This window comes from Oncorhynchus kisutch, linkage group LG5 (assembly GCF_002021735.2).
Source record: "Oncorhynchus kisutch isolate 150728-3 linkage group LG5, Okis_V2, whole genome shotgun sequence".
NCBI lineage: Eukaryota > Metazoa > Chordata > Actinopteri > Salmoniformes > Salmonidae > Oncorhynchus > Oncorhynchus kisutch.
This window is the reverse complement of record NC_034178.2, coordinates 54,271,608-54,393,503: the sequence shown is the minus strand read 5'-3', so window position 1 is coordinate 54,393,503 and position 121,896 is coordinate 54,271,608. Positions and strand designations below refer to the sequence as shown.

Below are 121,896 nucleotides of genomic sequence, written 5' to 3'. Positions count from 1 at the left end.
TTGTTAGCGACTTTGCCAATCTCAATGACCCCAACAGCTCGGTCCCAGTGGAAAAGTACTCCCAGGAAATTATTCTGTGTTGTTTTCCTCTGTAGCAGCTCTTACCACAATAACAAGCTCATACAACAGGCCTGACTGGCTGACTGGCTATCCGTTTATTTGTGCTATACTTTTTTCAGCCTCCTCCATCCCCCTATTCTCAAGGCAATGCATGAAGATTATGATGAAAGTTGTGAAGGGTAGTTACTAAGAATGAATTGTTTGACTAGTTTGTTGTGATTGTTGGTCTAGGCTACTCATGACATCTCTGCTTTGTTCTGGGTATGCAGCAGCTTAGGAGCATGCTGTCTGAGGGGAATACTGATCAGTCTGCCGTTACAGCACAGACCCAGACCACTGCGAGGATGGGGGAGGAGACAATGGTAATGGAGGGGTAAGTACGTTATTATGTTTGTTCTGCATATTTCACTCTACAGTATCCAAATGGTTTAGTATTGTCAGGTAATTGTGCTATATAGCCATACATTTTAACCTGAAATTGAGAAAAATTTCCACTGTTGGTAATCCTACATGGGCAAATTAATGAAGCTTACTACTGGTGCCAAGTAAGGATCAGCTGAGTAGTTTTAGGCTGTTACACACTGGGTGAACAATGGATGCAAAATTAGAACTTCCTCAGACACTTGTGAGAATACCACGGGACAAAGGTATCTCTGTGCGCAACCTGAAGATACAGCATTATCTATGCCCAACTCCTTGCAGATGACGGAACGCCTATTGGCACCAAATCACTTTAAAGAGGTGGGGTGTTGTGGTTCACTAGGTTCAGAAAGTACAGAGTGAGTGATTAGGTTCAGAACGTACAGAGTGAGTGATAGGCTATTTAATTGGAAATTAAGCAATGAGAACATTTATCAAAATTGGTGCTTGTCTTTATGATTTTTAACAAACACCTAAATAAACAAGGTTTCGGTATAATTTTATTAACCCAAAGACTGCTGTGTGCTGGTGACCATGACTAGAAATTTCCCAAAGGATCACAGTCATAACCTGCCTGCCCAGGACATCAGTCTGGTGAAGGGCCAAAAGAAGAGCCAGTTGCTGCTAGACCGTGGCCAGTGGGCCAACAAGCTAGAGTTCCTCTTGGCCGTGGCAGGCACCTTGGTGGGGCTGGGGAACTTGTGGAGGTTCCCATATCTGTGTTACAAAAATGGAGGAGGTAAGGGACGCTACCACACGCTCGAGACAACTGCACACTTTGTCTGAACACTACTACTGCATTTACACTAGGGTCATGGACTAAGTGAACTTGATTGCCATGTCAACACCATGGGAAAGAATAACCTTGCTATTCTTATTATTTATGTTTATCTGGATTAATATTGGACTTGATATTGTTGTAAGGTACTGTACTGTCTTTCCCCACAGGTTTCATTATGATCGTAGTGGGTGTAGTTGGTGACACTTTACATTAAGGTACCTTTTAAGGGAGTTATAACTGTTTATAAACTACATATTAATTAACTAATGATTAAATGTCTTGCAAACCCTTTAACCCTATAGAAGCCCTGTCTAAGCCAGGGGACGGAGGTTCTAATCTAACATATGTAATTGTTTTAAGATGGTCATACTAAAGATCATTTAGCTATTTGATTTGGAATTTTAAGACCCCTTAAAGTATAAAAAATATGTACAAAAATTTGTGGAGGAAACATTGAATTTGCCATTACTGGTATTAGCCAATAGAAACACATTGAATAACGGATTCACTACATGAAACAACAGATAGCCCCCCCAAAAATCTAAAGGAAGTTTGTTCTGAAGTGTCTGTCTTATATCTGAGAGATATAAGAAAGACCAGGAAACTATTAGAATTGTTTTTTACATGTATTTATCTCCTTATTTTAGGCACTAAACTACAATATCTCCATATATAATTCCATACATTTTTAAAACTGGTACCAGGGACCTTCAGAGAAATCTTGTGGCTTGTGGGCGTCCTAGAGCAAAATGGAGAAAACCATCAAGTTCGTGAGAGTCTCATCTTTAAATGTTTTTGTGAAAATACCAATTTTCGGGGACGTCTCATGGTCTGACAAACACTGCTCCAGTTCTGCCACTTTTTCACTGGAAGGATGATATTTGCGGATGTGATGGATTGAGACGCAGCCCATGCAAAAAAAAAACATATCTCTAGCTTGAACAGACGGATTTTGATAGGGATTTTTGTATTATGTTCATTCGATTTCCATGGGGGCGAGGAAATTGTAGGTTAAGGATTAAGGGTACCTTGTGTTACCTGAGCTTGTAAAATTTGTATAGCTTGTGAAATTGAAGCAACATTTGATCTCCTCTGGTATGGCTTGATAGGAAATGTTTGATACCGATACCTACATTGAATGCATTAAATAGGTGTGGGGTGTGAACAGTAAAAGGGGAAACAAGTATTAAGATCACTTTATTGCACACAAGGTCTTTACTAGCTTCTGCTTTTAACCCAATTGTGTGGGGTGCATAGCTCAAGGGCACAACGGCAGACAATGGCATGAAGGAATTGATACCAGCAACCCTCTGGTTGCCAGCTCACTTCCCACCAGATTATTCCCGTCGGACCCAGCATATGAGGATATATCAGTGGGTAGGTAGAGACTTCAGCTTTCTCCTCATATGTAGACAAAAAATGCAGGTATGGCACATTGCACAAGCCCTGCATGTTTAAAATATCCTATTGGATATCAGAGCGGCGGTAACTCACCAGAACTACCAGCATTACGACCAGGAATATGACTTTCTCAAAGCGGATCCTTTGTTCATATCACCCAGGGCAATTGAACTGATTCCAGAGGCCGACCCAAAACAACGACGGTAATTGGAGTGGTATTCTAGTCCGATTTAGGAGGCGCACACACCACCCACCGCTCCCGAGTATATTACTTGCTAATGTTCATAAATAACATGTTCATGGATAATAAAATTGACGAGCTCAGGTCAAGGGTTGCTTTCCAGAGAGACATCAGGGATTGTAACATACTGTACTCTGTTTCACGGAAACATGGCTCTCTCGGGATATACTGTCTGAATCGGTCTAGCCATCTGGATTCTCAGTTCATCGCGCCGACAGGAATAAATATCTCTCCGGGAAGAAGAAGGGCAGGGGTGTTTCGTGATTAACGACTCATTGTGTAATTGTGATAACATACAGGAACTCAAGTCCTTTTGTTCACCTAGAATATCTCACAATCAAATGCCGACCGTATTATCTCCCAAGATAATTTTCTTCGCTCAAATCTCTTTTCGGGACACCCCCCCCCCATCCACCTTCATCTGAATCCCACAGTTCTTACCTTTTTAACTGTAGTAAACATGTGTTTGTAGGACTTATAGTTGGAGACCGAAATGTACTTAATGAGGGTAGTATTCAATATTATGTGTCATTTAACAAATGCCACCAGAGGGGGTCAGAGTTTATTAAAGCAAATTTCCTGCAATTGTTCACATTTTGCATTGTATTATGTGTGTTCATGTGATATTTGAGTGACTCAAACATGACAAGAAAATCAATGGGCTACAAAACCTAGCTAAAAGACCTTAGCTGACATGGGCTAGTTAATCTAGATTTCTAAAAAGTTATAAATAGGAAAACTGATGATGCACTACTCAATTTTGAAATTGCGCCTTGTGCATTCTACTATTACATCTTTCAGGAGTAAGTTGAAAAAAAAAACTTGCGCCCTTTAGGCCCCACAGTTTGGGAACTGCTGGTCTAGACCATGTGATTAACATTTTATGAGGTTGGCATGAAGGGCATCCTCCACTCGTCATGTGGATCAAGTTAGGCATAACAACACTTTGTAACCTTCCTCATAGGTGCATTCCTGATTCCCTATGTTCTGTTCCTGCTCTCCTGTGGGATCCCCATGTTCCTCCTGGAGACGGCCATGGGACAGTACACCTCGCAGGGCTGCATCACCTGCTGGAGACACTTCTGCCCTCTCTTTGAAGGTTACTACTGCAAGAATAGAATTTCATATAGAATCCCTGTGTGTGTGTGTGTGTGTGTGTGTGTGTGTGTGTGTGTGTGTGTGTGTGTGTGTGTGTGTGTGTGTGTGTGTGTGTGTGTGTGTGTGTGTGTGTGTGTGTGTGTGTGTGTGTGTGTGTGTGTGTGTGTGTGTGTGTGTGAGAGAGAGAGAGAAATAATGGTAGGATATTTATAGCTGCAAGAACATTTCATTATAGGGACCCTCATAGTACAGTATGTACTGTGCTGTGCTGATGGATTTTGTTTTGTAAATAGCAGGTGACGCCAAGGGGAAATATTCCACACAATACAGTGGGGGGGAAAAGTATTTAGTCAGCCACCAATTGTGCAAGTTCTCCCACTTAAAAAGATGAGAGAGGCCTGTAATTTTCATTATAGGTACACTTCAACTATGACAGACAAAATGAGAAAAAAAATCCAGAAAATCACATTGTAGGATTTTTTATTTATTTATTTGCAAATTATGGTGGAAAATAAGTATTCAGTTTCAGTATATTTGTCAATACTATTCTCAGAAGCTACCCGGAACATATCCCAGTCCAAAACCATCTTGAAGCGTGGATTCCGGTTGGTCAGACCAGCGTTGAATAGTCCTTAGCACATGTACTTCCTGTTTGAGTTTCTGCCTATAGCAAAGGTGGAGCAAAATGGAGTCGGGTCAGATTTGCCGAATGGAGGGCGGGAGAGGGCCTTGTATGCATCCCGGAAGTTGGTGTAACAGTGGTCTAGTGATTTAGCAGTGAAAGTACTACAGTCAATATGTTGATTGAATTTAGGCAGCCTTTTCCTCAACTTTGCTTTGTTAAAATCCCCAGCTACAATAATTGCAACTTGAGGATATATTGTTTCCAGTTTGCATAAAGTCCAGTGAAGTTCCTTGAGGGCCGTCGTGGTATCGTGGTATCGGCTTGAGGGGGGATATACACGGCCGTAACAACATTCCCTCAAAGCCAACCTCATCAGGGTGGAAAACACAAAACCTGCAAACAGGAAACTGTGTACATTTACATTTATATTTAAGTGCACTTAGATTTACATTCGTTTTGTTTATCCCCAGGGATTGGTTATGCCACCCAGGTGGTCATTGCGTATGCTGCAGTGTCATACATCATCATCCAGGCCTGGGCCTTCTTCTACTTGTTCTCCTCCTTCAGTGCCGAGGTGCCATGGGCCAGCTGCAGAAACCCATGGAATACAGGTAATAACAGTAACATGGGTAATAACAGTCAATAACACAGGTAATAACAGCTACATGGGTAATAACAGTCAATAACACAGGTAATAACAGTTTGTAACATGGGCAATAGCAGTTACAATTATATGCATATTGACATATACAATAGGTCAATTACACCGCCATCGATAAAAGACAGTACTGTCTTCATCGACCTTGCCAAGGCTTTCGACTCTGTCAATCACCATATTCTTATCGGCAGACTCAGTAGCCTCGGTTTTTCGGATGACTGCCTTGCCTGGTTCACCAATTACTTTGCAGACAGAGTTCAGTGTGTCAAATCGGAGGGCATGCTGTCCGGTCCTCTGGCAGTCTCTATGGGGGTGCCACAGGGTTCAATTCTCGGGCCGACTCTTTTCTCTGTATATATCAATGATGTTGCTCTTGCTGCGGGCGATTCCCTGATCCACCTCTACGCAGACGACACCATTCTATATACTTCCGGCCCGTCCTTGGACACTGTGCTATCTAACCTCCAAACGAGCTTCAATGCTATACAACACTCCTTCCGTTGCCTCCAACTGCTCTTAAACGCTAGTAAAACCAAATGCATGCTTTTCAACCGTTCGCTGCCTGCACCCGCACGCCTGACCAGCATCACCACCCTGGATGGTTCCGACCTTGAATATGTGGACATCTATAAGTACCTAGGTGTCTGGCTAGACTGTAAACTCTCCTTCCAGACTCATATCAAACATCTCCAATCGAAAATCAAATCAAGAGTCGGCTTTCTATTCCGCAACAAAGCCTCCTTCACTCACGCCGCCAAACTTACCCTAGTAAAACTGACTATCCTACCGATCCTCGACTTTGGCGATGTCATCTACAAAATTGCTTCCAACACTCTACTCAGCAAACTGGATGCAGTTTATCACAGTGCCATCCGTTTTGTCACTAAAGCACCTTATACCACCCACCACTGCGACTTGTATGCTCTCGTCGGCTGGCCCTCGCTACATATTCGTCGCCAGACCCACTGGCTCCAGGTCATCTACAAGTCCATGCTAGGTAAAGCTCTGCCTTATCTCAGTTCACTGGTCACGATGGCAACACCCATCCGTAGCACGCGCTCCAGCAGGTGTATCTCACTGATCATCCCTAAAGCCAACACCTCATTTGGCCGCCTTTCGTTCCAGTACTCTGCTGCCTGTGACTGGAACGAATTGCAAAAATCGCTGAATTTGGAGACTTTTATCTCCCTCACCAACTTCAAACATCTGCTATCTGAGCAGCTAACCGATCGCTGCAGCTGTACATAGTCTATTGGTAAATAGCTCACCCATTTTCACCTACCTCATCCCCATACTGTTTTTATTTATTTACTTTTCTGCTCTTTTGCACACCAATATCTCTACCTGTACATGTCCATCTGATCATTTATCACTCCAGTGTTAATCTGCAAAATTTTAATTATTCGCCTACCTCCTCATGCCTTTTGCACACAATGTATATAGACTCCCCTTTTTTTTCTACTGTGTTATTGACTTGTTAATTGTTTACTCCATGTGTAACTCTGTGTTGTCTGTTCACACTGCTATGCTTTATCTTGGCCAGGTCGCAGTTGCAAATGAGAACTTGTTCTCAACTAGCCTACCTGGTTAAATAAAGGTGAAATAAAATTAAAATAAAAAAACACAAGCAATGACAGGTAATAACAGGTGATAACACAAGTAATAACATGTTAATGTTTTTATTTTACCTTTATTTAACCAGGTAGGCCAGTTGAGAACAAGTTCTCATTTACAATTGCGACCTGGCCAAGATAAAGCAAAGCAGTTTGACAGATACAACGACACAGAGTTACACATGGAGTAAAACAAACATACAGTCAATAATACAGTATAAACAAGTCTATATACAATGTGAGCAAATTAGGTGAGAAGGGAGGTAAAGGCAAAAAAGGCCATGGTGGCAAAGTAAATACAATATAGCAAGTAAAACACTGGAATAGTAGTTTTGCAATGGAAGAATGTGCAAAGTAGAAATAAAAATAATGGGGTGCAAAGGAGCAAAATAAATACATTAATTAAATACAGTTGGGAAAGAGGTAGTTGTTTGGGCTAAATTATAGGTGGGCTATGTACAGGTGCAGTAATCTGTGAGCTGCTCTGACAGTTGGTGCTTAAAGCTAGTGAGGGAGATAAGTGTTTCCAGTTTCAGAGATTTTTGTAGTTCGTTCCAGTCATTGGCAGCAGAGAACTGGAAGGAGAGGCGGCCAAAGAAAGAATTGGTTTTGGGGGTGACTAGAGAGATATACCTGCTGGAGCGTGTGCTACAGGTGGGAGATGCTATGGTGACCAGCGAGCTGAGATAAGGGGAGACTTTACCTAGCAGGGTCTTGTAGATGACATGGAGCCAGTGGGTTTGGCGACGAGTATGAAGCGAGGGCCAGCCAACGAGAGCGTACAGGTCGCAATGGTGGGTAGTATATATGGGATTTGGTGACAAAACGGATTGCACTGTGATAGACTGCATCCAATTTGTTGAGTAGGGTATTCGAGGCTATTTTGTAAATGACATCGCCAAAGTCGAGGATTGGTAGGATGGTCAGTTTTACAAGGGTATGTTTGGCAGCATGAGTGAAGGATGCTTTGTTGCGAAATAGGAAGCCAATTCTAGATTTAACTTTCAATTGGAGATGTTTGATATGGGTCTGGAAGGAGAGTTTACAGTCTAACCAGACACCTAAGTATTTGTAGTTGTCCACGTATTCTAAGTCAGAGCTGTCCAGAGTAGTGATGTTGGACAGGCGGGTAGGTGCAGGTAGCGATCGGTTGAAGAGCATGCATTTAGTTTTACTTGTATTTAAGAGCAATTGGAGGCCACGGAAGGAGAGTTGTATGGCATTGAAGCTTGCCTGGAGGGTTGTTAACACAGTGTCCAAAGAAGGGCCGGAAGTATACAGAATGGTGTCGTCTGCGTAGAGGTGGATCAGAGACTCACCAGCAGCAAGAGCGACCTCATTGATGTATACAGAGAAGAGAGTCGGTCCAAGAATTGAACCCTGTGGCACCCCCATAGAGACTGCCAGAGGTCCGGACAGCAGACCCTCCGATTTGACACACTGAACTCTATCAGAGAAGTAGTTGGTGAACCAGGCGAGGCAATCATTTGAGAAACCAAGGCTGTCGAGTCTGCCGATGAGGATGTGGTGATTGACAGAGTCGAAAGCCTTGGCCAGATCAATGAATACGGCTGCACAGTAATGTTTCTTATCGATGGCGGTTAAGATATCGTTTAGGACCTTGAGCGTGGCTGAGGTGCACCCATGACCAGCTCTGAAACCAGATTGCATAGCAGAGAAGGTATGGTGAGATTCGAAATGGTCGGTAATCTGTTTATTGACTTGGCTTTCGAATACCTTAGAAAGGCATGGTAGGATAGATATAGGTCTGTAGCAGTTTGGGTCAAGAGTGTCCACCCCTTTGAAGAGGGGGATGACCGCAGCTGCTTTCCAATCTTTGGGAATCTCAGACGACACAAAAGAGAGGTTGAACAGGCTAGTATAGGGGTGGCAACAATTTCGGCAGGTAATTTTAGAAAGAAAGGGTCCAGATTGTCTAGCCCGGCTGATTTGTAGGGGTCCAGATTTTGCAGCTCTTTCAGAACATCAGCTGAATGGATTTGGGAGAAGGAGAAATGGGGAAGGCTTGGGCGAGTTGCTGTTGGGGGTGCAGTGCTGTTGACCGGGGTAGGAGTAGCCAGGTGGAAAGCATGGCCAGCTGTAGAAAAATGCTTATTGAAATTCTCAATTATGGTGGATTTATCAGTGGTGACAGTGTTTCCTATCTTCAGTGCAGTGGGCAGCTGGGAGGAGGTGTTCTTATTCTCCATGGACTTTACAGTGTCCCAGAACTTTTTTGAGTTAGTGTTGCAGGAAGCAAATTTCTGCTTGAAAAAGCTAGCCTTGGCTTTTCTAACTGCCTGTGTATAATGGTTTCTAGCTTCCCTGAACAGCTGCATATCACGGGGGCTGTTCGATGCTAATGCAGAACGCCATAGGATGTTTTTGTGTTGGTTAAGGGCAGTCAGGTCTGGGGAGAACCAGGGGCTATATCTGTTCCTGGTTCTACATTTCTTGAATGGGGCATGTTTATTTAAGATGGTTAGGAAGGCATTTAAAAAAAATATCCAGGCATCCTCTACTGACGGGATGAGATCAATATCCTTCCAGGATACCCCGGCCAGGTCGATTAGAAAGGCCTGCTCGCTGAAGTGTTTCAGGGAGCGTTTTACAGTGATGAGTGGAGGTCGTTTGACCGCTGACCCATTACGGATGCAGGCAATGAGGCAGTGATCGCTGAGATCTTGGTTGAAGACAGCAGAGGTGTATTTAGAGGGGAAGTTGGTTAGGATGATATCTATGAGGGTGCCCGTGTTTAAGGCTTTGGGGAGGTACCTGGTATGTTCATTGATAATTTGTGTGAGATTGAGGGCATCAAGTTTAGATTGTAGGATGGCTGGGGTGTTAAGCATGTTCCAGTTTAGGTCGCCTAGCAGCACGAGCTCTGAAGATAGATGGGGGGCAATCAGTTCACATATGGTGTCCAGAGCACAGCTGGGGGCAGAGGGTGGTCTATAGCAGGCGGCAACGGTGAGAGACTTGTTTTTAGAGAGGTGGATTTTTAAAAGTAGAAGTTCAAATTGTTTGGGTACAGACCTGGATAGTAGGACAGAACTCTGCAGGCTATCTTTGCAGTAGATTGCAACACCTTTGGCAGTTCTATCTTGTCTGAAAATGTTGTAGAATTTTTGGTGGTCTTCCTAAGCCAGGATTCAGACACAGCTAGAACATCCGGGTTGGCAGAGTGTGCTAAAGCAGTGAATAGAACAAACTTAGGGAGGAGGCTTCTAATGCTAACATGCATGAAACCAAGGCTATTACGGTTACAGAAGTCGTCAAAAGAGAGCGCCTGGGGAATAGGAGTGGAGCTAGGCACGCAGGGCCTGGATTCACCTCTACATCGCCAGAGGAACATAGGAGGAGTAGAATAAGGGTGCGGCTAAAAGCAATAAGAATTGGTCGTCTAGAACGTCTGGAACAGAGAGTAAAAGGAGGTTTCTGGGGGCGATAAAATAGCATCAAGGTATAATGTACAGACAAAGGTATGGTAGGATGTGAATACAGTGGAGGTAAACCTAGGTATTGAGTGATGAAGAGAGAGATATTGTCTCTAGAAACATCATTGAAATCAGGAGATGTCATTGCATGTGTGGGTGGTGGAACTAATAGGTTGGATAAGGTATAGTGAGCAGGACTAGAGGCTCTACAGTGAAATAAGCCAATAAACACTAACCAGAACAGCAATGGACAAGACATATTGACATTAAGGAGAGGCATGCTTAGTCGAGTGATCAAAAGGGTCCAGTGAGTGGAGAGGTTGGTTGGGGGTCACAGCGATTTAGACAGCTAGCCAGGCCATCGGTAGCAAGCTAGCATAGGATGGAGGTCTGTTGTTAGCCACCTCTTGCGTTCCGTCAGTAGATTAGTGGGGTTCCGTGTGGTAGAGAGGATTAATCCAAATCACACAACAACAACAAAAATAAAAACAATAGATATAGTTATAGAGGCCCAAGAAGAAAACATAATAATAATAAAAATAAATAAATGTATTAATAGTTAATAACATTAATGTTAATGTTCGTCTGCTGCTTGTTCGGCGTGGTTTGTTTTTGGGACCACCGGCTGATGGATGTCTGGCTGCCAACATTTTTGTACGATTCTATATGAGGAATCGGTTTGCACTCATTTTGCAAATTACATCCGGCACTCTGTTCAGAGGTGCTAAGTACTATCGGTTGGCAAAAGCTATTGGTGTGTCTGAGCCTTAAAAAGTGGCAACATGTTTATATACTTAAAAGTGCCAACTCCAAATTGGTAATGATTGCGAAGAGACTGTCTGTCAAGCAGTAAAACATTTTTATTTTATTAACCTTTTCACACCTTTATAGTCAAATGTGATGTATGCTTTTCATGTTTTAAGTTATTTTTGATCAATAACAATCACAAAAACTTGTCATAAACCTTTGTCTGTTATTCATTCAAAGTTTTGTGTTTCTCTGATACTGTGAGGCTGAGAAATTGGCGATTCAGTTAATCTGACATACTGGTGTGAACTAAGATGGCCGCTGATATGGCTGCCGTTGCCATATTCAACTTTTGACTCTTGACTTTGAATGCTATGGGTTATCAACTCAACTTGGTGGGGAGACATATTCTGGAGGGTAAATCATTTGGTATTTATATTTTTGAGCAGAGGTGGCCACAGGTCCCAGAAGTGGGGGCAAAGTTTTTATTCCCCTTGGGCCCAGAGTTTTTCCTTGATGGTAAACAGGTAAAACTTCAGAATCTAGTTGTAGCAGGGATTGACTTTAAAACCTCTTAAATGTAACTACATGTAATCTAATCCCCGAAAGTAATTATTTATCATGGGGACCATAAACAAGTAATTCTGCACACTACAAGAAAGGTTCAAATCTCACCTTTCTGGTAAAAATAGTTATACATTGATGAGGTGTAGTCACTTTTGAGGAACAGTAGAAATATGATATTAATATGAAAATATGACATATTTTCTATGACTTTTTCCTATTCAACAAAACTATGAATAAGGCTTGAAATGACAATTATGCTTTCTAAATATAGTATACAGAAATTATAAAACCATTAACTAAGATTTCACCTTTTTTATGTCATGACATTCCCTCTTGGGTGAGTGACACTTATAACTGTAAAATGCATAGTTGTATGTTTAGTGTTAAAGAAAATGTGCATATTTTCTAAAGGTCTCGCTTGATCAAAACATCTGCCCCCACCACTGTGAATTTCAGACAGCCCTAGCTTGGCTTCCTGAACTCGTTGGGAACTCGCCTTTCATCTCATATTAATCTTGTCCATCTATGACAAGCAAGAAGTGTTTTTTGTTTAAAACCTATGAATTATTTTAGATTAATGGCTATAAATCGATCTCTGAATATGCTATAGGGATTAAACCACTCTCTCCTACTGCGCTACGATGTAAGAATTGCAGGCGTGTATTTCGTCAGTGGCTGGTTGGTAACCTTTTATTTGATTTTTATTTATTAAGATCCAATAGCGACAACTAATCTTACTTTAGGGTTAATAACATATGTAATAGCAGTTAAGAACACAGATAATAACAGTTAATAAGGCTAGCAGATACCCATAGACTTCCAGTCATTGTGCTAATGCTAGTTAGCATTGGCTCGCGAAACTAACTCTAACTTACTTCATACTGGATGCAGAGACTTGATATACTCTGGGGAAGTATTGCCTCATTGCCAAAATCCTGAAGTTTCCCTTTAATAGACAAGTACAGCACAAGGATAGAACTACATACATTTAAAATAAGAATACACACTTTCCTAAATGTATGTTTAGCATTCCATACATCATGTTCTCATTATAACAGCAATGCTGCAGCCATTCATTTTCTTATGTATTGCTATCCTTCGTTCTACAATTATAATTGCTTTGTCTAAGCATGTCCTGATATCCTAATCTCACAGCATCCTTGAATCCTGATATCCTAATCTCACAGCACTTGTTGTACTGTAAACACCAGAGAGAATCTCACATCGGTATCCTTAGTTCTTCTGTTTTACGTCAATACTATGCATAATCATGTGATTCATAGATGCTACTGAATGCAAGTACACCACACACAAAAACCAAAATGGAAATGCAATAATCATGTCATGTGGATTTTCAACAAAGTCATTAACTCCTGCTCCATTCCCCTGGCGTGTACAGAGCCACATGTCATATCGTATGGAGTAACACCAAAGTTTCACCCCTGCTATGTTCACCTGACGTGAATGCAGCAACCTTGAATTATAGGGAGGTGCACTTAAGTTTCACACCTGCTATGTTCCCCTGACGTGAACGCAGCAACCTTGAATCGTGTAGAGTTGCACCGTAATCAGATAAATTCCCTTGATGTGAATAAAGCTACCTTGTTTTGCTAAATTCCCCTGATGTGAATAAAGCTACCTTGTTTTGCTAAATTTCCCTGTTGTGATTATAGCTACCTTGTTTAACAATATTCCCCTGATGTGAATAAAGCTACTGTACCTTATTTCGCTAAATTCCTCTACCTTGTCAATATGAAGAATACACTTTTAAATGATAAATACTCATTGACTCTTGAAGAATATAACTTATATATCCATCATGAGATTATCATTTTCTTTCTAATAGAACCCCAAATATAAGCTTGTTTTACTCCTTGTAAACAACACTGTATAGACTTAAACTGTCATTTTGATCACATGGATGGTCAGCCCTTTTTTTTTGCTTTTTGTTTTTAGTTTAGTTAAACTGTAACACTCCATGAGAACCAAAAATATAAGCTTATTTTACTCCAATGTTTGTAAACATTGTAAATGTAAACAAATACTGTATAGCCTCATAACATGGTTAAAACAGTATAAACCCAGGGTCGTTACACTACTCCCTCCTTTCAAAGAGCGCGTCCTCGCGCAATACTGTAAATTAAAGATACACATTTTTGATAAGAGTATTATTAAAATTATAAATCATTTTAATAATACTCTTATCAAAAATGTGTATCTTTAATTTACAGTATTGTAATGAAACAGCAGGGAGCGGGTCTCGAACCCTCGACCTTCGAGCCCGAGGTCCGGCGTGCTATCGACTGTGCCGCAAAAGCATGCTTCCCTAGCAAAGGGGCGACCAACTCCATAGTAATGCAGATGATTTTGGAATGAGATGTTTGACGAGTAGGTGTCCACATGCTTTTGGTCATGTAGTGTATTTCATAACAGTTAATAAAGGGAAAGGGGGATATCTAGTCAGTTGTGCAACTGAAATGTGTCTTCCGCAACTGAAATGTGTCTTCTGCATTTAACTCAACCCCTCTGAATCAGAGAGCCATACCATAAAGGTAAAATATAAAGGCCTACAGGAAAGGGGAGAAATCTACACCGAGTGTACAAAACATTAGGAATACCATCCTAATATTGCGTTGGGGCATGGTGTCGTAAGCATTCCACAGTGATGCTGGCCCATGGATGGATGTCATTTTGGTGGTAGACCATTCTTGATATACACAGGGAACTGTTGAGCATGAAAAACCCAGCAATGTTGCAGTTCTTGACACACTCAAACTGTTGCACCTGAAAACTACTACCATACCCCGGTCAAAGGCTAATACATTTTTTGTCTTGCCCATTCACCTTCTGAATGGCACACACACACAATCCATGTCTCAATTGTCTCAAGGCTTAAAAATCCATCTTTAACCTGTCTCCTTTTCTTCATCTACAATGATTAAAGTGGGTTTAACCAGTGGCATCAATAAGGGATCATAGCTTTCACCTGGATTCACCTGGTCAGTCTGTGACAAGGAAATCCTGGATAGGTGAGGCCTTTGAAGGTATGCATCCAGTACGTAGGTAGCTCCTTACTAACATTTCACATAATGTGGGGTCACTATGGATGATGTCCCAATTACTTTTGATGATTTGTCTAATTTGGACTGCTTCCATACTGTACCGTGTAACAAAATAGGGCTTTTGAGCCTGTTCTCGTTTACGTTTGTGACAAAGCAGCTAATTTCTATCAAGTGACAGGGCTATGTTATGAGCTTGTGTAAGCACCTGAGGCTGGTACCCTCTCTGCTGAAAGCATTGCTGCATGTCACATACTGTACGCGTCTAATTGTCCAAATGGAATGTTGTTGAAAAGCCACAGGGGGTGGAAACTGTCTTCATGCAGTATGGTGTTCCGATCCATGCTGTAGATATAAGTGTGTAAGTTGCTTTGGTCGTCCTTTGCGATTTTTCAGTCAAGAAAGTTGATCTTGGTTTGATCACACTCCAAGCTCAGCTTCAGGTTTTCATTGGTTCAGTTATTTTATGCATGGAAATCCAACAGTTTCTGTTCAGAGTCAGAGAAGACAGAATCACTACATCAATGTACCGGCCCCACCAGACAATCTTGTATTGAAAGGTATTGGTGGCAAAGTATATAAACCAGTCCTCCCATAGTCCTAAAAACAAGTTAGCGTTATTTGGTGCGAAGCAAGCTCTCAAAGCTATCCCCTTATCCTGTCTTTACAGTTGGTCCTGGAACAGGAAGACATTGTTATTTAGGGTCCACAGTGAGTTGCACAATAAAGTCACTAGGGGGCATCAGGTCACCAGGTCTTGACTCATTATAAAGCCTAAATGCCTTCATCATGGACTATGTTGCTGCATAAAGACTGTCCTGGATGTAGGAAGGTAATCCTGCAACAAAGGATTTTTGTGGGGGTTCAAGTTGTGCTGGCGTTTCTTCTGTTCATTAAATGTTCTACCTCATAAGACACCTTTTAGTGAAGGTGTTCAATGTAGTTTGTATTAATGGGTAGAAAGGTGGACTAGGTCAGAAGGAATAGTTTATGTGTGCCACACTAGTAGAGGAACAGGTCTTTTTTTGGTCATTTAGCAGACAATCCTTTCCAGAGCGATTTGCAGTAGTGAGTTCCTATTTTTTCATACTGGTTCCCCGTAGGAATCGAACCCACAACGTTGCGTTCAAGCACCACGCTCTACCAACTGAGCCACACAGGATCTATAGGCCTTCACATTGAAGGGGTTTTGCTGGTACCAGACCTTCAAATGTAAACTCCAGTAAAACATAAAAATAGCCACATTGGTATTCAACTCAACCTGAATTAGTCGGGGTGAATGACAGCCTCTTTATTCATTGACAACTACTTCATACTGGATCCATACCCTCAAAAGCCTCACCTATCCAGGACTCAATGAAGACATTGACAGATTTCTCCCCTTTCCTGTCGGCCCTTTCCTACACACTTAGGTCCTCACTCAAGTGTTCAGACCCCTTGACTTTTCCCACATTTTGTTACGTTACAGCCTTATTCTAAAATGGTTGAAATAGTTTTTTCAATCTACACACAATACCCTATAATGACAAAGCAAAAACAGGTTTTTATACCGTGTCAGTGGCACTGTATTGTCCTCAAAGCGAGCAAAGAAGTTGTTTAGTCTGTCTTGGAGCAAGACATCCTGGTCCGCGACGGGGCTGGTTTTCTTTTTGTAATCCGTGATTTACTGTAGACCTGCCATATACCTCTTGTATCTGAGCCGTTGAATTGCCACTCTACTTTGTCTCTATACTGAAGCTTAGCTTGTTTGATTGCCTTGTGCAGGGAATAGCTACACTGTTTGTATTCGGTTATGTTTCCGGTCACCTTGCTCTGGTTAAAAGCAGTGGTTCGCGCTTTCAGTTTCGTGCGAATGCTGCCATCAATCCACGGTTTCTGGTTTGGGAATGTTTTAATAGTTGCTGTGGGTACATGATCGAAGCAATCTTGAAGCGTGGAATCAGATTGGTAGGACCAGCGTTGAACAGACCTGAGCACTGGTGCTTCCTGTTTTAGTCTCTGTCTATAGGCTGGGAGCAACAAAATGGAGTCGTGGTCAGCTTTTCCAAAAGGAGGGTGGGGGAGGGCCTTATATGCATCATGGAAGTTAGAGTAACAATGATCCAGGGTTTTACCAGCCCTGGGAGCACAATCGATATGCTGATAGAATGTAGGGAGTCTTGTTTTCAGATTAGCCTTGTTAAAATCCTCAACTACAATGAATGCAGCCTCAGGATATGTGGTTTCCAGTTTACATAGAGTCAAATAAAGTTTGTTCAGGGCCATCTGTGTCTGCTTGGGGGGGAATATATGTGGCTGTGATTATAATCAAAGAGAATTCTCTTGGTAGATAATGCGGTCGACATTTGATTGTGATTAATTCTAAGTCAGGTGAACAGAAGGACTTGAGTTCCTGTATGTTGTTATGATCACACCACGTCTCATTAATCATAAGGCATACCCCCCCGCCCCTCTTCTTACCAGAAAGATGCTTGTTTCTGTCGATGCGATGCGTGAAGAAACCAGCTGGCTGTACCGACTCCGATAGCGTGTCTCGAGTGAGCCATGTTTACGTGAAGCAAAGAATGTTACAGTCTCTTATGTCTCTCTGGAAGAGTATGCTTGCTTGGATTTCATCAACCTTGTTGTCAAGAGAGTGGACATTGGCAGGTAGTATGCTCGGGAGTGGTGCGCGATGTGCCCGTCTCCGGAGCCTGACCAGAACACCGCTTCGTCTGCCCCTTTTACGGCGATGTTTTTTTGGTTCGCCGGCTGGGATCCGATCCATTGTCCTGGGTGGTGGGCAAAACAGAGGATCTGCTTCGGGAAAGTCATATTCCTGGTCGTAATGATGGTGAGTTGACGTTACTCTTATATCCAGTAGTTCCTCCCGAGTGTATGTAATAAAACCTAAGATTACCTGGGGTACCAATTTAGCAGCGATTACACCTTTGGCAGCGATTACAGCTTTGAGTCTTCTTTGGTAAGACGGTACAAGCTTGGCACACCTGTATTTGGAGAGTTTCTCTCATTCATCTCTGCAGAACCTCTGAAGCGCTGTCAGGTTGGATGGGGACTGTCGCTGCACAACTATTTTCAGGTCTCTCCAGAGATGTTCAATCGGGTTCAAGTCCGGGCTCTGGCTGGGCCACTCAAGGACATTCAGAGATTGGTCCCGAAGCATTGGTCCCGAAGCATTGTCTTGGCTGTGTGCTTTGGGTCATTGTCCTGTTGGAAGATGAACATTTACCCCAGTCTGAGGTCCTGAGCGCTCTGGAGCAGGTTTTCAAGGATCTTTCTGTACTTTGCTCCGTTTATCTTTCCCTCGATCCTGACTAGTCTCCCAGTCCCTGCCGCTGAAAAACATCCCCACACTATGATGCTGCCACCACCATGCATCACCATAGGGATGGTGCCAGGTTTCCTCCAGACCTGACACTTGGCATTCAAATCAAATCAAATGTATTTATTAAGCCCTTCTTACATCAGCTGATATCTCAAAGTGCTGTACAGAAACCCAGCCTAAAACCCCAAACAGTAAGCAATGCAGATGTAGAAGCACGGTGGCTAGGGAAAACTCCTTAGACATGTCAGAACCTAGGAAGAAACCTAGAGAGGAACCAGGCTATGAGGGGTGGCCAGTCCTCTTCTGACTGTGCCGGGTTGAGATTATAACAGAACATGGCCAAGATGTTCAAATGTTCCTAGATGACCAGCAGGGTCAAATAATATTAATCACAGCGGTTGTCGAGGGTGCAACAGGTCAGCACCTCAGGAGTAAATGTCAGTTGGCTTTTCATAGCCGATCATTCAGAGTATCTCTACCGCTCCTGCTGTCTCTAGAGAGTTGAATACAGCAGGTCTGGGACAGGTAGCACGTCCGGTGAACAGGTCAGCACGTCCGGTGAACAGGCCATAGCCGCAGGCAGAACAGTTGAACCTGGAGCAGCAGCACGGCTAGGTGGATTCGGGACAGCAAGGAGTCATCAGGCCAGGTAGTCCTGAGGCATGGTCCTAGGGCTCAGGTCTTCCGAGAGAGAAAGAAAGAAAGAAAGAGAAAGAAAGAGAGAGAGAGAGTTAGAGAGAGCATACTTAAATGCACACAGGACACCGGATAAGACAGGTGAAATACTCCAGATATAACAGACTGACCCTAGCCCCCAACAAATAAACTACTGCAGCACAAATACTGGAGGATAAGACAGGAGGGGTCGAGAGACACTGTGGCCCCATCCGACGATACCCCAGGACAGGGCCAAACAGGTAGGATATAACCCCACCCACTTTGCCAAAGCACAGCCCCCACACCACTAGAGGGATATCTTCAACCACCAACTTACCATCCTGAGACAAGGCCGAGTATAGCCCACAAAGATCTTCGCCACGGCACAACCCAAAGGGGGGGGTGCCAACCCAGACAGGAAGATCACGTCAGTGACTCAACCCACTCAAGTGACGCACCCCTCCTAGGGATGGCATGGAACAGCACCAGTAAGCTAGTGACTCAGCCCCTGTAATAGGGTTAGAGGCAGAGAATCCCAGTGGAGAGTGAGGCCAAAGAGTTCAATATTGGTTTCATCAGACCAGAGAATCTTGTTTCTCATGGTCTGAGAGTCCTTTAGGTGCCCTTTGGCAAGCTCCAAGCGGGCTGTTCTTTTGTCTTTTACTGAGGAGTGTTTTCCGCCTGGCCACTCTACCATAAAGGCCTGATTGGTGGAGTGTTGTAGAAATGTTTGTCCTTCTGGAAGGTTCTCCCATCTCCAGAGTGGAACTCTGAAGCTCTGTCAGAGTGACCATCGGGTTCTTGGTAACCTCCCTGACCAAGGCCCTTCTCCCCCGATTGCTCAGTTTGGCCGGATGACCATCTCTAGGAAGAGTCCTGGTGTTTCCAAACTTCTTCCATTTATGAATGATGGAGGCCACCGTGTTCTTGGGGACAGACATTTTTTGGTACCCTTCCCCAGATCTGTGCCTCGACACAATCCTGTCTCGGAGCTCTACGGATAATTCCTTTGACCTCATGGCTCTGCCGTGCAGTGTGAACTGTGGGACCTTATATAGATAGGTGTGTGCCTTTACAAATCATGTTCAATCAATTGAATTCAACACAGGTGATCAATGGAAACAGGACGGACCTGAGCTCAATTTCGAGTCTCATAGCAAAGGGTCTGAATACTTATGTAAATAAGGTATTTCTGTTTTATATTTTTAACACATTTGCAAAAATGTCTAAAAAACCTGCATTCGCTATGTCATTATGGCGTATTGTATGTAGATCAATGAGGGGCAAAAAATATATTTTATATTTAATACATTTTAGAATAAGACTGTAACGTCACAAAATTTTGGAAAAGGGGTCTGAATACTTCCCGAATGCACTGTATATAGTCTATTCTGACTTGTGCCAGTTGTTCTTTCGCACTTCTATAAATTTCACTGTCAGATTGTTTGGTAATTTTCCATTTGAAGGCCGTCTTGTTGTATCTTTCAGTAGATAGCTGCCAAGCTTAAAAGTCAAACTGCCAAGCCTGTAGACCTATCTACTTGTACTGTGATTATACTGATTTGGGTAGAGTGCACTAGAGATGTGGTTGTTGCACTAGGAAAATATATTCTTTACAGTCCTTTTTCAGTTGTTAATAAAATGTACTCAACAATTATGTGGTTACAATACATTGCATTACTTACATCCAAATATAGTACATAAATAGCAACTATCTGTCACATCTGCTCCTGCAACGCCCTCTACTGCTCATTCTGTGTCTCCTTGACCTGCCGCCACTCCCCCAGTACCACCCCCCCCCCCTCTCTCTCTGTGTGTGTGTGTGTGTGTGTGTGATTGTGTGGACGGAGACAGGCGTGCTGGAGTTAGAGCAGATCCCCACCAGCTGCAACCTGTTCCATAATCAAGACCTCTACAAAACTGAGCCCTACCACTTCCACGCTGCCAGATCGTAATCTCTGTCAGTCTGGAGGGCTCTGTAACCCCCTTCATCGTGTGGACTGACCATAAATACCTGTCCTACATACAGACCGCCAAACATCTGAACTCCCGGCAAGCCAGGTGGGCCTTGTTCTTCGGTAGATTCAATTTCACGCTCACTTATTTACCCTGTACGAAGAATACCAAGCCTGATGTCCTCTCTTGCCATTTCACCACCGACAACATGGGTAGTGAGCCAGAAGCAATTGTGCCATCCACCTGCATTGTTGCCACCGTCACCTGGAGATCGAGTCCCATATCCGCCAGGCTCAGCAGAACCAGCCTGACCCGGGTAACGGTCCTAGTAATGCTCTGTTTGTTCCAGATTGTGTTTGCTCTGATGTTCTTCAGTGGGGCCATTCTACCCACCTCACCTGTCACCCTGGTATGAACCGGAGCCTCGTGTTCCTGCGTCAGCACTTTTGATGGCCCACCATGGAGGGAGATGTCCGGGGAGTTTGTCTCAGCCTGTTTGGTTTGTGCCCGAAACAAAATCTCCACTAAACCCACTTCCGGTCTGCTCCACCCTCTGGACTTCGTCACTGGCCTTCCCCCATCGAACGGTAACTCCGTCATCCTCACCATTATTGACAGGTTTTCCAAAATGGCTCACTTCATTCCCCTCTCCAAGCTCCCGTCCTCCAGGGAGATTGCGGACCTGTTAGTACCCTGTGTGTTTTGTCTGCATGGCATCCCCACTGACATTGTTTCCGACAGAGGACCCCAGTTTACTTCCCAGCTATGCAGATTCTTCTGTTCAGCTCTTGGTATCAATGTCAGTCTTTCTTCTGGATATCACCCCCAGACCAATGGCCAGACCGAACGGGCCAATCAAGAGATGGAGAATGCCCTACACTGCGTAACTTCTGCTAACCCTTCCCCCTGGAGCGCTCAGCTACCCTGGGTTGAATATGCTCACAACACCCTCACCAACGCCTCATCAGGTATGTCACCCTTCGTGTGTGCTCTGGGTTACCAACTCCCCTTGTTCCCCGCCCAAGAGGTTGAGGTTGCGGTTCCCTCTGTCCAGGACCATCTGCGCCATTGTCACCCAACCTGGAGGAAGGTTTTGGCTGCCCTTCTTCGTGGTCCGACAGGACCCAGTCCCAAGCCAACCTTCGCAGGGCCTTAGCTCCAGTCTACATCCCCGGGTCAAAAGGTATGGCTCTCATCAAAGAACCTGCCATTGAAGGTTGCATTGAAGAAACTTTCCCCCCGATTCATTGATCCCTTTGAAATTGACTGTGTCATTAACCCCTTTGCTGTGTGCCTGAAACTCCCAGCCTCTCTCAGGATCCATCCTACCTTCCATGTATCCCTGATTAAACCTGTCTGCCCAGTCTTAGAGGGGCTGGTACTGTCACATCTGCTCCTGCAATGCCCTCTACCACTCATCCTGTGTCTCCTTGACCTGCCGCCACCAGTACTCTCTCCCTCTCTCTGTGTGTGTGATTGTGTGGGCGGAGACAGGTGTGCTGGAGTCAGAGCAGATCCCCACTAGCTGCAACCTGTTCCATAATCAAGACCTCTACAAAAACTCAGCCCTGCCACTTCCATGCTGCCAAATCCTAATCCTCTGCTCAGTCGGTCTACATTTCTAGCTGTTTGTTACTATTCAGATCCTGTTGTGCCTGTTCCTCTCCGCTATAGTTCTGCCCGCTCTGACTCTGGTCCCTGTCGCCAGTCCCACGTCTAATCTGTCCTGGATTCCCCACTCTACTACTCCCTTTGATTCCCCTCCGGACCTGCTTACCCTGTCTCAACCCCTCTCGCTCCTGCCTCCGCACCTGGTTTCCAGAAACCCGCCTGAGCTTCCCCTGACCTGCACTCCATCTCCCCCTGTCAATAAATACCTTGGTTACTTCATCCCAGTCTCCTCGTCTGAGTCTTGGATTTCCCTCTTCCACTCCACGTAACACTATCTAGTTCCAGTACAGACCAAGTGGTGCTTGTTTTGATTGTATTAGGTTAGTGTCATTATTAGCTTGTTTTACCACTTCACTTGTAAGTATCAGATACAAAAGGCTGGGGGAGGAAGTTTGTAGTTTATGATGTTACCCTGATCCACTAGATCGCATTACAGGACGTGTGTGATAATATAGACTACCACTGTAATCTTAAATGTTTCCCCAAGTTCTCAAAGGGCGCAATATGTTCTGATCTATTTTTAAGCCAAGTTTGAGCTCCCACTGAGCTGCTCATGCTGTCTCTGCATTAGACATTGTTTTGCCTCAATATCTAAACTTAGGTTTTCATTTCCAGCCTATATTATGTTTTGTATGCCTGGGTTAAAACAATGGGGTGTCTATTGACAAAACAAAATTATAATCTCCAGCCTTTGCAAGAACAATAAACATTCTGTATACACATATTACTTGAACTATTAAACTCGTCTTATTTTTAATGAAAAGTATTTCTCCCATAGAATCTTGTGTAGAATTTGACAAGAGGAATCTGTCAGCTAACTGGACAGTCCCTGTGAATGCAACTTCACCTGCGACAGAGTTCTGGGAGTAAGTGTCATGTACAGTACTTATTGTAATATTCTAAGTGATTCTATTTCTACACTACTCTCTCCACATGGATTCTTATAGCTACTGTACACTCTACTGTGATTCTTATAATAATCAAGTGTAGTCATGTGCCAACTTTTTCTCATGATCAAGTAATTCACAAGTTATGTGTTTTCCATTTAACCATGTAATCTTTAATTAAATATCTCAACAAAGGTCTGTGTATACACGATAGATTTATATGGTTACTATTTCTCTCTTGTTGCCAACTATCATGTCAACACACATCCTTCTAAACGAATTAAACCTAAAAGCACAAAAGTCTCATAGCAGTTTAAAATACTGTTTTGTATTTGTTCAAAATAATACTTTATCAGGGCAAATCAATAGGACTCAATCCTTACAGCTGTATTGACTTTGGGAGTTTCTGCAGCTGCTGATTGAAGATGAGTCTTGAAAAGTACAGAAGTTATCATACAGTTAGTGTCTGGCAGAACATTTTTAGGAATTGCACAACTGCAGTTTCTTCATTATTCTGTCTTTTCAATATGATATCTAAAACATCTCAAGATGTCTGTCTGTAAAATAGTGTTAAGGGAAGGCAGTGTGTCCAACCCAACCCTGTTTGTGACGTCTGTTCTCAGGGATTATTGTTTGGTTCAGACCACTTTGGAGAGATAGTTAGCTCCATATCCAAATGATTTAATTAATCCTTAGAACACTTTATTAATCCATAACAAGACAGAAATTGGTCTAGGCCGGGGCTATACCAACACAATTACAACCATTTGAAGGGAGCAAAATATACATTAGTCATGGTTACATTTTTGATACGTAGTATTTTTATTAAGTGTATGTGAACCCAGTGAGATTAAGAATCACATGTGTCTGTGCTGTTTCCAGGCGCAGGGTGTTGAGCATATCAACAGGGATAGAACAGATTGGTAGACTGCGGTGGGAGCTGGCTCTGTGTCTGCTGCTGGCCTGGATACTCTGCTACTTCTGTGTCTGGAAAGGAGTGAAGTCTACTGGGAAGGTACAGTAGGCCAACAGTGCCTTGCAAAAGTATTATTCCCCCTTGAGGTTTTTCCTATTGTGTTGCATTACAACCTGTAATTTAAATAGCTTTTTATTTGGATTTCATGTAATGGACATACACAAAATAGTCCAAATTGGTGAAGTGAAATAAAAAAAATGACTTGTTTAAAAAAATTCAAAAGATTTTAAAACGGAAAAGTGGGGCGTGCATATGTATTCACCCCCTTTGCTATGAAGCCCCTAAATAAGATCTTGTGCAACCTATTACCTTCTCATAATTAAATAAAGTCCACCTGTATACAATCAAAGTGTACCTGTGGATGTATTTCAAGGCCTACCTTCAAACTCAGTGCCTCTTTGCTTGACATCATGGGGAAATCAAAAGAAATCAGCCAAGACTTCAGAGAACAATTGTAGACCTCCACAAGTCTGGTTCATCCTTGGGAGCAATTTCCAAATGCCTGATGGTACCTTGTGCATCTGTACAAACAATAGTACGCAAGTATAAACACCATGGGACCACGCAGCCATTATACCGCTCAGGAAGGAGACGCGTTCTGTCTCCTAGAGATGAACGTACTTTGGTGCGAAAAGTGCAAATCAATCCCAGAACAACAGCAAAGAACCTTGTGAAGATGCTGGAGGAAACAGGTACAAAAGTATCTATATCCACAGTAAAACAAGTCTTATATCGACATAATCTGAAAAGCCACTCAGTAATTAAGAAGCCACTGCTCCAAAACCGCCATAAAAAAGCCAGACTATGGTTTGCAACTGCACATGGGGACAAAGATTGTGCTTTTTGGAGAAATGGTCTGATGAAACAAAATATAACTGTTTGGCCATAATGACCATCGTTATGTTGGGAGGAGAAAGGGGGAGGCTTGCAAGCTGAAGAACACCATCCCAACCGTGAAGCACGGGGGTGGCAGCATCATGTTGTGGGGTGCTTTGCTGCAGGAGGGACTGGTGCACTTCACAAAATAGATGACATCATGAGGTAGGAAAATTATGTGGATATATTGAAGCAACATCTCAAGACATTAGTCAGGAAGTTAAAGCTTGGTCGCAAATGGGTCTTCCAAATGGACAATGACCCCAAGCATACTTCCAAAGTTGTGGCAAAATGACTTAAGGACAACAAAGTCAAGGTATTGGAGTGGCCATCACAAAGCACTGACCTCAATACCATGGAGAATGTGTGGGCAGAACTGAAAAAGCATGTGTGAGCAAGGAGGCCTACAAACCTGACTCAGTTACACCAGCTATTGTAGGAAGCTTGTGGAAGGCTACCCACTGGGAATGTGATGAAATCAATCAAAGCTGAAATAAATCATTCTCTCTACTATTATTCTGACATTTCACATTCTTAAAATAAATTGGAGATCCTAACTGAGATCCTAAGACAATACATTTTTACTCTGATTAAATGTCAGGAATTGTGAAACTGAGTTTAAATGTATTTGGCTAAGGTGTATGTAAACTTCCGACTTCAACTGTAAGTAATTCAGAAGTCCAAAAATGGATGAAACAGCTGCAGATTGCCCCTTTAAGTTTAAGTAAGAGTGGTTTTAAATTATTCAACCTACTTACCTGGAGTTGTGCAAACGCTTTCTTAAGCTACCCCTATACCTGCAAACCTTCCAGCGCTGTTGCATTCTGACATGAATTTTTGCTTTATGTGCCAATTCACCAGGGACATTGATATATTTTCCCAAGGGAACCATATGTTGTTGTTTTTACAAAGTGTTCCAACTAGAAATGTGTCACATTTAGAATAATTTATTGCTTATACACTGAGTGTACAAAACATTACGGACATCTTCCTAATATAAAGTTGCACCCCCTTTTGCACTAGGAACAGCCTCAATTCGTCAGGCATGGACTCTACAAGGTGTCTAAAGCGTTTCACAGGGATGCTGGCCCATGACTTCAATGCTTCCCACAGTTGTGTCAAGTTGGCTGGGTGTCCTTTGGGTGGTGGACCATTCTTGATACACACGGAAAACTGTTGAGCATGAAAAACCCTGCAGCGTTGCAGTTCTTGACACACTCAAACCGGTGTACCTGGCACCTACTACTATACCCCGTTCGATGGCACTTTTTGGTTGCTAATTCACCCTATGAATGGCACACATACACAAACCATGTCTCAAGGCTTAAAAATACGTATTTAACCTGTCTCCTGCCCTTCATCTACACTGACTGAAGTGGATTTAACAAGTGACATCAATAATGGATCATAAATTTCACCTGGATTCACCTGGTCAGTCTATGTCATGGAAAGAGCAGGTGTTGCTAAAGTTTTGTACACTCAGTGTAATATTCTCACTATTGCACTTCTTTAGTTTTATTAACATACATTTAGCTCTTTCCGAGGCTGACGTTAAGCCCCTTGTTATATATGCACACTGTTATTTTCCCTTGATACAAACATCTTCTGAAAGGACTAAAATGTCTGTCATGGTGAATATGTTTGGTTATTTATTGTCAGGTAATATCTCTCCTCTTGATAGGTGGTGTATTTCACAGCTACCTTTCCCTATCTGATGTTGATCGTTCTATTGGCTCGGGGACTCACGTTACCTGGAGCTATTGATGGGATCAAGTTCTACCTCTACCCGGACCCTGCAAGACTGGTCGACCCACAGGTAAATAATTAGCTGTCATGCCCCTTAACATGTGTGCCAAATATCATAATTCCGTAACAAATAGGTGATTACAATGTGGTTGTTGTAGCACCACAGGTATGTTTGGAGAGCAGCAGGTAAAACAGTAGATCAAGAAAATCATTGAAGATAAGGAAATACAATGCATTGTCTGTGTTTTTATTACTCAATGTTTTTCAGCTCATGTTCTACCTTTAAAAAGGCTTCAAAGTGATGTATACTGTATGTGTGCCATTGCAGGTATGGATGGATGCTGGAGCACAGGTGCTTTTCTCCTTTGGTATCTGTCAAGGGAGTCTGACTGCACTGGGCAGCTACAATCATTATAACAATGATTGCTATAAGTAAATACTTATATTTTCTTCCCTGCCAGCTGGCTGTCTATTGTATTATCATTTTTATTTAACCTTTTTTTGTGTCCTTTGCGAGGTTAACTAGCCTAGGATGTAGTGGATCTGGAAATGTCCAACTATTGTTTTTGAGCCCCACTCTGACAGTTTGAATTATGTCTGCCATTATCAAATTATTTTACACTTTTGGGTATTGGATATATACAGTATATTCTATATTATAATTTGGATCACTTCAGGAACTGTAGTGCTGTAGCTGGCATTGGTTTTCAAGTGTCTCACAGTCTCTATAGGCCATGCCGTCCTTGGCCTGAGAGTCTGGGAGCCACACACTGTTAGCATTTATTCTGACTGACCCCTTAAAGGGCCTTTTCATACATCAGAGTGTCCATGGCTCAGGCTCAGGGGGGGTCTGGCTCATCACAGGAAGTTCTTTATCCTGGTTCACAAACAAGTGAGACAGAGAGGCGACTTAAAAGCCTTCTCCTCTTTATTGTCAATTGTCTGAAGGTTTAGCTTATCTCAAATGTAGTTATTTGAATTCTTGTACAGAGTAAATTTACTCAGACCTTAGGCACAATCCATGAGATTTGACCTGAGCTGATCTTACCTTACCTTTTCTTACCTTTTACCTCATTTATAGGGACACGTTTGTGCTGTGTTTGGTGAATGGAGGATCAAGCTTCGTTGCTGGGTTTGCTATCTTCTCTGTGTTGGGCTTCATGTCATATGAACAGGGGCTGCCCATATCTGAAGTTGCAGCATCAGGTAAGAGTACTACTAACTTCCTTGCCTGGTGCCAGATCACATTGTGCTGTCTTGCCAATTCCTCGTGACAATGACCATAGGAGTTGACAAGACAACACAAACAGATCCGGGGCCACCACTAACTTCCATAGTTTACCACTAACGTCTATACTTAACAATACTTCCAGAGTTGATGGTTATTTATTTTGTATGAGAATGAGAAAGTGCAAGTATCCACATTGCTACAGGTCCTGGCCTGGCTTTCATAGCCTATCCTCGTGCCGTGGCCATGATGCCTTTACCTCAGTTGTGGTCCATATGTTTCTTCGTCATGGTCATCTTGCTGGGTGCTGACACACAGGTGAGACAACAAAGGTTCAACCACATCGAAGTTAGATTAATCATTCTTGAAATATTATCCATATGAGGCTACATTAGTAGGATCATTTTTTATTATTTTGTGTCTGATTTCATTATTTATTACAGATGGGAAATCATTTTTATTGTTATGATTTTTTTAGTCAAGTGACGGAGCTTAATGTAGTTCATGCAACTTTGAGAGTAGGAGTAGAGAATGACTTGGCCCCTCTCTGCTCCTGGTCACAGTTTGTCAGTCTGGAGTGCCTGATGACCTCTGTGACAGACATGTTCCCCACCGTGTTTCGAAGGGGGTACCGTCGAGAGCTGCTGCTGCTTTGTCTCTGCTCTGTCTGCTTCTTCCTGGGACTCCTTCTGGTCACAGAGGTGAGTGTCTCACTACACAAGTCTTCATTCTTTTCTCCCTTCATTCTGGCTGTGTTTTTCTAGTCTATAGTTGTCAAGCACTGGAACAAAGTTATGTCCTGAACTTGCCAATGTCTCAACACTGTCTTAGTATACCAGTCTAGTGAGACCGCTGATAGGGCCCCCCCACCCCTTTACCAGAAGTTGAAACGTGTTAAGCTGCTTTCCTGGGGGCATATGAATATTTTATTCTCACACTCTGTGAGAAAGGCTAACATCTAAAGTCCTCATGGTACTATACATACTATTGGTTACTATTTTCTAGAGAATCACATACCCTATATCATGTACCTTTGATTAACATTTTGTGATCAGATGACACCAGTGTATTGTCTGATTACACGATTAGTCATAGTTTCACACTGTACGATCATGTCTGTTCTCTGTTGCAGGGAGGCTTATATTTTCTACAACTTTTTGACCATTACGTGTGCAGTGGCAACAATCTCCTTCTGCTCTCCGTCTGCCAGTCAATAGCAATCGGTTGGATTTATGGTAAGTCCTCAAGATTCTCTGGTGATAACAATGAAATAATGTGTCTCTTCAGGAGTTAGTTATTCACCCTAAGCGTCCATTCAGTTCCTGTTTTGGGTTATGATTTATCCTTAGAGAGGAATTAATTTATGTTGAAATATTTTGACTTTCTAAGACGGGTTTGAATTATTTTGGATTAAGAATGTTGTGGATACGTCTATCTAAACGTGTGCCTCCAAGTTCCCTCATTTTTGCATTTGCATTTTTTGTCACATGTAGACAGACCAGAACGTTGAACATCTAGGAACGTTGCTCAAATGTCATGCAATATTATTTTGTCCCATGATAGCACTTGCGTAAGTGCAGTCTACATTGTCTTTGAATAATACTGTATACCACTTTGAAATCTTCAAATGCCAAATGATCTTACATTTTGCTCAGTTGATATACTATTCTTTCTAAATAATCACTCAGTAAGTGGCCTAAGTACTTTTAAAGCAAGAGGCACAGAAGCCAAAACATATATTCAATAAAGTTGATTCTTAAATCTCTTATAAGGACTTCTAAAGTGCAGTTCCTCTGATGTTCTTTGTGGGTTTTCAGTGTTTTAAAGTCCCAGGTGCTTAATTCAGACTTTTGTGAAATAATTGTACACTTGTTTTGCAAGCCTATTCAATAACACTGTTCAAACAATGACTGGATATACAGTAGGTCTTCTATATGACCTCTTGATTTCACCCTCTTAGTCCTTAGTCAGTCAAATTCTAGACATTGCCTCTGCTTAGGTTTAATCTTTATGTGCTCTTTGACTAGACACCTTTGTTCCATCCATCACGTTTGTCAGCTGTGTATAATACTTCCTTAGACTTTCCCCATTGAGGATATAAGCTTGATGGCATCCCACTCTCTTGAAAAAGGATGTCTGCTGTCACAGCTACTTAGGCTTTGATTGCAAAACAGAAAAGCCTTAACCATTGACAGACTAAATAAGCGCAAACGCACAAGAAAACCTTTAGATCCACATGGGTTTAACATAAGGTTTCATTAGGGTCCATTTCACTCATGTGCAGAGTGATGATGTTCAATCATGTAATCTTGAACGCTTTTATAAGATACTACTTTTAAGATAAACATAACAATGCAAGTCATGGCATGCTATTGCAAATTGTGTCCGTTTGACTAACTTTGAACGTGTTATTGCTTTATGGAAATAAACTGTCATTGGTTGTGAAACATGGATAGCCCCTCTCCCTTGGGCTATGGGAGTGTGGGTCATGAAATAATCTTGTTCATTGTTTTAGTATACTCAATCCAAGTTTATCTTTCAGAGAGGTAATGGTGTTATTTAAATAACATTTATTTACTAACATTGTCCTGAAACTGACTCCAGACATTCATCTTTCACTCAATTTGAAATATTGAAGGCAGTCTGCTGGCATGGGAAGTATTGTGTTTCAGTGTGTTCACAGCCAGACCGTGTATGTCTCTGGGGGTAATTTACAAAGATGGCAGGCAACTGTGCTGTCAGAAAAAGAAACCACCCCCAGTGTGCACCTAATATAATACAATTAATATGAATATCAAGTGAAGCAACATGTTATGAGACTTTGTTCACATGGATAGCTGGTAAATGAGATAACTGTAGTAAAGATTCAAACATTGTTAGGAATGTTCTAACCAAATGACATGGTATGCTGACGCTACAAAGTGTTTCTGTAGGAATGAGGTGCGTGTTAGGGTAAATACTGTAGATCCGAGAAGTATTCTAATGAGAGGGACGGAGACAGGAACACCTGAGGATGAGTTTCCTGACCTCTTACTGGAAAACGTATAGGAATACTATGGACTGAAAGGTGACATCTTGGCCGTATGTATGTATCAAGTGTCTCAGCTTATGAGTGCTGCACTAGGATCAGGTCCCCCCTGTTCATGTAATCATATTAATTTTGATCTAAAAGGCTAAACGGATGCTAAATCAGCACTCCTAGTCTGAGAATCTTAATACATATGGCCCCCGGCCTTTCCTGACACACCCGATGCAGCAGGTAGGAACGTATCCAGAAATGATGTCAAAAGTCATGTCAGATCTGCTGCAATCCTGTCAAACGGTGTTATAACACCTTGGGTGCTGACTAGATTTTTTTTTTTTTACCTTTGATTCATGATGGGAATATAATTGAAATGAAACTTCATTATGGAGAAGTCAACTATTAGTTTGACTGAACATTATATATCTACCCGATATGTCCTTACCTACAGTTGAAGTCGGAAGTTTACATACACCTTAGCCAAATACATTTAAACTCCGTTTTTTTTTAATTCCCTGTTTTAGGTCAGTTAATATCACCACTTTGTTTTAAGAATGTGAAATGTCGGAGTAATAGTAGAAAGAATGATTTATTTCAGCTTTTATTTCTTTCATCACATTCCCAGTGGGTCAGAAGTTTACATAAACTCAATTAGTATTTGGTAGCATTGCCTTTAAATTGTTTAACTTGGGTCAAACATTTCAGGTAGCCTTCCACAAGCTTCCCACAATAAGCTGGGTGAATTTTGGCCAGAGTTGGTGGAACTGAGTCAGGTTTGTAGGCCTCCTTGCTCACACATGCTTTTTCAGTTCTGCTCACACATTTTCTATAGGATTGAGGTCAGGGCTTTGTGATGGCCACTCCAATGCTTTGACTTTGTTGTCCTTAAGCCATTTTGCTACAACTTTGGAAGTATGCTTGGGGTCATTGTCTATTTGGAAGACCCCATTTGCGACCAAGCTTTAACTTGACCTGACTGATGTTTTGAGATGTTGCTTCAATATATCCACATTTCCTATCTCATGAGGCCAGCTATTTTGTGAAGTGCACCAGTCCCTCCTGCAGCAAAACACCCTCACAACATGATGCTGCCACCCCCGTGCTTCACGGTTAGGATGGTGTTCTTCAGCTTACAAGCATCCCCCTTTTTCCTCCAAACAATTTTTATTTTGTTTCATCAGACCAGAGGACATTTCTCCAGAAAGTACATTTTTTTGTCCCCATGTGCAGTTGCAAACCGAAGTCTGGCTTTTTTATGGTGGTTTTGGAGCAGTGGCTTCTTCCTTGCTGAGCGGCCTTTCAGGTTATGTTGATATAGGACTCGTTTTACTGTGGATATTTATACTTTTGTACCTGTTTCCTCCAGCATCTTCACAAGGTCCTTTGCTGTTGTTCTGGGATTGATTCGCACTTTTTGCACCAAAGTACGTTCATCTCTAGGAGAGAGAACGCGTCTCCTTCCCGAGCAGTATGACGGCTGCAGTGTCCCATGGTGTTTATACTTGCGTACTATTGTTTGTACAGATGAACCTGGTACCTTCAGGCGTTTGCAAATTGCTCTCAAGGATAAACCAGACTTGTGGAGGTCTACCATTTTCTTTCTGAGGTCTTGGCTGATTTATTTTGATTTTCCAATGATGTCAAGCAAAGAGGCACTGAGTTTGAAGGTAGGCCTTGAAATACATCCACAGGTACACCTCCAATTGACCCAAATGATGTCAATTAGCCTATCAGAACCATCTAAAGCCATGACATAATTTTCTGGAATTTTCCAAGCTGTTTAAAGGCACAGTCAACTTAGTGTATGTAAACTTCTGACCCACTGGAATTGTGATACAGTGAATAACAAGTGAAATAATCTGTCTGTAAACAATTGTTGGAAAATTTACTTGTGTCATGCACAAAGTAGATGTCCTAATCGACTTGCCAAAACTATAGTTTGATAACAATACATTTGTGGAGTTTTAATGACTATAACCTAAGTGTATGTAAACTTCCGACTTCAACAATATCATCCTAGCTGAACACTTGGTTGGTCATAAAATACTTGTGTTTCAGGTTAAACCTTTAAAAGCTTCACTCTGAGCAAATTCAGAGCAAGAATTTAACAATTCAGACTGACACTCACTGAAAATCATATGAATGAATTTCCTGAATTTGTTGAAGTGTAAACGAAGTCGACCCAAACTCTGTGTTATACTTTTTATTTACAGGAGTGGATCGTCTCTATGACAACATAGAAGATATGATTGGGTATCGTCCCTGGCCAGTGATTAAGTACTGTTGGCTTTACGTCACCCCTACAGTCTGTTTGGTGAGTGGTTGGCTCACTGTTTTGTCAAAAATCCTTCTTCAAGGAATATATACATTAAAAGAATTAACTGTAATATTATGGTTTTAATATGAAGGATATTATCTAATGCAACATGCCTAAAGAACAATACAAATCCTTAACAATTCATGATAGAATGACATGCCTATGCTATTATTTGTTTCTCTTCAGGGTACATTCATCTTTTCCTTGGTACAATATAAGCCCCTAAAGTTCAACAAAACCTATTTGTACCCTGACTGGGCATATGCATTGGGGTGGTTCCTGGGGCTCGCCTGTGTGGCTCTGGTGCCTCTGTGGATGATCTGGAAGGTCTATCGGTCCAAATTGACAGTCTGGCAGGTAAGACTACTGTCAATGGTGGTAGTTGATACAATGGTTAGATACAATATTCATGAGAATACAAAAGTGCCCACGGCATACATTGCTTGGTAAAATATTTACAAAGATTACAACCTAATAACGTCGAACCATAGAAATAGGGATTTATACTTCAGTAATGACTTTGGGCTTACCAAAAACGTACATTTAGCAAAAACACAGAAATGTAATTTCGATTGTTTGGATTTATTACTCTTCTTTGATCAGAACTGTGAAATGCATGTTATTGGATTTTTGTTTTTATCGACGACCTGCTTTCACAGAGCCTAAAACAGCTATGTCGCCCAGAAACCAACAAGGCCCTCAACCAGAAGCAGCAAACTCCTGAACAGTGCCCTCTGAACCCAGATTCCATTCTTAATCTTGAGTACAAGGGAAGTGGTGTAGTTGAGCTAGAGATGCACACATGACATCTTGCTAATTTGAAAACATGATACATAGTACTTTTGATATGATATTTTCAGTGCCCAATTAAACAGTCCATACATAAGTATTGTATATTTGAGGAATATATGCAAATAAAAAATTGTAATCATTTTGTATTTTTTTTTCTCCAGATCTCAGATATTGTATTGAGGTGATTTATTTCTTACCTCAGCTATTCTACCTATACTGTATATAGGACCCACCTTAGTGGTGTATGGTAGCCATATTTTTGGGATAGGACTTTTATAAATGTTATTTGCACTGTGAGTTTTCAAATACTTTTCTTTTCAAATACCTTTAAGATGTGAGTTGACTACTATGTAGATGGTGACGATATAATAATGGGGTATGTTTTAAAGGTTATTTTAAATTGTTTTAAATGTGTATACAGCAAGCATTGATTAGCAACTTAGAAAGTTAAGCAGGAATGAAGATAGCAGGATTTGAGCAACCAAGCTGAAATTGATGAGAGAAAATGGATAAGCAGCAGGAATTGAGAATCCAAGGTAGTAAGTAGACTGTTTCTGGGCATCTGAAGGAAACATTGGCAGTATTCTCCTCAGATGTGTCAAGTCAGTATTTAACAGAACAGTCCTTCTGGAGGTAATTTTGCAGGAATTCACCAAAGGCATAAAAGCAGCATATCATCCCTCAAAGACAAGGTCTTATGGAACTCTATGTATGGAAATCCACATCTTATGGAACTCCAGAAGCAAATTAAGTGAAGTTCAATTCCCTGCAGGACACAAATAAATTATCCAACCATTAGCACCTTGGATTTGACAGATAAAGATAATTGATAATTGTCCGAATAACACCCCAATTATTTAGTTAGTATATTAAATGACAGACATGATATGATGTGGAAAGGTGCGAAATTATGTAGTTAAACTGTCAATTACAATTATCGTGAAACTGATCTGATTAAGGTATTTTGTAATACTCTTTTGTAACTCTTTTATGATACATTACAAAATTATTTTATGAAACGGTTTTATAACACTAGCCTTCGAATCAGTTATTTCCATTCTAAATATTGTTGATGATATCATCATTGACAATCGGCCTTTACACTTTTTACAATTGTATAGTGCAGTAATAACAGCTATCTCCATTATTTATGGCTGCACTCATCCTGACAGTATGTCACAACTTACATGTTCACACATGAGTCCATATCAGACGATATTCTGGGTACATGCAAATTTGAGCCATTCTGGATGAACAAATGTTAGGCAATCACACCAGAGGCATAACAATAGTTGTGTCTATGAATGCAATATCCTGAGATTTTCCAATATAATACAAAAGAAAACACATATGTTTTTCCCCTCAGGTTGCCATACTGATCATTTTTCACATCTGTTAAAGTTTCAAGTTTTAATGTCACATGCACAAGAACAGTGAAATGCCTTTCTTCAAACTCAAAATCCAACAATGCAATAACCAAAAACAATGTAATACTAAAAGAAAACAAAATTTAAAAAACCACAAGAAATGTGAATAACACAATAAGTAAGTAAGCATATATACAGGGTCAGTGCCAATACCATATTTGCAAAGTGCACGGATACTGGAGTGATGGAGGTAGATATGTATAGGGGTAAGGTGACTAGGCATCAGGATATAAGATAAACAGAGTAGCATCAGCTTGTATGTGAGTGGGTGTGCGTGTGTGTAGAGTCGGTATAAATGTATGTGCATATTATGTGTTTGTGAGCAGATGATGGAGTGTGTGTGTGTGTGTAGGGCCCTGTGAGTGTGCATACAGTACAAACATCTAAAGGTAAATAAGGATGCAAGGTTAACTCAGATAGTCCATGGAGCTATTTTGTTAGCTATTTGTCTGTCTTATTGCTTGGCTGTTCAATAGCCAGTTGGTGCCAGACTTGATGCACCAGTACCGCTTGCCGTGCGGAAGCAGAGAAAATAGCCTATGGCTTGGGTGGTTGGAGTCTTCAATGATTGTCTGGGCCTTCCGGATATAGATGTCCTGGATGGCAGGGAGCTCGGCCCCATTGATATACTGGGCTGTCCGCACCACCCTCTGTAGCGCCATGTGATCGAAGTCTGCGCTATTTCCATACCAGGCAGTGATGCAGCCAGTCAAAATGCTCTCAATGGTACAGCTGTGGAACCTTTTGAGGATTTGAGGGCCAATACCAAACTTTTTCAACCTCCAGAGGGGGAAGAGGCGCTGTCGCACCTTCTTTGCGATTGTCTGCGTGTTTGGACCATTTTAAGTCTTTAGTGATTTGGACATCGAGGAAGTGTTATTCATTGTTTCAGGCAGCCGCTGTAGTCCACAAGGTCATGTGTGTTCACACCTCTTACAGTACAGGACCTTAATACCATGTCATTCACAAGCACAGACATTGATTTGAAGCAAGGATTTATACATGACTGTAATCCAGCCAATTATTAAGTGAAAAACAACTAACTATGTTCATGCCATCCAGCCAATGTACTACCACTGCTCTTAAAACACACCTTTTTAGGTTTGCTTTTCCTTAGGGTGCTTTTTAGTTGTTCAGTTTTTATTGTTATTCTTTAGTTTTTTATCCTCTCATGTTTGTTGTGTAGTAAATATTTCAGTTTTTATTTAAATTGTTTAACATTTTTTTCCCTATGAATCACATTGTGTTGCATTCCATGTTTGAAATGTGCTGTAAAGCTTGATTTGATTTGATTATACAATACAACCATGTCCCCCCAAGCGTTAGGAAGCAGGGACTTAGCAACACAGTTGCTTCCATCACTTTAGTCTGGCAGGCTTCAAGTACCCTGTGGGTCCAGTAAACATCTAAGAATTTCCAAGAACCATCATAAGAAGACATTAATGGAATGAGAGACATATGACACTGTGGGAAAATAGTCTTTATGTATTTTTTTCTGTCTAAGTTTCATAATGCCGTCTCATCTTGCTGTCGCCAGGATTTAATACCCAGATTGCATCCCAAATGGCACCTATTCACTATATTGTGCACTACTTTTGACCAGAGCCATCTGTGCCCTGCTCAAAAATAGTGCACTAAATAGGAAATAGAGTGCTGTTAAGGACGTAACCCCAGTTACTTTGATGCAACATAAGCCGCTGGCTGCACAGTAGGGGTCCACGGTCCAACCAGTCATCTTGTGACACAACCCTAAAAATGACGTGGCCAAAATGATTTGTGTTACTTAATTTCTAATGCTATATGGGTCACTTTTGACAACTACATATGTTTTTTTGTATTATTTTATTTTCAATCAAATGTACATTTGAAATTGATGCCAAATTGAAATGTATCAGATGATCAATTATGGTCTAGTTTTTACTTTATAAAACTTCTTTGTCAGGTTTGTGTGTGAGTATATATATATATATATGTGTGTGTGTGTGTGTGTGTGTGTGTGTGTGTGTGTGTGTGTGTGTGTGTGTGTGTGTGTGTGTGTGTGTGTGTGTGTGTGTGTGTGTGTTCAACATGTCATATAGTATGAAAATGCATAGCATAGCCCACCTTCCTCAAGTGTAAAGACTCAATCATTCTGTAAATTGAAATTCAAGGTGGAGGAAAACATGTTTACTTCATCCAGGCTTTACATGCTGTACATACAGTGCCTTGCGAAAGTATTCGGCCCCCTTGAACTTTGCGACCTTTTGCCACATTTCAGGCTTCAAACATAAAGATATAAAACTGTATTTTTTGTGAAGAATCAACAACAAGTGGGACACAATCATGAAGTGGAACGACATTTATTGGATATTTCAAACTTTTTTAACAAATCAAAAACTGAAAATCAGCCCCCTTAAGTTAATACTTTGTAGCGCCACCTTTTGCGATTACAGCTGTAAGTCGCTTGGGGTATGTCTCTATCAGTTTTGCACATCGAGAGACTGACATTTTTTCCCATTCCTCCTTGCAAAACAGCTCGAGCTCAGTGAGGTTGGATGGAGAGCATTTGTGAACAGCAGTTTTCAGTTCTTTCCACAGATTCTCGATTGGATTCAGGTCTGGACTTTGACTTGGCCATTCTAACACCTGGATATGTTTATTTTTGAACCATTCCATTGTAGATTTTGCTTTATGTTTTGGATCATTGTCTTATTGGAAGACAAATCTCCGTCCCAGTCTCAGGTCTTTTGCAGACTCCATCAGGTTTTCTTCCAGAATGGTCCTGTATTTGGCTCCATCCATCTTCCCATCAATTTTAACCATCTTCCCTGTCCCTGCTGAAGCAAAGCAGGCCCAAACCATGATGCTGCCACCACCATGTTTGACAGTGGGGATGGTGTGTTCAGGGTGATGAGCTGTGTTGCTTTTATGCCAAACATAACGTTTTGCATTGTTGCCAAAAAGTTCAATTTTGGTTTCATCTGACCAGAGCACCTTCTTCCACATGTTTGGTGTGTCTCCCAGGTGGCTTGTGGCAAACTTTAAACAACACTTTTTATGGATATCTTTAAGAAATGGCTTTCTTCTTGCCACTCTTCCATAAAGGCCAGATTTGTGCAATATATGACTGATTGTTGTCCTATGGACAGAGTCTCCCACCTCAGCTGTAGATCTCTGCAGTTCATCCAGAGTGATCATGGGCCTCTTGGCTGCATCTCTGATCAGTCTTCTCCTTGTATGAGCTGAAAGTTTAGAGGGACGGCCAGGTCTTGGTAGATTTGCAGTGGTCTGATACTCCTTCCATTTCAATATTATCGCTTGCACAGTGCTCCTTGGGATGTTTAAAGCTTGGGAAATATTTTTGTATCCAAATCCGGCTTTAAACTTCTTCACAACAGTATCTCGGACCTGCCTGGTGTGTTCCTTGTTCTTCATGATGCTCTCTGCGCTTTTTACGGACCTCTGAGACTATCACAGTGCAGGTGCATTTATACGGAGACTTGATTACACACAGGTGGATTGTATTTATCATCATTAGTCATTTAGGTCAACATTGGATCATTCAGAGATCCTCACTGAACTTCTGGAGAGAGTTTGCTGCACTGAAAGTAAAGGGGCTGAATAATTTTGCACGCCCAATTTTTCAGTTTTTGATTTGTTAAAAAAGTTTGAAATATCCAATAAATGTCGTTCCACTTCATGATTGTGTCCCACTTGTTGTTGATTCTTCACAAAAAAATACAGTTTTATATCTTTATGTTTGAAGCCTGAAATGTGGCAAAAGGTCGCAAAGTTCAAGGGGGCCGAATACTTTCGCAAGGCACTGTACATGCCAGTATTTCAACACATGGATGCAATTACTACTACCATTCATTGACTCCATCCACCAACCAACACTTGCCCATTGCAGTGCCCTTGATTTACCTCAACACTTCAAGGTTTCGTAATAATAAACATACAGCACTTAATTTATGAAATCGGTTTCTCTTTATTTGGATACTCCCCTATAGATGGTCTACATATTCTTAAGCTATCAACAAACTATTAACTGCAACTTTTTTGATACAACAACTAGCTGGGTTACAGTTTGTGTTAGAGCAGTGCTTCTCAATTATTTTCTGTTACGCCCCCCCTAGGAAGAAGTAAACATTTCGCGCCACCCCAACTCTCCACCGCGACTGTAAATAGTATAATTTGTCTATAAAATTGTTATAAGTACACCTCTGCATAACATTCAAATCAAATCAAATCCATTTTCATTTGTCACATACACATGGTTAGCAGATGTTAGTGCGAGTGTAGCGAAATGCTTGTGCTTCTAGTTCCGACAATGCAGTAATAACCAACAAGTAATCTAGCTAACAATTCCAAAACTACTACCTTATAGACACAAGTGTAAGGGGATAAAGAATATGTACATAAAGATATATGAATGAGTGATGGTACAGAGCGGCATAGGCAAGATACAGTAGATGGTATTGAGTGCAGTATATACATATGAGATGAGTATGTAAACAAAGTGGCATAGTTAAAGTGGCTAGTGATACATGTATTACATAAAGATGCAGTAGATGATATAGAGTACAGTATATACATATACATATACATATCCTTATTAACATTAAAGAAAAAGAAAAAAGAAAGAAATATAGATCAACTTACAACAAAGAATAACTTTATTGACATTGTTTTTTAGTCTGTAACAGAAAAGACTTAAAGTGTACCAATTTGCATCAAAATTTTACCATTTGATACTGAAAAATAAAATATAATCAATAAAAAATTATAAATTCAAATTGATCAGCAACATTAACTCAGGAGCACAATATATGAAACACTTTGACCTATAAAACAAAAATGAATAAAACAATTTATGCTGATTTTTTAAAATCAAAATGAGGAAGTCAGGATTAATGGCTACAATGAGCACGTTTTGCAGAGCACATCTTTTCAAAGCGGGGTTTGAAGCATGATACTGCAACTCTCAGCTCCTGCTCAATGTTTAGCTGGGACCTGTACTTGGTCTTCAGTGCAGCAACAGCAGAGAAGCCAGTCTCACAAAGACAAGATGTTGCAAAAGGAAGAAGAATGCCCATGGCCCTCTGCCCTAAGAGTGGATACTGCCTCTCTACACTCAGCCAGAATTCACTCAGTGTCTGTGATGTGAACCTCAGTCTCAATGTGGAGTCAGAGGTCATATCAATGAACTGGTCCTCCTCTGCAGAGCTGAAACCAGTTGGAGCTGGTGCATTGAAAGGATCTCTCACCCAGTCATATTGGAAACTGTTTTCAGGGAAGTACTTTTTAAAGAATCCTATCAGTGATGAAATATGCTCCTTAATATATGGAATCACTGAGGTGGCATCATAGTCAGTAGTGTCAACAAATTCATGCAGGTTCTCGAATGAATCAGTATTTCCTTCATCAAGTCGCCTGCCCCACATTGCAAGCGTTCAAGTGAAAGAGCTGATCTTGTCTGTGACCTGAGGGAGGTGTTTATCTTTCCCTTGAAGCTGTAGATTTAGTTCATTTAGCTTTCCAAATATGTCACTCAGGTAGGCCAGTTTTGCCAGGAAGTTCTCATCACTCAATTTTTCTGCGAGGTCATACTTGTGCTCCTGCTCCGAAAACATTCTTATCTGTTCTCTGAGCTCAAAAACTCGGGACAAGACTTTTAGCATAAGGTTTTCAGAACTGGGCTGTGATCATTATTGTACCTTGTTTTGAGGAGATGACCTGAAAAAAACATACTTATGGATTCACCTGCTGCTCATGATCATGTCATCTCCCATCTTTTCATTCAGATTTCATGTATCATTATCATAATATTCATCATAAGCATTATCACCACCATTATCATAATCATCATCAAAATGACGCTTACTCAACAACTGAATAATTCAACAAATTCTAAACTTTCCGTAGTCTAGCCTGTCAAGTTCCTTTTGCCACAGTTGACCTGTTTGAAAGAACTCATGTACACTAAATTGAAAAGGAGGACAAGTACTTTTATTGACTCGGTGCTCATTCACTCTCTTCAGGCTCATTAGTTACTAATGGGGCCCTAGTTGAAGGCTCCCTTGTGCCGAGGTTAAAGGTGCAGCTAGGACTTATTGCTCCGAGGGTGAAGGTCTGTGATCTTGACCCTTCAGCACATCAGTAATACTCTAAACACCCAAAGAACATGAGACAAACACGACACATGAGACAGACAGCACACGAAACAGGCACAGCACATGAGACACACAAGAAAGAACCTGGTTCAACCAGACTTGTGTTCAAATACATGTGTACTTGAGTATCTAGTATTTAAAATATTTGAGCATTTTCAAATACACAGCCCAAAACAACTACTTTTATTGAGTATTTATATGGTTATTTGTAAAAAATAAAATTAAAATAAAATAAATAAATAAAAGAATAGTCTGCCAAATTGTATTTGACAGTATACTATTTTCTACCCATCTCAACCCATCTGTCACATTCTGACCTTAGTTCCTTTGTTATGTCTTTGTTTTAAGTTGGTAAGGGTGTGAGTTGGGGTGGGTAGTCTATGTTCTTTTTTCTATGTGTTTTTGGTCCAGTATGGTTCTCAATCAGAGGCAGGTGTCGTTCGTTGTCTCTGATTGAGAATCATACTTAGGTAGCCTTTTCCCACCTGTGTTTTGTGGGTGATTATTTTCTGTTTAGTGTGTTTTACACCTGATGGAGCTGTTTTAGTTTTTTTCACGTTGTTATTTTGTATTTCAGTGTTCAGTAAATAAACATCATGAACACATACTCATACTCCTCGTCAGAGGAGGATGAATGCAGTTACAGAATCACCCACCAACCAAGGACCAAGCAGCGTGGTATCGGGCAGCAGCGATCTCTGGACTCATGGACATGGGAGGAGATTTTGGACGGAAAAGGACCCTGGGCACAGGCTGGGGAATATCGCCGCCCCAAGGAAGAACTGGAGGCAGCGAGAGCTGAGTGGCGGCGATATGAGGAGGTAGCACGGCAGCGCGACAGGCACGAGAGGCAGCTCCAAAATGTTTTTGGGAGGAGGCACACGGGGAGTGTGGCAGAGTCAGGTTGGAGACCTGAGCCCACTCCTCGTGCTTACCGGAAGAAGCACAGTACTGGTCAGGCACCGTGTTATGCGGTCAAGCGCACGGTATCGCCAGTACGCGCTCATAGCCCGGTGGGCTATAGGCCAGCCCCCCGCAAGTGCCAAGCGAGAGTGGGCATCCAGCCAGGGCGTGTTGTGCCAGCCCAGCGTGTTCGATCTCCAGTACGCCGTTTCGGCCCAGGGTATCCTGCGCCGGCTCTGCGTGCTGTGTCTCCGAGGAGCTGGGAAGGTGCAGTGCGTCCTATGCCTGCGCTCCGCCCGTGCCGGGTGAATGTGGGTATTGAGCCTAAGGGAGAGGTGCGAGTGGTATGCACCAGATCTCCAGTGCTCACCCACAGCCCGGTCCATCCGGTGCCTCCTCCAAGCACCAGGCCTCCTGTAGGTCTCCCCAGCTTGGTGGGTCCTGTGGCAGCCCCACGCACCAGGCTGTCTCTCCGTCTCCTCCCTCCAGGTCCGCCCGTCTGTCCTGAGCTGCCAGAGCCGCCCGTCTGTCCTGAGCTGCCAGAGCCGCCCGTCTGTCCTGAGCTGCCAGAGCCGCCCGTCTGTCCTGAGCTGCCAGAGCCGCCTGTCTGTCCTGAGCTGCCAGAGCTGCCCGTCAGTGAGGAGCTGCCAGAGCCGCCCGTCAGTCAAGAGCTGCCAAAGCCGCCCGTCAGTTAGGAGCTGCCGGAGCCGCCCGTCAGTCAGGAGCTGCCGGAGTCTCCCGCCGGGCCGGTGCTGCCAGAATTTCCCACCCATTTGGGACCCGCGGCAAGGGTCCCCAGTCTGAGGTCGGCGGAGAGGGTTGCCGCTCCAAAGGCTCCACTTAAGTGGGCCGAGACTATGGTGGACTGGGGTCCACGTCCTGCGTCAGAGCCGCCACCGTGGACAGACGCCCACCCAGACCCTCCCCTATAGTTTCAGGTTTAGCGGCCGGAGTCCGCACCTTTGGGGTGGGGGGTGGGGGGGGGGGGGGGTACTGTCACGTTCTGACCTTAGTTCCTTTGTTATGTCTTTGTTTTAGGTTGGTCAGGGCGTGAGTTGGGGTGGGTAGTCTATGTTCTTTTTTCTATCTGTTTGGCCTAGTATGGTTCTCAATCAGAGGCAGTTGTCGTTCGTTGTCTCTGATTGAGAATCATACTTAGGTAGCCTTTTCCCACCTGTGTTTTGTGGGTGATTATTTTCTGTTTAGTGTGTTTTGCACCTGATGGAGCTGTTTTCGTTTTTTTCACGTTGATATTTTGTATTTCAGTGTTCAGTAAATAAACATCATGAACACATACCACGCTGCGCATTGGTCCGATCTCTCATACTCCTCGTCACAGGAGGACGAATGCCGTTACACCATCGTTCCAATGTTTTTTTCATCTACATACTGTGAAAGAGTATCAATGTATTTCTGAGAACACTGTACTCTATGTAATACAAGGAATCCAAAGGCTCCTGGTTAAGGCTCCTTTAAGCCTGGTGCCCTAACCCCTGTCTGTCTTCTCTGTCTGCACCTTAGGTGGTCTCAATATCCAGCCTGCTACTCACAGAGCTGAGGTCAGCTGCAGTTTCACAGCCCACCCCTACATATATAAATACCAATGGTATTTCAGGCTGGCCTCCCCATGGTGCTGGTATCTGGAACCTCAAGATGTAGGCCCTTGATGAACTCAAACCCCAGAAGGCATTGGCATGATAATGGACTTGAGGCCCAACCAAGGTCAGGACTTCAGGAATGATGTGTTTTCAGTTTTTAGTTCCATGTTTTCCCATCACTAGGACTGACATTCAGAAGTGGACTTAGCTCTATGTTTCGCTAGTTTCTAATGCAATGGGCCCCTGCTCCCCAGGGGACCCCCACTGACTGATTCTGAACGCAAATGTGATGATTAAACAGCTCTATAGGGCATACACATTGCACAATTGCCTGAAATGAAATACATATGGGGGGGGGGGGGGGTCCCTTTTGAAGATAGAGGAACCTTATACAAAGATCTAATTATGTCTGTATGTGCATAAATATAGAACACATAGTCTTTGTGATGTCTACACGGTACTTTGTGATGTCTGTAGAGCACAGGACTTTGTACAGTAGTAGGATAAGCCCAATGCCTTGTTATTATAGTCTGGTTGTCCAAGGCTAAGATATAAGCACCCTCTTCTGAATGTATACCAGACCAGAATCTGTTAAAATGATTCCTTCTATACAGAGTGATCAAAGTCACTAACTGTAATACAAAATATCAGTGTTATCTGTAATTCCTTTAATGTCACAGAGTTGTAAACCGTATAAATTAGGAAATTAACCTGTTTCAACAAGAATTGAAAGTCAGTTATCCTATATTGGAATTGTACAATGTGTTATTCTGTGTAGCTCTGCTGAAACGTCAGTCTCTCCCAACCCAGCTGAGAGGATCACAGTCCTGCTGGCATTCTTTTGGACACTAAAAGTGCAGCTCTCATTCAAATATCTGGATCCCGTGCAAGCAAATGAATGACTTGTCAGCCCTCATGTTTTTGCGTCCCCCTTCAGGCAGAAGCAGCTGGAATCTTGACAGTGCTGTTATCCATAAAAGCTCCAGCAGCAGCAGACAATTGCACCAACCACTGACCTCCAGGCAGGAACTCAACAGACTCGACCAGCAGTACTCGCCTTCGGACCATCTCTCTCTCTCACTCACTGCAGGATGGCAGGTCCTCTCTTGGCAGGCAGGCATGAGACTCTCCCCGGGCCGATGCAGGTTGCCCAACAGAGGGTCAATGAACGAGGCCAGTGGGAGAACAAATTTGAGTTTATTCTAACTGTGGCTGGCGCAATTGTTGGACTTGGAAATATATGGAGATTTCCCTATCTTTGTTACAAGAACGGTGGGGGTGAGTCAACAAAGTCCTATTTTTGTCTTTTGGTTAAATACAGAGAGCTCCAAAAGTATTGGGACAATGGTTTGTTTCTGCACTCCAGCATTTTGGATTTGAAATGATACAATGACAATGAGGTTAAAGTGCAAACTGTCAGCTTTAATTTGAGAGTATTTTCATTCATATTGGGTAAAACATTTAGAAATTATAGCACTTTTTGTTCATAGTCCCACCATTTTACGGGACCAAAAGTTACTTATATGTGTATTAAAGTAGTCAAACGTTTAGTTTTTGGTCCCATATTCCTAGCACGCAATGATTACGTCAAGCGTGTGACTCTACAAACATGTTGGATGCATTTGCTGTTTGTTTTGGCTTTGTTTCAGATTATTTTGTGCCCAATAGAAATTCATGGTAAATAATATATTTGTATAATTTTGGAGTCCTTTTTATTGTAAATAAGAATAGAACATGTTTCTAAACACTTCTATATTAATGTGGATACTACCATGATTACGGATAATACTGAATGGATCGTGAATAATGATTAATGAGAAAGTTACAGGCGCACAAATATCATGCCCCCTCTCCCCCCCCCAAAAGTGCTAACCTCCCTTATTATTGTAATGGTGAGAGGTTAGCATGACTTGTGTATGATATTTGTGCATATGTAACTTTCTCACTCATAATTATTCATGATTAATTCAGGATCATCCGTAATCATGGTAGCATCCATATTAATGTCGAGGTGTTTAGTGTTTAGGGGGGTAGGTTTCTTTTAAAAATTCTTTAGAACTTCCAAAATGTTCTTTAGAACTTCCAAAATACGTCTCATAGTTATGGGTCAGTAATAAAAATAATAAGTAATCATTTGAAATATGTGCAGTCTGTGAGATATGTGGCTGTTGATCCGATGTCTCATAACAGCTATTCTTACATTGAGCCAGTTGGCTAGCTCGAGAGTTGGTTCTGGCTCGCGAGAATACTGTTATTAAGGTCACCAGCTCCGTCTTAATTTTTTATTCCCATGACTAAGCAACGGTTTAAAAAAAAAATCCTGCAAAATTTCTTGATGTTTTGTACCTAAACACCATTCAGTGTCACATCAGAGAACATGAAATTAACCCAAAACATTTTTGATCTTATTCAATATTGTTCACTTATTTACATCTTGCATGTATTTGGTGTATATTAGCACAGTTTACAATATACACTGAGTGTACAAAACAGGAACACCTGCTCTTTGCATGACAGACTGACAAGGTGAATCCAGCTGAAAGCTATGATTCCATCAATCAGTGTAGATGAGGGAGAGGAGAGAGGTTAATTAAATAAGGATTTTAAGCTTTGAGACAATTGAGAAATGGATTGTGTATGTATGCCATTCAGAGGGTGAATGAGCAAGACAAACGATTTAAGTGCCTTTGAACAGGGTATGGTAGTAGGTGGCAGGCACACCGGGTTGAGTGTGTCAGGAACTGCAAAGATGCTGTTTTTTTTAACGTTCAACAGTTTCCCGTGTGTATCAAGAATGGTCCACCACCCAAAGGACATCCAGCCAACTTGACACAACTGTGGGAATCATTGGAGTCAACATGGGCCAGCATCTCTGTGGAACTCTTTCGACACATTGTGTTGTCGATACCCCGACGAATTGATGCTGTTTTGAGGGCAAAAGGGGGGTGCAACTCAATATTAGGAAGGTGTTCCTATTGTTTTGTATACTCAGTGTATACTACATGCTTAACTTGTATGTGATTCTACAATAGATACTAGAAAATATAATGTTGTATAACACACTTTCCACTCCTAATAACATTACATTGAAGTTTCCAAATGTGTTCCCTTTTAATAAAAAGTTTGGTTGTGAGAGCATATGATGAAATTATCCTATTATTTTATCCAAGTCTCTCTGTCTTGTTTACAAATGCATGGTTGATTTGCTGCCTGGTCAGTTCAGGCAAAAAGAGAAAAGAGAAGGATCGGTTTGTTGTTTAGCATAAAGCTTCTTTAAATGACACAAAGAAACAAAGCTGCATCCAAATACTGTAGTTGAACCCCCTGAAAACTCATACCGTCTGACCCCATGGTCATTGTGCTGGCTTCTCATTCCCATTCCTTTGAGATAAGTAAGTATACATTAATTCACCTTGCATGGTAACAATTTAAAGAGTATTTTTTTGTTGGGGGGGGGGGGGTTCCACACTGCACTTTCAGGGGTGTGTTTGGTTTGCACAGTAGTGTGACCCGATCAGTAGTGATGGAGGTTGAAAAGTCATCTGTCGCAGGCAACAGGAATTTGATTTCTAAAACTGGGTATATTGTGAGGGTATGATCCATGAGACAAATTTAAATTTAAAGTGGCATGAAAATAAATTGGTTTGTTCAGATGTATAATGATGAAAGATACAAAGACTTATGCATACTGTCAGTGTCAACTTAATCTCAGCACCCAGAACCAAAACAGCTGTCACAAGATATTGTCAACTGAAGGTTAAAGTTTGAACATAGATTAACATCAAGCAGTCCTAATATGTGACTCCTTCCTGTACTGTAGGTGCGTTCTTCATCCCGTACATCCTGTACCTGGTGACCTGTGGCATCCCTCTGTTCATCCTGGAGACGGCTCTGGGACAGTACACCAGCCAGGGGGGCATCACCTGCTGGAGGAAAATCTGCCCGCTGTTTGAGGGTGAATATTGCTGTACAGTTCTGTGCACTTAAAAGTTATGTTTTCAAATGCCTTTGCTGCAGCTCGAGTAGGCTACATTGTTTTCATTGTGACAAATTCTCTCGTAGGATGAGCCTGAGCCTTTATGTGCTTTTCGCATTTCATAATGTAGATGTCTTGCATGGTCTTGCTACAGCACAGTAAAGTTGAAAGATTATGGTACATCATTATGTAAAGTATAAACCATAATGAAGTAAACAGAATAAACCACTTTGCAATGAATAGTAGAGTGAGACTTAGAGTAGAATGAGTAGGTGTGGTTCCTTATTCGTGCTGAGACACGAAACAAATAGTTGCTTTGTGATCTTCATTCATTAAGATTTTTGTGCAGTTACATAGGGCCCCCATTTATTACCGTTCAAAAGTTTTAGAACACCTACTCATTCAAGGGTTTTTATTTATTTTGACTATTTTCTACATTGTAGAATAATAGTGATGACATCAAAACTGTGAAATAACACATATGGAATCATGAAGTAACCAAAAAAGTGTTAAACAAATTAAAATATATTATAAATGTGAGATTCCTCAAATAGCCACCCATTGCCTTGATGACAGCTTTTCACACTCTTGGCATTCTCTCAACCAGCTTCACCTGGAATGCTTTTCCAACAATCTTGAAGGAGTTACCACATAGGCTGAGCACTTGTCGACTGCTTTTCCTTCACTCTGCAGTCCGACTCATCCCAAACCATCTCAATTTGGTTGAGGTAGGGGGATTGTGGTGGCCAGGTGATCTGATGCAGCACTCCATCACTCGCCTTCTTGGTAAAATAGCCCTTACACAGCCTGGAGGTGTGTTGGGTCATTGTCCTGTTGAAAAAAAAAAGATAGTCCCACTGAGCCCAAACCAGATGGGATAGGGTATCGCTGCAGAATACTGTGGTAGCCACGCTGGTTAAGTGTGCCTTGAATTCTAAATAAATCACAGACAGTGTCACCAGCAAAGCACCCCCACACCACAACACCTCTTCCTCCATGCTTTACAGAGGGAAATACACATGCAGAGATCATCCGTTCACGCACACCGCGTCTCACAAGGACATAGCGGTTGGAACCAAAAATCTCCAATTTGGACTCCAGATGAAAGGACACATTTCCACCAGTCTAATATTCATCAAATCAAATCAAATCAAATCAAATGTATTTATATAGCCCTTCGTACATCAGCTGATATCTCAAAGTGCTGTACAGAAACCCAGCCTAAAACCCCAAACAGCAAGCAATGCAGGTGTAGAAGCACGGTGGCTAGGAAAAACTCCCTAGAAAGGCCAATACCTAGGAAGAAACCTAGAGAGGAACCAGGCTATGTGGGGTGGCCAGTCCTCTTCTGGCTGTGCCGGGTGGAGATTATAACAGAACATGGCCAAGATGTTCAAATGTTCATAAATGACCAGCATGGTCGAATAATAATAAGGCAGAACAGTTGAAACTGGAGCAGCAGCACAGTCAGGTGGAAGTTGAAACTGGAGCAGCAGCATGGCCAGGTGGACTGGGGACAGCAAGGAGTCATCATGTCAGGTAGTCCTGGGGCATGGTCCTAGGGCTCAGGTCAGTTGAAACTGGAACAGCAGCATGGCCAGGTGGACTGGGGACAGCAAGGAGTCATCATGTCAGGTAGTCCTGGGGCATGGTCCTAGGGCTCAGGTCCTCCGAGAGAGAGAAAGAAAGAGAGAAGGAGAGAATTAGAGAACGCACACTTAGATTCACACAGGACACCGAATAGGACAGGAGAAGTACTCCAGATATAACAAACTGACCCCAGCCCCCCGACACATAAACTATTGCAGCATAAATACTGGAGGCTGAGACAGGAGGGGTCATTCATTGCTTGTGTTTCATGGCCCAAGCAAGTCTCTTCTTATTATTGGTGCCCTTCCGTTTCTTTGCAGAAATTTGACCATGAAGGCCTGATTCACACAGTCTCCTCTGAACAGTTGATGTTGAGATGTGTCTGTTACTTGAGCTCTGTGAAGCATTTATTTGGGCTGCAATTTCTGAGGCTGGTAACTCTAATGAACTTATCCTCTGCAGCAGAGATACCTCTGGGTCTTCCATTCCTGTGGCGGTCCTGAGAGCCAGTTTCATCATAGCGCTTGATGGTTTTTGCGACTGTACTTGAAGAAACGTTCAAAAGTTCTTGAAATTCTCTGTATTGACTGACCTTCATGTCTTAAAGTAAAAGTAATGTTGGACTGTTGTTTCTCTTTGGTTATAATCCATAATATGGACTTGGTCTTTTACCAAATAGGGTTATCTTCTGTATACCACCCCTATCTTGTCACAACACAACCGATTGGCTCAAACGCATTAAGAAGGAAAGAAATTCAACAAATGAACTTTTAAGAAGGCACACCTGTTAATTGAAATGCATTCCAGGTGACTACCTCAGGAAGCTGGTTGAAAGAATGCCAAGAGTGTATGAAGCTGGCTATTTGAAGAATCTCAAATATAAAATATATTTTGATTTGTTTAACACTTTTTTGGTTACTACATGATTTCATTTGTGCTATTTCATAGTTTTGTTGTCTTCACTATTATTAGACAATGTAGAAAATAGTAAAAATAAAGAAAAACCCTTAAATGAGTATGTGTTCTAAAACCTTTGACCGGTAGTGTATATCCAACTAATATTACAACAGCGTCCCTTTCTGAAGACCGTGTCTGAATTAAATGTTCACTTTTTTAAATTAATAATAATATATGCCATTTAGCTGATCCTTTTAGCTAAAGTGTCTAACTGCACAGAGATAGCATACATCTTAGCAGCAGGAAATTAACCTTTCGTGACCCTGGTGTTGCTACTAGAGCCATGCTTTTACCAACTGAGTCTGAGTCCCACATTAATTGATGTCATGATCACACAGCTGAAGCAAGCACACACACACACACAAATAAAAAATGTGTTCAAAAATGCAAATCAATCAGACAGTCTTCGGAAGGGCTACTTGAAACATAAATTGATTTGGATCTTAGACATACAGTATTTTCAGAATGAATGTGGCCCTGTGGGAACCTTAATCTGACTAAATCTATCATGGAAGCCCAAAGGCCGGCAGATGGCGATATTGAGTCGTGTCATTTTACCGTCCAAATACATTGTATGCAGCCAGCAATAGTTTTGTATCCCTCATTGACCAGTTTATGCCTAAACATTCTCCATTCAGGCTGCATAGGCTGCATTTTCCTCCTTAAATATATTTAATTGTGAGAAAATGAGAGAAAACAAACTGGGAAAATATGCTTACTTTCATTATGAAAAAACATTTTCCATCACCAGTGACTAAATGCTAATTCAAGATGTTGTGTATTGCGTTCAGCCAATCAGGTTGCATCAGTCCGTTCTCTCACCCCTAACCTAACACAGCGCTGTATTAAATCAAATAAAATGTTATTGGTCACATACACATATTTAGTAGATGTTATTGCGGGTGTAGTGAAATGATTGTGTTCCTAGCTCCAACAGTGCAGTAATATCTAATAATTCACAATAATACATACAAATCTAAAGTTAAAGAATGTTAAGCAATATATAAATATTAGGACGAGCAATGTCGGAGTGGCATTGACTAAAATACAGTAGAATAGAATACAGTATATACATATGAAATGAGTAAAGCAGTATGTAAACACTATTAAAGTGACTAATGTTCCATTATTAAAGTGACCAGTGATTTCATGTCTATGTATATAGGGCAGCAGCCTCTAAGGTGTAGGGTTGAGTAACCGGGTGGTAGCCGGCTAGTGATGGCTATTTAACAGTCTGATGCCCTTGAGATAGAAGCTGTTTTTCAGTCTCTCGGTCCCAGTTTTTTTGCACCTGTACTGGCCTCGCCTTCTGGATAGTAGCAGGGTGAACAGGCAGTGGCTCGGGTGGTTGATGTCCTTGATGATCTTTTTGGCCTTCTTGTGACATTGGGTGCTGTATGTCTCCGGGAGGGCAGGCATTGGGCAGACTGCACCACCCTCTGGAGAGCCCTGTGGTTGTGGCTGGGCTGATGAGACAGTGGATTGCGCAGTCAGATGAAACAGAGTAAATAGGCATATTGACATCATAGATGTAGCCAGTGGTATCTTGTGGAATAGACACAGGCTGGAATGCGATTTTAACAAATCAGCATTCAGGATTAGACCCACCGTTGAATAATTAAATGATAATGTCCGAGACGCCGGTGTTTGGAGGATATATTGGCACTGGTGTTGTTGGCAGACCGTGCCAATATATTCTCCAAACACTGGCTTCAAGTGCATTATCACTTTTATACAAAGGGTTACCAACATATTCAAATAATGATTTACATATTTTCATTAGAAACATAATTTTGTTCGTTCTGTCGATTCGGTTGCTAGAGACGCAACCCAGTTCAGTCTTTTTGTTCTGTATCTATAGACATGGCCCAGTTGTTTGTTCTAAATGTTCTATTGCCATACTGCCTGGCAACGTATTTAGGGCAAATTTTATCCTTGCCACCCCCTCTGAAACTAACTTCAGCTCTTTGTTGAGTGTTGCAGTCATTTCAGTCGCTGTAGTAGCTGACGTGTATAGTGTTGAGTCATCCGCATACATAGACACTCTGGCTTTACTCAATGTCAGTGGCAAGTAGTTAGTAAAAATTTAGAAAAAAAGCAAGGGGCCTATACAGCTACCCTGGGGAATTCCTGATTCTAACTGGATTACATTTGAGAGGCTTCCATTCCGGCCGGAATGCGGTTTCAGGATTAGACCCACCCGTTGTATAATGCCAGATAATTGGACAGTTGGAAAAGTTATCGGACACCTTGCAATCATGATGCAATAAGTGCCTATACATGCAGATGGTACTTGCTTACAAAGTTGCAGAAAGCTAAACCAACAACCACACAAACTGAAATTGGATACATCGTAAACGCAGGTCCAATGAGGAAAAAACTTGGCTGGCATTGTTTTTGCAGAGACATTTTTTTATGGAGCATCTCAGATCCCATCTGATGTCCCAACACGGTGAGTGATGAACATGCAATTCTCTGGTCCCCACTGCAGACATGATGCAAGTGGCGCTATGCTGTTAAATACTCCACGTTTCTAGTTTGACCAGCTGTTTTCAGCAATTGATATTTGAATTCACTTGTCATATTGGCAGGTTTGCTAGCAACAAAAACTATTTTTTGATATGCAATGCCATTTCGTCGTAATGTACAGTGTCGAGTGTCCTGATGAGGACGCAAACTTTTCTAGCAATGCCAGGCAAACCCGGCAATTACCACTTCATTCTGTATTCTGGCTGCTCGTTGGCTAGTTAGCAGCAAGCAAGGGATAAGAACATTGCTATCGTGCATGGCTAGTATGGATCATAAAGAACGAATGACTGGGTCGAGTCTCTAGCAACCAAAAGATGAGAAACTATGAATTTGCTTATATAAATCAATATCAACAGGGAAAAAAATGTATTTCTACAGGTAAATGTGTGATTTCATATTGTTTTATTCCACAATTGTGGTATAATCTTTACATAACGTAAAAATGAATTACAGATTTATTGAGTAGTCACGCAATTTGACATCTAACTAAGATGTTTGGTGCAGTATACTGTATCTCAAGTGAAAAAAATGCATAATTTTTTTGTTTCTCGCTAAACGACAACAAACAATTCATTGAATAATCCCTTCTGTTGACCAATCACCGCATCAGTGCCACAAGTTTTGGGGAGCTAGATCGTAAAAAATCGCCTTTTGGTCTTAATTTAAGGTGAGGCATAAGGTTAGCAGTGTGGTTAAGGTTAGGTTTAAAATAACATTTTAAGAAGATACATTTTAGAAACGGGTCGTGGTTTAGACTTCGTCTGTGGTAACCGGTGACGACGCTTTGGCTTGCCTCGAGAGAAAAAATGTGTGCACGAACTGACGAAAATGTCCTGGCTGAAGGCCGCGTTCAAGTGCAAGTCGGAACTAGGAAACTCGGAAATATCCGACCTGCTAACTGATTGATCGCGACACGAGTATAACTATAACCTGTTAGGATGTACGAAATAATGTTACGGAAATCGAAGCCTATGCCGCCTGATGTTTTAGGTGCTAAGGAGGATATGAACGTTTTGCCGGCTGCACACAATGCATTTGGACATTAAGGTGACAAGACTCAATTATGTGCCGCACAGGCCTTTGGGTTGCTGTCATTGGGAATCTACTGCAGTGAAGGTCATTTGAAAAAACGTGTTCGTTTTTTATGAGCATGTTGCTATGTTTTGCTTGTCTTCATCAGGAATGGGCTATGCCGCCCAGGTGATCACTATATATGGATGTATGACCTACATAGTGATTCTGGTGTGGGCTTTCCTCTACCTGTTCTCATCCTTCACTGCTGACCTGCCATGGGCTAACTGCAACAATGCTTGGAACACAGGTATTTACAATATTGTTGAGTTGACTGAAATTTGGTGCAGAGGAGGACTGCTTTGTGCATATGTTTCAACTGAAACAGACCCCAGCTGGCTGAGGGGTCCCCACTGACTGATTTTTAACACAACTTTATATGGCCTATATCTATTTAATAATTTATTGAAATTAAAAACACAAATGTAACAGGTCCCAAAATGGCCAAATCCCCTGACTTGGTGGCAGTTTTATCAAATGGTGTATTCGAGGCTGCTGGGTTGCGATAATCTTTATAGGAGCAACTACCTCTGAAGCCTAGTTATTTTCTCTTTTTTTATTGAACCCTTATTTAACTAGGCAAGTCAGTTAAGAACAAATTCGTATTTACAATGACGGCCAATGAACTGCCTTGTTCAGGGGCAGAAAGACAGATTTTTACCTTGTCAGCTCAGGGATTCGATCTAGCAACTGGCCCAACCACTAGGCTACCTGCCGCCACAGTAATGAAGCACAGAGTGCTGCTAACAAGTAACATCCATCACTGAAATTCAATGACTCTTATCAACAACAAAAAATTCTAACCGCTTGCAGCCATGGTAGTTCAGTGAGGGGAGATCATGAGCAATCAGTGTGTTCACGTGAACATCTTCTGACAGTTTGCACAAATACTGAAGACAGTGAGAATAATGGGGGAGAAGAGCTGTCTGGTATCTTCTACCCCCCCCCCCCCCCCCCCCTCTCTCTAACACAAACACACACCCACACACCTCTTTTACGCTGCTGCTACTCTCTGTTTATCTTATATGCATAGTCACTTTAACTATACATTCATGTATATACTACCTCAATTGGCCTGACCAACCAGTGCTCCCGCACATTGGCTAACTGGGCTATCTGCATTGTGTCCCACCACCCGCCAACCCCTCTTTTTACGCTTCTGCTACTCTCTGTTCATCATATATGCATAGTCACTTTAACGATAGCTACATGTACATACTACCTCAATAAGCCTGACTAAAAGGTGTCTGTATATAGCATTGCTACTCTTTTTTCAAATGTATTTTTACTGTTGTTTTATTTCTTTACTTACCTACACACACACTTATTTTTCTTTCTTTTTTTCGCACCATTGGTTAGAGCCTGTAAGTAAGCATTTCACTGTAAGGTCTACACCTGTTGTATTCAGGGCGCATGACAAATAAACTTTTATTTGATTTGAAAGGGTTTACCTTGTCATCAGACCTCTTTAAAACATTTTGTCAGATTGAAAGAAATAGTGTTTAACATGTTAAGGGTTCATATTTATTTTGAGTCATTTACATTAAGAGGATCTGTCTATTAGGTTGCATATGCATTTGAAGCTGTCAACTTTATAACCTGTTTCAACTAGACTTGAATGTATTTCAGATTTTTGTGTGACATTTGGCACCAGGAATGCCAGCACTAATTGGACTGTTCCACTCCTGAATGTGTCATCTTCCGTTGTGGAGTTTTGGCAGTAAGTCTATTTATAAATGCTGTGTTTTTAACCCCACTGCATCGTTCGTGATTAGATTCTTGACTCCTCAATTTATAAATTAATCAGATACTATTGTCTTATTTCTTAAAAGGAACTATTGGAATTATGAAATTATTCTTATAAGCATACAATAGACTACAATACATTTATATACAATATATTTTATTTTGGTGATCAAATGTATTGCTGTGTCAACTATTTCTCCTTACAGCCGGCGAGTGCTGAGAATGTCAGATGGAATTGAGTCATTGGGAGGCATTAGATGGGAGCTGGCTCTGTGTCTTCTGCTGTCCTGGGCCATCTGCTACTTCTGTATCTGGAAAGGAGTTAGGTCTACAGGGAAGGTGATTTTGATTTCATATATTAGTCAAGACAGTAGTTTCATAATTATGCATCATCCCAATCTCAATCAATCTTGAATTCAGAGGTAACAAAACAAACATAAAATAAACAGAGGGACAGCTATTTGATGTAGCTTTAAAGTTACTTGGTGCAATTATGGGCCCATAGTTGGTATGGTGATGCCAGGAATGCTTGGCTATGTTGTGTTTTCTGTGTTCTACTAATCCTGTACTACTAATTCATAGGCAGCCTACTTCACGGCCACCTTCCCCTATGTAATGCTAGCGGTGCTATTTGTCCGAGGAGTGACCCTTCCAGGAGCTAAAGATGGCATATTCTACTACTTGTATCCCAATGTTACACGCCTAGCTGATCCACAGGTATTATCTGTAGTATGGGCAATTTTCACAGACACAGATAAAGACTAGTCCTGGACGACAACAAAAAAAAACACTTCAAATTGAGTATTTCCATTGAACATCCTTAGTCCAGGAGTATGCTTCATTGGTGTCCAGGAAACCGGCCCTCTAAATCCTTGTTTAGTCTCGCTTCTTACTGATATACATTTCCCTTGTGCTACTTAAACATGTTCAGTTTATGACTTTAGTTTCCCTCTTCTTTGTCTGTTTGCTCGTTAATAAGGTTTGGATGGATGCAGGAACCCAGATATTCTATTCTTACGCCATATGCCTGGGCTACCTGACCTCTCTTGGAAGCTACAACAAATACAACAACAACTGCTACAAGTGAGGCTTCAACTAATGTGTGGGTTTGATAAAAAATGGGAGGTAATAATTTGGCACATTGAAGATCTCACATAGTTTGCTTATTTAGCAGTACCAGGAGGATCTATGGTCACAAGATCTCTTCAGTCAGTCAGTCTGGTGACAGGAAAAAGCACATCTGGTTAGGTGAGGTGCAGGCTGGAGAAGTAGAATGCATGGAAAAGAAAAACCACATACTCTCATGGCTCTGACGCATTCCTTTTTATCACTTAACGTTTCAACAGCAGGCTGCCTTCAGGGTTTCATCTGGCAAACACTGCAGGTCAAGATCTCTTCAGAGCATATAATAACACTTTGCTTATTCACCTACGCCAGGAGGATTCATGACACATTACCTCAATCGTCCTGAACATTAATAACATGTATTTACATCTTATTAGACCCTTGCCAACAGTGGATGTGAAAGAGGAAGGTGTCTTTATACGTTAAACTTGTTTTGTACCTTGCAGAGATTCCTTCTACCTGTGCTTGTTGAACAGTGGGACCAGCTTTGTGTCTGGTTTCGCCATTTTCTCCATACTGGGTTATATGGCTGGAGAACAGGGTGTGGACATCTCTGTGGTTGCTGAGTCAGGTGAGTCTTTAAAGGACATCAATCTACAATGGTATGACTCCCTATTATCCTACTGATCACCCCAAGTACTGTCTGACAACATAATTGCTCAGCATTGTGGATGGCTGAGAGAGCGGGATGCGAAGATAGAAAAATTATGTTCAAGACAAACAGTATCTGATTTTCTATCCTGTCCTCCGCCTGCACTTTAATCATCAGAGAGAGCTGGCCCATCTGCTTTAGTTAGTGAGATCTGTGCCTACTTCACCTTTCTTCTGAACTTCATTTTGTCTGCATCTATACCTTGTCTGGTAGAAGCACTGTCTCAGCTCATGAAATCTACTTTTTTGACATGCATAACTAAATGTCTCGTTAAATTAATTCAATCAGATTGCATTTGGGTACATACAGTGCCTTGCGAAAGTATTCGGCCCCCTTGAACTTTGCGACCTTTTGCCACATTTCAGGCTTCAAACATAAAGATATTAAAACTGTATTTTTTTGTGAAGAATCAACAACAAGTGGGACACAATCATGAAGTGGAACGACATTTATTGGATATTTCAAACTTTTTTAACAAATCAAAAACTGAAAAATTGGGCGTGCCAAATTATTCAGCCCCCTTAAGTTAATACTTTGTAGCGCCACCTTTTGCTGCGATTACATCTGTAAGTCGCTTGGGGTCTATCAGTTTTGAACATTGAGAGACTGAAATTTTTTCCCATTCCTCCTTGCAAAACAGCTCGAGCTCAGTGAGGTTGGATGGAGAGCATTTGTGAACAGCAGTTTTCAGTTCTTTCCACAGATTCTCGATTGGATTCAGGTCTGGACTTTGACCTGGCCATTCTAACACCTGGATATGTTTATTTTTGAACCATTCCATTGTAGATTTTGCTTTATGTTTTGGATCATTGTCTTGTTGGAAGACAAATCTCCGTCCCAGTCTCAGGTCTTTTGCAGACTCCATCAGGTTTTCTTCCAGAATGGTCCTGTATTTGGCTCCATCCATCTTCCCATCAATTTTAACCAACTTCCCTGTCCCTGCTGAAGAAAAGCAGGCCCAAACCATGATGCTGCCACCACCATGTTTGACAGTGGGGATGGTGTGTTCAGGGTGAGGGGCTGTGTTGCTTTTACGCCAAACATAACGTTTTGCATTGTTGCCAAAAAGTTCAATTTTGGTTTCATCTGACCAGAGCACCTTCTTCCACATGTTTGGTGTGTCTCCCAGGTGGCTTGTGGCAAACTTTAAACGACACTTTTTATGGATATCTTTAAGAAATGGCTTTCTTCTTGCCACTCTTCCATAAAGGCCAGATTTGTGCAATATACGACTGATTGTTGTCCTATGGACAGAGTCTCCCACCTCAGCTGTAGATCTCTGCAGTTCATCCAGAGTCATCATGGGCCTCTTGGCTGCATCTCTGATCAGTCTTCTCCTTGTATGAGCTGAAAGTTTAGAGGGACGGCCAGGTCTTGGTAGATTTGCAGTGGTCTGATACTCCTTCCATTTCAATATTATTGCTTGCACAGTGCTCCTTGGGATGTTTAAAGCTTGGGAAATCTTTTTGTATCCAAATCCGGCTTTAAACTTCTTCACAACAGTATCTCGGACCTGCCTGGTGTGTTCCTTGTTCTTCATGATGCTCTCTGCGCTTTTAACGGACCTCTGAGACTATCACAGTGCAGGTGCATTTATACGGAGACTTGATTACACACAGGTGGATTGTATTTATCATCATTAGTCATTTAGGTCAACATTGGATCATTCAGAGATCCTCACTGAACTTTTGGAGAGAGTTTGCTGCACTGAAAGTAAAGGGGCTGAATAATTTTGCATGCCCAATTTTTCAGTTTTTGATTTGTTAAAAAAGTTTGAAATATCCAATAAATGTCGTTCCACTTCATGATTGTGTCCCACTTGTTGTTGATTCTTCACAAAAAAATACAGTTTTATATCTTTATGTTTGAAGCCTGAAATGTGGCAAAAGGTCGCAAAGTTCAAGGGGGCCGAAAACTTTCGCAAGGCACTGTATATTCTGTAATATTTTCATTGTTGTGCTGCTGAAGGTCCTGGCCTGGTCTTCATAGTGTACCCTCAGGCAGTGTCCCTGCTCCCCTGCCCTCAGTTCTGGGCTGTCTGCTTCTTCACCATGATCATCCTGTTGGGAGTAGATAGCCAGGTTAGAGCTCAACACACCTGGGTGTCCTGTCCCTGTTGTGTCCTTCCCTTTACCTTTCCCTCCTATGTACCTTGCCTTCTCTCTCATTTTCCCCAGTTTGTCGCCCTTGAGAGCCTTATGACCTCCGTAACGGACTTCTATCCCAACCTCATCAGAAAGGGCTACCGGAGGGAGCTTCTGCTGCTGCTCATCTGCTGCTGCTGCTACCTGGTCGGTCTCATCATGATCACAGAGGTGAGAGGTTGCTGTATGACCACAGGTAGAGGTGGTTTTCTAAAACTGAAAACTTAATATCAGGAACATGAATTGTGAAGTGTTATATTGAGGTAAGTGAAATAACTTCAAAAGAATGGAAATAAAAGGTTGGATCTAAGCAGCACTTTTTCAAAACTAAATCATAAAATATACTGAACAAAAATATAAATGCAACATGCAACAATTTAAAAGATTTTACTAAGTTAGTTCATAGAAGAAAATCGGTCAATTTAAATGAATTCATGAGGCCCTTATCTATGGATTTCACATGACTGGGCAGGGGTGCAGCCATGGGTGGGCCTGGGTATAAGTATTCAGACCCTTTGCTATGAGACTCAAAATTGAGCTCAGGTGCATCCCGTACCTTCTCCGCCATGGTTTCAGAGCTGGTCATGGGTGCACCTCAGCCACTCTCAAGGTTCTAAACGATATCTTAACCGCCATTGATAAGAAACAATACTGTGCAGCCGTATTCATTGACCTGGCCAAGGCTTTCGACTCTGTCAATCACCACATCCTTATCGGCAGACTCAACAGTCTTGGTTTCTCAAATGATTGCCTCGCCTGGTTCACCAACTACTTCTTCGACAGAGTTCAGTGTGTCAAATCGGAGGGCCTGTTGTCAGGGCCTCTGGAAGTCTCTATGGGGGTGCCACAGGGTTCAATTCTTGGGCCGACTTTCTTCTCTGTATATATCAATGATGTCGCTCTTGCTGCTGGTGAGTCTCTGATCCACCTCTATGCAGACGACACCATTCTGTATACTTCTGGCCCTGCTTTGGGACACTGTGTTAACAACCCTCCAGATGAGCTTCAATGCCATACAACACTCCTTCCGTGGCCTCCAACTGCTCTTAAATACAAGTAAAAGTAAATGCATGCTCTTCAACCGATCGCTGCCTGCAGCTGCCAGCCCATCCGACTAGCATCACTACTCTGGACAGTTCTGACTTAAAATATGTGGACAACTACAAATACCTAGGTGTCTGGTTAGACTGTAAACTCTCCTTCCAAACTCACATAAAACATTTCCAATCCAAAGTTAGATCTAGAATTGGCGTTCTATTTCGCAACAAAGCATCCTTCACTCATGCTGCCAAACATACCCTTGTAAAACTGACCATCTTACCGATCCTCGACTTTGGCGACGTCATTTACAAAATAGCCTCCAACACCCTACTCAACAAATTGGATGCAGTCTATCACAGTGCCATCTGTTTTGTCACCAAAGCCCCATATACTACCCACCACTGCAACCTGTATGCTCTCGTTGGCTGGCCCTCGCTTCATACTCGTCGCCAAACCCACTGGCTCCAGGTCATCTACAAGACCCTGCTAGGTAAAGTCCCCCCTTATCTCAGCTCGCTGGTCACCATAGCAGCAGCCACCTGTAGCACGCGTTCCAGCAGGTATATCTCACTTGTCACCCCCAAAGCCAATTCCTCTTTTGGCCGCCTCTCCTTCCAGTTCTCTGACTGGAACGAACTACAAAAATCTCTGAAACTGGAAGCAGCTCACAGATCACTGCACCTGTACATAGCCCATCTATAAATAGCCCAAACAACTACTGCTTCCCCTACTGTATTTATTTATTTAGCTCCTTTGCACCCCAGTATTTCTACTTTGCACGCTCATTTACTGTCAAATCTACCATTCCAGTGTTTTACTTGCTATATTGTATTTACTTCCCCACTATGGCCTATTTATTGCCTTTACACCCCTTATCTCACCTCATTTGCTCACATTGTATATATACTTATTTTTCTACTGTATTATTGACTGTATGTTTGTTTTACTCCATTTTTAACTCTGTGTAGTTATGTGTCCAACTGCTTAGCTTTTTCTTGGCCTGGTTGCAGTTGTAAATGAGAACTTGTTCTAAACTAGCCTACCTGGGTAAATAAAGGTGTAATAAAAAATGTAATTTAAAAAAATCCTGTTTTCATTGATCATACTTGAGATGTTTCTACAACTTGATTGGAGGCCAACTGTGGTAAATTCAATTGATTGGACATGATTTGGAAAGGCGCACACCTGTCTATATAAGGTCCCACAGCTGACAGTGCATGTCAGAGCAAAAACCATGCCATGAGCTCGAAGGAATTGTCTGTACTCCGAGAAAGGATTGTGATGAGGCACAAATATGGGGAAGGGTACCAAAAAATGTCTGTAGCATTGAAGGTCCCCAAGAACACCATGGCCTCCATCATTCTTAAATGGAAGAAGTTTGGAACCACCAAGACTCTTCCTAAAGTTGGCCGCCTGGGCAAACTGAGCAATCGGGGGAGAAGGGCCTTGGTCAGGGAGGTGACCAAGAACCCGATGGTCACTCTGACAGAGCTCCAGAGTTCCTCCTGTATAGATGAGGAAACCTTCCAGAAGGACAACCATCTCTGCAGCACTCCACCAATCAGGCCTTTATGGTAGAGCCACTCCTCAGTAAAAGGCACATGGCAGCCTGCTTGGAGTTTGCCAAAAAGCACATAAAGACTCTCAGACCATGAGAAACAAGATTCTTTGGTCTGATGAAACCAAGATTGAACTCTTTTGCCTGAATTCCAAGCGTGGAGGAAACCTGATAGCATCCCTACGCGAAGCATGGTGGTGGCACTGTCAACATGATGTTTTTCAGCGGCAGGGACTGGGAGACTAGTCCAGAGATATCCTTGATCATAACCTACTCCAGAGTGCTCAGGATCTCAGACTGGGGCGAGGGTTCACCTTTCAACAGGACAACGACCCTAAGTACACTGCCAAGACCACACAGGAGTGGCTTTGGGACAAGCCTCTGAATGTCCTTAAGTGGTCCAGCCAGTGCCCGTATTTGAACCTGATTGAACATCTCTGGAGAGACCTGAAAATAGCTGTAATGCCAAGCTTATGGCGTCATACCGAGAAGTCTCAAGGCTTTAATCACTGCCAAAGGTGCTTCAACAAAGTACTGAGTAACATTTTTTAAATCAATTTTTAGAATAAAGCTGTAACGTAACAAAATGTGGAAAAAGTCAAGGGGTCTGTATACTGTAGTTAGTGTAAACTAGTGTAGTTTACTCAGCTACTTTGATCCAAGGCATTTATGGTTGGTTATTACAATAACTAAATTTGTAAACATTGATTTGACTTTATATTAAAGTTTTATTTTCTCACAGGGTGGCCTCTACATCATCCAGCTGTTTGATCATTATGTGTGCAGTGGTGCCACTCTGCTGCTCCTCTCCATATGCCAGTCACTCAGTATTGGATGGATATATGGTAAGAATAGACATTACACTATGTAATCATGGGCAAACATACACTACTGTTCAAAAGTTTGGCGTCACTTAAAGATGTCCTTGTTTTCCATGAAAACATACATGAAATGAGTTGCAAAATTAATAGGAAATATAGTGAAGGTGTTGACAAGGTTATAAATAATGATTTTTAATTGAAATAATAATTGTGTCCTTCAAGCTTTGCTTTCATCAAATAATCCTCAATTTGCAGCAATTATAGCCTTGCAGATCTTTGGCATTCTAGTTGTCAATTTGTTGAGGTAATCTGAAGAGATTACCACCTCCCACAAGTTGGATTGGCTTGATGGGCACTTTTTACGTACCATATGGTCAAGCTGCTCCCACAACAGCTCAATAGGTGACTATGCTGGCCACTCCATTATAGAAAGAATACCAGCTGACTGCTTCTTCCCTAAATAGTTTGTGCATAGTTTGGAGCTGTGCTTTGGGTCATTATTCTGTTGTAAGAGGAAATTGGCCCCAAATTAAGCGCCGTCCACAGGTTATAGCATGGCGTTGCAAAATGGAGTGATAGCATTCCTTTTTCAAGATCCCTTTTACTCTGTACAAATCTCCCACTTTACCACCACCACCAAAGCACCCCCAGACCATCACATTGTCTCCACCATGCTTGACAGATGGCGTCAAGCACTCCTCTAGCATCTTTTAATTTTTTCTGTGTCTCATGAATAATCTTCTTTGTGATCCGAACACCTCAAACTTTGATTTCTCTGTCCATAACACTTTTTCCAATCTTCCTCTGTCCAGTGTTTGTGTTTTTTCCCCCATCTTTTATTTTTATTGGCCAGTCTGAGATATGGCTTTTTCTTTGCAACTCTGCCTAGAAGGCCAGCATCGCGGAGTCACCTCTTCACTGTTGACATTGTGACTGATGTTTTGAGGACTTGTGAGGTGTCTGCTTCTCAAACTAGACACTCTAATGTACTTGTCCTCTTGCTCCGTTTTGCACGGGGGCCTCCCACTCCTCTTTCTATTCTGGTTAGAGACAGTTTGCGCTGTTCTGTGAAGGGAGTAGGACACAGCGTTTAGGAGATCTTCAGTTTCTTGGCAATTTCTAGCATGGAATAGCCTTCATTTCTCAGAGCAAGATAAGACTGATGAGTTTCAGAAGAAAGTTATTTGTTTCTGGCAATTTTGAGCCTGTAATTGAACCCACAAATTCTGATGCTCCAGATACTCAACTAGTCTAAAGAAGGCCAGTTTTATTGCTTCTTTAACCATAACAACAGTTTTCAACTGTGCTAACATAATTGCCAAAGGGCTTTCTAATGATCTATTAGGCTTTTAAAATGATAAACTTGGATTAGCTAACACAACGTGCCATTGGAACACAGGAGTGATGGTTGCTGATAATGGGCCTCTGTACGCATATGTAGATATTCCATAACAAATCTGCCGTTTCCAGCTACAATAGTCATTTACAACATTAATGTCTACACTGTATTTCTGATCAATTTGACGTTATTGTAATGGACAAAATGTGATACAAAGTAATTGAAAATTCTTAAAGGGACTGTTCATGAGTATTTTGTCACATAATTGTCTCTGTCCAAGGTGCTGAACGCTTCTGTGACAACATTGAGGATATGATTGGCTACAGGCCCTCCTCCCTGCTGAAGTACTGTTGGCTCTACATTACTCCAACTATTGGCACCGTGAGTTTAAGACCAGTGCATTTTTATCATTCTTTCACAACAGTTATGCTTACAATATTTTGTACTGTCCATTTAAATACAGTGTCAAGAAATAATGAAACAACATTGCTGTAAAAAAAATAAATCTCTTCAAGGTAACCTTTGTATTCTCGCTGCTGAAGTACAGCCCTCTGAAGTTCAACAACACCTATGTGTACCCGTGGTGGGCCTATGGGCTAGGCTGGATCCTGGCTATGTCCTCCCTCTCTCTCATCCCCATCACCATGGTCTACAAACTGTACCAGGCCAAAGGGACTTTCTGGCAGGTCAGTGGCATTATATGATGGAACGTTTTCCTTGGACATTTAAAAGTATGAATGGTTGCATCAAGTAAGTTAGATTGAGGTACAAACAAAAGTTTTTAAATTAAAAAGGCTAAATAAAATAAAATTAATCTGGTCAGAAATGCTGGGACCTTTCATTTGGGCCTTTTTACTCTAGCATACAGTTTCTGAGCTATTCTGAGATTTTGAAGAATACCTTTGCAACAAATTGATTATACTTACATTGAGACCTCTTTGCTTCCCCAGCGCCTCCAGACAGTCTGTCGGCCAGCAGATGACCTTCCTATGATGAAGAAGGAGATGGCAGGTCTCTATGCTCTGGACCGTGTAACTGAAGATGAGAAGACCTACAACAATAATCTATAGACTGACTGTTCTGCTATTACTTTTCGGGCCGGTTTCCCAGACCGAGATTAAGCCTAGTCCTGGACCAAGTATTATTTACCATGCTTTTCAGTCCAGGTGTAGGCTTAATCTGTGTCTGGGAAACCATCCCTTTATATTCTATTATACTCTATTTTTGTAACTTTTTTAGTAAGGATTTTGGTTTTTGTGGGTTTAATACAGTTGAAACTGGTCAGAGTTGTGCTTGAGGTATTGGTATTGTGTTTGGATTGCAGTATAGTTCATATTTTTGTATTTTGTATTAACTGAACATTTGTAGCATAATGTGTCAAATCATAGCAAAATATTTTTCTTATATGATTCAAATAATTAGTTGTAGACCATTCATAAATAAGATATACCTAGAACACCTAAACATTTTTGACCAGTTTCCCAGACTAAGCCTCGTCCTATGCTAAAAAGCACTTTCAATGGCAAATCTTCATTGAGCATGCTTTTTAGTCCAAGTCTAGGCTTAATCTGTATGTATACACTCTGTATACAATAGGTAATCAATCCAAGACATTGACGTTTACCTTTTTATTTTACTGGGGAAATGAACATTACACCCTGTACTTTACTGACTTTATTGTCCCCATGGGGAAATTTTGTTGCAGTGTCATGTACACGTTTAATGAACTCTTTGTAATTAACTATTCTTATTTGAAGAACCAAAATGACCAGCCTCACGATCGAATTATTAACAATAGTGTAATAAACCCCTGTGCACAAGGTCACGAAAAGATAATGCATTGCAGTCTACTGGTAAACTCCAAAGCCATTCTGATGTATTTATGGCCGTGTCTAGACTTGACACTTCATGCAGCTACATACACCTACATTTTAGTTGTCTACCGTGTCCACTGCGTGTCCAGATTCCCTTTTCCCACGCTATATTTAAATGCCAGTATGCATTCTACAAATGGTAGAATAGGCTAAATATGTCAAGAACAACCACTGATGGCAGTAGCTAACTACTGTAGCTAACTAGCCAGCTAACCTCTGTAGCTAGCAAGCAACGCTAAAGGGATTGAAAACAGGTTAGCATAACACTAGCCTATCAAAAAAAAAGTTTTTCTAAATATTAGCTAGCTGGCTAGCATTTATGAGTCCAGCAAACACGTTCCTCATTCTAGGAGCTTATTTCCTCCAACGTTATAATGGAAAGTTGCCTCTTTCCCAAAACGCAAGTTTTATGGAGACTTGTGGGAGGAGTGCTGATGACGTTGCCCACTGTATGTGCTTTCGGTAGCCTTATTGCGTCTAGACTGAGGAGAAATCCGCAGACAATGCATCCCTGACCACCTAAAGTGGTCAGACACATCTGAACACAATCAGACCATAAAGCGACTTTTGTGCGTCTAAACCCATCTTTTCAATGCTATCTTCGTATTCTGATAGAAGTCAAGTGTAGACACAACCTATCTTGGTAAACTGTTGGTCTTGCGATAAAATACTCTGCTGTGGAAGATTTGTATGTATTTTTTAGAAAGTCAACAAGTACACCTTGGACATTGTGTATATACAGTGCACAAAACATTAGGAACACCTTCCTAATATTGAGTTGCACCCCTTTTACCCTATGAACAGGTGCAAGCTTTTGGGGCGTGGACTTTACAAGGCGTTGAAAGCATTCTGGCCCATGTTGACTACAATGCTTCCTACAGTTGTTAAGTTGGCTGGATGTCCTTTGTATGGTTGACCATTCTTGATACACAAGGAAAACTGCTGAGTGTGAAAAACCCAGCAGCGTTGCAGTTCTTGACACACTCAAACCGGTGTGCCTGGCACCTACTACCATACCCGCAAATATATGTGAACTTTCCTCCACATCTAAATGTGATGAGTTTGCAGCATATTTCAGAGAGAAAACATTAGGCTGGGTATCAGTCAAGCAAGACCCGATGAGAAGTGTATGTGCCCAGGCCTACCACGCAAAGACACTACGCATGTATTTTCTCTGGTTGACACTGACATGCTCAAGAAAGTGATATCACAATTTAAGCCTTCTACCTGCCTTCTCAATCCTATCCCCACCAACAGTTTTTAATTGCATATCTGAAGAAGTGCAAGCTATTGTTAATCAAGTGATTAACATGTTCACAGGCACTTTCCCTAATGCACTAAAAACTGTTATGGTGAAACCCCTTCTGAAGGAAAGTAATCTAGAATCTTCAGCGCTTAACAATTTTCAGCCAATCTCCAATCTAAAATTCAGGAGAAATGGGTTTTCAAACAGCTAAATTATTTTTTTTAAGAGCCAAATGTATTTTTGAAAAACTCCAATCTGGTTTTCATGCCCACCACAGCACAGAGACCGCCTTAGTTAAAGTGGTAAATGAGCTTAGAGCCAACACGGATGCCAAACAGCTCACTGTCCTTGTACTCTTGGATTTAAGGGCTGCATTCGACACTGTTGTCCACCCTGAAGTCCTGGACAGACAGGCGAGGTGGGTTGGCCTCTCCAGTCCATTTCTAAATTGGTTTAGGACCTATTTAACCTGAGTTTTTTTGTCACCCTTGGTGAACATAACTCAGAGCAAATACATATTACATGTGGCATTCCACAATCTTCGATTTTCGGTCTGGTACTGTTCAGTTGATATATGTTACCCCTTTCCAGCGGTATCAGAAAGCACAGCATTGATTCGCATTACTACACAGACGATACACAACTTTATATTCCTGTGTCACCGGAGGATTTTAGCTCCACGGATAAATTATTAGACTGTATTAGTGATTTAAATACTTGGATGGCTCACAACTTCCTCCAGCTAAATCAATACAAGACCAAGGTACATATTGTTGGAGCCAAAGCACAGAGAGAATCTGACCTCGCATTTGAATTCACGGGCAATAAAGACAAAACACCAGGTGAAAAACGAAGGTGTCGTTTTAGATTCTGAACTCAATTTCCAGTCATTAGAAATGTGACAATCACTTTTTACCACCTGAGGAACATTGCCACAGTGTGGCTTTTTCTATTTCAGGCTGATACAGAGAGACTCATCCATGCTTTTATTACAAGCAGGCTTGAATACTGTAATGCTCTCCTGTCTGGTCTACCCAAGAAACCATTGGTCAACTGTGGAACATACAGAATGCTGCAGCACGGGTACTGACCAAGACTGGATGGAGAGCATACAGTCTGCCAGAGAACCTGAGGGGCACCAAAACTGTGGACATATTTAAAAGAGATCTTTAAACACACCATTTTAGCTTTGCTTTTCCTTAGGGTGCTTTTTAGTCATTCAGTTTTTATTTTTCTTATTTTTTTTAATCCTCATGTTTGTGTACTAAATATTGAAGTTTTTATTTTCATAGTTTGAATTTTTTTCCTGTGAAGCACTTTGCGTTCCATGTCTGAAATGTGCTGTATAAATAGCTTGATTTGATACTTCGTATTTCGTTCAATTCACCATCTGAATGGCACATCTACAATCCATGTCTCAATTGTCTCAAGGCATAAAAATCCTTCTTTAAACTGTCTCTTCCCCTTCATCTACACAGGTGACATCACTGGCCTGGATTCACCTGGTCAGTCTGTCATGGAAAGAGCAGGTGTTCCTAATGTTTTGTACACACAGTGTATGTCATATCTACTATCAATGTGGAAATGTACTATTTTAACTAATACTGTTTTTTATGATTTGCATGAACCTTTATGTAATAAAACACTTTAAAACAAAATACTGTTCATCGTTACTCCTTACTGGTGGTATGTAGGCCTATGTATTATATAGCCTACAATATGTGACACAGACCAAGGTTGGGGTCAATTCAAATTGAAGACTCTCAATTCATGATGTGATTTGAATTGAAAATACAAAAATGGAAAAACGTTTGACATAAATAGCTTCTTCTTTTAAGCTTTTTAATTTCTGTTTGCTTCCTGAATTTCGGGCTCCCGAGTGGCACAGCGGTCTAAGGCACTGCATTTCAGTGCTAGAGGCATCACTACAGACCCTGGTTTGATTCCTGGCTGTATCACAACCGTCCGTGATTTTCAAAACAGTATTGTCAGGGAAAACCGTGAGGGGCCACAAATATGGAAGGATATGACGGTTATTTGACTGAGACATGGATTTGTGTATAATGTTGAATCTGTGTAGTACAGCCCCATGAAAATGTTAAGTGATGTTTTTTTGTGAAAGCTTTTCAGTTATGTTTCATTTCCTGGCCTGATTAAGTCATGTAAAATCGACTGAAGGCTGTAAAAAATAACTTCCAACTTCTTCTTTCTACTCTGTCCTAAAGCCTGTCAACACTTAATTCAGTTATTTAAATATTAGCTTGCTCACGGAGAAACTCTTCTTCAGATTCATCATGATTACTTACAATGTTACAGATATGGCAGTGGTCTTGTCTTGGATATTACTTTCTTATTGTAACTGATTCAAATTTGCTTACAAATTGGATGCAAAAAAAAATGATAGTTGAAAATAATGTGTTTGACCAAGTTGTGAAAATGCAGCCTGCTCTCCTAGACTAAGCGTAACACAGTAAACGTAAATACTGGACACTCAAATTAGTATGATATATTACATTTGGTATGGTTACGTAAGACAGAAGGTTACATAAGGCAAAAACACGAACGTCTAGCAATCCAAAGGTTGCATGTTCCAATCTCATCACGGACAATTTAAGCATTTTAGCTAATTAACAACTTGCAACTACTTACTACTTTCTAGCTACGTTGCAACTACTTGGCTTGTTGGCTGACCCTTCCCTTAACCCTAACCTTAACCCTGTAACCTAACTCTAACCTTAACCCTAACCTTAACTCCTAGCCTAGCTAACGTTAGCCACCTAGCCACAAAGTCAAAATTGGCTATAGTCATAGTACCTAGCGGTCAAGCATGGAAATGGTTCCAATCATTATTACACCATTAATTTTTCACATAGTGGATTTTACAAACACTTCAAATATAGGCTGTGTTTCGTGTAGGGTTACCCTGGTGTGACATTTTGATAACTGTCTAAATCTCTTCCAGACAATGTGACTTTAATCAATATATTCGCCAGTATTTATCCCCCCAAATGAAATGCTAATTAGCTGCTAATGTGGCTATCATACGGAACTACAAATGCCTGTCTCAAGCTTCACGTCACTCATCAGGGCCATGGTGATTTGGATGAGACTGCCGAATCAAGGCAAAGTTAAGAATCTCTGGATTAGCCATCAAATGTTAGCTACAGTACATTTAGTAATGAATAAATTGGCTGAATTTGTTTAAATTTAAAATTCTGTAGACTGTCTTGGGAAAGTTTAAAATGTATACAATACCTGTTATTTAGCTAGTAACATTAGCCTGGCTACAGGGCTAAATTAGCAGTCTATTTGTCTATCCATTTAAATGCATGAGGAGTTCATAAAACCGAGTTAAGCTTTCTTTGGCTTTTATAAACCAACAGTCTAGCCTGCTAGTTAACTAGCTAGTTAACTTAGACGGTGAAGCTAGGTGTTCTTGACTTCCTGACGGGCCACTTCCAGGGGGTGGGGGTAGGCAACAACACATCCGCAACGCTGACCCTCAACACATGGGCCCCTCAGGGGTTCGTGCTTAGTCCCCTCCTGTACTCCATGTTCACCCACAACTGTGTGGCTACCCACGACTCCAACACCATCATTAAGTTAGCGACGATGGTAGGCCGATCACTGACAACGATGAGACAGCCTACAGGTAGGAGGTCAGAGACCTGGCAGTGTAGTGCCAGGACAACAGCCTCTACCTCAACGTCAGCAAGACAAAGGAGCTGATCGTGGACTATTGAAAACGGAGGGCTAAGCACGTCCCCATCCACATCGACAGGGTTGTTGTGGAACAGGTCAAGCGTTTCAAGTTCCTCTGTGTCCAAATCACTAAGGAATTATCATGGTCCACACACATCAGCAGTCGCGAAGAGTGCAAGACAACCAACGCCTCTTCCACTTCAGGATGCTGAAAAGATTTGGCATGAGCCCTCAGATCCTCAAAAAGTTATACAGTTGTACCATTGAGAGCATCTTGACTGGCTGCATCACTGCGTGGTATGGCAACTGTTTGGCATCCGACCACAAGGCTCTACAGAGGGTACTGCGTATGACCCAGTACATCACTGGGGCTGAGCACCCTGCCATCCAGGACCTCTATACCAGGCAGTGTCAGATACACCAGCCACGCAAGTCATAGACTGTTCTCTCAGCTACCACATGGCAAGCGGTACTGATGCACCAAGTCTGGAACCAACAGGACCCTGAACAGCTAAATAGTTCATTAAATAGTTAACCAATAGCTACTCCTTTACTTTTTTTCACATTTTGTTACGTTACAGCCTTATTCTAAAATGGATTAAATTGTTTTTTTTCATCATCAATCTACACACCATACCCAATAATAACAAAGCAAAAGCACAGTTTGCAAATGTGTAAATATTAAATAATATTAAGTATTCAGACCTTTACTCAGTACTTTGTTGAAGCACCTTTGGCAACAATTACAGCCTCAAGTCTTCTTGGGTATGACGCTACAAGCTTGGTACACCTGTAATTGGGGAGTTTCTCCCATTCTTCTCTGCAGATCCTCTTAAGCTGTCAGTTTGGATGGGGAGTGTCGCTGCACAGCTATTTTCAGGTCTCTCCAGAGATGTTCGATTAGGTTCAAATACAGGCTCTGGCTGGGCCACTTAATGACAGTCAGAGACTTGTCCTGAAGCCACTCCTGCTTTGTCTTGGCTGTATACTTAGGGCCGTTGTCTTGTTGAACCTTTGCCTCAGTCTGAGGTCCTGAGCGCTCTGGGCAGGTTTTAACCAAGGATCTCTCTGTGCTATGCTCCTTTCATCTGTCTCTCAACCCTGAGTAGTCTAACAGTCCCTGCCGCTGAAAAACATCCCCACAGCATGATGCTGCCACCACCATGCTTCACCATAGGGATGGTGCCAGGTTTCCTCCAGAAGTGACACTTGGCATTCAGGCCAAAGAGTTCAATCTTGGTTTCATCAGACCAGAGAATCTTGTTTGAGAGTCTTTAGGTGCCTTTTGGAAAGCTCCAAGCGGGCTGTCATGTGCCTTTTACTGATTGATGGAGTGCTGCAGAGAAGGTTGACCTTCTGGAAGGTTCTCCCATCTCCACAGATGGTGATTATTGGGTTCTTGGTCACCTCCCTGAACAAGGCCCTTCTCCCCCGATTGCTCAGTTTGGCCGGACGGCCAGTTCTAGGAATAGTCTTGGTGGTTCCAAACTTCTTCCATTGAAGAATGATGGAGGCCACTATGTTCTTTGGGACTTTTTTTTTGGACACACCTACTAATTCCAGGGTTTTTCTTTATTTGTACTATTTTCTACATTGTTGAATAATATTGAAGACATTAAAACTATGAACTAACACATGGAATCCTGTAGTAACCAAAACAGTGTTATACAAATCCAAATATATTTTATATTTGAGATTCTTCAAAGTAGCCACCCTTTGCCTTGATGACAGCTTTGCAAACTGTGTGTAGATTGATGATAATAAAACATGTTTTCTATCAATTTTATAATAAGGCTGTAACGTAACAAAATGTGGGAAAAGTCAAGGAGTCTGAATACTTTCCCATTGCACTGTATCTACTTCAACGTTCTTGAGTCAGTGTGCTTACTTTACTGAAGGATGACATTGATCTGTTTGTTGTTACCCTCTGGATAGCAGATAATTTGTGTTCCAACTTGGCAAGGTTATGAAACCTTATTTAGTCCTACTTGCTAAGGTGGGTTTTAAATGAATTGGTATCCACACATTTGTTTTTGAGGTAGAATAACTGTCATGTTATTGACGCCAAATTGAAAACCTTATTTGCACTTGCTCTATTCCAGAACCAATGGGTGTGCCTGGGTTATCACCTCTCATCTAGGTAAGCTGTTTCAACCTGGAACACTATTCTTCTGCTTTGGTCTGTTTGTGTGTGAAGGGTTTTGTCCCAGCCCAGCTCTAACACCTGACTTAAATAATCAACATAACAAATCACAGCGATAGCCTATGATTTGTAATCAGGTATAAGCAATCCTGCCATTCAGATCTGGAGAAGTCCACCTTTTTAAGTCATTATTCTGTACTATGGGTACAATTGGAGGGGGATTCATTTCGATGGTATTGATATATAACGCATGCTCCACTCAAGTTAAAGTTGAAATTGTTGACTGATTCAAAGGCGATGTATGCTAAGAGGGGAACAGCTGCGGACCAGAAGACTACAGCCAAGACTACAGCCAAGTCCACACCTACCCTGTCTGTCGGGTGAGTAGTATTGGTTTGTACTGTATGTGCCTTTAGGTTCATCTCCATGTGTAGGCTATAACTGTACCTGTGTGGTACAGTCTTCTATATGTGTAGTAGCTTGTTGTCTCGTATTGCATAATAAAAACTAGAGACACAAAGATGGGCGACCTTTGTTTTCAACATAATCTACTCACATTTGCATACTCAGTTTTGTTGTTTCTTACTGGGATTATTCCACTTGCGTACTAGCGCTGGACAGACAGCAGTATCGTGCAAACAACTCTGTCAGAGCACGTGGACAGCTAAACAAGCCAACCGACACTTCCCCTGGCTAGCTGGGTTCATGACCTCAGAGCATGAGTATAAAATGTTAATATCTTTGGCTGTGAGTGATTTTAAGAAATCTTCATCGGAGACTAATTTGAATAAAATGTCTTATTAGGAATTTTCAAATAACATCATTGGGAATTGTCTTTCTCGGCTGTGATTCAGTTAAAACGCAGTAACTAAGCAATACTGTAGGTGCAGGCAAAAGCGTGCTTCCAGACCGAAAGTTGAGGCTGGTGGGAGGAGCTATAGGAGGATGCATTCCATTTATTCCATTCCAGCCATTACAATGAGCCCATCCTCCTATAGGTTCTCCCACCAGCCTCTTCTGGTGTCAACTTTGAATTCAACCTAAGCCACAGATGGTTAATTTCCTCCATTTTGTACTTGACCTTTATAGAGGCAGACCAGAAGACAGTCAAGAAGCACTTTGAAAGCAAAATCTTGCACTATGGTCATATTCATAGAGTATGCATTGTAGGTAAAGTCACCAAATTGAAAACATTGTCATTGTAAGCAGTGCTGGTTGATGTACAGGCCTAAGTGACCACACACACACAAATGGACCTACAGTTGGGGTAAGATTATTATTATTTTTAATGTAACCTTTATTTAACTAGGCAAGTCAGAACAAATTGGCTGTGCTGCTCATGTATTGAATCTGCTCCTCAAGGAGAGCCAAGGAAATGGTTAGGTATGTGAAGGGTCATCAAGTTATAGCTGCAATCTACCTCACCAAGCAAAGTGAGAAGAATAAGAGCACCACCTTGAAGCTGCCCAGCAACACCCGTTGGGGTGGTGTTGTCATCATGTTTGACAGTCTCCTGGAGGGGAAGGAGTCTCTCCAAGAAAGGGCCATATCACAGTCTGCCGATATGGACAGCCCTATCAAGAGGATCCTCCTGGATTATCTCTCTCTCTCTCTCTCTCTCTATATATATATATATATATATATATTTTTTTTTTCTTTACTTTTATTTAACTAGGCAAGTCAGTTAAGAACAAATTCTTATTTACAATGATGGGGCAGAAAGACAGATTTTTACCTTGTCAGCTCTGGGATTCAATCTTGCAACCGTTCGGAAGTTCACTTCCAAGCAAGGGCTTTAGAATGGAGATGCAATATGGCAGTCGTGCCGACATATCTCATCAGCCACCTGGTTGAAGGGACTTTGTGGATCTGAGGCTCTTTCCTCGGTTGCCTCCATCATCCTCCAAATCCCACCAACATCAGCCGCCTCAGAGCGCAACTGGTCCTTGTTTGGGAACATACACATACACCAAAGCATGCAACAGGTTGACCATTACAAGGGTTGAGAAATTGGTGGACACCTGGGCAAATTTGAGGCTTTTTTAGCCTGACAACGAGCCATCCTCAACAAGGTTGGAAAGTGACAGTGAAGTTGAGGCCTCAGAGTCTGATGTTCAAGAGGCGGACATTGAGGAGGTCCAGGGAGAAGACATGGAAGCCTGAGAGGAAGACAACCAAAGCTTTAGTTTCCAGACTATCATTTTACAGATATGTTGAAAAAGCTTTTGGGAGATGCGATGGATCATTGGGGATCATTCAATATTCCTTGTCTTTTGTTGTTCTGTGAAATCATCCCATATGAAGAGTCAACTCATTTAAAGTTCGATTCGTTACTAAATTGTTATTTTTTTCTATTTGAAAGATTTAATAATTTGCAATTATGTCTACTTATGATAAGGTAATACCCCCATATTGTAGGGGATTTCTACACTGGCACTTTTAGAGGCTTAATCTGTGTCCAGGAAACCATCCCTTAATGAAAAAAACATAAGCAATTCAACAAATATCTTAGTTTACAGCCAACCAGCTTGCCAGCTCCTTGCCTGCCAAAACTGAAGAGGTGACTCTGTAAACATGCCCCATTTTACCTCTTGAACGTATTTCTGCAGCTCACATAGAACACTTAACGCCCTGCCAGGTTGACCCTCTGGCTGGACAGTGACCTCGGACACAATTTTCTATGCGAGGAAGCTATATTTCTGAAGCACTATGTTTGAGATGCTTGCTGGATTCATTGTGCTAGTATCTTCCTGGGGTCCTGCTGCTGCAAGACTGTACTCTCTAATTTGTTGAAGTACAAAAGACTCTTCAAAAGATGCTTCCCTCATCAGTGGCTCCATCTCTGTTGAGCGAAGTGCCTTCTGGCAAGTTGCTGGAGGGATTGGATCAATGTTGGCTTCCAGAGAATTCAGTATGCATGCAAAGCACTCATGCAGTGACTTGTGTAGGACCTGTGCCAACTATTTGGCAACAGTAATTGACTGCAAGTATGCCTAAAGGTTGAGAAAGCACGGCACCATATCAGACAGCGACTGGCTATCAGTTTAAAGTAGGTCGGTGTGGATCGCAAATGGCTCCTGTGACTTCACAAGCTGCTCTAGCTTGGCCCTGTCACGCTTGGTGATTGCCCTTGGAATGCTTCCCTGATGCATTTACCCATTAGAAACACCGGCATCAACTGGCAGCATTTACCCACTCAGAAGCTTGAAAACCCCAATAGAAAAAAAAAGCTTGAAACCATTAGAAGTTAAAAATAAAAAATAAGAAATAGTATGATTGTTTTTATTTTATTTTAGTTCGTTTTGCAGTAAAATAATAGTTTCAGTACAGTTTTAGTTTTTCAAATGTTTTCAATTTTTATTTCAGTTGACTAAATAGTTTTTCTAATTGAAGTCTTTATTTTAGTTTCAGTTTACTATAATAACCTTGACACACACACACACACACACACACACACACCATGGAAAATTAAATGTGTAATCCTATTTGATCCGACCCCTTTGAGAAAAATGTTAAGATGGTCATATCTTAATTCTTTCCATCCTGACTATGACGTAAGATACATGCCTTTTAATCTTCTCTCACGTCTTCTCTAACATAATAGAGGTTAGTTTAGTCAAATAAATCAGTGCTGTGACTGTTGGGGAGTAGACATTATTTACCTTACCTGAAATATTTTCCCTGAGGGGCAAGATGGTATGGCACAGAAGAGAAGAGATATCTTCCACTGTTCTGTTCTAGCCACAACATGCAAAGACAAACACTCTCACACACATTCCTCGCTTCTCCAGACCTTCGCCTCAATCCCAGTCTGTTTGTACCATCATGCCAGCTCCTTGTCACTCAGTGACAAGGAGCTGGCATGATGGCACAAACAGACTGGGACTGAGGCGAAGGTCTGGAGAAGCGAGGAATGTGTGTTTTGAAGTGTCTGACCTATATCTAGGAGATGTAAGGAAATAGCTCAGGAAATGTTTGTTTATTTGGACACATATAACCCCTTATTTTTGTTGGCACAAAAGTACCTCCCTACTTCCATTCATTTGTATGGGTTACCTTCAGATGAGTCCCAGAGAACACCATTGTCTTCGTGAGAGTCGTGAAATTAGTTTATAGGCCAAATCGTTCGGACGCTACAGACGTTTTCATGAGAAGACCGGTTTTCAGGATGTCTCATGGTCTGAAAAACCGCTGTAGCTCGGCCACCTTCCGCCGCAGATGCGGAAGGCCGACATAGGCGGAGGCGGTGGATGGAGACGCAGCCCATCTCTAGTTTAACCTGATGGATTTTTTTATTATGTTCCTTAGATTGACCCACAAGTTCATCAATAGACTTAAGGATTAAAACCTCACCACTATTCCACTACTTTGGCCCTATCTGACCATACTCCAGGCCAGCAGCCTTTGAGGATGGGACACTATCTTTCAAAACATCTTATAACTATTCTGCAGTAAAATCTCGCACACCCAAGTACTTCTCTGCAGCTGCCACCACAAAATCTATTCTCTTTGATTTACTGTACGTTCCATTCCTGCGTTACAATTGACAACCATGGTCATGAACTCCAAAAAAAACAACCTTACCAAAGGATGTCTTAGGATCCCTCACCCTGGGCCCATCTTCCTCTACTGCTCTCTTCACTGCCTCAGCATACGACACCTTCTGCACTATTCTGATCCTGGCAACCTCAACCTGCCTCTCACCGAACACCTCTGATCTCCAGCACCATGCGTTTACAGTTTACAGACACACACACAACTTATCCCACCGATACAACATATTCCTTTGTCTCATGTCAAAACTCAGTAGTACAGACAGAGTCGTCTCTGTTTCACCACACTCTCCAACGGGTCTGCGTCGTTCCAAACGGCAGGCGTCACAGACACCTGGAATCTTCAACTTCAGTTGATCCTCAACACTTAACGCCACTCCAGTTATCACTCCTTTCAAAAGGTGCCCAGCTCCAGAGAAGAAAGCAAGTCATAGTTCTTGCCCCCAGTCGTGAGATGTGGCAGAATCACATAAAACCTACACAATTGCACTTCAAACCTCTTCTCTACCCAACCTGACACCATATATGGATCAGCCAAAAGGAAAGGATCCATTCTCTCCAAAAACGCCACTCCAACTGGGCCAAAATCCTCTTCATCACCATCGGGACGAGGCTCAAACTCGGCAGTCTTCACCGCACCTGCCACTGCAGTTAATTCATCCTCACTGTCACCACGTTCAGTTATCTTCTGTAGTTCTTCCACAAATTCTGTGTAATCCACCATTCCATATTCACTCAAAACATGTTCCACTTTTCTCCTTTTTTTCCTGTCCCTCATCTTCTCCTTCATCAGATCTTCCAGAAGGCTTGTGCATTCCCCCATTCCATATTTACTTGTTCCACTTATCTCTTTTCTTTCCATCTTACCCCCACCTCATGGCCACACTGGCAGCCATCTTTCGGGTCGCCTTTTAAAAGTGTGTTGTATTATGGGTATAAAAGTTGTCGACTTGCATGCCATTTACAACAACCATGTGATGAAGGTCATGAACTTTCGACCTCAGTCGACTGTAAATTTCTGCAGTTGCTCCTTACCAACTGCAACTTGAAGTCAGATCCAAAGCATTGTGCAAGAGAACCTTCTTTCGTTTTTTGGGAAGCAAATGTTTTATTTATTTTTGTACCATTATTTATCTAGGCAAAAGGCACTAAATGGTTGATGTCGCTACCTATCACTGGTTATTATTGATGCATGTTTACTGTATTGGGTGGTTGACTATTTAGAGCAGAGGAGTCAAACTCATTCCACAGAGGGTGGAATGACTGCAGGTTTTTCCTTTCAATTAAGACCTAGACAATCAGGTGAGGGGAGTTCCTTACTAATTAGTGACCTTAATTCATCAAGGGTAGAGTGAAAACCCGCAGATACTCGGCCCTCTGTGGAATGAGTTTGACACGTGATTTAGAGCTTAATGCATTTTTATCCTTAAATCCTTACAATGTAATTACATATGTGATCCAGATTTCTAACATAAATAAATGAAATATCCTATGTGCAATAATATAGCTAATGTATTTATCTAGATCAGGTGTAGGCAACCCTGGTCCCGGAGTACCGCAGGTATTTCATGTTTTTTATTTAACTGGCCTGGAAGACCAGGTGTGTTGAATTTAGGCGATCACTGAACTGATCAATTAGCTCAGTTGGTCAGGTGTGGTGCCGAGGTGAAACAAAATCCTGCGGTACCTGAGGCACTCCTAGAACAGGGTTGCCTACCGCTGATCTAGATGTTATATGTAATGTTATGTCCCATATAGCCTACAATTTGTCTTGTCTGTAATATTATCACCAAACAAATTCAAATTTGTTGATTGTCTTAAGTGTGAATACAATTTAATACATATTGTAGGGGATTTCTACACTGGCACTTTTAGAGGCTTAATCTGTGTCCAGGAAACCATCCCTTAATGAACAAGTACCCACAACACCAGTCGGGGGGTCAATACCAAGTGCATTTGACTGCTTGGCATACTGTTTACCCAGTAACTTATGTGAACTGATGTACATGTATAGTCCAATCCTTTTCTGTACAGTGAGTGTTTTGTCCTTCTTGTGATCGAATCAAATTCTGTTATTTACATGCTTACTGACAAATGTAACAAAGTTTCAAGAATTACACTGCAGGCTGTAGTAATGTGGAGTGATGCGGACATGCAATCAATTACTATACAGTAAGAATATTTGTGGACTCCATTTAATCACATTTGTTACAAATCCATGTTGCAATCACAAATAATAATGAGGGCATGAATTAATGGCAAACAGGCATAGGCCATATGCTGCAAAAACACCTATATGTTCTCATTCTAGGAGCCTACACACTCACTACCTGGTTATATTTTGTCAAAACCATCAAAAAATACAAAACAAGCCTGTGACTGTTGGAGAGAGTTTGGCCTGGAATCTAATTTCCTTATCAGTATATTAATTCCTTGGATCATGTTGATCATGTTCAGCTTTGTGTAGAAGTGGAATTTTGATATCATCCACTTCATCTGCAATAACCAAGGCGAATGCCATGTCTGCCATTGTTGCATATCCTAGAAACAACAGAAGTCGTCTGACTTGCTGTTGGTGCATATGTACCTCCCGACTTCGGTCTACAATCAGCTACTTTCGAATTACCACTCAAACGCACCCATTAGATGAATATGAAATGATAATGGGAGCGTTCGAGAGGATCACTTTTGTAAAGTCGGATACCATCGTCGGTCACCACCTTGCGAAATGTGTTGGATTCTGGGTATAAATATCGTCCGACACGCACCTACATCTTGACTGCATGAACTTTACAACAACCATGTGGTCAAAGGTCATGACCTTCGCCTGCATTTTGAGAGGCACCATTTGTCAACCAATCATTTGTGTTTTTGTTTGACACGGAAATGGGACCAAAGACATGACTGAAACAGGAAGCAACTTTGCCGTGATTCAGATGTATACAGTGGATATGCACAAATTAATGTGATATTTGAGGCTCGCTCTCCCCAATTGATAGTACAATGTATAAACATACAGTATATTTACAGTTTGTGAGTGTTTGATATGTGGGTTGGAGACATGTTTATTTCAATCTTAAAAATAAAATGGTTTTGGCCTCCCGAGTAGCGCAGTGCCACTAGAGATCCTGGTTCGAGTTCAGACTGACGGGAGACCCATGGGGTTGTGCACAACTGGCCCAGCGTCGTCCGGGTTATGGGAGGGTTTTGCCAGCAGGGATGTTCTTGTCCCATCGAGCTCTACGACTCCTGTGGCGGGCCAGGCTGACAAGGTCGCCAGGTGTACAGTGTTTCCTCCGAAACATTGGTGTGGCTGGCTTCCGGGTTAAACGGGCATTGTGTCAAGAAGCAATGTGGCTTGCCTGGGTTGTGTTTTCGGAGGACACACGGCTCTCAACCTTCGCCTCTCCCGAGTCCGTTCTGGAGTTGCAGTGACGAGACAAGACTAACTACCAATTGGATACCACAACATTGGGGAGAAGGGGTAAAAGTAAACACAAAAAAAGGTTTATAAACAATGGCAACTCTGTTATGTTGCACTGAGCCTTTCTGTTGGAAAACCACATCGGTGTCCAACTTTTGGCTGTGGAGATGCACCTCCCCGACTCCACTCCTCGACATTCGTCTGCAGTCGGTTGCTTCAGCCTTACCATTCAAACAAGCCCAATATCGTCGGCTGTGAGTGATGAAAAGAAAAAAAGCCTCAGCAACAATTATTTGAATAATTCAATGGATGTTCACAAAGGTGATGACAAATTTATTTTTGGGAATTTTCAAATCTGGAAATTGTCTTCATGTGCCAGGCATCAGTTAAACTGCATTACCGAAGCAAAACTGTAGGAGCAGTCGAAACCATGCTTTTATCCCAGAATCCTGGCCCCTTACAACAAACACTTAATTGAAGAATCCCTACTGACCAATCACCGGGAAAGGGGCATAGACCTTGGCTACTGAACTTCATCTTGCCTCAAGAAGAAACAAAAAGTGCACACAAACAGCCGAACAAACCCTTGCCAAAGACCAAAAATAGTTATATATGCAAACTCTTTCAGATGGGAAGCATTACCTTAACCATTTTTACTTCAGTGGAGTAAGGACACCCTAGGGATCCCCAATAGCAAGGTTGCACCAGGAGGGTTCTCTGCGTGTTCGTGCTACCTGGTATCCTTGGGACTTTCCTACCCCATTAAAGTTGACATTTTAAATGGGTAAGGTAATGCTTCCCAATCAAAGGAGTTGAAGTTTAAATGTAAAATGATTAAGGTAAGGGGTTAAGGTTAGGCAAGGGTTAGGGTAGGGACATCCCAAGGATTCTGGATAGCACGACAAAAGTCTGCGAGTAAATGTTTGGGGAGGTGCATCTGCAACAGCCGAAAGTCAGACACTGTAGTAGTTTTCCCACAGCAAGATCAACATGTCAGTGTCAACTTTGCTGCTATTGTTAATACAAGTTTTTCTGTATAAAATGTCAAAATAAGCCTTTTTGTGCCCCCATATCACACACTGGAAACATAACGTGTACAATTCATTGGTTAGCGAGAGGTTTCAAATATGACTTTTAATTTGTATCCCCTGTAGCTTTAGAATTGCAGAAAAGTTGGTTCCTGTTTCAGTCACGTATTCGGCCACATTTGCGTGGGTCAAACAAAACCACGCAAATGATAGGTTGACAAATAGTGCCTCCCACAATTAAGGTGATGGCTGCATGGTGCAGTTGGTGAGAAGCAAGCAACTACAGCGACTTGAAAGCGAATGGCCCAGTATATCACTAGGGCCAAGCTTCCCGCCATCCAGGACCTCTATACCAGGCGGTGTCAGAGGAAGGCCCTACAAATTGTCAAAGTCTACAGCCACCCTAGTCATAGACTGTTCTCTCTGCTACTGCACGGCAAGCGGTACCGGAGCAGCAAGTCTAGGTCCAAGAGGCTTTTAAATAGCTTCTACCCCCTAAGCCATAAGACTCCTGAACACCTAATGAAATGGCAACCCAGACTATTTGGATTGCTCATTAACCTTTGACTATTGGATGTTCTTATAGGCACGTTAGTATTGCCAGTGTAACAGTATAGCTTCCGTCCCTCTCTTCGCTCCTACCTGGGCTCGAATCGGGAACACAACGACAACAGCCACCCTCGAAGCAACGTTACCCATGCAGAGCAAGGGGAATAACTATTCCAAGTCTCAGAGCGAGTGACGTTTGAAACGCTATTAGCGCACACCCCGCTAACTAGCTAGCCATTTCACATAATTTACATCAGCCTAATCTCGGGAGTTGATAGGCTTGAAGTCATAAACAGCAGAGCTGCTGACAAAACGCACAAAAGTGCTGTTTGAATGAATGCTTACGAGCCTACTGGTGCCTACCATCGCTCAGTCAGACTGCTCTATCAAATCATAGACTTAGTTATAACATAATAACACACAGAAATACGAGCCTTAGGTCATTAATATGGTCGAATCCGGAAACTATCATCTCGAAAACAAGACGTTTATTCTTTCAGTGAAATACGGAACCGTTCCGTATTTTATCTAACGGGTGGCATCCATAAGTCTAAATATTCCTGTTACATTGCACAACCTTCAATGTTATGTCATAATTACGTAAAATTCTGGCAAATTAGGCGGCCCAAACTGTTGCATATACACTGACTCTACATGCAATGAATGCAAGAAAAGTGACACAATTTCACCTGGTTAATATTGCCTGCTAACCTGGATTTCTTTTAGCTAAATATGCAGGTTTAACCTGATTTTAATGCCTTTCTGATTTTAAGAAAGGCATTGATGTTTATGGTTAGGTACACATTGGAGCAACGATACGCACCGCATCGATTATATGCAACGCAGGACAAGCTAGATAAACTAGTAATATCATCAACCATGTGTAGTTAACTAGTGATTATGAATGATTGATTGTTTTTTATAAGATAAGTTTAATGCTAGTTAGCAACTTACTTTGGCTTCTACTGCATTCGCATAACAGGCAGGCTCCTCGTGGAGTGCAATGTAATCAGGTGGTTAGAGCGTTGGACTAGTTAACTGTAAGGTTGCAAGATTGAATCCCCCGAGCTGACAAGGTAAAAATATGTCGTTCTGCCCCTGAACGGAGGCAGTTAACCCACTGTTCCTAGGCCGTCATTGAAAATAAGAATGTGTTCTTAACTGACTTGCCTGGTTAAATAAAGATTAAATAAAAGGCGCAAAAAAAAAAAAAAAAAACTGTCAAATCAGTGTCCAAAAATACTATTTTCAGATTGTTATGACAACTTGAAATCGGCCCTAATTAAATCGGCCATTCCGATTAATTGGTCGACCTCTACTTAGGACCCATATGCCCAACCGGTGAGCTCTCTGGACCCAGGCTATACAGGACACCAGGGTTACCAGGCTGATGTCTAGTCTGGCTGGTCCACGTCCATGTACAAACATAATCAGCCACAAAGTCACGCATCAGCAACATTGCCCATCATTCATTGTCACTGGAAATGGCTACTCTCTGCCAAAAGCAATGGCTTAATACTCCAACCCCCGTTCCATCACAAATCATGTGAACAATGCGCAGACCGATGGACTCTCAGCTAGTCTCCACTCCAATGGATATGTTCAGATTGATGGCCTCACAGCTACTCACCACCCTAATGGATCAAGCACAGCCCCTTACAGTCCTGCTGCCAGAAGCTCACCATTGAGACAGCACCTGAGGCAAAGCTTGCCACATACGATGTGGCAGGCTTGAACTCCTTTATCCTTCCATTTGAGAGGCTGGTCAAGGTGTGGTCGACTGAGGCAGACAAAGTAGACAGGCTGCATTTTTGTCTCAGTGGAGCTGCCATCAAGTTTGTGTGTGCACTACCAGAACACATCTGGGAGTCTTACCATGGCCTAACTGGTCAAATGGCTGCCAGGTTTGAAAAGAAAGCAACCAACCACAGCTAGGAGGCTTGGAAGCCTACGTCAAGCAAAGAGACCTCAACAGTACAAGAGGAACTACTCACCAAGCAACAATTTAACAAGCCAACCTGTAAACGAAGAATAAAAAGTTCTAATGGAAGACAACAGTTAAATGAGAGTTCTGTGCCATGACCAAAAAGTTGTTTTCAGTAGGTATCACTACTTACGGTGACCCCGCTAGCAGCCAAGCTAACTGGCTACAGCATTTCAATTGGAGCAATAGTAGAGAGATAAATAACATCTACACACAGCACAATATCGTAAAAATTAATGAAACATTTAATTCGTTTTTTGGTCTTAATTTAAGGTTAGGTATAAGGTTAGCAGTATGGTTAAGGTTAGGTTTAAAATCACGTTCTAAGGTGAGGAATTGGCAGGGTTTATGACTTCCTGGCACCTGCTAAGGGTAGGTGTTAGGTGAACTTGATTAACCCTCAAACTATAGGGAGATTACCAAACATTATAACCAAAACATAATGTGTCCACAACAGAGTAGGCTTTTTTTTTATATCATGTCTTATGAAAAAGACCAACATTACTGTATGTTCTGTTGTTTGTCTCCCTCCAGTGGTAGTCTGTTCAAGTTTCAGGTTGAAATGTATCTGCAATCATTAGATAAACATCAGGCATATTCTCAAGTGTGTCATTTCTACCATGTCACTCAATCATTTTAGTGATAATGACCACAATGGTTAGGCTACATTATTGATTTGAGAATAACAAAATTAATCAAAGGCATAAATCATGACAAAATGACTGTACAAGAAAGTAGTTGCTGGTTGTATGAATGAGTCTCAGCTGGGTACAGTTGTTCTGAGGATTTTTATGTCATCGGCAGGTCGGTCTTGTGAGTTCGTCTCAACCATGCCGACGCGGTTGACAACTGATATAACTTGGCACACCCTCCCAAAGATACTGTGCTTCCCATCCAACCATTGAGTAGGCCCTAGGGTAAGGAAGAACTGGCTTCCGTTGGTGTCTGGTCCTGCATTGGCCATTGCTAAGATCCCTGCACCTAGGGAGGGAGAGGGCGCCATAAGAAAGCAGTAGAGAGCAACATAAAAAATACAACGTTTTGTTACTATGACATGTTTTCTCCTGTTTATAAATTGTATTGTTACCTGTGAATTTCAAGTCAGGGTTTAGTTCATCTTCAAACTGGTTGCCAAATATGGATGCACCACCACGGCCTATAAGCAACATAACATATATATCTGAACATTTCAAAACGTTGTGTCCTGCTGAACACCCCCCTGGTAGTGGAACAATATTTAACAAAACATTCTAAAGAATTTCCCAACCATCTGTATTTGTGTTTATCTGTTCCTGTGGGGTCTCCTCCCTGCAACATGAAGTCCTTGATAATTCGATGAAACTTGTTGTAGTAACCTCTCCTGGCCAACTCAGCAAAGTTTTTGCACATTTTGGGAGCATGTCTCCAGTACAGTTCCACTACAATTGTACCCATTCTGGAACATAAGCGAGGACACGAAATTAAGCTAAGAGCATTCCTTTTCCATGGGATATTAAATTAACCAATGGACAGCAATACATAGCATTTGGTATTGGTTAAACATAATTGAATGGCAAGCATTTGAATAACTCCTAGCTAGCTGCTCATTCATTCAAAACAATAGCTAACGTTAGCTAGTTAGCTACCGGTGCTTACGTTGTCTCCAGGCTCACTGTGGGTGGCTGCCAGGTATCTGGTGGTATTCCCGACATGATGACTAAACAAATGTATAAATAAATGTACTGAATCTGCAAAGTAGCCAAATATTGTGCGATGTATCAATGAAAACTGTATTGCGGCTACTGTGGTAGAAACCAGAAGTAACCTCTGCATGTGCAGGAAATTGCAAACGTGCAAAAATGTTTTTCTTCTTCTTCGTTTTCTTCTTCTTCTTTGTTTTCTTCTTCTTCTTTGTTTTCTTCTTCTTCTTTGTTTTCTTCTTCTTCTTTGTCGTTTTCGTTTTTTCCGTTTTCGCTTTCTTCTTCTTCATCTTCGTATTCGTCTTCTTCTTCTGTGGGTTTTATGGCGGACTACATTCAAAAAGGTGTATTGCCGCCACCAACTGGATGGTTTGAAACCAAAATAAAATATATAGAAATAAATAAATAAATTAATACCTAATATTGAAACTAACTTAATACTTAATACACCCTAATAAAAAATAGTACATTGCCAAAAAACTTCTTCCTTCTTTAAATTCTCCACAGGAGTTGCTGGGCGGGCCAGACAAGGATATCCCTACCGGCCAAACTCTCCCTAACCCAGACGACGCTAGGCCAATTGTAAGTCTCTGGTGGCACAGCTAGTACTGCAATGCAGTTCCCTAGACCACTGCGCCACCTGGGAGGCCCCTTCTATTTTTTTATTGTATTTTTATTTCACTTTATTTATCCAGGTAGGCCAGTTGAGAACAAGTTCTCATTACAACTGAGACCTGGCCAAGATTAAGCAAAGCAGTTCTAATGTAATATTGCATGTAATATTGCATGTAATCTTTCGGCCCCAGGAACCGCTCCGCCGCAATCACTATGATATCCCCTCCACCTTACCTGCCACCCTAGACCAACTTCAATTTGCATACCGCCCCAATAGGTCCACAGACGATGCAATCGCCATTACACTGCACACTTTCCTATCCCATCTGGACAAGAGGAATACCTATGTAAGAATGCTGTTCATTGACTACAGCTCAGCATTTAACACCATAGTATCCTCCAAGCTCATCATTAAGCTTGAGCCCCTGGGTCTCGACCCCGCCCTGTGCAATTGGATCCTGGACTTCCTGACGGGCTGCCAAACCAGGTGGTGAAGGTAGGAAACAAGATCTCCACCTCACTGATCCTCAACACTGGGGCCCCACAAGGGTGCGTGCTCTGCGTTCTCCTGTTCTCCCTGTTCACCCATGACTGCGTGGCAATGCACGTCTCGAACTCAAACATCAAGTTAGCAGACGACACAACAGTAGTGGGCTTGATTACCAACAACGATGAGACAGCCTACAGGGAGGAGGTGAGGGCACCCGGAGTGTGGTGTCAGGAAAACAACCTATCACTCAACGTCAAATAAAAAGGAGATGATCGTGAACTTCAGGAAACAGCAGAGGGAGCACCCCCCTATCCACATCGGTGGACAGCAGTGGAGAAGGTGTAAAGTTTTAAGTTCCTGGGTGTACACATCACGGACAAACTGAAATGGTCTGCACACACAGACAGTGTGGTGAAAAATGCGCAACAGTGCCTCTTCAACCTCAGGAGGCTGAAGAAATTTGGCTTGTCACCTAAAACCCTGACAAACTTTTACAGGCTTTATCACAGCCTGGTACGGAAAACGCACCGCCCATTACCGCCAGAGGGTGGTGCGGTCTGCACAACGCATCACCCGGGGGCAAACTACCTGCCCTCCAGGACACCTACAGCACCCGATGTCACAGGAAGGCCAAAAAAATCAAGGACAACAACCACCCGAGCCACTTCCTGTTCACCCCGCTACCATCCAGAACGCGAGGTCAGAACAGGTGCATCAAAGCTGAGACCCAGAGAGTGAAAAACAGCTTCTATCTCAAGGTCATCAGACTGTTTAACAGCCATCACTAGCACAGAGAGGCTGCTGCCTATATACAGACTTGAAATCACTACCCACTTTAATAAATGTATCACTAGTCACTTTAATAATGTTTACATATCTTGCATTACTCATCTCATATGTACAGTGAGGGAAAAAAGTATTTGCTGATTTTGTACGTTTGCCCACTGACAAAGAAATGATCCGTCTATAATTTTAATGGTAGGTTTATTTGAACAGTGAGAGACAGAATAACAACAACAAAATCCAGAAATGTTATAAATTGATTTGTATTTTAATGAGGGAAATAAGTATTTGACCCCTTCTCAATCAGAAAGATTTCTGGCTCCCAGGTGTCTTTTATACAGGTAACGACCTGAGATTAGGAGCACACTCTTAAAGGGAGTGCTCCTAATCTCAGTTTGTTACCTATATAAAAGACACCTGTCCACAGAAGCAATCAATCAATCAGATTCCAAACTCTCGACCATGGCCAAGACCAAAGAGCTCTCCAAGGATGTCAGGGACAAGATTGTAGACCTACACAAGGCTGGAATGGGCTACAAGACCATCGCCAAGCAGCTTGCTGAGACGGTGACAACAGTTGGTGCGATTATTCGCAAATGGTAGAAACACAAAAGAACTGTCAATCTCCCTCGGCCTGGGGCTCCATGCAAGATCTCACAAGATCTGCAGTTAATACAGGTAATGAGTGAAGAACAGGAGGGCTTCTTAAAGAAGGTCTGTGAGAGCCGGAATTCTTACTGGTTGATAGGTGATCAAATACTTATGTCATGCAATAAAATGCTTACTTAAAAATAATACAATGTTATTTTCTGGATTTTTGTTTTAAGACTCTGTCTCTCACAGTTGAAGTGTACCTATGATACAAATTGCAGACCTCTACATGCTTTGTAAGTAGGGAAACCTGCAAAATCGGCAGTGTATCAAATACTTGTTCCCCCCACTGTACATGCCCGTCTGAAGTTTGCCAATGAAAATCTGAATGATTCAGAGGACAACTGGGTGAAAGTGTTGTGGTCAGATGAGACCAAAATGGAGCTCTTTGGCATCAACTCAACTCACCGTGTTTGGAGGAGGAGGAATGCTGCCTATGACCCCAAGAACACCATCCTCACCGTCAAACATGGAGGTGGAAACCTTATGCTTTGGGGGTGTTTTTCTGCTAAGGGGACAGGACAACTTCACCGCATCAAAGGGACAATGGACGGGCCATGTACCATCAAATCTTGGGTAAGAACCTCCTTCCCTCAGCCAGGGCATTGAAAATGGGTCGTGGATGGGTATTCCAGCATGACAATGACCCAAAACACATGGCCAAGGCAACAAAGGAGTGGCTCAAGAAGAATCACATTAAGGTCCTGGAGAGGCCTAGCCAGTCTCCAGACCTTAATCCCATAGAAAATCTGTGGAGGGAGCTGAAGGTTCGAGTTGCCAAACGTCAGCCTCGAAACCTTAATCACTTGGAGAAGATCTGCAAAGAGGAGTGGGACAAAATGCCTCCTGAGATGTGTGCAAACCTCGTGGCCAACTACAAGAAACGTCTGACCTCTGTGATTGCCAACAAGGGTTTTGCCACCAAGTACTAAGTCATGTTTTGCAGAGGGGTCAAATACTTATTTCACTCATTAAAATGCAAATCAATTTATAACATTTTTAACACGCGTTTTTTTTTTGTTGTTGTTATTCTGTCTCTCACTGTTCAAATAAACCTACCATTCAAATTATAGACTGATCATTTCTTTGTCAGTGTACAAACGTACAAAATCAGCAGGGGATCAAATACTTTTTTTCCTCACTGTATATACTGTTTTTTATACCATCTATTGCATCTTGCCTATGCCGCTCGGTCATCGCTCATCCATATATTTATATGTATATATTATTATTCCATCCCTTTATTTAGATTTGTGTGGATTAGATAGTTGTTGTGGAATTGTTATATTACTGTTAGATATTACTGCACTGTCATAACTAGAAGCACAAGCATTTCACTACACTCACAATAACATCTGCTAACCATGTGTATGTGACCAATAAAATGTGATTTGATATTATTTGATTTCTATCTTCCTGGACCTTTTTTGGGGGGCCTGAGTTCAGAATGGAACTTTACCGCCACCTACTACACAAAAAGTAGAATTCAACTAGATACACAAACTGATTTCCTGTTTTTTATATACACTCATTGGCCAATTTATTTGGTACTCCACCCCATTCACAAACATATTTAGGTCCTACAGAGAGTGAGTCACGTGGCCGTGGCTTGCTATATAAAGCAGGCATACAGGCATCAAGGCATTTAGTTACTGTTCGATTGAACATTAGAATGGGCTAAATGGCATGCCAGGCATGGCCGGCCTCCTGGGCTTTTCACTCACGACAGTGTCTAGGGTTTACCGAGAATGATGCGGCAAACAAAAAACATCCAGTCAGCGCCATTCCTGTCAGCGAAAACAGCTCGTTGATGAGAGAGGTCGAGAAGAAAATGGCAAGAATCATGCAAGGCCACAAACAGGCAAAAAACGGCGCAGAACAACAGTGATCTACAGAGCAGCATCTCAGAATGCACAACTCGTCGGTCCTTGTCATGGATGGGCTATTGCACTCCTGTCAGCTAAAAACAAGAACAAGCGATTCCAGTGGGCATGCGATCACCAACACTGGACAATTGACGAGTGGAATAACATTGCATGGTCTGACAAATCCTGGTTTCTGTTGCGTCATGCTGGTGGCAGTGGCAGGATTTGGCATAAGTAGCATGAGTCCATGGCTCCATCCTGCCTGGTGTCAACGGTACAGGCTGGTGGCGGTGATGTAATGGTGTGGGGAATGTTTTCCTGGCACATGTTAGGTCCCTTGATACCAATTGAGACACGTTTGAATGCCAAAGCGTATCTGAACATTGTTGCTGACCAGCGGGGTCCGACCCAGTACTAGATGAGTGTACCTAATAAACTGTCCACCAAGTGTATATTTCCACAGGTTGGAATAATACTGTGAAATTGTGAAAATTATGATAATGCCCTTTTAGTGTAAGAGCTATTAGAAAAGACCACCTGCAATTTTTGCCTGTTTTGGTGGGGAGGGAGTTTTGGCCTCCCGGTGACATCACCAGGGTTTAAATTTGTTAAATAAATCAATAAGAAAGAGAGTTCCAAATCTCTGTGCCAATAACAGCTAGTTCTCAGTTTCCCCTCACCACTCCCAGATAGTCCAAGCAAAATTCTTGCTTGAGTAATTGCTCTTTGCTAAGGAGCAATGTTTGTTTATTTTTTACAATTTGAATTGAAAACAATCACATCACAGTACTTAATTGTTAGCCAGAAATGATTTGATATAGAGATGTTTAAAAACAGCTGCAATTGACCTTTAAAGTGAGTAGTGATTGAATTTATTGATTTCACTGTAAGAAATATGTTTGCATGTTAATATAGTGATTTTGAATTTGAATAGTTGTGCAAAACTACACTGTATGCAGTTTATAATGATTCATATGATAATGAAAAACACACACAAATACAGCTTGAAGACCTTTAACATAATCAACAAAACACTGTAAGACAAATAACTATTCAAGGCATCCCTAGTCAAAAAATCTTACAAAAGTAGTGATTTTTCCAATAAAATTCTATAAGATTTTCACAACACTATAGGATGTTGTGTCAGCTCTATCAGAATCCTACTGGAATCCTATTGGATCCTATAGGATTTTGATACGTCTTAAATCAGAACTTTTCTTAATTGACCCATTATATTAAAGTTTGTTGTCATTTGTTCCAGTACAATACAACAACATTAATTACAATATTTGATTTAATTGGAAACAACAGGTTTTATTCACCACCACAATAAGGGAGTGATTCAAGGCTACACATTCATTTGGAGTTTGACCACCAGTACAGTACACATTTTTCAACAAAACACTCACTTGAGTTATTTGATTTGATTCTTATTCATGCAACTTATTGTCTTTTGAATTAGAAGACATTACAATATTATATACAATACTAAATACAATTTTACAATAACACAAGATTTGGGGGGATTTTCCCCTTAGAATGTACAGCATATTTACATTTCATATATGCAAAAAAAAGTAGAATGAAAATACATTTTTAGGTACAGTAACACAAAGATATGAACATTCTTAATTTAATATACAGTATAATAGTCAGCTATGCTTTCAAATAGAGAATGTTCTGTTTACCCTCTTCCTGTTGGGATAGGGAGAGGAAAATAAAAACCTAAAGATAATGACACCCGCCCAACTCCTTCCATTCAGGATTGTACCCTCCCTCCCTCCCTCCCTCCCTCCCTCCCTCCCTCCCTCCCTCCCTCCCTCCCTCCCTCCCTCCCTCCCTCCCTCCCTCCCTCCCTCCCTCCCTCCCTCCCTCCCTCCCTCCCTCCCTCCCTCCCTCCCTCCCTCCCTCCCTCCCTCCCTCCCTCCCTCCCTCCCTCCCTCCCTCCCTCCCTACCAAGATTGTAACTCCTCCCCTGCCTCCTTCCCCCCCAGAGCTGTCACCCCTACCCTCCCTCTATCCTTAGAAGGTGCTCCCTCCCCATTTTCCCTATCTCGACATTGCCGGCGGTTCCCCACTATAGGGTCGGCATCTCAAGTGGAAAAGGAGGCAGTTCAACATTGGTTGCTTATGATGTTATTATAGTTGACGTGTCCACTGTTCACGGGTGCTCCATGTGTTAAGCAGCCAAGTTAACTATAGCGTATAGTGTTTCATCCGATAGGATTCCAATACAAGGATCTAATTAGAGGCCAATATGAAAATCCTGTCAGATTTTGGAACCAGTCCTTTTGGACTCTATTGAATAGGATTTTATATACAAGAATCTAATAGAAAAATCTTATCAGTGTGCTGGAGTCTGGTGTAGCGGTCTAAGCTCCCAAATCCGGACCACACATGCCTCCTCCTAGACGGGAGCCCTGGCTTGGCCGACTGTCTGTGCCCTTAACCACTTCACCCTTCTCTATATCTGTCTCCAAATCTGTACTTACATCTGTCCTGGAAAAAAAAAAATAGTTGCCCTACTCAATAATAGAAGCCAAAAGAAAATCCTATCAGATTTTGGAACCAGTCCTATTGGACTCCTGTAGGATTCTGTCCTAGGTACTCGGTACTATCCCATGGGATAAAATCCTATCCTATAGGATAGCTTCCAAAATCGTATTGAATTTTCTTTTGGATTCTAATTGGATATTTTTTTTGGGGGGGGGATCCTATTGGATGTTTTTGACTAGGGATATTGCATACAATAACATAATTCAACACTATTTTTATTTGACCTGCAATTAAACCTTACAAGCCAGTTATGGAAAAAGCCATTGAGGGAAAAAGACATCACATGACCGGATACCAGTTGATTTGTACAGATTGTCCAAGAAACTGACAGAAGAAGAGCGATGAGATACCTTGTAATGGACGGCATTACCAGACAGTATTAGACAGAGTAGCTAGATCTAAACTTGTCTGGTAAGACAACAATTATAAGGTCTAGGTAGGAGCATCAGAGAAAAGTAGCCAGGGTCTTTGTAGCTACAGCAGCTTGTTGACAGACAAGCTGTGAAGAAAGAAGACAGAAATAAGTTGGAGAATTGGAATAGTTAATAGCAACACACCAGTGGTGAAAAGTTTTAAAAAATGTATTGGAGGTAATAATAATTTCTACAATTATAGTAAGACATTTATAATTGGAGCAGATTCTTTGTCATAAGGCAATATTACACAATCTTTAAATTATTTGATCTTTAATGGGACATGCAAAAAAATTATGACATTACAATTTCAGAGTTCAGAATGAGTACACAAAGCTGTGATTAAATTATTGTGTGTTGTTAAACCAGAACTCAGAAGAACAAGCCTTGACAAACACCTCCATCACTTAATGCTTTTGTGTCCACTTTCCACTCATTTGTACAGCCAACCTCTTGTTACAGAACACACAGTTTGAGAACTCTGTTTCTTTGTATACCTTTGTTTTACCTTGACAATCATAATGGTGTTGAATAGGGCAATAGGTTGAGAGTTATAACTGGTTGAGAGTAATGAAAAAAAAAAAACTTCAACGATAGTGAATCAACCTCTCATTTTAGTTTAAATGCAATAATCAGATTCAGCTAATGCCACCGGATTTCACTGGAGAAGAGGAGAGAGAGAGAAATAAAGAGAAAGTGAGAGCAGGAGAGCCATAGAGGTAGTTGTGTTTATTTTTCTCACACAGATCTCAGGTGTCAGCTGCACAATATGCCACGCAGGTACAGTAGGGCCGCTGGACCAATCACGAGCCAACAAAGGCCCAGATTCAGGTCTGACTGGGGGAGGGGAAGAGGAAGTGGCTCTTACTGCAACAGTCATTTCACTGGTATTCTTTAACTACTGGGTGGGGTGGAAAATCTAAACAAAGGGCAGGAGGCAGGGAGGAACTACTTTTCACAAACGGGGGGTTAGGCGGAAGGTGCTCACCACAGACGACGTTTAGGACTTATACCTCATCCTCTTTTCCTATGGGGCTATCTCTGTCAGCCTTTAAAGTCTCGTGTCACCTGTTCTGGATGCTTCCTTCAGCCAGTTGTTCCATCATCATCTTATTCACATATGTAGTCCTTTAAAAAAGACTACCCTACTACAGTCTCCATCTTTCCATGTTCTGAACTTTGAACTGGAGTTCATGTGACTTAGAGTCTACACCTGAGCAATGGCAATGCCAACAGACATAGAGGGTCTCTCTCTAAAACATAGAGTTGACTGAAAACAATTTCCAAACAGTAAAAAACTATTTAACTGTGAACACGTCCTGCTTCAGGTATGCAACAGTGCCATTACACCTATATTGGTTGTTGAGATGGTGTGGTTGTTTGAGGGGCTTTCAGGGGACATCATTACCAGACAGTGTTAGAACACCTGTGTACAGCCCAGCACTGTCAGGTAAGACGTGCTTTGGAAGCCAAAGAAAGGGAAGGTCACCAAAAGCACATAACTAACTATATCCAACCTCAGAGCATATCTACTTCTACACAACCCTTAGAATACTATTCAAACCTATCAGCAACTCATAAGATATTACTACCCAGGATCAAGGGCTAAGAATATACAGTGCTACGTGGGATTGTGTTTCTGTGTTATGTGTTTTTGTCTATGATGCCTGCAGAGGGTCATCATCATCATTACCAGGCAGTATTAGAGGGAGTTATAACATCCAAAACTACCTCGTAAGATGGAGATGGCCATCCAAATATCAATATTTCATTTACAAGAGCAGCACAGATGCAGACAGTGTAAATAGAGGAAGCTACCATACAGGTGGATCCAGAAAAGCACTGCTGTGCGGATTTCTTTGATGTTTTTATTCTATAATTTTGCAACCACATCAGTAGGCTAAGTCATTGTTAATAATTATCCAAACACATCACAACTGGGCTTTTTTATGATCCAAGAACATAAACTATAATTTAAGAGGCTGTGGTTTTACAAAGATTCCTTGAAGTTATGCACCTGCGCTGTTAGCTAAAACAAAGTATGGTAGGCCACTGGGCCCTCGCAAAGTCAGGCCGCAGCTGTAACAAAACGCTACTGTTTTATGCAGGTAATGTAGTATTCTAGAGCACCACAATGGCAGGAATTTCAGAAGATGATTACTCCCATGTCTCGACTAATATGCCTCAAGATCACCTTATCATTGCCACCTTGGCAAACTGCCACCAACATTGAATGCCCTCAATGACACTTCTCGGCAAACATTATACGTTACATAACATCCTACGTACAAACTGTATGCACTGTGCACAATTCATACTGTTCCTGCACCATTGTAGCATTTCAAAATTGGTCTTGTGTTATTTCACCAAATACATATTGTCTGATTACATTAGCCCTTTTATGTAAAGTATCTACATTACTTTCAGTAGTAGAGATTTGATTTCATTCATTGTAGTCTACAAGTAAAATCCTGTTTGAATTCTTTCTTCATGTTCAAAATATATAGCCTCCATTGTTGTCAGAACAAACTTAAAGAAAAGGTTTTTCTCTGAAACAAGCAAATCAAACATTACTTGATGCAAATGTCATGGGATTAGTGGGTTGCGAGAGCGGGAAAGTTGTATGGCGGTGGGCGAAGGTAAAAATGTGGGACAAAAGAGGGAGGGGGAGTATGTAGGAGGGTAAAAAGGGAGGGGACTGAGAAGGAAATCAAACAGCAACACCTGTAATCTTACCATTGTGAATAGAGCAGTAAAGGAAGAATGTAAAAAGAAAAAAGTGAGGAGTTGTCGAGGGAGAAAAGAGAGGGGAAATATCTCAAATTTCCCCCTGGAGCCCGAGAGAGCCACATCCAGTCTCTCTCTGGTCATTCAAGACCCCATGAAAGGCAAAACCCACAGACATGCCCTGCTCCCTCCTAGTCTTCAGCCAGGCAGCATTTCAGTAGACAGAACAGCACTAGAGGCCCTCCAAGGGAGAAAAGGAGAGAGGGAGACAAAAGAGAGAAATTATCTTTTAGGGGGCTGAAAGAACAGTTAAATAAGGAAGCAATTGATACACAAGAAATCTATATATTTGGCATCTATCAGATAATAATCTGATGCTCATCCCTAGTCTAGTCCCTAATCCATTTTTGGGGCTAAGGAAGATGTGACATTTTATTCTCCTTTTATGAAACATGATGTTTTCAATACTCCGGAGTAAACCTTTACAATAGGTTTTACATGACCTTTTAACAATAAAGACCTGTTTTCTTGAATAATCTAATTAAACTCTAAATTGTAGTTATAGTATATTGATACATTTCAAGTGACACAAGTATAGTAATGACTTTACATCATATCCAGTTGTATGCATAGATGCAAAAATCTACTTTGCTTTAAAGGCAAACGGGTAATTCAGCATCTGCATGGTCACTGCCTAACCTGAGCGCTTTGCATGCGTGAACAAACAGAAATTAAACAAAGGACTCAACCGGTTGCTTAGTCATTCAGACAAAATGGCTGCATGGTCTTAACCACACAAAACCAATCCATGCAATCCACTACCTGACCTCTCACCTGTGAAGGCCATTAAACTTGTATACACTTTCAACACATATATTTGAGGCTAGGCACATTGCCACTTCACAAAATGTATATTATTCTCGCAGGAAGACATTCTAAAAAGCCTAGCAACAATGACCTCTTGGGAAAATGACATTATCACCACCTGTAGATGACTGGTGTTAGTTGTGTATACAGTAGCATCAGCTACAGTTTTAATGCATTTTCCTATTGTATCTTCCACATTCCCAACCATGATATCCATTGTTGCTTATATTTAAGTAAGTAACTGCTGGCCTATGCAAGTAATGGAATAGCACAAACAAGGCAAGACTGCAACTGTTCTTTATAAACCAACAATTATCAAACCAGAGATTCAGATTGAGCAGTGAATTCTTACTTTAGTTTAGGCCAATAACTACGCAACTTAATGTATGTCTATTGACTTACAGAACTTGCATGAGGAGGGGGAAAACTCTCATTTAGTCTCATCTCTAATCATACCAGTTAAAAACAAGTAAGAACAAGCCTGACTAGACCCTTTTGAAGTTATTATTAGATAAGACAAGCATGCCAGTTACATCTATTATACTGAAAAGAAGAGGCCCTTTCACTCTCCACCTTTTCCCCCCTTTAAATCTGGAGCCTAACAATTGTCTGTGTAGAATACAAAATAATTGAATAGAGAAACTGTCTCCTTACAGCATATCAACAACAACATAAAGTCAATTCATCCATGAGAACAGCATACTTTGCTTATCCTGCACATAGTAGAATTTAGAAACTTATGACAAGACTCTTTCTGTTTAGACCTATGTGCCCTAACTGGTTTGTCTAGTCAAAGGATAGATTTTTTCCTGTTTTGTACCACCATTCTCCTCTGTTTAGAGCACAAGCTCGGGAGAGAGGCTTTCCTCAGTGATGACAGGTGTCTCTTATCTGTTGCCATCTCAGTCAAACACCCTTCAAATCTGGATTTATTTTCCATTTGAAAAATCACATTACAGATAAATACTGAAGTAAAACAGGAAAATATCAGCATACTGCCATTAAAATAATATTCTGTGATAGTGATTTTATAAAGTATTTCAAAAAGTCCCTTGTGTAAAAACCGGGTTATAGTAATTAAGAAAACTCAGTACAAAGATAGTACTGTTTAAAAACTTTGGTTTTATAATTACAAGTTACCCTATCCTTCCTTGTAGCAGCCAGAGAGCCAGAAGCCATAACAAGAGATACTATTGTGTTACCGGGTCTTGTTGCTAGAGAGGCTTTTCTTCCTCTTCCCTCTTTCCTCCTCTTGCTGAAGGACGAATGATTTCTTGCATGCCTGGGTCAGATTCAAAAGGCAGAGAGGCCTCCGAGATCCAGGAGATCAGTTAATCAGTAGATGTCAAAGGAAGGCAGAAAGGCAGACACCAGAGGTAGAGGTGATGTCCATTGTTGAGGGACTCCGGAGTGGTGGTGATGTTACCTGAACAAGCTCTTAATGTGAAGAGTCTGAGTTTGTAAAGGTTTTGGTTTACATGTACACCTACCAGCCCTACCCCAATGTCTCTCTGTGGTGTAACCAATCACCTTGCACCAAGCACCTAGCAGGTGCGTGCATCTCCTTTGCTGTGATTCGTCGGTCCAGCCTACCGAGAGTTCACTAGGGTATGTGTGTTCGTGCATGTATGACATCAGCTTTACAGTCGAGAACCACGCCCTACCCCGGCAGGGCTTCTCTTCCTCGTCTGAAACACACCTTTCCCCCCTGACCTGAGCTTGTGTTAAAGAGTAAAATGAATGAACAAAGTGCATTGATATACAAAATAACATAATAATGTAACTCCCAATGGAGTGTAACACAGTAAAAGGTATAAGTATTAGTAAAAGCTTGAGGTAAAAGTACATTCTTGGTCAGTCTACTATACATGCATCTCTCTAATCTACAGTGCCTTGCGAAAGTATTCGGCCCCCTTGAACTTTGCAACCTTTTGCCACATTTCAGGCTTCAAACATAAAGATATAAAACTGTATTTTTTTGTGAAGAATCAACAACAAGTGGGACACAATCATGAAGTGGAACGACATTTATTGTATATTTCAAACGTTTTTAACAAATCAAAAACTGAAAAACTGGGCGTGCAAAATTATTCAGCCCCTTTACTTTCAGTGCAGCAAACTCTCTCCAGAAGTTCAGTGAGGATCTCTGAATGATCCAATGTTGACCTAAATGACTAATGATGATAAATACAATCCACCTGTGTGTAATCAAGTCTCCGTATAAATGCACCTGCACTGTGATAGTCTCAGAGGTCCGTTAAAAGCGCAGAGAGCATCAGGAAGAACAAGGAACACACCAGGCAGGTCCGAGATACTGTTGTGAAGAAGTTTAAAGCCGGATTTGGATACAAAAAGATTTCCCAAGCTTTAAACATCCCAAGGAGCACTGTGCAAGCGATAATATTGAAATGGAAGGAGTATCAGACCACTGCAAATCTACCAAGACCTGGCCGTCCCTCTAAACTTTCAGCTCATACAAGGAGAAGACTGATCAGAGATGCAGCCAAGAGGCCCATGATCACTCTGGATGAACTGCAGAGATCTACAGCTGAGGTGGGAGACTCTGTCCATAGGACAACAATCAGTCGTATATTGCACAAATCTGGCCTTTATGGAAGAGTGGCAAGAAGAAAGCCATTTCTTAAAGATATCCATAAAAAAGTGTCATTTAAAGTTTGCCACAAGCCACCTGGGAGACACACCAAACATGTTGAAGAAGGTGCTCTGGTCAGATGAAACCAAAATTGAACTTTTTGGCAACAATGCAAATGTTATGTTTGGCGTAAAAGCAACACAGCTCATCACTCTGAACACACCATCCCCACTGTCAAACATGGTGGTGGCAGCATCATGGTTTGGGCCTGCTTTTCTTCAGCAGGGACAGGGAAGATGGTTCAAATTGATGGGAAGATGGATGGAGCCAATGCAGGACCATTCTGGAAGAAAACCTGATGGAGTCTGCAAAAGACCTGAGACTGGGACGGAGATTTGTCTTCCAACAAGACAATGATCCAAAACATAAAGCAAAATCTACAATGGAATGGTTCAAAAAGAAACATATCCAGGTGTTAGAATGGCCAAGTCAAAGTCCAGACCTGAATCCAATCGAGAATCTGTGGAAAGAACTGAAAACTGCTGTTCACAAATGCTCTCCATCCAACCTCACTGAGCTCGAGCTGTTTTGCAAGGAGGAATGGGAAAAAATTTCAGTCTCTCGATGTGCAAAACTGATAGAGACATACCCCAAGCGACTTACAGCTGTAATCGCAGCAAAAGGTGGCGCTACAAAGTATTAACTTAAGGGGGCTGAATAATTTTGCACGCCCAATTTTTAAGTTTTTGATTTGTTAAAAAAGTTTGAAATATCCAATAAATGTCGGTCCACTTCATGATTGTGTCCCACTTGTTGTTGATTCTTCACAAAAAAATACAGTTTTATATCTTTATGTTTGAAGCCTGAAATGTGGCAAAAGGTCGCAAAAGTTCAAGGGGGCCGAATACTTTCGCAAGGCACTGTATATATATTCTCAAAAGCAGTAACTGAACATATTCTCTAAGGCTGTACTAACATACAGTGCCTCACTCAACTGATCAAGGGCTTGATGATTAGTTGATTTGTTAAACTCAGGTGTGCTGAACTAGTACTGGGCTGAAACAAAAGCCTGCGTCCCAGGAAAAGGGGTATATGAACACTGCTGTAAATACTGCAGGTGAAACTGACAAATGCCCATGACGTCATAGACATGGTGGTCCTGAAATGACTGCCAGGCCAGCTTTACTTTTAAGTACAAACCTTTAACCCCAGCTGGAAGTTTATGGGTCGTTCTTGAATTATGGTGGCATTTGTGCATGGCATTTTGGGGAAAACAATGATTTACGTTTTCTAGTTTTTATTTAATTTAAATGTATTTGGGTACATCTTCCCATTCTAAATCAACGAATAATTTAGGACATACTAAAAGGGTGTTATTAGAGAATCATTTTGTTTAAAATAGATTCCTCCCCCGATAACATTTTGCCACTTGAAATTATGCTCAAGGTCGTTGTATATCTTTGTAATCAAGGCTGTAACACCAATGACATAAAACTGAGGGACACACATTATACTAGTATGCATTTTTTGGTTTGATTAAATAGTTGTGTTTACTGTCTAGCATTCAAAATAATAGATATCTCTTAATCACCAAAACATGTCACTACACCTCTACCAGAGGAGGCTGGTGAGATGAGCTATAGGAGGACAGGCTTATTGTAATGGAACGGTACCGAACACATCAAATACATGGAAAAAATGCATTTGACTTGGTTCCATTGATTCCATTCAAGCCTTAAAATGAGCCTGTCCTCCTATAGCCCTTCTAACCAGCCTCCTCTGACATCTGCACATCACCAATGAGACAAGCCAATTTGCTAGCACCCAGGAGTTTTGACAATACATACAAATATATGTTCTGTAGCATAAAGGACTTACATATGTTTTCTTATTAAATAACAGTTCAATGAAACAGAACATGTATTATTTGTCATGTTTTTGTCAATTTAAAGTGCTTTTACAGGGTGCCAAAGTCAAGGGATAGCATTTACCAACGCAATTCAAAATCAGTTGATCACGTTCTATGACACACAGCTAATCTCACCTCACCAAAAACCATGAATATGCAATACAGAACCAGTCACTAAAACTAGTAACTAATATCAGAGTTAATTTTTTGGGGATAAACTATTCAATCAATATACTGAATATTCAAATATTTAATTAGATCTAATATTGAACTCCAGTCCATTGTATAATAGCGGACAAAGACTGTGAGATCTTCCAATTGGTGTGAGTGGGCATGGGGTAATCCTCAGAGGACACATGCACCCCAGCAACAAGGCTGTGCTCTGACTTGCATTCTCAGGTAATTGGGCCCCAGGTGTTTGTGCACCAGGTGGGGCAGTACAGGGGGTTCAAATGACTAGAACCCCATGGGACCAGGTGAATCTGGGAAGCAAAGCAGCAACCAAACAAGCCAATTAACTGGCTGATTCAACTTCCTACTCAGGACATCTGCCTTGCATTGATTGCACAGTGGTTAAACCACAAACTACTTGTCAAACATTGTCAATCCTGTAACCTCACTCAGATATTCAGGTACCTACCTGCATTCATACACAATAGGCTACATAAAGAACAACACCCAGAGACAGATGTCATGTTCCAGCTACAGGTGGAGTAGGGGTTGTGGGAATGATGCAGCTACTGGTACACAGACAGACAGAGGGGGAAAGGGGGAACAGACAGACCCTGTGGGGATGGTGAGAATCCTGTTACACTGGCGTTACCATGGGTACCAAGGCACACAAACACACCGCCCTGAAGGTACTGTACGTTTATCCCTGATGTGATGTGGTTTCATCATTCTCATAAAGACAAATACAAAGTATTTCAGTCCATTTACATTTGACCAACAACACATTTTGTCTTTGATAAACAATAAGATATTGCATAAAAGTGGATGTAGTAAAAAGCCATGTTGACTGGCAAGACCATATACGACTTCCTGGTGCTGTTCAGCTCATAAAAGTCACAGATTACAGTATAGAGTAAACAGAATGCTGTGCCTGCCAGCTGTAAGATATTGGGCAACAGGCAGGGAGCCTGCGTGAAAAATTTATATTCACACATACAGTATACACTCACACAGCAACCAGAGTTAACGATGAATTGAGCAACATACAGTAGGCCTGCATACCACCAGGGGTTACACATAGAGAACACAGGAGGCTGTGGGAGGAGCTATAGGAGGACAGGCTTATTGTAATGGCTGGAATGGAATTAATGGAACGGTAAGACATCAAACATGTGTAAACCACATGTTGGACTCCGTTCCGTTAATTCCATTCCAGCCATTAAAATGAGCCCATCCTCCTATAGCTCCTCCCATAGCCTTCTCTGATAGAGGGCCTAGTACTAATTTTATGGGATTACATTGGGGAGGAAAAACAAATCTCATTAGGCTTCTGGAGTTGGGTGGGGAATAGTAGCTTTCTTTCCTCCATTTTCTTTCAATATTGTTTCTATTTCTTAAAGATTGTTTGCCTATACATTTCATATTATAGTAGAAGATTTTCTCTAGAATGGAGAGAGGAAGATTGAGGGTATGAGAGTAAAAGCACAAAGGTTACAAATTGTCAGAAAAAAGAAAGGGGGAGATGTGGGTTTCAAGAAGATGGAGTGAGTAAGAGGGTTTGGGGGAACAGGGAGATTAGCAGATGTAGTTGTCCTGTGGGAGAATTGGAATACTGGCAATTTGACTTTGTGCTCAATTTAATGTAGGCAAAGGCTCAAAGTATACTGGGGTATAGGCCAAATAACTATCTGTACTGAAGATGACATGTTATGTCAGCCCAGATACAGTATCTATTTACTAGTATCATTTTATTTATGATTTACTCTCAGTAAATCAAAAGCACAAACCCATGACATGTAGGCCCTACTCCTAAACTATAGAGGGCGGGGTGGAGAGCTCTGGTTGATGATTCCAGAGAAGAATAAGAGCAAAACACAGAAAAAGACGGAGTGGAAGTATTTTTTTCCACCTCCCAGAACTTAACGCACAACTCGCCAGCATTACTCAGGAAAGACTGCACTTCCTCTCACCTTGACTTCTAGTTTAATTCAAAGGTAAGTGACTAACCACATGTATCTGTTTTGTAAGAAAATGACCATTGTTATGACAAAATTTAAGCCTGGATCTGCAGGTGCTTTTCACAACTGAAGCGCAAGGTGTGTTTTCAGGTTTCGAAGACAGAGCTTTGAGTTGTTCTTCGACCTTTCCAAAGAGAACCAAAGGTATGTGGACATCTGCTCGTTGAACATCTCATTCCAAAATCGTGGGCATTAATTGAGTTGGTCTTTTGGAACATTGTTGCGGGGATTTGCTTACACTCAGTCACGAGCATTAGTGAGGACAGGTGCTTATGTTGGGCGATTAGACCTGGCTAGCAGTTGATGTTCCAATTCATCTCGAGGGGGTTGAGGTCAGGGCTCTGTGCAGGCCAGTCAAGTTCTTACACCTATCTCAACAAAGCATTTCTGTATGGACCTTGCTTTGTGCACTGGGGCATTGTCATGCTGAAAAAGTTGTTTCCACAAAGTTGGAAGCACCGAATCATCTAGAAAGTAATTGGATGCTGTACCTTTTAAGATTTCCCTTCACTAGAACTAAGGCGCCTGAACCATGAAACAGCCCCAGACCATTATTCCTCCACCACCAAACTTTAGTTGGTACTATACATTTGGGCAGGTACCGTTCTCCCGACATCCGCCAAACCAAGATTCATCTGTCGGACTGCCAGTTGGTGAAGCGTGATTCATCACTCCAGGGAACGCGTTTCCACTGCTCCAGAGTCCAATGGCGGCGAGCTTTACACCACTCCAGCCAATGCTTGGCATTGCGCATGGTGATCTTAGCGTTGTGTGCGGCTGCTTGGCCATGTTAACCCATTTCATGAAGCTCCCGAACTGTTTTTGTTCTGATGTTGCTTCCAGAGGCAGTTTGGAACTTGGTAGTGAGTGTTGCAACAGAGGACAGATTTTCACTCGCTACGCACTTCAACACTCAGCTGTCCCATTCTGTGAGCTTGTGTGGCCTACCACTTTGCATCTGAGCTGTTGTTGCTCCTATAAGTTTCCACTTCACAATAACAGCACCTACAGTTGACCAGGGAAGACATTTTACAGCCTGACTTGTTGGAAAGGTGGCATCGTATGACGGTGTCATGTTAAGTCACTGAGCTCTTCAGTAAGGCCATTCCACTGCCAATGTTTGTCTATGGCTGTGTGGTTTAATTTATACACCTCTCGCGAGGCAGAAATCTCAGAGACCACTTGGTAAACTCTGATTTACCACCCCAAGATATTCCTGAACAATGTCTATTTGCGCCCCTACTGGATGGAAATTACAAATGTAATGGCTGTGCTCAATGCAATGGCACTTATAAATGTAGATCCTTCAAACACCCACAAACAGGGAAATCGATCCCAATAAAAGGTGTTATTACGTGCTCCACTAAGGCAGTTATTTATCTTATCCTTGTGGTAATAATTATGTGGGTAAAACAAAGCGCAAATTAAAAGTACGTATCTCAGAGCATCGTAGCACCGTTAGGTGTAAACTTTACTTATCCAGTTGCGGCCTACTTCTTGGAGGCAGGCCACTCGATTTCGTCTCTGCGTTATATTGGCATCGAACATGTCACCCTCCCTAGGAGAGGGGGTGACCTTGATAATTTATTGTTAAAACGAGAGGCTGCCTGGATCTTTAATTTAAAGACCCTTGCGCCCTTCGGTCTCAACGTGGACTTTGATCTGAAGCCATTATTGTGACTTTGCCATTGTAATTGTTTGTAAACTTGTATAGTCAAATTAATCTATGATCGTATGCTGTTCTTTGTATGACATTTTAATATTTGATTATTAACCAATGATATTAGGCCACTCCTGGCCATGATTACAGAAACCTGTGTCTTTTGACACTATATAAACGAGTCATCCCGCAGTGTTTGTGATACCCTGATGAAGACAGCTTGGCTGTCGAAACGTTGGTATAAGATTTTTGCATCTGAGCTCCTAGAGTGTGCGGCTCTCATTTTCTAATTTATACACCTATCAGAAATGGGTGTGGCTGCAATAGCCGGATCCACTTATTTTTAGAGGTGTCCACAAACCTTTGTTAATTTATAACTAACCCTTGTTCTGTAACTTTTCAACAAAGTTCCCCTGCGTTTCCGCTAGTCTAGCCACTCCTGTTTCATCCGTGCAAAGTTTGAAAGTTACTACAACATTTCAATTCAAGTTTGACTAGAATTCTGAAGTTAGCTAACCACTTTGGAGACCCGACATTTAATCAATATACTTGATGCAAGACACAGTAAATTACTAGTTTGCGTTCTCAACCCACGTACGAGACTATTTGCACCAAGTTAAAGTGATGTTCCATTGACAGGATTACTAGGGGATCTCATGTCAATTGGATGACTTGAAATCCCTGTAGGTATCTTTTGAAAAAATGTATCCAATGTCAATGCCAAGAATAGAGGACCTACAACATTCAGAATTATACATATTGGGTTTTGACTGTCAATATGTTGTCTGACATTCAGTAGTCCTTCTAGCCTTGACAGATGCCTTACCACTGCTTCGGTCTAGTACAGTGCAATGTAATTCATGAGATGGACAGTAGCTAATAACCTACAGCTAGCAACACTAAGCTTGCAACCAGAAAGGACACTTTTAGGAAAAGGACTCTTCATGCAGTGAAAGTCATTTTTAACCACCACTGACTGAAATAGCCGGAGGTTCTACTGGACCTAGTAGATTTGTATTCAGCAGTCAACAAAGGGCCTCTGATATAGCAAGGCCATTTGGGGGTGGTGTTCATGCCTTCATTGGCTTGACTTAAGGTTAGATGGTATGTGAAAAACATTGATACCTCAAATGACTGATACACTGTGAAATAAACATGCTGATTCACATTTTAAGGCTCTAGAGGTTGCACAATGGACATTGAAGTATCATGTTTATAGGCCTGATCGTGCGCTACAAGTTCTGGTTAGCAGTCTTAAATATATTTAGACTTTTCTCCTCCAAAGGTTGAGCACCATGTCCATCCTGAAGATTCATGCCCGGGAGATCTTTGATTCTCGTGGCAACCCTACTGTGGAGGTGGACCTCTACACTGACAAAGGTAAATGTTGCTATTGGCCTAACCCTGTGTTCCTCAGTTTGGGAACCACTGCTATAGTTTGTCCAACTTTTCATGACAAACGCTATTTTATATCTGTCACTCTTGTCTCCCAGGTCTGTTCAGAGCAGCTGTACCCAGTGGCGCTTCCACTGGTATCTATGAAGCCCTGGAGCTCAGGGACAATGACAAGTCATGCTACCTTGGGAAAGGTGGTTAATATACTATAACTGCATAATATGATTATAATGGAATCTGTTTTCTCTGAATGCATCCTTGTGTGTGAAGTTAATCCTTTGTTACAGTAATGGTTGCATGATTCACCAATCTAAAAAACTGAATGGTGCTCTGACTGAGGTACATTTGTTTTAGTTTCTGAAAAAGCATACTGGGTGGTAGCTTGGATTGCTACTTTCTAAATCCCCCAATTGTCAATGCTTCTTACATTTCAGCTCCACTGCATGCGTTGCTTTGCCATCAGCGTAACATCACTGTGATGTTCTACCTGCTACAGAGCACATTATTTAAATTCACAATATGGAATGAATGTGCGTGTCAGCCATCGAGGCTTGAATCTCTGCCGTTCTTGCAGTTGGACGCTGCCATTGGATGTTACACAACATGAGCACAACGCATGCAGTAGAGCAGCTTTCATTAATTTCACCGGAAGCAATCCCTCTGGCTGATGGCAATGCCAGATGGCTGCAGAGTGGCAAGGCTGTTCGTCTGTAATGTTTCATTGTCCTTTCAGGTGTCTCACAAGCCGTGGACCACATTAACTCTGCACTTGCACCTGCAATCGTTGGTCAGGTACAGTAGAAATAATACTTCTTGAAAGTTGATGTGCAATGACATGGAATGTTGTCTTTGCTCGTGTTGATGTTTCCCTACCTGGTAAAGATGAACAGGTCTAGTGCCCACTCTGCCACATACTCGTAGTTAATGCAGCCCTTGTTCCTCAGTTTAAATGCTATGTGCTTAACTTGTTTGTTATTCATCTCAGGATGTGTCTGTGGTTGAGCAGGAGAAAATTGATCAGATCATGCTTGACATGGATGGCACAGAGAACAAGTGTAAGTTTCAGATTAAAATGCGGAAGACATGTTGTACCTAGTTAAATGCATTGATTGTAAGTCACACTGAATGAGTTCTGTCAGCTAAATAACTCAATATTTGCCCCATATGAGGTTATTTTTTTATCAATTTCACTTGCATTTATTCTTATTTTTTGCACATCAGCCAAGTTTTGTGCCAACGCCATCCTGGGTATTTCCCTGGCGGTGTCTAAGGCTGGCGCAGCAGAGAAAGGTGTCCCCTCGTACCGTCACATCGCTGATCTTCCTGGGAACCCCGAGGTCATCCTGCCTGTGCCAGTGAGTACATGGTGTGAAAGTCAGTACTGTAAGAGTAAAATACTGTTGCTCAAAACACGCTCACACATGCCTTGTCTTACAGCTTGTCGTGTAGTTAATTTTCTCCATCCATATCTCAAAATATATTTTGAATCAGTTTACGCTACAATGGAGTTGGGCAAAGTTCAATATTATGGTTGGCAAATGAAATGACGCACAATGTCCTATTCTATGGTTTAGTCTACTTTAATGTACAGGACCATGACTTTCCACTCGGTGATCACTGCTCTATGTCCCATCTGTGACAGTGGTGTCCATTGAGGACCCCTTTGACCAGGATGACTGGGAGGCGTGGTCCAACTTCACTGGCAGCACGGAGATCCAGGTGGTGGGTGATGACCTCACAGTGACCAATGCCTGCAACTGCCTGTTGCTTAAAGTCAACCAGATCGGCTCTGACGGAGTCTCTGGCCGCGTAAGTTTCACACACTATCTATACTCCATAGTGACTTCAAGAGGAGCTCTGACCTCAGTTTTTCCCAGCCTTTTTTTTGGGGGGGGGGGGGGGACCTGAGAAAATACCTGTGATTTAGGAGTTTGTAATTATACTATACATTGATGAGCATTAAATTGATATTTTCATGACTGTCTACAAACCGTTATGTCATGTGAGTCAAGGCAAACAACCTGCCAGTTGTAAGTCTAATGTGAGCCTTGCATGATGCAATTTTCCAACGGTGTGAACTTCTAACCACGTCATGAGTCCTCTTTCCCCTGTCCAGGTGCAAGATGGCCCGGTCCAGTGGTTGGGGAGTGATGGTCGGCCATCGCTCTGGGGAGACTGAGGACACCTTCATTGCTGATCTGGTGGTGGGCCTGTGCACTGGACAGGTTTGGGGCTGCCCAAAGGAATCATTATTATGATTGATTTTAAATTATATTTGTTACATTACATTATTGCTATGTAATTAATGTTGCCCTGTCTGTTTGTCCAGACTGGGGCTCCTTGCTGCTCTAAGCGTCTGGCCAAGTACAACCAGATTCTCAGGTGAGGGTTCATGACCTTTGATTAGGCTGTAATGTTGTGATGCTTGTCATTTTTATTCTGCTGGATTTATTTTCTTGTTGATCATGTTTTTTACCCGGGTAATCCTGGATTGCATAACCATTGGGGAAATGTTTAATTTTAGTTCACCATTATACAGAATCACCTTTATTTGCCAAATAATTTGCATGTACTAGAACTTGATTAAGTGAAATGTTGCTGCTACAACTAGAATAGACAAACGATCACATACAGTATGGACACTGAAGATAAACTGCAGACTAAGCTATACACTTCATAACTGTTTTGAATATTGCTTTTGTGCTAAACTGTATTGTCTGTTTCCTCTCAGAACTGAAGAGGAATTGGGAGACAAGGCTGTCTTTGCTGGGAAGAACTTCAGGAACCCGCTGGCTTAACTGAGTGCAATGGGCGCATACTCATTGGCATATAGGCACACACTTGCACATAACAGTTTAGCAAACATTCCAAAGATTACTTGCAAATGCTGAAGAAGCTTACGGAACAAACTGAGTTACACACGCGTCAAGGCAGCTAGAAAGGTATATGAAGTGACACTCCATGACCATAGGTTTTGGTTACATGCATACATTACCTACCCTAGTCTACATGTATTCTGCTGCCCTAGAATCACAAGGTGTCTGTGTAGACTAGTTACTTACAATTCTGGCACTTTGTTGGGGGGGGGGGGGGGGGGTCGGCACATTTGGATTAGTTGCTATTCTTACTATATAAATATAGAGCAAAATAACCAATGTTTTGGGAAAGTATAAAGGTAGTTGAATACACTAATTCGTTTGGAACTGAACCATTTCCCTGTGGTCATTACTCTTTTGCAAGATGTGTACATGTTTTGATTGTCAAGCATATGTATTATAAGGGTGACCGGTGTGACTATTCTGCCATTGTTCTATAATGTATTATTAAAATATGTATTCCTGGAATATTAGTCTGGGCTGGATAATGTATCCAGGTGTGAACCTGTTCAGTATTCTCGCGCTCTACAGTTTTCCTGGCGCTCTGAATAATGTCTGCGTTCGAAGCGGTTCTATATTTTGGTATCGATGCTCTCTGGGGCATGGCTCTGTAGACACTACAGTAGATTATCCTATTAGCGACCGCGGCACATGCTCCGTTATATCTACGGAGAGCGGAACTTTTAATGCTGAGCGTGGGGCTGAGGTCACTGCACAATTTAGTGCTAGGGAGAAAAAAATCGTCTCTTAGCCTCCATTTTGAGTAGTATGGAATAGCATAGTTTGTATCGACCACTACGCTGGCAGTGTCAACCTAAAAACGACACTAAGAGCCTCCGACATGGACGACCTGTTCAGTCCGAGAAGGTAATGGCGTTGCCTCGTACATTTTTACATTGTTTTAGACGCGAATATTTTAAATTTCTGTGTTTACCTTGCCATTTTTATGACATACTTGGAATTGCAATGGTCGCGATGGCGTTAGCTCGATCCATGTAGCTAAAGTTAGCAATCTATCGTACGGCTAAAATATTTCAGTATCTAAATATATTTAATTGATCACGTGGTGCATAGTGGATTACTGTCATCTGTGTCAATTCAGCTGTCACAGATTTGTGGTTTCTGTCGATTTTCACTTCGGCTCCCGGGAAAGACTTATGTCAATACTCCATTTTGCGAGACTGTCGGGCCACGTAAATAGACAATGACGATGTGAGGATGCTTATTTTAAATGTAAAGTATGCGTTATAAGCTTCAAAGCAACACGCTTCAGTCTATGCTTATTTTGTAAAAAGGCAAGTGTGATAAGCATTGCAAGTGGCTGGAGACAGGACTCGTTTATGTAATGTTTGGAGGGAACGTAATAGCCGCATTCAGATTGGCTTTCACTGATGGATGGGCGGGATTAAAGGAAACCGCTGTCCAATTGAAATGCAAGATTAACCCAGTAATATGAAATATTTAGATTAGGATTAGGGATTAAGATTTTGTTAGGCTCATAGCCTATTTGCCTTGTGATTTGTGTTAAATATGTTTAATTCCTTTGCATGTTGCATGCACTAGTATGTCAGAAAAAGGGATGTATCTAGCACTAGTTTTTTTCTGTTTTAGAACAGAACATTAACATTGCTATATGGTTATAAACATTACAATGCAATACAATTTAACTGTCCATATGTTACAGCAAACAACAGAAATTTGATAGCACACATCACACACATTTGAGAGGAGCACAGGGTCAAGCTACAGTGCAGCGCCCCTGGATGAAGAGCATGTTGTGGGGTTAAGGGCCCTGCTCAAAGGCCCAACGGTAGGGGATTGTTAAGATGTGAACCCAGCAGCCCTTCAGTTGTCAGATCAAATCCCCTCTTTATTTCTAGCGCTCGGCTCGGGATTCAAACAGTCAAGCTTTCTGCTAATGCTCCAATTCCTTAGCTGCTGGGCTACCTACCTACAATTACACTGTTCACTTGATTGATACTACAATTGATAGTGACATTTTGTCAACATGTGACTTGAATAAAACAATGAGTTTTTAATGGTGAGCGAGCTTTACGCCTTTTCATTTTCAATGATTCTCTAATAAAATGTTTCTTGATTTTAGTTTTTATTCTGTTCAAATCAGTTGCAAATATAACAGAGGATACTATGCACAATAACAATATAACAATGTAATATCTAACTGTTATATGTTATAACTGAATTAGCCTTATTTCCAGGAGCCTGAACAGCACGCAGGGGGAGATCAGAGTGGGATCAAGTCATCAGGTAATAGTCTATTAACCCCCTTTAAGCAGGCTGTCCCTCTCTAATGTATTGCCCATTGGAGAACTTACCGTATAGCAGTACCGTTATGTCTTCAACAATCTCCATTGGTTTAGTGTTGCAAAATTTGAGAGCCTCGTGATACATACAGTATGTCATAAACTATCTCGCTGTCATAACCTGACATATATTTGTATGTATTTGTGAAATACATGGTGCATATCTCATATCACTGTAATCAACTGTCTGTGACAGTGAGACAAACATGGTCTTTATCTGTCTGTATTATTTGTGTGTATGCAGGCTAAGCTCCCTGAGCTGCAACCACGCCCTGTGTTTGGTGTTCAGACTCAGACAGAGAATGAAGAGCTGGTGTGGATGCCAGGGGTCAATGATTGTGACCTCCTCATGTACCTCAGAGCTGCCAGGTTCGTGTCGACTCAGCAACACTCATATTAGCCTGGTCCCAGATCTGTTTGTGCTGTATAGCCAACTCCTGTGGTTGTTGTTGGGTATACAGCACAAACAGATCTGGGACCAGGCTACACTCGTAGTGTATCTCATGTGTGATGAATGGTGCAACCCTGACAGATTTAAAAACGGATGGGATTCATACCAAACCTGATGTCTGTCAGCCCTGCATAACACTGGTGTTGCGAGTAAGAGTGAAGTGCATTATTATGATCATTAAGTAGTGTGTCGAACATAATTGTTTCAGTTTGACTGCTGCTGGTTTTTAGTTGTCATTTAGTATAAAGACTTGTCCTATCAGAGTTCTTCTAGCTAGCCTGTCAGGTCATTATTGTTAAAGATAATGTAATTTAAAAACACTTCTGTAGGCGACTGTAGTGCACAATGTTTGTCATGCTTGTCATCCTGACTGACTGCACAGCAGGATTTATTTATCTTCCATGTCTCTTCCTGATTGAAGGAGCATGGCAGCGTTTGCAGGGATGTGTGACGGAGGATCCACAGAGGACGGGTGTTTGGCGGCCTCTCGTGACGACACCACACTCAACGCCTTAAACATGGTGGGCAGGAATACTTTTCTGCATTTAAATGGGAATATAAAATAGAACAATGAGATCATTTCATTTTCACGTTCCCATTTATAATTTTTTCCACTTAAATGTAATAGTTTTTTGTTTTTGTTTTTTAAACATTGTAGAGAAATGTTTTTATAAAAAAATATAGTGTACAATTGCAAAAACAATATATTGTTACAAATAAGATCTTGAACCCTTCTCAGGTGATCTTTGATTGTCTCCCTCCCTCTACAGTTACACGCCAGCTGTTACGACGCAGCTAAAGCTCTCCAGCGCCTAGTGAAGAAACCTGTGCCCAAACTCATTGAGAAATGTTGGTCAGAAGATGATGTGGTAAAGCAGCCTTGCACCATGCTTACTTCAGGTCCAAAGACCATGTTTAACTTTAGGCACTTGGGCCTGATTTATAATTGAGATGAGCATTGTAACTCTGACTTTTGCATAAATCATTCATTGATGTCAACGTGAGATTTGCTCAGATATTTTAGTTAATCGCTCAAGACAGAATATGGCCCTATGTGTTGTTAGGGCTGCTCTGTGGTTACATCGGGTTACTCCAATATGTATTATGGCCATTGTGTAACATAGACAATAGGAAAACAATATGAAACACGTTTACACTGCATGGTATATTGTTGACTGTTTTTATTTCACCCACAATCTCTTTACAATCAACAGAAGCGGTTCATCAAAGGTTTGAGACAGTACGGCAAGAATTTCTTCAGGATTCGCAAAGAGCTGCTGCCCAACAAGAAAACGGTAAATGAAAACACCTGGTGTAATATATTTTACTCTCATACTGTGTCTTATGTCTGTCTATACATAACAGACATATAACTAAACATAAATATACCGTACACACAATCAACAGACCTAACTGTTTGCAATGCAGTAAGTAGTTCCTTCTTATTTGATGTACTTGCTGATATACTTGTTACGTTCCCCAGTAAGAACCAAATAATTTCACTCAAACAGGATGGGGAACTAACAAAGTCACTGACAACAACCAGGAGGGGTTCTGAAAGACACTCATGGGGGTGTCCACTAATAGTTGACAAGCAACAACAACTGGAACCTAAAAGCCACCCACCACGAGTGTCCACTAAATTTTGCCCAAGAAGAGACAAAGAAAAGAAAAATCCATACCAAATTTAAAGACAGGAAGCAAACCGAAACTGTGGATCAAGACGAAAACATGGAAGATCAGACAAAGGAATGTTTTTCTAGAAATCAAATAGGGAGAGCCAACTAAAAGTTGTTGACCCTCCACATCTCTCAAGATCACTGGGCTAGCCACTCTTAAATATCACCTGGGCCAGCATAGGTGAAATACCTTCTGACTAACGAGATGGCAATCAGCACAGGTGTAACACATACATAATGTCATGACGCTAGCCCTTTCAGTGAATTGGCTAGCAGAGATGTTAACAGCAGTTTTTATGACTTTACAACCACGTCGTGTCTCCTTGACCATGCCGTATGGGAGAGAGAGGGTCACAGTAGAACAAAGGAACTCTCCCTCCAAATTCTATCTAATCCCAGAATTTGAGAATGTAACAATATTCCTATATTGGAGAATGTGTAAACGGTCGGTGGAGAAGCCAGCTATGACCTGGTCCGTTTTGTTTCATGTTTATGACCTGATGAAAGACAATACAGCAACATTACCCTAACTCTGTTTATACAGGTGCCTCAGTTATGAGGCTTGCATCTAATTATTGTATAAAATGAATGAGTAAGATGAAACTATTTGCGAAAGGATGTGATGTTAACCTTTAAAATGAGAGAATTGGCCTCCCATGTAAAGTTGAACTAAGTCAGTAGCCACGCCGAAGTGAATAGACATTGGTTGGAAATGATGAACCAACCTCTTTTCAACTCTTGAATAAAAGCCTCTGTGACGAAAAGCCAACTCCGTTCCAAATAAGACTTCAAATAAGACTTCACATTGAAAAGGGCTAATTTCAACTTTACAGGCCAGGAAACGTGAGAGCTTGCTCCACATGTGAAATGATATGAACTCTGAACAATTGATCACCTAAAGAAGAAGTGCATACTAAACTAGCATATATCAGAATGCAGCTGAATATATGCGCAAATCTAGTACGAGAACACTGACCGACGAGGAAGCATCTCCAGAGTGAGATGAACCTCTCAGACCACGTGAACCTAACACGATGATCCGGAAGACTCCACAAAGGACGAGGGCGACATCGACTGGGCAAACCAGAGCCTCACATCACCAGCTCAACTATCGAAGCCAGCTTCACGTTAAATACAGTTCATTGCTTTTCCGAATGGGCTATCGTTAGCGGCATATGTATTTATGTGAGAATAGCTTTCCAGGTCTGATAGAGACCAATGTTCCGTAGTCTTCCTTCCAAAAACCCCTTCTCTTCTCTCTGAATCTATCGTGTTATAACCAAACTGTTTGTGTTTAGTCCACTAGGGATGGTATTTACTGTATAATGTTATTATGTACTGTATATTCTTTAATATGTATTTTGTTTAATTAGTTAGTAAATAAATAATTGAGCCAATTTGTGTATGGATGATTCATAGTAGAGTCTGGGTTTGTGCAGATAACCAAGAATTTTACGAAGTTCAGATGAGACTGACGGAAGGTAATAATAATAATTAATTAATAGAAGAATAATTGATCAGATATTAAAATTTGAAGAGTTATATTTGGAAAATTCAAATGTAGTAATCTGAAAATGTTCCGTGGTGCCCTGACTTCCTAGTTAATTAAATTTACATTATTAGTTTAATCACGTAATAATAATTATAGAGAATTGATTTGATAAAAAAACAGTCTTCACATTTAATGACAAGTCAGAGACACGACACTAACGATGTGACATCATTTGGCGTGCCCTACGTGCTAACGTGCTATACGTGGCAAAACATAATTGGAAAAACCAAAACCTGTAACACACTCCAGCAACACATTCAATATCTTTATCTGTATCTTCATTGGAATCTGCACACTGTGCCCTCTTCTTAAATCACGTGTTGTGTTGTTGGCAGGGGGAGTTGATCACATTCTACTATCACTGGAAGAAGACGCCTGAGGCTACAGGCACGCGGCCGTACCGTCAGCACCGTAGACAGCCGTCCTCACGCAAGGCCAAGACTCGCGCCACCGCTGCCACTGTGAACACCCCTTCCCAGTCCCAATCCAGTGAGTGCCGGGGGTTTTCAATTCCTCTAAGATTTAGCTTATTTTATGGCCGGGTTCCTGGACACAGATTAGGACTGGTAGGGCATAATGGGGTAAGTGGAGCCGTTTTTACATTCAGCATCACCCAGTCAAGGAAAATATTGTATTCTTTCTAACAAAGATGTAGACTATGTATACAAAAGTGTGTGGACACCCCTTCAAATGAGTCGATTCGGTTATTTCAGCCACACCCGTTGCTGACAGGTGTATAAAATCGAGCACACAACCATGCAATCGCCATAGACAAACATTGGCAGTAGAATGGCCTTAGTGAAGAGCTCAGTGACTTTCAACGTGGCACCGTCATAGGATGCCACCTTTTGAACAAGTCAGTTGGTCAAATTCTGCCCTCCTAGAGCTACCCTGGTCAACTGTAAGTGCTGTTATTATGAAGTGGAAACATCTAGGAGTAACAACGGGTTAGCAGGGAAGTGGTAGGCCACGCAAGCTCACAGAATGGGAGTGCTGAAGCGGAAGCGCGTGAAAAGATCTTCTGTCCTTGGTTGCAACACTCACTACCGAGTCCCAAACTGCCTCTGGAAGCAATGTTAGCACAAGAACTGATCGTTGGGAGCTTCATGAAATGGGTTTCCATTGGCCGAGCAGCCGCACACACGCCCATGATCACCATGCGCAATGCCAAGCATCGGCTGGAATGGTGTAAAGCTCGCAGCCATTGGACTCTGGAGCAGTGGAAAATGCGTTCTCCATACAGAAATGGTTTGTCGAGATCAGTGTGGAAGAACTTGACTGGCCTGCACAGAGCCCTGACCTCAACCCCATCGAACACCTTTGGGATTAATTGGAGTGCCATCTGCGAGCCAGGCCTAATCGCCCAACATCAGTGCTTGACCTCACCAATGATCTTGTGGCTGAATGGAAGCAAGTCCCTGCAGCAATGTTCAAACATCTAGTGGAAAGCCTTCCCAGAAGTGTGGAAGCTGTTATAGCAGCAAAGGGGGGACCAACTCCATATTATTGCCGATGATTTTGGAATGAGATGTTTGACGAGCAGGTGTCCACATACATTTGGTCATGTAGTGTTAGAGCGTTGGACTAGTAACCGAAAGGTTGCAAGTTCATATCCCCGAGCTGACAAGGTACATATCTGTCGTTCTGCCCCTGAACAGGCAGTTAACCCACTGTTCCTAGGCCATCATTGAAAATAAGAATTTGTTCTTAACTGACTTGCCTAGTTAAATAAAGGTAAAAATAAATCAAATTAAAATAAAATATACTGTGGGGAGAACAAGTATTTGATACACTGCTGATTTTGCAGGTTTTCCTACTTACAAAGCATGTTATGTCATGCAATAAAATGCAAATGAATTACTTAAAAATCATACAATGTGATTATCTGGATTTTGGTTTTAGATTCCGTCTCTCAGAGGTTGAAGTGTACCTATGATAAAAATTACGGACCTCTACATGCTTTGTAAGTAGCAAAATCGGCAGTGTATCAAATACTTGTTCTCCCCACTGTATCTACAACACAAAATCAATGTATACGTGTGTGTATAGTGCGTATGTTGTCATATGTGTGTATGCATGTGTCTGTGCCTTTGTTTGTGTTGCTTCACAGTCCCACTGTTCCATAAGGTGTATTTTTTTATCTATTTTTTAAATCAGATTCTACTGCTTGCATCAGTTACCTGATGTGGAATAGAGTTCCATGTAGTCATGGCTCTATGTAGTACTGTGTGCCTCCCATAGTCTTTTCTGGACTTGGGGACTGTGAAGAGACATCTGGTGGCATGTCTTGTGGGGTATGCATGGGTGTCTGAGTTGTGTGTTAGTAGTTTAAACAGACAGCTCGGTGCTTTCAACATGTCAATACCTCTCATAAATACAAGTAGTGATGAAGTCAATCTTTCCTCTACTTTGAGCCAGGAGAGATTGACATGCATATTATTATTATTAGCCCTCTGTGTACATCCAAGGGCCAGCCGTGCTGCCCTGTTCTGAGCCAATTGCAACTGTCCTTTTTTGTGGCACCGGACCACATGACTTAAGTTGTCCATGTGTGACAATTCTAGGGCCTGTAGGACCTGCCTTGTTGCTTTTAAGAAGGTAGAGCAGCGCCTTCTCATGGGCATACTTCTCCCCATCTTAGCTACTGTTGTATCAGTATGTTTTAACCATGACTAAACTCCAAGCAGTTTAGTCACCTCAACTTGCCCAATTTCCACATGATTTATGTTTTAGTTGAAGTTTAGGGTTTAAGTGAATGATTTGTCCCAAATTCAATGCTTTTAATATTTAGGACTAACTTATTCCTTGCCACCCATTCTGAAACTAAGGGTATTTTTCTATCATCTAGTCCAGTAACTGTAGATAACACAATAGGAGTGGGTATAGTCTTTGTCTGAATGAATAGCAGTGGGTATAGTCTTTAATCTGATCTCTTCTCTCTTCTGCAGTGGACATAAGTTCAGCCAGTGAGGATGACCTGGACAGTGAAGACAGCGAGCAAGGCACCTGTGGACACTGTGCCACAACCAGTGAGTATCGCTTAACTCCGTTTCTTTATTTCCCCCATTGATCCTATTGGTTTGCATTGATGTCATGTATCATACTTGCTCTGCCAGCCACCGGTGCTCAGTTCAATGGATTCTGATGTACTGTATGTTTCTGTCCTATGTTGATGACAAATCAAATTTCTCCTCTTGTGATCAATAAAGTTTATCCCATTCAATGCTTTAATTTCAGCCTCTAAGGACTGGCAGCACGGAGGCCGGGATAACATCCTCCTGTGTACCACCTGTCGTACCTACTACAACAAACATGGCCGCCTGCCGCCTGGCCCTAAGCCTGCTGACCCTCCCTTCATGTTCAAACCTGTCAAAGAGGAAGAGGAGGGCAACGGGAAGCACGGCATGAGGACGCGACGCAGCAGAACACCGGTAAGCCTGGGAACCGCCCATCTTAGCCCCATCTTGTGTATACCTCCCTTCCTCCATGCCACCCACACTCTGCTCTCTCTTTCTCTCTTTCTCTACCATCCTCGCTCTCTTTCCCTACCACCCTTCCTCTCTTTCCCTACCACCCTCTCTCTCTTTCCCTACCACCATCATCATTATCTTTCTCTCTCAATTGTTGTTATAATATCTTTCAATACTTACTCTAAGTTGTATCTGTCTCCAGTTGTCTTCATTAAGAAGTGGCCACAAGAGGCTGACCGGCTCTCCTACCAGTGAAGACCAGCAGTCCAGTAGCCATCCCTCTCCCGCCCCCAGTGGAGCTAGCTCCACCTCCAACGCATCCAGAACCTCCTGTTTAGAGAAGACTGATAACACAAAGAAGCCTGGCAAGGTACAGTCACACACATATATTATTTTTGAAGTAAGGGAAATAGATTTGAATGCACAGTAATGGCGCATTTGTGAATTGAAGTACACCTAATATCATATACAATCATAACATCTAGTTGTATTTCTGCCGTTCAGACCAAGGCTTCCCCTTTGTCCAAATACTTTTTACTGTGTTGTATAGTCATGTAGAACTGAATTGAATAAGTGAATTATATTCCTTCCATCCAACAGAAGATAAAGGAAGAGGCGCCCCTACCAAAGAGTACTAAACGTTCCAGGGAGAGTGCAGCCCAGGACCCAGAGGAGCCTGAGAGAACACCAACTAAAAGGACGAAGATACTGCAGGTCAGACAGAGTGTAAGACAATAGGAAAGCAATGACAGCTACAAGGTGCAAGATCAGAGAGAAGCAAAATAAGCTAAACCAGCTCTCAGAAACTTTTGTTGATGTCTTATCTTCCTGCACTAAGCTACATTGTTGGGTGTAACTAGATCTATCCAGTGGCTCTTTTTGGGTAACATTAGCATGATGAGAACCTCCCCTCACCAACAATTCTAACCTTGTGTCTCCATCCTCCTCTCAGGGTGAACAGGCAGAGTGCCGGTCGGAGGGCGATGGAGAGGCTGAGGCAGAGAGGGGTGAGGTGGAGGAGGAGAGCTGCTCAGACAACCGCAGTGCCCAGGACGACGGCAGCAGCGACACCAAAGACATCGACCAGGACAACCGCTCCTCCTCCCCCAGCATCCCCAGCCCTCGCCAGGGCAACGAGAGTGACTCTGACTCCTCTGCCCAGCAGCTCCAGGGTGCCCACCAGGCTGCAGCAGAGACCGTCAGTGCCCCTGCTGCTGCCCTTGCTGAAACACAGACCCCACAGATTGTTCCTCCACCACGGGTTGCAGGCTCAAACACATCCCTGCCTCCCCAGGGTACCTCTCCCTCTGCAGAGCCTGGCCAGGTACAGGCCCAGGCAACCCTCTCCCCAGAGCCTCTCCAGCCTTCAGCCACCTCTGCTCAGGCTGGTCAGTCAGTTAGCTACCAGACAAGTCCCACACACAACCGACCCCTACCCCCCTCTCACCCTCTCGCTGGCCCCTCACCTGTCCCTCCTCCGCTGGGACAGGCCTTCCATGCTCCAACTCCTGTATTCCAGGGTCCTCTTCCTTCTCCTGGCTCTTTGCCTCCCACCCAGCCCCTGTCCCTCCATGGTGCTCCGACCCAGTGCCCCCACCCCCAGCGACCCCCTCCTCACTTTCCCAGGGAACCTTCCTTCCCCCAGGCCCTCCCCCTCACCTCCGGGCCCCAATTCAAACCACCCCCAACCACACCCATCCCTCCATCTCACAAGCAGCCACCACACCTCTCTTCTTCCCTTGCTCCCCCTTTCCCGCAGATGCCGTCCAACCTGCCCCCTCCTCCAGCACTGAAGCCCCTCAACTCCCTGCCCAACCAGCACCCTCCCGGTGCCCCTCCACCCCCCCTCCAGCTCATGCC

At 41.9% G+C, this 121,896-nt stretch overlaps 4 protein-coding genes and 1 long non-coding RNA gene across 20 annotated transcripts in view; 3 read left to right on the top strand and 2 right to left on the bottom strand.

Moving 5' to 3' along the window:
- Positions 1-328: 328 nt before the first annotated feature.
- LOC109891259 (sodium- and chloride-dependent GABA transporter 2) lies at positions 329-34,300 on the top strand. Of its 2 annotated transcripts, XM_020483664.2 has the most exons (16): positions 332-433; positions 1,023-1,219; positions 1,429-1,476; positions 3,868-4,002; positions 5,097-5,237; positions 23,095-23,182; positions 24,086-24,218; positions 26,737-26,871; positions 27,130-27,233; positions 27,883-28,007; positions 28,235-28,347; positions 28,593-28,730; positions 29,162-29,264; positions 33,265-33,365; positions 33,555-33,725; positions 34,028-34,299. In XM_020483664.2, exons 4-16 carry the CDS (start codon positions 3,918-3,920, stop codon positions 34,172-34,174), a joined length of 1,584 nt encoding a protein of 527 aa, XP_020339253.1. In that variant the 5' UTR covers positions 332-433; positions 1,023-1,219; positions 1,429-1,476; positions 3,868-3,917; the 3' UTR covers positions 34,175-34,299. The 2 variants fall into 2 exon arrangements, with proteins under 2 accessions (XP_020339252.2, XP_020339253.1); XM_020483663.2 differs by lacking the exon at positions 1,429-1,476 and having other exon boundaries at positions 329-433; positions 34,028-34,300.
- Positions 34,301-43,925: 9,625 nt separating this feature from the next.
- LOC109891258 (sodium- and chloride-dependent GABA transporter 2) lies at positions 43,926-69,567 on the top strand. Its single transcript, XM_020483661.2, has 15 exons — positions 43,926-44,364; positions 45,178-45,518; positions 48,061-48,195; positions 54,473-54,613; positions 55,993-56,083; positions 56,316-56,448; positions 56,692-56,826; positions 57,089-57,192; positions 57,681-57,805; positions 59,855-59,967; positions 60,064-60,201; positions 63,372-63,474; positions 65,070-65,170; positions 65,305-65,475; positions 65,740-69,567. The coding sequence occupies exons 2-15, from the start codon at positions 45,332-45,334 to the stop codon at positions 65,857-65,859; spliced, it is 1,797 nt and encodes a 598-aa protein (XP_020339250.1). The 5' UTR covers positions 43,926-44,364; positions 45,178-45,331; the 3' UTR covers positions 65,860-69,567.
- Positions 69,568-85,511: 15,944 nt separating this feature from the next.
- On the bottom strand, positions 85,512-87,354 carry LOC109890253 (peptidyl-prolyl cis-trans isomerase-like 1). Of its 3 annotated transcripts, none has more exons than XR_004210075.1 (4): positions 86,928-87,354; positions 86,560-86,727; positions 86,380-86,448; positions 85,512-86,273 (listed from the first exon to the last, which is right to left on the bottom strand). XR_004210075.1 is itself a non-coding variant. In XM_020482240.2 (4 exons), exons 1-4 carry the CDS (start codon positions 86,981-86,983, stop codon positions 86,053-86,055), a joined length of 495 nt encoding a protein of 164 aa, XP_020337829.1. In that variant the 3' UTR covers positions 85,512-86,052. The 3 variants fall into 3 exon arrangements, 1 of the variants encoding a protein (XP_020337829.1); XM_020482240.2 differs by having other exon boundaries at positions 86,380-86,450; positions 86,581-86,727; positions 86,928-86,983; XR_004210076.1 differs by lacking the exon at positions 86,560-86,727 and having other exon boundaries at positions 86,928-87,346.
- Positions 87,355-94,061: 6,707 nt separating this feature from the next.
- LOC116374222 (uncharacterized) lies at positions 94,062-99,420 on the bottom strand. Its single transcript, XR_004210074.1, has 2 exons — positions 99,141-99,420; positions 94,062-97,312 (listed from the first exon to the last, which is right to left on the bottom strand). It is a non-coding gene; the product is annotated as an uncharacterized LOC116374222 (long non-coding RNA).
- A 5,064-nt stretch (positions 99,421-104,484) lies between these two features.
- Positions 104,485-121,896, top strand: part of LOC109891601 (arginine-glutamic acid dipeptide repeats protein) — a 33,999-nt gene continuing 16,587 nt past the window's right edge. For 8 of the 13 annotated variants that reach the window (XM_031825411.1, XM_031825417.1, XM_031825407.1 and 5 more), the window contains exons 1-22: positions 104,485-104,605; positions 104,720-104,773; positions 107,575-107,669; positions 107,783-107,878; positions 108,418-108,476; positions 108,670-108,739; positions 108,906-109,039; positions 109,327-109,493; positions 109,801-109,909; positions 110,014-110,066; positions 110,416-111,427; positions 112,780-112,828; positions 113,129-113,253; positions 113,757-113,856; positions 114,106-114,204; positions 114,550-114,630; positions 116,902-117,055; positions 119,515-119,595; positions 119,804-119,997; positions 120,239-120,406; positions 120,637-120,762; positions 120,989-121,896. The exon at positions 120,989-121,896 is cut by the window's right edge and continues 375 nt beyond it. In XM_031825411.1, the coding sequence (XP_031681271.1) occupies positions 111,402-111,427; positions 112,780-112,828; positions 113,129-113,253; positions 113,757-113,856; positions 114,106-114,204; positions 114,550-114,630; positions 116,902-117,055; positions 119,515-119,595; positions 119,804-119,997; positions 120,239-120,406; positions 120,637-120,762; positions 120,989-121,896 (2,111 nt within the window). In that variant the 5' untranslated portion in view covers positions 104,485-104,605; positions 104,720-104,773; positions 107,575-107,669; ... (6 more) ...; positions 110,014-110,066; positions 110,416-111,401. The other 5 variants (XM_031825409.1, XM_031825414.1, XM_031825408.1 and 2 more) reach the window with 3 other exon arrangements.

Excerpts from the sequence above, each read along its gene's own strand:
- LOC109890253 (XM_020482240.2), bottom strand. The coding sequence starts at position 86,983 with ATGTCGGGAATACCACCAGATACCTGGCAGCCACCCACAGTGAGCCTG. Across the intron at positions 86,728-86,927 it reads ACAGTGAGCCTGGAGACAAC|AATGGGTACAATTGTAGTGG; the intron begins GTAAGCACCGGT and ends CTTATGTTCCAG. Across the intron at positions 86,274-86,379 it reads CCCTGACTTGAAATTCACAG|GTGCAGGGATCTTAGCAATG; the intron begins GTAACAATACAA and ends CTCCCTCCCTAG.
- LOC109891259 (XM_020483663.2), top strand. The coding sequence starts at position 342 with ATGCTGTCTGAGGGGAATACTGATCAGTCTGCCGTTACAGCACAGACC. Across the intron at positions 23,183-24,085 it reads CCTGCGACAGAGTTCTGGGA|GCGCAGGGTGTTGAGCATAT; the intron begins GTAAGTGTCATG and ends TGCTGTTTCCAG. Across the intron at positions 28,731-29,161 it reads GACTCCTTCTGGTCACAGAG|GGAGGCTTATATTTTCTACA; the intron begins GTGAGTGTCTCA and ends TCTCTGTTGCAG.
- LOC109891258 (XM_020483661.2), top strand. The coding sequence starts at position 45,332 with ATGGCAGGTCCTCTCTTGGCAGGCAGGCATGAGACTCTCCCCGGGCCG. Across the intron at positions 45,519-48,060 it reads TTGTTACAAGAACGGTGGGG|GTGCGTTCTTCATCCCGTAC; the intron begins GTGAGTCAACAA and ends CCTGTACTGTAG. Across the intron at positions 65,476-65,739 it reads CCAAAGGGACTTTCTGGCAG|CGCCTCCAGACAGTCTGTCG; the intron begins GTCAGTGGCATT and ends TTGCTTCCCCAG.